At 53.5% G+C, this 121896-nt stretch overlaps 4 protein-coding genes across 17 annotated transcripts; 3 read left to right on the top strand and 1 right to left on the bottom strand.

Annotated features, from left to right (window-relative positions):
• The first annotated feature begins 44237 nt into the window (after positions 1-44237).
• LINGO3 (leucine rich repeat and Ig domain containing 3) lies at positions 44238-70039 on the top strand. Of its 2 annotated transcripts, none has more exons than XM_074808855.1 (3): positions 44238-44456; positions 56148-56251; positions 67769-70039. In XM_074808855.1, the coding sequence occupies exon 3, from the start codon at positions 67803-67805 to the stop codon at positions 69618-69620; it is 1818 nt and encodes a 605-aa protein (XP_074664956.1). In that variant the 5' UTR covers positions 44238-44456; positions 56148-56251; positions 67769-67802; the 3' UTR covers positions 69621-70039. The 2 variants fall into 2 exon arrangements, with proteins under 2 accessions (XP_074664956.1, XP_074664957.1); XM_074808856.1 differs by lacking the exon at positions 44238-44456 and adding an exon at positions 45223-45281.
• Positions 70040-75322: 5283 nt separating this feature from the next.
• PEAK3 (PEAK family member 3) lies at positions 75323-80815 on the top strand. 3 transcript variants are annotated; one of them, XR_012621114.1, is made up of 5 exons: positions 75323-75616; positions 76361-76494; positions 76765-77426; positions 77999-79907; positions 80775-80815. XR_012621114.1 is itself a non-coding variant. In XM_074808858.1 (5 exons), the coding sequence occupies exons 1-5, from the start codon at positions 75516-75518 to the stop codon at positions 78998-79000; spliced, it is 1779 nt and encodes a 592-aa protein (XP_074664959.1). In that variant the 5' UTR covers positions 75323-75515; the 3' UTR covers positions 79001-80070. The 3 variants fall into 3 exon arrangements, 2 of the variants coding, with proteins under 2 accessions (XP_074664959.1, XP_074664958.1); XM_074808858.1 differs by lacking the exon at positions 80775-80815 and having other exon boundaries at positions 77999-78190; positions 78311-80070; XM_074808857.1 differs by lacking the exon at positions 80775-80815 and having other exon boundaries at positions 77999-80070.
• Positions 80816-82454: 1639 nt separating this feature from the next.
• OAZ1 (ornithine decarboxylase antizyme 1) lies at positions 82455-86697 on the bottom strand. The gene is given in 6 exon segments (XM_074808627.1): positions 82455-82882; positions 83009-83094; positions 83609-83781; positions 83909-83995; positions 83997-84054; positions 86501-86697. Coding segments are annotated over 6 exon segments (651 nt in total). The 5' UTR covers positions 86617-86697; the 3' UTR covers positions 82455-82751.
• A 334-nt stretch (positions 86698-87031) lies between these two features.
• Positions 87032-121642, top strand: JSRP1 (junctional sarcoplasmic reticulum protein 1). 11 transcript variants are annotated; one of them, XM_074808814.1, is made up of 10 exons: positions 87044-87097; positions 88000-88159; positions 88578-88631; positions 112066-112215; positions 117631-117677; positions 118570-118732; positions 119526-119678; positions 119762-119824; positions 119982-120127; positions 120276-121642. In XM_074808814.1, exons 3-10 carry the CDS (start codon positions 88583-88585, stop codon positions 120822-120824), a joined length of 1320 nt encoding a protein of 439 aa, XP_074664915.1. In that variant the 5' UTR covers positions 87044-87097; positions 88000-88159; positions 88578-88582; the 3' UTR covers positions 120825-121642. The 11 variants fall into 11 exon arrangements, with proteins under 11 accessions (XP_074664924.1, XP_074664921.1, XP_074664913.1 ...); XM_074808820.1 differs by lacking the exon at positions 88000-88159 and having other exon boundaries at positions 87043-87097; positions 88421-88642; XM_074808812.1 differs by lacking the exon at positions 88000-88159 and having other exon boundaries at positions 87043-87097; positions 88421-88631.
• The last annotated feature ends 254 nt before the right edge of the window (positions 121643-121896 follow it).

Below are 121896 nucleotides of genomic sequence, written 5' to 3' on the forward strand. Positions count from 1 at the left end.
TGGCTGGTTTGCCACCTCAATGCAAACACGTGTAAGTCTCAAACAGTTCAGTCCAGTGAAGCTGTAAAACAGGAACAGTGAGAGTGCCTTTCATTAGCTGAAGCAAGATAAAAATGTCAGTAATTCTAAGGATCTTCTCAGTATGCACATCTATTTTCCACCTGCTTAATTAGGATAGCATGGGTTGTTGCTCTAAAAAAGAGAGCTTGAAGCTTTCTATCACACCTGAGATCTCTAAATAAAAAAGCAGTAGTTGGTAGTGGAAATGTATAATACTAAAGTGGTCTCTTTAGGTTTTCTTCTAGCAAGGATTCATCCAAGTGCAAGCCAGCCCTAATGTGAACAGATTTAAATCCTCCACCCCACTCCCCAGGGCATCACAAATTATCCAGCTAAGCGTAAGAGATGTTTCATCCCTCAGCTCTATCCAGCTCAGAGCTGCTCTGAGGTGGTCAAAACCTTGTGACCTTCATTGATGATTACTAAGAATATGTCAGATTGGAGGGGAACATCACCTACCTAACTCCAAGGAGTGCTTGTCCACCTTGTACCTTCGCTGAAGTGACATCAAAGCTAAGGCAAACGATCGCAGGAGTGACAAAGTAGGGTCAGACTAGGCACGAGTCAGTACAGAGTCATGCTGTAGCTGGGCATCATTCTCATTAATTTTCCTCTTAGAAAATAATGCTTTATTAAAATCTAAGCGTTCACCAGGATTGTGTTGGATTTTGCCCATTATATGCTGAATGCAAAGTCAAACATGCAAATAAGGCTGAAGTGTTCCATTTTAAAATGACAAGAACTTCACATTTCCATTTTTCCTTTCAAAATAATTTTTGCTATGAAAATTATTACTTGATGTAATAAATTACAATAAGAATATAAAAGCAGCCTGTCAAAATGACAACAGAGTGTTTCAAGTAACTTTTAAAAACTTTTTAAACATCTCATTTTGTGCTGAATTTCTAAATATGACATTTTACTCCACACTGGAAGGAAAATTGAGTTGGAAATTACAGAATTTCCAAGGAAACAGACATTTCAGTTTCCACGTAGGTGTAGTCTTAATGCACTAAACATTTCAAACCCCAAACTTTGATTGGGTAGTGCCAAGTATTCAAAAACAATTTCTGAAATCTGTAAAATATCACGGATCGATTATAAGAGAGAGAGATTTCATCAGTGTTGCTTTTAAAACTTTGAAAACTTTATGCATTAAAAGAGACATGCGATTTGGTGGCAGAAGTGTTTCAAGTCCCTAGTAGAAGTCCCTGCTGACACTCTTCATCTGAGACTGGCAGTTCCCCTCCCCTTTGCTCCCTGCAGATCTGACAGTGAAACTCCGTTTCAGGAACAGTGAACTTTTGGTTCAAAGTATTTAAGCTCATGACTTCATCTGTTACACTGCCTTAGTAAAAGGCGAAGGGAGTGGCTCCTATTCAGGACTAGTTTCCAGTAATACGCGGTTGGAAGAGCTCAGCCCCCTGCCTCAGTGCTGCTCTCCATGATGGCTTTGGGGCACCTGGCCAGCGGCTCCTTCACGCCTTTTTTTCCTTGTGCTTCTTCTTGTGCTGGGAGAAAGCAGAGGTCAGAGACAGCAATGCCCAAAATGTCTGAGCTTTATCATGGCCTGGCAGAAAATTTACCAAATTGAAGACAGAGGTGCGCAGAGCATCACAGCCTGGCTGGTTTCTGTCCTTACCTTCTTTTTGCCCTTTTTTGCCTCTTGCCATACATTCCTAACCAGTGTTGCTTCTGGGGACTTGCCTACAAAGACCATATTTTAATTTGCATTTTTCTCCTTCATGATAATTTCTCTTTATTTTAATAACAGAAGATGGCTTCTTCCCTGCATGTGTGAAAATGTATAAATATATGAAAATACATTTTAAAATATTGCAGTGTGAAAGGTCTGTAAATGTTTCTAAATGTTGCACAGTTTATTTTACCAGCTCTAGGAAGAGCTTGTCAGGGGCTCAAAGCTGGATGAAACACAAGATTGCTTCTCCACAGCCACGTTGAAGATGTAAGGTCAGGAGGAACCACTTGTGCCAGCCTCCTGCAGGCACTCAGGACATCACATGGTGAGCTCCTCTGCAATGATCTTCCTTGCTTTAAACTGAAATACTGAAATTGTGTTGCTGAGGTGTGTGTACAGTGCCTTGAAAATGAGTGGGTATCCTGCAAACAGAAAAAAAAAAAACAAACCCAAAACCAAAAACAAAACAAAAAAAGCCCTTACTCATCAGAAAGGGTCTCTGGGAAGGCACATGTCTTTTGTAGCCAGTAGATTGGCAGGGAGGAAAAATGAGTTTGAAATGTGTTGTCAGTGTAGCTTTCTGATCCTGTGAGGTGTGGATTTCTCTGAGAATTAAGATCTCTAGTACTAATATTAAGGCTTGTCTAGGAACAACATGGGGAAATCTGCAAAAAACCAAGTTTCTCTTAAGGGTTCGCGAGTTTTGGTCCAAATCGTAACACTTGAGACTTTCCTGTGTAATCTCCACTCTTCCTGTCACAGCCTTCACCCATCACTTCGGAGCTCTGGGGCAATCCCACCCACAAGGAGAGAAGAGGATTTTTGTTGCTGTTCATGCTCTACCTGAGCTGGCTGTTTTGGGGAACACCTGAGTTTCAGAGCTCTCCTGGGATCCAGCTCCAGGCCACATGGCTCTGGAAGGGAAGCTGAACTCCAGCCACCTGTGGATTTCTTCTGCCTTCACAGTAGGGGAGGAACGAGACATCATTCATCCCACTGCGAGTGCCTACAGCTCAGTCATGCGTGCACTGGCCGAGGCAGCTCCCTGTGGAGCTGGCATTGGCTGGAGCACTCTTTAAAAGCAGGGTGTATCTGGGGTAGCTCTCAAGTGTACTAATTTGCCCTGAATCTGGTCAGCATCCAGACTTGAGGGTGAATTTCACCTCGAGTCTGGCCTTGAGGCCACCTGCAATGTGGTGAAGGTGTCCCCTGCAGAACGTGCGGTGACCACTGGACTTCCCACAAAGCACTTTTAAGGTTTCCCAAGCCCGTGGCTGGCTCTACCCTCAGGCACAGGGTTGCATCTGGAGTTGGAGTGTGATAGATTTTTTTTTGAGGTTTTAAAACCAATAGTTGCAGGTTAGGGAATTACCTGAAATTGCTCAAAATAAGGATGTGCATGTGACTTGAATTTTACACGCCTTAATTGTTACGCTGGTAGCTAAACTGACGGGTGGATAACAGCAGCCTAGATTTACTAGGCTTGATATTACAGAAGCAATTCTGGATGTTTCTTGGAGAAAATGTGTTGGCAAGTGAGTCGTCTAAATTCCCAGTTTCAGTGGTATATTAGAAGCGTGAGCTCTGGCTCAAGAAATAGTCTTGGAGTCTCCCAGAGGACTGAGAATTTAACAAGAATTTGTGAGAATTGGCATTCTCTGTGTGCAAGTGTCTGTGGGAAGAGCAGGTAACTCTGGAATCTCACTAAATTCTTGAGCACAAATGGCTATATTGTACTAATGAGTTTCCAGATCAAAAGTACCTAATCTGAGTTTTAATGGTGCTTGACATAAAAAGGTTATTTGAATTTATATCAGTGCCTCCTCCTTATTCTGGTAGCAGTACAACACAGATTATTTTGAAAGATTTTTTTTTTCTTTTCCCATACCATTCACTAGTGAATGAAATTCAGGTTTTTTCATTACTTATTTCTTATCTAAAGTTGAAATAGTCCAAGCAGTATCTTTTCATATGGAAATGTTCCAAGTCTTTAGCATTTCTTCTTGCACTCTTTGAACTTGATTTATATTTTCCAAATGAGGGGAACAGAACTGGATTGAACACACTGTTTAAAATGAGGTGGTATCATCACTAATGTGATATATGGCACTATAATATTTTCATCATTGCATAAAACCTATATTTAAATATCTTAATGTCTTATTGCTTTTCTGGTCAGAACACTTTGCTGAGCAGATGCTTCTTAATGAGCTCTTTACAGTGACACCGAGGCCTTTTAGTTGATTTACAATGCATGAAGACCAGGAATAGTTCAAACTGTTTCTTCCCATATGCATCACATTGCACTGACTTTAATCTGCCATCCTATTGCCCAGCTGATCTTTTTTTCTGTCCTCCAAGGTTTCTCAAAATCCTCTCATATCTGGGACTATTGAAAATTCTTTCACATCTAAACAATTTTCTGTAAGCCATAATTTTCTGACATCCACTGTTGACTATCTTTTATAGATCATCACTAAATACACGCAGTAACCCTGTCTCTAGCACAAATTGTTGGGCTACAGAGCTGCTAATCTCTTTCCATGCTGAAAGTTTGCCTCATTTTGCTTTTTTATCTCTTGACTCATTTCTAATCAGTGAGAGAATTTTTCACTGTGAAGCTCTTTAACCACACGACTTGGACACCACCACATCGCTCTTATCTGAGCAGCTTTTAGCTTCCATCTCCCCATCAGTGGTCCCTAGAACAAAGCAGAGGTAGCAAAAATGCCCGTGTGGTGTTGTGGATCCCTGCAGATAGGGAGCATATTTACATCCCTGTATGAAGGACTCAGCTGCTTGTTGCCATGTGCTGTGTTCTTCAGGATTCCTTCAGCAGCTTGCAATTTATTTGTTTTGCTGGAGTGAGAGGCTTTTGGAAGTCTTTGAGACAAAATGAGCAAACAGGAGCATAAACAGTGCCTCCGCCAGCTGGCTCTGGGATGCTCCATCCTCCTCGGATCTGGCCGTCACTGCTACTAGCTGGGACTATCCTGAGAACAATAGCCAAGGCAGCACAAGCAGTGTGCTCATAGCTCTGTTTGATCAAGGCTAAACTCTCTGTATCTTTGGGGTGGCTTCAAGGGTGAGGCTTCAGGTTGAAAGGCTCGTCTGTATACCCTTCATCCATTTGTTCCGATGTTTTTGTTTTCAGGGAGGATGTATTAGCTGCAGGGCAGCTTCAAAAGGAATAGTAGTGACACATTGCTCAGTGTAAGAACATTTTGTCTCTAAGAGTCTTTTTGACTCTAAGAGTCAGGGTGTTAGCACAGCACCTTAACCACAAAGCAACATATGTGATTGATGGGAGACCAAGTATATGGGCGTAGGCTAAGGGTCAGAAATGAGATACAGCAAGAAAAGGGTTTGCTGAAGGTCAGATCTTGGATCCTTTCACAGAACAGGGGTAGAGTTGGAAGAGGATGTGCACATACAGCTGATCTCCCAGTGGAAGTCCTGCCAGAGAAGCAAATGGTGGGAAAACCCGTCACCTTGCATTTGGGTTTATGGGGGATACGTGAAAGGACAGGAGCAAAATGCAGTGAGTATGGAGAAGCTTAAAATGAGCAAGAACAGCAGGAAAAGGGAACACACAAAGAGAACATTATGAAATCTCACAATGCCAAGCCGAAGTGGACAAAGGGGCCTCTGCCAAAGCGCACCGCCATGGGAGGCAGGCAGAGCGCACAGCTTCTGTCACCAGACCCGATGTTAAACACGGCTGTGTGTACCCCCACCTGCAGGAACCCCAGCCCACACCGCATCTGTTCCTACTCTGCAGAATAGTCTGTGGTGTCCAGGATACTTTTTTCCTTCTGTTAATATCAGACTTAGAAGATTTTCTTATTCAAAAAGACCCACTATTTAAATTGAAAAGCAAGAATAAAGTCTGAATGAATCTCTTCCTTAGATGAGGACTGGCACAGTCCTTAGCAGAAGGTTTCCAGTTTAGGTAATAGGAAAGAGTTTAGCTTGCCCTAGCCTGAATAATTGAACTGACATGATTAGATCATCTTTTTGATGGTCTAATTGAATTATGTGACTTTCTAAAAGCTTTTCTCAGTACAGCTGATGAATTTTATGTTTGTACTGAGCCAGGCAGATGAGAGTGCAGATACAGACAATGTTGCACCCTTTCTGTGTGATTCCTGTAATTAATCTAATCATAACAAGAGGTCAACAAGGAATTTTTACACCAATTATCAAAGGTTCATCTCAGTTTCTCCCTACTGGCAACTTGCTCAGAACCTTGTCCCAGTAGGTTTCTGTGTAACTTTGCAGGTGATATGGGATATTATCAGCTTCTTTACTGGGCAGTCTGAGTAGCCAACAGCAGGAGCTGCCTTTGGCCTTTATGGGAGCCGAGCTGGTTGCCATTACCCTGCGGAGTGAGCTCCTAAGCCCATGTACATCAGGAGCTGAACATCAGCCCTGCAAGGACAGACCCTTTTCACTCGCTTTCCTCACCTTTTCCTGACCTTGAGCATGGAGTGGACTAGAGACAACAGCAAGACCAGCCAGCAGGCAGAAGGCAAATGTGAAAAATGAGCTTATTTCATCAGCAAGAGTGTCTTGGTCTGCAGAAAGGACAAGGTGCCAGGTTCAGCTGCCTCTGCCTGAACTTCATCCCCAGGCAGAATCGAAAGTGTTGAAACAATTGAGCAGACGGGAAGTTTGTTTAGCCTGGAGTATCACAGCATGGAGTGGAAGGCTTGAGAAATCCTGGGGTAACCTGTGTTTGTGCTTGATGAACTTTGTGTCATCAACTGCTTTTGAAAGCAGATCAACAGCCACGGGAACCTGGTGCATGTGAGAGCAGACTCAGAGGTTTCTCCTCCACCTCATCCACCACCCTTTCATCCTGATAGACACCATCCCTCCCGGCCACCCAAATCTCTGCTGGTAGATGCTGTAAACCATATGTAGCTTCAGTAGTGGGAAAAGAGCAGCTGAGGCTTCTTCCATTTTTACTATTGCTTGGTACTGAGCACAAGCCTGTTTTCATCTGCCCTGTTCTCATTGTAACTGCACATTTGTCTGCTGCAATCTAAGCCAAACTGCAGCCTGGCCAGAATGTAAAAACTGCGTCAAAGCAAACATTCAGGAAATTTCACTGCTGCCAGTTCTTTCCCTTCTTGTGCTTTCTCAGTTGTAGCGTCCTGCAGTCTGGCATCTGCAACCAGCCAAGACAAGGACCAGGCCTGCAAAGCTCATGAAAACATCTGATGCATCCCTTGAAAATGTGGTGGTGCATCGTGGGGGGCGTAATCCTCCCCTGCACCTACAAAGAGCTGTGCTGCCTTTGAAGCATGAGATTCAGCTGGAATTTTTGAAATGTCCCTACCTCTTATTTATAGTAACAATGTAATCAAGACAGGATCCATTTCCTGACTTGTTCCTTCAATGCAGAGCCAAGAAGTTTTCTTTCTAGGAACAAAGTTAGTATTTGGAACACCTAATTTAAGTGCAAAAAGTCCAGACAGATTTTGACAACAGCCTTGATAGCTGTTGCAGTTTGTCATGGTTATAATCTCAAAACAAGAATTTGATACTAGATCAGTGTGGAGTTTAACAGCATAACAAATGACACAACCCATCTTCAGAAAATGACACCCTGAGCTAAATGTCGTCATCTTCTTTCAGAAAAAAGCCTGGACAGGAAGGATGAACCTTATCAGCTTGTGTAAAAGAAATCACAAAATTTGCATTAAATTTCTGTTAAAATTATACTGTGATATCACACTAGTAAAGACATGTCATTCCCAGGCACTCCATAATGATTAGCAACTTGATGTTAAGAAGCCAGTGCGATTCCTGAGCCTTGAAGATCAACACCCTGAATAAATAAAAGCAGCTAAATTTATGATCTCTGAAAATAGTATGTTCCTTATTTTACAGCCACTCGCTTTCATGTGTGCAGAGGACACTCTATCTTTACAAGCCAGTTCAGGTTTTTGCAGACTAACTGGTCCAGGGGCTCAGATGATTGAAAGGGCATCTCTGTGTACCTAGAGGGATGGTCTTGGTGTGACTTCCCATCACAAGCTGGGCCAGGGAAACATGTCAAATCTCTTTGTTCACATCTAGAACAGGAGATGGGTGTAAATGCAGTAGGTTTAGCCTTTTAGTTTTATCTCCTGACAGTCCTTGGTCTGAACTGGGGTGCCAGCGCTCCCAGAGTTTCATAAACATGGTCCTGGTCCACTGGGAGTCTCCTAACTTCTTTTAACTAAAAACGATGATCAGTCACTGCCTGTGTTCCTGTCATTTCTCATCCCTCAGGATCCATCCAGACTGGCTTTTACTCAGCGTTTCACTGAGAGGAAACTTTCCAAAACCTTTTCCATGTCAAGCCTGTCCCCTGTTCATACTCCTGTACACTGTGCTGCTGCTGACACCAAACTCCAGGCTCTTTCTTTAATGTCCAGCTCTCCCTACTTGCATGACTTCCTCCTCTCTCCTTCCTTTCAACATTTCTGCTCCCCGAGGGACACTGCAGCTCTTTTCTGCTCCTAGGCTCTGCCTTCCGTCTCCTCCTTTTCCCTCCAGACCCACTCTCCTACCCACATCGTCAGGAACATTGCAGCAGACAGCCAGTCACCTCCAGGCCACATCTATGATTTGGAAGTCGCCACTGCATGCAGCGCCTTTCATCTCTCAAAGACTTGTGTCCTTGAAAAAAAGGCTGAGTGGAACAAAGGGAACAGAGCAGCCCCTTTTCATTTGCTGACTTGTCTCTTGCCTGGCCTTCCCCTGGGCTCTTTGAGCTTTCAGTTAGGGATGCAGCATGACAAAGGTGACAATGCAGGCAGCATGCAGGCACGGTCCTGCCTCAGTCAGCACTTTTATCGGCGGAGGTCACCTCTGCTCCAGGCTCTGGAAGTCAGATGTTGTTGGTTCTGCATCCTTGGACAGACCTGCAATAAAGCTAGAAGCCTCAGATACCTGCCCTTTGGGGGCTAGGAGGAGGGTCTGCTAGACAGCTTTCCCGTGCTCACAAGGCACTGGCCCCGTGTTGCCAGGACATGGGCATCTGAGCCCTCCGTGCAGTCCTCCGCAGCCCGGCTGGGCTGGAGCAGTTGCTCTGGCTGGAAAGGCTGGGTACCACAGCCATCCATTAGTGCAGGGCTTTGCTCCTCCTCACAATCACCAAGTGGCACAAGATTGTTGATGCTCAGCTTGCTGATGGAAGGAAGGCCCCCCTTTAGAAGGACAGGTATCCTCCAGCCCAAAGGACTGCAGTCTCCTGCTGGAATGGACTCTCCTTACACTATTGTTGTGGCAGCCCTGGGTCCCGAGGAAGTCTTGCTCTCCCTTAAATATTAATGATGATGTTCAGTTGAGCTGCCTCACTTCTGAGATGACACACAGGGCAACGGTCAGGCTTTTTTTCATCTTCATATGCCATCTGCTCTTTCACCAAGTAATTTGTAAAGGAGAGGCCCTTACATTCAGGAAAATCATTTGATAAATAAACATACTATTTTCCTGCAATACGTTTTATTGGGATGTTAACTGCTCTAACTGTGTAAGATAAATAGGTTTAATTAGTGTTAAGACATTTCTTTTTTAACATTTGCAAGAGTCTAATTATTCCCGTTGCATAGACAGACTCAGAATTTAAAGCATAGCACAGACTAATCTGTGTGGTGTGCACTGTCAGGAGTGCCCAATGAATAATGTAAGACCACGTTGTCATAAAGCACTCAAAGAAAATACCAAAACTTTGCTCTCACTTTCTGAACTCCTGTCCATGAAGGATTGATTGTATTCCTGTGAGAGCTGACTCTGCTGGGAGCTGCGTGGCTGAGAGTGGAAGTTGTCCTTTTTTCATCACCATGGAAAGCTTTTACAAGTCCCGGGAGAAGCAGGTTCAGCTGAAATAGGGCAGAGCACTGCGTATGCTGACAGTGACGTACACCTTGCCTTCCAGGGTCTGCACCTCCCAAAGCAGGTCCTGTGCAGAGCCCAGCATTTCTGCCCAGTTCTTTTGAGGCAGCGACGGACTATTTGCTTACAAAGTACCAAAGACCAACAAACTCTCTCCAAGTCATTTAGCTGTTATAGGGCTTGTTTTCTGGCATCACTGTACTTGATGGCTGTATGAAAAGGACTGTCTGTCCTGGCTCTCTGCATTCTCACAATGAACCAACCAAACATGTTAGTTAAAAAAAGTTTAGAAACTGTCAATATTCCACTAAAACTGGTTTCCTGCCTCGTGCGATGGGCAGCAGCAAGTGACTACAGGAGATGGAACAGAAGCGCCATCACGAGTGGCCATAGGAAATCCTGCTCTTTGCGAAATTTCTTCCTAAGCCATATTAATAGAAACCAATCTTGTTCAGAAATGGAACATCCCACCCCAGAGAAGTGTGAGGTTTCTCCTGATTGTCTCCCCAGCACCAGAAATGCTGATGGAGCTGAATGCAAACTCACATTCATTGCTTGTTCTGGAGTCAAGGAGAGCGCTGACGCTTCTGAGAACAGCACTTGGCTTCTTCCAGCACCAGGCCAGGACTGACGCTGAGCACTGGGCAGAATGGATCCCCTTCACTCAGGAATAGCTCATGATCCTCTGTGCTTCTCTGCAAATGTGATGATATCTGTTAGGGAGTATCTGACAGGGAGATTGGGGCCTTACTGCTGCTCCTAGGCAGCACCCGTAGGAGAGGTGTTATGAGGTTGTTTCTTAAAAAAGCCCTGATCTTAGCCTTAGCTAAATGAGGATGGGTTTAAACCAAGACACGGAGGGGAAAGGAGAAGAAGAAAGGTAAGATAATGGTAAAAGAAGAAATTAAATATACTAAGAAAAATGTTGGAGGAGAGAAATGTAACCTAGAGAGGGGTTCTCAAAGGTCCTGAACAAAGATGAAAAACCCACAGACATTTAAAATTTAGGGAAAAGAGCAACTTTCCTCTCTTGCCTCTGCTGAAAACCTGTGAGCACTGGACATAGCTGCAGAAGATTGGCATCAAGTGTGAACAGTGCAGCAGAGAGCCAGGGGAGGGCACCAGATGCTGCAGAGCAGCAGCCGATGTACTGCCACATCCCCAGGCAGCCCAGGTGGGCGAGGTGGTAGGTGATGGAGGCGGCTCAGCACCTTGAACTTGCACCTATCCCTGGGCCACTCTGTGGTGTTTTGTTGCTCAGGGGGGCATTGCCCTCGCAGTCTGTCTGTCTCCATGTCCAGCTGTCTCGGTCAGGGGAAGGTGAGACGTGTTGCACGTGTCTGTGTAGCCGGGAGGATGGATGCCTGCTGTTGTAAGCACAACCTGAATTCAGGTTTGTGCTCAAAGCACAGACACAGGAGGCAATTTTGCATATGCAAACAGGCTCCTGCCTGGGCATGAGGTACCAGAGGGGATGCAAGCCAGGGAGATCTTCACACCCTGTGACAGCAGGACCCCAGAGACAGCACTGATCCGATAGAAACAGGGCTAATGGTCCCTTTCAGCAGAGTGGGTGAGCTGGGTGGGTAAACAGCTTTTATTTCTAGGCCCACGAATCCATCCCTAAATCTTGCTGGCAGCCTATCCAAAGCGCAGCTCAGAAATCAGCAGTTCCACCCAACTACCCAGAAAACTGAGCTGTCAGCTTTCCTGGCCCTGGGCTCGTGGGGACCATTACCTCTGGATTTGTTCCCTGAATATTAATCATACTGTTCCCTCTTGGGCACTCTGCCTAAAATAATAGCAATAAAATCCCCAACATAATCTCAAGACCAGCACTCCTAAAAGGCCTGGATTCCTGAACTGACTGTAGCTAGTTGTGATATTTAAGGGCCACATCCTATAAGATGCTGCATCGTCTGGCCATGATCCAGTAGATAAATAAGCTGGTGTTTCATCTCAAGCCAGTGAATCACTCCCATTAAAATCAATAGGACTAATCTTATTAATTGGGTAGATATAGTACCTACCTCTGCGTTCTCATCACTGTCCTTCTATAGTAAGAAGCTTGATTGAACCATTTTAAAATAATATGCCAACTCCAAAAGTATAAGCAAAATTGGCTAAAGTCATGTGTTTTCTACATATCACACTTATTGGCAGGAGGCCGTGAGGCAGACTGCAAATTCCCGCAGAAGAGGAGAGCAAGAGGAGCTCTCCTGCAGAGTGTAATCCTCAAAGAAGATTGTGAGTTTAGTCGCCTCCAGCGGTTCCTCGCCGTGCTGTCAGGTTGAGAGACTCCACTGGGACTGCAGGAAAGTGCCTCACTGAAAGGTTACGTGCAGTGGAACAGAGCTGTTAGGTGACTGACAGAGCAAAGAAAGGAAAGAAGACAGGGAGAAAGAGAAGGAGAAGAAAGGAGATCTCCCTGACAGCTCTGTCCATAAAAGCATTCACTTCTACTGAAGGTGGAGATATAAAGTATCCCCCTCGTTTCTCCCTCCTGCGTGGCCAAGCAGTGACTTTCCTCCCTGAGCCAGTCTAGGGAGCAGCAACGTGGCAGCAGCCCCTTCCTCCTCCTCGGGCAAGCTGTCTGCCTCGGAGCCATCACCAGCTGCGCAGCCCCGTGAGCCCCCGTGCCTGTCCGCCCTTCTGCAGCCAGTGACTGGGGTACCTGCCGAGAGGAGGGAAATCATCTATGGGTCTGGGAGGTGTGCCAAGAGTGAGGGGGGATTGAGGGTCTTGTAGGGCAGAGGTGACCCTGGACAGTCTGAGCAACCTTCATATGGAGACAGAGACATCTCTGGACAGAGCAAAAACTGACTGTAAAACTTCCAGTGGTTAGAAATGGTAAGCTTTGGAGGGAGCAAAGAGTCACTGGTTTTTGTAAGGGATGGAAAAGCAGGGAACAGATGTGATGTTTCGTTATGGCTGTGTAAACATACACACGTGTTCAGTAGAGGGTCGTGTCGCTGGGCTGTTTGCCCCTCCTGTCCTCATAGACTCATCCCAGTGTTCAGTCGCAGAAACATGGACGAGCAGCTCTTCTGCAGTGTGTTAGGTTCATGTTGTAGGGGCTTTTGTGGTCTTACAGGTTTGCTCAGGACCCCAGCACTTCCCTCACCTCTCTGCATACCCCAGTTTACCTTTGGACAGCCAGGTCACAGCGGGGCCACGGGTTAAGGCATCCTTTCCCACGTGCCAGCATGGCTCACTGGGGCAGCCTCACCCTCAGAAGACCCACGTGAAGCCGGAAATGAAAGCACAATGCAGATTTATCTTTCCAAAACAAACCAGCATTTTATTAGTTTGCAGTCTTCACATCAGCACGTCCGATCTCACCAGACACTTCTCAAGCCAGCTGCTAGGGAGATTGGCGAAGATAAACCGGCTCAGATCACTGTTCCCGTAGCTCCGTAGTTACGACTCCAAACCCCCACTACAACACATGTTTCTTCCACCACAAGATCTGCATCCAGCTCCAGTCACCCCTTGATGACAGCTGCTGCTTTTGACATTTTCTTCTTTTGTGTTGGTCACATAAATCACAGTGTATACTTCCTCCTCCCTGGGCTCCTCCTTGTCAAGCCTTCAAAACCATCAGTATTTCTGACACTAGCACTTGTGCAACCATGTTCCCTCAGGTTTTTGCCAAGAGCTCCCACTCAGCAAATTCCTAGCTTTTGCCATTTAGCTCAGAGGGCTGCGTGTCAGCTGGCTCTGCAGAGCTCAGCCCATCCTCACACTTCTTTGTTCTGCTTTTCAGAAGCAGAAAAAAATGCCCTTTCATGTGCTTTGCCCATTTCTCTTCTCCCCAATATTTGCCTTGCAGAGCGGAACAATCGTGGGGCCATAAGTACCCAGATATTATTGCCTTTTTATGACTTCTCCTGAAGCACAGAGTGATTAAGTCTCCATCAGCCCAGTTGGTCTTGCTGAAATGTATTTTCCATAATAGAGGGGTATCAGGAAATCCGAGTCCCCGCACTGAAGGAGCGGTATGGCAGCGCAGGGCAGACGTGCAGCCACGCAGGCAGCCCCAGGCCGCTGCAGCAAGAGCAACGGGAGTGAGGGGGAGACACCAGGCGAAGGAGAACGATGAATTTCCGTCAGAGACTTGAGCAGCGACAGGGAGGTGACAAGGCGAGAAGAAAAGAGGAATCTCGCCTCTGCCAGGAATTCACAGCCAGGAGCACGCCCTGTGCTCTGCTCACCCGGGCTTTTCTCCTGCAAGGTGGCTCTGTGTTTCAGTGTCCCTCTTCTGCCTCAAAGCCTGGTGAGACCCCTTGGTGGCACACAGGGCAACAAAACCTCCACTCTCTTCACGGGCAACGAGCCTGGCATGGACACATCCTGGTAAGCCCCAGTGAGGACCAGCCGTTTTCTTGCTCCTGTGAAGGAAGATCCACTTGGGTGGCTGCCCCACGGCAGGGACGGCTGCACTGCTGTGAGCTGTGGAGGCCATTGAGCTGCAGGCATTTGGAGGCTGGAGATAACTCAGAGAAAGGCCCCAGATCTGCAAACCAGGTGCCTTTAATTTTTCAGCCTCCGGACTGGAGTATATGATGAGGAGATGGTGCTTTGTTCTCCCTTCTCCTTCCTTGTGCTCTCTGGCTGATTTTGCTTTGCAGGCCCCATCATCCAGCAGTTACAGAAGATCCAATGTTCTCATAACTGATGAACTGGATAGAGGCTCGGCCATGTGGGACACTGATTGCAGCGACGTTCAGGCTGTCTTGGCATTTGTACATCACCAGACACAGAGGGGATCTAGTGTCTAGGTAGCAACCACAGCTCTGCTGCTTGCATTTGCACTGAAGTCCCTGGTGTAAATAACAAAGCTGCTTTGCACGTTTATCTGTTCACCAAGAAAACTGGTTCACCGTGTCGTGCCATCAGGTACCAAGTGCAGAGTTCACCTCCTTTCTCTGCTACAGGTTCTCTCCGATTTCCCTCACTGCCGCTCTGCTCCTGGCCGGTACCTCATTCCTGAAGATGAGCCCCGTACGCCCTGGCACAGCCTGCAGCCCCATCGCCCTCCCGCTGATCTCTGTGGCCGAGCTAGGCTGGGATCCCCACGGCTGTGCCCCGGCTCAACCACTTCCACAAATCAGGTTGAAGCGATCAGCCTCCCTTTCCTTTGGCATTTCAAGCTCCTTGCTGCGTATGAACATGAAAGGAGGCAAGGCAAGGAACAATTTTATTTTCAGCCACAGTCTATTGATTTGTTGGACACAAGAAAAACAGCAGCTGACACTGAGGAATGCACATCTGCCTCATTCCCTCTGTCCATGGGCAGCCAGCTGTGGCATTGTGAGGCTGGTCCTGGCAAGACCTCCCATGCAGGGCTGCTGAGCCGCCACGACACACAGCTTCCTGGGACTTCACGCTCCCGCAAGACCTGCCAGCCTAACACAAGGAGAGGCTCTTCCAGCACAGCTGCGTCTGGCCTGAGCCTGGAAGGGTTTCCACACCATGTAAAAAACAACTCAAAGTCTGGGAAAACTTTCTTGCAAATGCTGGTTTTCCCAAGGGTGGGCACAGCAATAGGCTTTGGTTTGTGAATCTGGCGTGTCTAGACAAGCTCATGGGAAGAGGTGCTAGGAGGAAGTAAAATACCCACAAATGAACAAAACAGCTCTCTGCTCCTCAGTAAGGTCAAATCCTGGGAGGTGTGAAGGCAGCGTATGGAAGAAAATTATTTTAGTTTCCAACTTTAACAGCTTGTTTCATCTACATGGATAATTAACAGAAACAAGATGAAAATATAGCTCCCTGGCTTTGCCCTGTGCCGAAAACTGGAGCTATCCCTGCAGATGCCTTCCGTGTGTTTCCTCTAATTGAGCTGGCAGTCTCGTTTGGGCTGACTCCAGTCCGCAGCAGAGGGAGCAGCTTTGTTACAGCTCGGATGAGTCCTGCCAGCGGTACTCCTCACTGCATCTTCATGGGTGGGTGGGAAAGCAGCCCCAGTGAGGGACCTCGCCATCGACCGACCGTGCTCTCTGCCCTGCTGTTGTAATGGAGCCTGTGTAGCATGGAGAACCCAGGAAGGCAAAGCAGCCAAAACCACTGTGTTTGAGACAAATCCTGCTTTGAGTGTCCCAACTGAGGTATCTTCCTGCAGAGCCCTGTTGCTGCAGAGATACCCTCACAATGTGCTGCCATCAGCAGCAACATCACCTGCATCTCTCAGGCTGTTTCTCATGGCTAAAGACCTTCTGCAGCAACCCCAGAAATCCCTGAGCCAGAGTCACAGAATCACAGAATCATCTTGATTGGAAAAGACCTTGAAGCTCCTCCAGTCCAACCATGGACCTCACCCTGACTGTTCCCAACTCCACCAGATCCCTCAGCGCTGGGTCAACCCGACTCTTCAACCCCTCCAGGGATGGGGACTCCCCCCCTGCCCTGGGCAGCCCATTCCAACGCCCAACAACCCCTTCTGCAAAGAAATCCTTCCTAAGAGCCAGTCTGACCCTGCCCTGGCGCAGCTTGAGGTCATTTCTTCTTGTCCTATCACTTGTTACTTCATTAAAGAGACTCATCCCCCTCTCTGCACCCTCCTTTCAGGGAGTTGGAGAGGGCCATAAGGTCTCCCCTCAGCCTCCTCTTCTCCAGACTAAACCCCCCCAGTTCCCTCAGCCACTCCCCATCAGACCTGTGCTCCAGACCCTTCACCAGCTTCATTGCCCTTCTTTGGACATGCTCGAGTCATTCAATGGCCTTTTTAGTGAGGGGCAAGTGAGTCAGAGATCCCCAGAACTGCTGTTTACAGTGGGTGCTCCAGGTTCACCACCCCCCATCCTGCTACTCTTCAGAGATGCAGCTTTGGAGGACAGCTAAAGGAGATAGCACGGCCCCTGGTTCTGCCTCTTGCTGAGCTTGTCACCGCCTTGCCTACCATGTTCCCACTGCTGGCACTGAAGAGGAGACTGAACCAAGTATCTGTGGTGTGTGACCTAAAAGCAACACTAAACCACGGGTGAGTGAGATTATCCAGGAGTGAGTCCAAGCAAACCCTGGTCAGATAAGCTGCAGGTGGACGAAAATAATGGACAACACCTTATGAATACCCACATGACTTTCTTGCCTTGCTGATGCAGCTCTCCAGCCACCCTTCAGCACCCAGGTCTGCAACCACACCAAGTGAAAACCTCCAGCTCAGGAAATCTGGCATCTCCTTGAGCAGGAACCAGAAACAATAGGCCTGGGCTCTGGTGCAGATGCCCTGGGAAGGACACCCTGATGCCTCACCCCAGATGGGGTTCAGCAGCATAATGACTGCAGCATCTCTCACAGCAGGTCATGCTCCGTCTCTGTTGCTCCATCTCAGCACAACCACCCCAGAGAAATGACCTGCCTGCTTCTCCAGGGTGGCTGTGGGAGGAATTACATGGCCACGGGTGGAAATTCATGGGGAACATCACTCCATGGGGTGAATTCTCCTGCCCATCCCTGTGCCCACTCACAGACACACCTATACGCTCCCCAAAGGCGTGCGGATGCGTGCCAGGTCCCAGCCCACCTCTCTCCCCGGTGATGCTGCCAGTGCTGTCCTGCCAGGCAGGTTCGGGTCTGCAGCAGCCTGGCTCTCTCTGTTGCCCTGCCCAGCTCTATTGTTAACTCCACTGAGCTTTTCCCTCTCCTGGCAGCTCCTGTTTTCCAGTCACCATGTCCCACCTGCTGCCTTGGGATGGGCTCAGCCAGGAGTTTTCCTCCTTGTTTTCACAGCACAGAAGCTTTTCTTTTCCTTTTCCATTTAGCTGGGCTCCAGCAATAGAGCACAGATGTCCAGAGATAACGTTGCATCCCCTGTGTGCCAGCTGCTCCCGCACACCCTCCCAGTTGTACACTATAAACCCCATCTCTAGAGATATTTGAATAGATTCAAAGCAAGAGGCACTGCTTGAAAATCACTCAGATATGACGCTCAGCTCTTCGTGAAGAGCAACTGCATTTTAAAGTAAATCCTGAGGAGAGGAACGCAGCTAGCTTTCTCCTCCTCAGGAGTCGATCAATCTCACTGCAGTTGGCTCTCTGGGAGCATCTGAAGGGAAAAGCAAGGACCTGGATGCACTCACACAGTAGGACCCTCTGCAGACTGTGGCTGGGGACTGAGGTCCTACTGCTGAGCCAGGGTGGGTGGAAAAGTGTTTTCTCAGTGCAAGCACAGCTGGGCAAAGAGCAGCTGCTGCCATGTGCCTTGCAGAGGCTCCCATGGCTCTGCCCAGCAGGAGTGCTGAGCCTTTTCCCTGTGCCACTCGCAGCTAACGAGCACAGCTTGGCTGTCAGATGTTTGCAGTAATGGAAATGAGCAAACAAACCTATTCACGGAACACATGAGAATAACAGTAAATCGGAGGCAGTTGCTACCTGGTCACAAACAGCCTGCCAGCTGAGGGGGTGAAATCTAACCCACTGGAGAAGCTGTTATCCTTGTAGCATCCAGGCACTGGTGAAGCCCGCAGACTGGCCAGGTGCCTGCGGCGTGGAGCGGGGTGGCAAGAGCACGCATGCTGCTGGAGAGCAGTGGAGGGTGTTTCAGAAGGGGTCAGCAGGGTGAAGGGCAGGAGAGACGGGCTCTGCTTGGGAAACCAGATGGGAAACTGCATTCCCGACTTCATCAGAGTCAGTGGAAAAACATCCCAGTCTCCAGCCCTGCGTGCTTCCCTGCTTCCCAAGCTGGGGCTCCTGACTGCAGCAGACTGTCTCATAGCCAGAGCTTGACCTTTCCAGTACCAATTAGCTGGGAGAGGAGCTGTGCAGCTAATGAGCACATGAAGAGGTTTATCTCACCCGGCAGGCGTGGACACTGACTATAAAACTCTTGGCAAAGACAGCAGCTTGGTATTGATCTCAGGAAGGCCAGGTGCTCTGTCGCATAAAAATCACATAGAGAAATGTTTGTTGCTCCCATCTGACTCCTACTGTTGCTTAGGGCCCGGTGTCCGTGAGACCAACACTCCTCCATGCCCAGCGTGGCGAAGAGCCCTCATCAGGCAAGAGGTGACATTTGTGGCACCCGAGGTGGTCCACAGCAAGAGATTGGCATCGCCTTGCGGGGGTCTCTGCTCTGTCCCAGTAGAGCCTAACCAGAAGGTGCCAGGCGGTGCTGACCGGTGATCAGGGGAAACTGGGCTTGTTTGAAAAGAAATATATCCTGACTTCCATAGGTTGCAGTGGAAATGCTGGAGAACAGGGGAGATAATGCCATCAGAGAGACCTTGAGAGATAGACTAGATCCACTGAGATCAAAGGGAAGGTCTGTTTATATTTCCTGATGCAGTTTGCAGGAATGAGGCACTGGGAAATGCTCTCAGTATCTGCCCAGTTAGGCTGGTTTTCTTTCAAATAAACTGGCATCTGGAGTGTCTGGACTTTTAGAAGGGTTAACTCAGAGGGAAGAAGAGAGAGTCCCAGCTGGGGACAGGGCTGGGTGAGGCCACAGCATGGTGGGATGGCAGCGCCTGGCTCTCCAGCTGCGGCAGTGGAGACCTGCCGGAGGGTGCTGGGGAAGCTGCCGGCTGCAGAGGATTTAGAGAGCTGTCCCCGATCCAACGCCTCGGGCTCGGGAGATTTGAACTGGTTACTTTTCTGATTCCACCTACTTACAGCCAAGCGTGGTTTGTGCTGCTAAAACCACTGTACGTGGGATTAAGAGTGGATAATTAGCCCCGAGCTTTTCTGCTGTCTGTACCTGCAGGAGGCTGGAACAAAATTCTGAGTCAGACAAAAACAGCATTTAGAAAATGTACCAGGCCCAGGCAGAATAATCAGTCACTGGTAATAACTATTTATCTTGCCACATCAGTGATGTCTCCCATTGTAACGTCTTCGCTGCCTGGATTAGGGTTTGCAGGGAAAGGGCATCCTGTAAATCTCAGAGGCACGTTGCTCCAGTGGGAGATATTGTCCTTCTCACTTCACAGGCTGGAGAGATGCCTTGAGCTGTAACCTGGCAGCCAGCAGAAATATGGCAGAGGCACAGTTTCACCGCAGAGCACCTTTGCTGTGTTGCAGGGAACTGATGTTTCCTTCCTAGTTTAGCCCCAGCTCTGCTCCTGCCACGTAGCAATCCCCAAACAAACCTTTAATTTGTGATTCTGTCCAGGCTGATAATCCCCACACTGGCACATCCAGAGGAAATGAGTCTTGTACCATGTCAGGCTGTAATAACATATCATAATATTTCTTCCCTTGGGAAATCCTGCCAAGGGCACCAGAGATGTCTTGTGAACAAGGATGAATGAAACCCTGCAATCCACCTGTGAAGCAGAGCTGATTTCTTCCTGTTTTGTAGACAAGGTAAGGGTCACAAAAAAGGTTCCCAGGAGCTCAGGACGGTCACCAAGCAGGGAATAAAACCCGGGAGTCCTAGCTCCCAATTTCCAGGTTTAATCACTAAATAAGCAGGCTCGCCATTTCAGTCAGCTGCCATTGAGGACTGGTCCCCGTGCTTCCCCTGGAGGATGATAAGGCAGTTAGACAGAGCCGTTACTATGTAGTAGCTTAAGCATCAAAAGTAAAAGGAGAGAGGTTTACAGTAGCATGGCTTAATTCACATTTGCCTGTGAGCTTGGAGCATGCACGTGTTCAGATATCACAACTCAAGTAACTGATAACCGCTCGTTTATTAATCTCTGGTAATTCAATCTGCCCTCTCAGGCCGAAGTGCTGAACAGAGATGATGCCCTCAGGAGCTGGAGATCAGTTTAAATTTTCAGAAGCCTTAGTCCCTGACTCGCTGCATAGTGCCAGCGCTCCTTATAATAACTGTTGAGAGGATTTTCTGTCGCATAACTGATCCCAGCTCCCTTTCTAGCAGCCCTGGCTGCCGCATTTCCCTGTGCTGGAGAAGGAGTTGTTAATATCCATGCCATGGGCTGTGCAGGAGGGCACATATACGCCTGGAGAGTCTGGGATTTGCACTGTGAAAAGCTCCCACCCCCCTTTCACACCAACGCTGAAGTCCTCTGGGTACCAGTGCTTTCATGCAGCGTTGTCTCGAGGAGAACAGGGACTCTGGGGCCCCGTGTCTTGCTTCTTGCTCATCCTTGTTGCTGGGTGGTGCTCAGACAGACTGCGCAAAACTCCCTTGTAAGTGAAAGTTCCAGTAAAGGGCTGATAGTCAAACTAGACTGAAGAGCTGGGGGAAACCAAGCCACCAAGTTAGAGCAGGATGTGGCCCAGGTCACGCAGACATCCCAGCAGGGATGGGAATCAAACTGAGTTAATAAACTCCCGGTTTAATCGCCCCAATGCAAAACCTGATTGCTGCCTGCTCCATGTGACCTTATTGCAGGGACCTCAGCTGACTCCCAGTAACCCTGAGCTGGCTGCAATCCAGCTGCCTGGACTGGGACCAGCCCTCCCATTTCCACCTCTCAGGGATCCTCATTGAGAATTAAGAGCCCTGAAAGTGAACATGGCATCAGCCCAGCACTGCTGACCCAGGAGGCTCTGCTTCATTAGCCCCAAAACATTGCTGACCATGAACGCTTTAATTCTGGCATTGCAGGTTCTGCTTCTCAAAAGCAAAAAGCAATTTATGAGAGCACAGCCAATAACGTGAAACTTGCATTATCACAGCTGGTTAAGAGCAGTTGGCAACTGTACCCTGTGGTACTGGTGTGGAGTAACTATTTCAGGAAAGCTGCTGTGTCCTGAAAGCAGAGGTCCTGCCTGCGATGGACAGGCTGGCAGAGGGACCCTGACACGTGCAAATGTCCCACCCTGCAGCCACAAAGCTGGAAACCAGCCATAAAGTGGATGTGATCACTCTTCTCTCCTAGCTCGTGTCTTGGGGGGATGGGACAGTCTCCTGCTCTGCATTTCAGCAGTTTGAAGAACCTGCTCTCACCTGGAGATAAACAACAGAAGCTGCTGAGACTGGGGGTACAATAGAAGGGAGGGCTGGGGTGCACCAAAATATCCTGTTGATACCTGACTGCTGGCACAGGCAAGAAAAAAGGAGAGGTGCACTGGTCAGTTGAAATGTTTTTGCCTTTATTCAGTCACTGTACAGTTACAAACCTGCAGCACTCTCTGCTCCCCAGCCTGCCCCACGCAGTTTCACCGCTGCTGCTGCTGCCTCACGGACACTCTGCCCTGGCTGGAAGAGCCCCCAGCCCTGGGGGGGCTCCTGCTGCAGAGCCCTTCCGATGCCCTAGCCAAGGGCAATGCCATTCAGTGCTTTTCCTCCAGGTAAAGTGACGCATCTGACGCCCTCACGTTTGCGCCTGGCTGCTCAGCAGTTTGAGGCATTTGCAAAAGTCTCTCTTTCCCAAGTCTTTAGGGAAACTCTGTTTCTCAGAGCTGCTTTGCAAGATCAGTGGAGAGTAAAATTCGTAGGCTTGCGCTGCTGAGGGTGGGCAAGGTGCCTCCTGAGGATCCTCCAGAGCAAGTTTTTCCTGGGTATCCCAGCAGGGAGCTCCAGGCTGGAGCTGCTCCTCTGATAGCCCACTCCTAGGAGCCTCCTCTCTCTCTTCTCTGCCTCTTTGTTTTCCAGAACATCCCTAATTTGGATGTCTCTGAGTGGGCTGGCACATCTCCTGGGCAGGGGAAGTCATGGAGTCTTGTAGGCCTGGCTGCCTCCACCGTCCTTGTGACCTGTGGCTCGGGAACTCAGCTGCTTGTGGTGCCTCAGGCCTCTGTCCATCCAGGAGCAGCCGCCTCCCCCAGCAACAGGCATCCCGGGACATCTGCAGCATCCTGGCTCCTCCTGCCAACTGGGACGTATCTCAGCAGCAGGACCTCGATGGTAACCTGAGCCCGAGTGAAAAAATGCCTCTTCACTGGTGACCTGTGGGCTCTGCCCCAGGGTGACAAAGCCATACGGGGTGGTGACCTTGGGGAGATGGGGCAGGGACAGAGCTGCCCAAGCCATGGGGTCTGAGATAACCTGCGCAGTGGCAGTGAGCCCAGCGTTAGAGCAGGTTGAGCTAGGGCTGGGCACATCGTGCTCATCCTCCGCTGCTGGGTCTGAGCCGCTCCTCCAAGCTGTCTCCATTGGCTGCCCCTTCCCATTGCCTGAGCTCCTGTGCTTCTTTTGGACGTCCAGCGAGGGGATAATAAACTGTGGGATGCGGTCGGGGGTCACCACGTGGAGGAAGATGTCCCTGGAGCTCTTGCCCTGGAGTGGGGACAGACCATCCTCTCCCAAAGCGACATGGTGGGACAGAGAGGGCTCCCTGGAGCAGCGCTGAGTATTTATGCTCTGCAGCTGGCCCTGATTGTGGTGACGCACGGTGACGACGGCTGCCAGGTCCCTGCACCGGCTCCCTCCGGACCAGCAGCAATTCGTCACCTGCTTGGGCACAGGGGAGACAGGCGGAGGGGGATGGGTGAGGACACACTTGTCCCCAACCTCTGCTCCTGCCCTCCTGCTGACATGCAGGGCCATCAGCACAGCCGGCTCCCGTCATCCCAGAGACAGGGGTTGGGGGGGCACCGAGGAGAAGAAGAATTGGAGGAGCAGCGTGAGCCGGGGCTGCGGCAGCGAGCGGTGGCCTGTGCAGGATGAGTCACCGTCCGTGGGCATCAGGTGGAGCTGAGCGGAAGGGGCAGACGGAGCTGAGAGCGGGAGACAAACACTTCAGCTCTGTCTAGCAAAGCTCGCATCAGGAAAACCTCTGCCTTGGCCCATGCAATTACCCAAAGAAATCAGCAATTTCAACCACTGGGGCCCCCCATCCCTCCTGCCATCCCCGCTGTCGCTAGGGCTGTGTGCTGGCTTGTTTCTCACAGCATCCCTGTGCTCCAGCAGGGTGAGACTGCAGGGGGAACCATCCCAGGAAGCCCCCAGGCATGAGACCTGAGGCCACAGTGAAGAGAGGCGTTGTGCATCCTCCAAGTGGGAGCACAAAACCACTCTCCCAGCAGTCCTTTCCCCCCTCCGCAGCTGGGCAGGGGCAGAACTGCAGAGCCGCGTTTCCCTGCCACACCCCTGGCTAGGGAAGCCTCCTCTGCTAGCAGGTGGATAACGGCTGCTTTATGTTGGTTCCTGCTCTGCAAATGACACAGAGAAAAAGCAGCTCCATTTCTATGTGGTGCAGGGTCTGCCCCTGCAGCAGTGCAGCTGGCCTATTGTAACGCGACGTGTTTGCATTGTTCTGCACCGGGAACCAAAGAGGCTCCGCTGTGGGTTTCAGCAGGAACAGCAGCAAGGCCAGGCTTTTTTTGACACAAACAGGGAGCCTGGACAAGTCCAGGAGACCATCTCAGAGCATGGTAAATGGCCACATCCCAGCTCCACTGAGGGGGTCCATGTCTGTCCCCCAAATGCGTGGCCAGTGTCAGGGCTGCAAGCAAGATCTGCAGCTGCTGGGTACAGATCCCCGTCTCTGCAGGGTCACCTCTGCCACGATGCCCTGTTCCGCTGGATGGAGCAGGGAGGTGGGTGCCCCGTTATCCCAACACTGTGCCCTTAACCCCGAGGGCAATGCCCACACCCCATGCCCGTTCCCTGGGCCTCACCAGCACTTGCAGCAGAGTGTCTTTGACTTTGCAACGGGGTAAAGTGACACACAAACATTAAATGCCTTTCCCTGCTCCAAAACCACCTGCTTGGTAGAAATAACAGCTGAAAATCCCTCCTAATAGTCCTGAGGCCTGAACTGGTCAGAGACATGACCCCAGCCCACCTGCACATCGCGGTGCCCAGCTTGGCCAAGCGCAGAGCTGGAGGGAGGATCGATACTGAGCTGCACGCGGGGGTTCGCAGATTCGTTGTCCACGTGATGCTCAGCACAGCTTTTGGGTGTACAGTCTGCACAAAGGTAAAACATCAGGGAGTGCCCAGAGCAGGGGCAAAGCAGCTTCTGGAAGGTGTTTCTAGGGGCTCAGCTAAGCCCATTTTGTGAAAGGGAGCGTTGCATACCTGTGTGTTCATGTGCACACAGAACTGCTGGCTGATGATCAGTCTGTGGTTTCAAAGACTCACGCTTACTCCCTTCCTTTCATCTTTATTGACTGAAACAAATCCCAGCCCCAGCTTCCTCCAGTGTGGGAGTAAGGGGAGGGCACAGACTGGGAGGGATGCTGAGAGGCCTCCCCTCACCTGGGGTCCAGCTTCTCCCATCACTGCCTCAGCAGGGCAGGTTTTCTAGCGTCTCCTCATCCTCTGCTTTCATCTATTTCCATCAGCACAGGGTGAGGGGCGATATCCCAAATCAGAGTCTTGACAAGCTACAACCCCCAGGAGGAGACAGGCACCCCAAATTGAGAGAAAATAAACTCTTAATTAAGGACCATCAGCCCTTAAGAAAAGCATCAGGACCAGTGCTCATACCAGAGCAATCTCCATGGGAGGGCATTGGGCTGCCCCACTGATTAGTGAGGCCAGAAACTCGTCAGTGCAATGAGGAGCATCTGGGCCAGTAGCTACAAGTAGCTTGAGGGCAGCAGAGGGGGCTAAGCTGGGTTTCTGTCTAGTCTAGGCTCTTGGGCTTCATGGAGCAGCAACTAAGACCATGTACCAGCCCAGAGCAGGTAGAGTTCCTGAGGTGCTTCTGCTGGGGGTGTTGTTGGAGCTGGTGTGGAGGATGTCTGACTTTTCTTTCTCTGACTAGGGGAGGCTGGTTACCTGCAATCAGCCCTACTCCTTCTCCAGGAGGTTCCTGTGCCGGATCATTCAGCTGAATTTTGTCAAGTACATAGTAGGTGATGTTCCTGCTGCTGGAGGAGCTTGAGGCTAAGGGTGACAGAACCTTGAGACTAGCAGTTCCTTTGGCTTCTCTGCCAGATATTCTCTCTTCTTTCAGTGCTTTCCCTCTGCTCTGTACTCAGTGTGTGCTTGTCCTCTGCTTTCCTCCCCATCCCAGCTTTTGCTCTCTGCCTGGTTTGGTCTTGCCTTGTTCCTCTTCTGCTAATGGTTGTTGCAACATTCATGTTTCTCTCCTACTCTGGGTCAGGAGAGATGGGAGGTCTTTGTGGGCAAGGTATAATCTAACTGGTCCTGTTCTACCTGGCTGAAGTTGGTCCCAGTCTCAGCTCTGCACTAGGACAGAGCAGGGTTTAAGAGTTCCACTGAGGGCTTTAAATAGCTGGAAGTTCTCACATAACCTAGCGTACCTCTGTTGTTTGCAGCTGAAGATCCTTCAGAAAGCATCAGTCTGGATTGGTTTTGTGGTCCCTGTGGAGGCCATTACCAGCAAAATCTACCCCACACAGAGTCCCACCAGGCCTGGGCAACCTGCCAAGAAGCTCTGGGGGAGAATAATGCGCCTCCTCCCCTCTACTGTCCCCACCAGGATCGTGAACATCCTGGGCTACCTGCCAGCGGACTGGGGCCAGAGCAACGTGCCCAAGGGTAAGAGCTGTGGCCTACTGGAACACCTGAAGGTTTCACAGTTAAGAAGCATACAGCAAGACATCAAACCACATTAGGGCCGGAACTCCTGTGCTAGGTTGAAAGCTGGGGAACACACAGATGTATGTTTGCTCTGTATGTGTTGTGATTGTGCTTCCTATGAATCCCTGCAGAGATCAGAGAATCTCCGATCAACCCATTCAACAAAGCAACCAAGAGGAAGTGGGATGATGTAGTTCTGGAGGAGCAGGAGTCCTTGTTGGTGTTACTGGGGAGGGACCTGCCAGAGGAGGACTCTGAAGACCCCACATATGAGGTATAATGTTCTGGCTGCTGAGCAGGTTTGGTCCTCAGGGGCTGAGCAATTTGGAACCTGTGTATAGCCTCAGTGGGACTGTCACTGGATCTGCAGAGGAGCCTGTGCAGGGATCTGTAAAGATGTTTGCTTTATTGTACACTCTTTGAGGGCTGCAGGCTCTCCAAAGAGCACTTGAACATCACTTCATCAGTATCTGAAAGGTGTGGGTGCCCCACTTGTCCCAAACACTGCAGTTTGCCTTTGGTTGATGTCCCTGCAAAGCAGCACTCCGTCACCCTTGGCTCCCAGTGCCACTGGGAGTGGGGCCAGTGTGTCCTTCCTCAGACTGTTGCTTTCTTCCCCAGCTCTCAGATGTGGAAACAGACAGTGAGGAGTACAGGTCCCAGAATGACACCGAGGCAGAGCTGGAGCTTGAAGAGTAGGATGGGCTCATTATGCCGAAGGAGTCATCAGATCTCCAGGTGAGTGTGCCTGCCCCATACTGCCTGTAGACTCGGTCCTTGGGTATGTTTGCAAATGCTGGGCTGGAAGGATGTACTTAAGTCCTTGTTCCCTTGGCTACAGAAGGAGAGGTGTCTGGGGTTACTCAGACTAATCTGAATTTCATGAGATCGTTCATGGATTTTGTGCTTCCTAGCTGCAGTCTGACCATGCCCCTGTCCCTGCAGCTGGAGGACATGCAACCCGCTGGGTTAGTGATACCCCAAAGCTGGTGGCTGCAAGCATAGAGCTGGGACCAGGGGATCCAGCTGGGCCCAGCAGTGGGGAAGATGCTCCAGATGTCAATAGTGGTGATAGTGATGCCCAGAAGCCCCAAGCTGATGTGAGCAGGGGGGGATGGCAATGGGCAGGAGGCTGATGCAGATTGTGATGACAGCAGCTGTTTGTCGTAGTATGGGGTAAGGACTCCTCCGTGCTGAGCCATAACCCCAACCACGCTCTCTTAGTGTGGAACAGGGCAGGTGTCACAAACTCAGAGTTTTGGCCTGGGAGGATGTGCCCAGGCTCTGAGCCTTTGTGACATAGGTCTCCATTCCCTTTGCTGCCATGTTTGCTAGGGGAAGGGTTGTAGGGGCTCTAGTTCTTCTCCCTATGCAAAGAGACAAACTCATTCCTGATGTGTTGTTGAGATGATGCTGGGTGTGTGCAGTGGCTTGGGCATCTTCACCCCTGTGTGACAGGACTGCCAAATGCCAGTTGAGCATCTTGTGCTGGTACCCAGGGCAGCTCCCTCAACCAGAGCCACTGCCAGCATGTCACCACACCCTTCATGACTTGCTGGCCCAGATATCTTGCACTCTAAAATGGGGAGGATTTGTGGGAAAGTCTTCATCACTAGCAATTTCACATGGGGTCCATCACTGCTCTAGACCCATCTGTTACCAAAGCACTGGTGGATACCCTCCCAATTACCCCAGTTACCATGAGGCTGCAGCTCAGCTGCCTGTCTTGCAGGGAAATGGAAGGTGAAGAGAGGTACAGGGTGGGTTGGTTTGTATTCAGCAGCTCAACCCCCAGTGTCAGTGATGACTGGCCAGTGTTATGGGTAAAATCCCTTATGTTTTCTAGGATAAACATAGGAGCCCTGACCCATGGACCTGGAGCTCTGCTGTGGCTGCAAAGTGCCTGGTTCTCTGGGGCAACTGTGTCCTTGAGCAAGATGTCCAGTTAAATGTTATGTTATTTTTTGAACTTTACAATAAAATTACCCTATTTTTTCATGTGATGCAATTGGTGTCAATACCTGGAGCTGTCAGATTCTGCCTGTGTACCACCTGGTATGGACATACTGCTGCTGGGAGTCCAGGGTATGGGGCTGCCAGTGGGACCTTCCCCTCTGATCCCTCCTGTGGAGAGGCTCTTCAAGGCTCCTGAGTGGGTGATGACTTTGGAAATGCTGAAATGTGTGATGGGGAAGGAGAGGGGTGCAGGCTCAGGCTGAGTGGAGCTGGGTTTCTATGTGGCAGTACCCCAGCATAGCCACACTGACTGGTCCCCAGATGGCCCTGGGCTGGCTGGCTGCAGAGATGCAGGATGGCTGCCTCAGAAGAACCTCCCTCTGTATGCATGAGATCCCCAGGAAATATGGGAGGGGTAGCAAGTCTGTACCCTTGGGATAAATCAGCCAATTTCACATGGAGTCCATGTTGTTCAGTGAACACTTGGAGGTCTTCAGTCTGCTTTCTGGCTTCTTTATACCTGTGTCTTTCTTCACAGAGCCTTCTTCCTCCACATCATTCTACAAAGGATCCTGGCTTAGTGCAAGAGTTGAGCCAAGAGTCATTTAGGGTCTGGAAAAGCATGTTGGGATCAGAAAGCTCCTGACTGCTACCCAGAGCTCCGGGGTGACTTGGGATTGGGCAACACTTGATCTGTTGCCTGGAACAAGTCACAGTATCTGAAACTGTAAAGAGCAGTAACTCTTCCAAATGTGAGTGTAAAACTGGGAACAGCTCGGGGTGTTTGGCTCTCTGGCTCGGGGCATGCCTGGAGGCTGTGTCTGATGGCATGACTGCCTTGAGCTGTATGTGCGTGTGTATCGACTTGGACTAACAATGATCCAACTGTTAAAAATAACTGTGGCATCCTGCAGCAGGGATGCTGTACTGAACAAGCTGAGCTCTCAGACAGGTTTAACCTGGATGGGCCAGGCCAGCTCTGCTCTGAGCACAGCAGTGGACAGCCGCTGCTGCCTACCAGCTTAGCAATGTCTGTGCTTGCCTGCTGCCACAGGCCAAACCTCTAAAAAGAAAAAATATAAATCCTTCTAAGCTCTGAAGGGAGGGAGGTGTTGAGATATCCTGAGGTTTTGTTTTTGTGTCTTCCCAATTCATATGGGCTGCAAGAAAGAGTGGGAGTTAAAAATCCCAGGGAGTTCAAAGGCAGGGGGTTAATGAGGATGGAGGTGTCCTCCCTCCCAGACCCTGCTGTGATCAAGGATGCTAATGTCTTTCTAATTAAAGATTGTTTCTTCTGTCAAAAGCAGCTCTGGGTCATGTTGTGCTATGTGCAGCTTTTCCTGCAGGGCTACAGTGATTGTGCAAAGGGCTGCTCTGGCCAGCAGTGAACTATCTAGAGGAAGAAATACTTGCACTTTAGTGGCTGGGTCAGGACACCTCTCCTAGAGCTGCAGCCCTTAAAGCCCTCCCTGGCACTCTAAAGTTGGCTTTTGCCATACAGATCTGTCCAGAGACCTGGCGCTGGCTCCTTGTACCTCCACTTCAGTGCAGTGTGCCTTGGACTAGGCAGAGTCATTTTTCTCCCAGATTAGATCAGTTATTTGCTGCCCCATCAATGTGCAGAATAGTCCTGAGTCATGAAGCTCAAGTAGTCATAAAGCTGCTCAACATCCTTCCGTGTGGCAGTGTCTCTTTAAACACAGGTGTGCCTCTTACCTGGCATTATCTGCAGCCAGAATAGCACTGGTTTCATTACTGCTGAATAATAGCAAGATTTTTCTTAAGATTGGTAAAGGAGCTGATATTGCAACTCCTGGATATTATATTGGGTTCTGCATTAATTCAGTTGCTCCTCATTTGTGTTTGATAGCTCTCCCATTCTCTGCAGCCAGCATTTTCAAAGCAGAGATTAATAAAACATCCTTTAGTGGCATGCAGATAGGTAAGAGCTTTTTCTGAAATATGTGCAGGCTTTTCCTCCTTGGTCCTGAGCTTTAGTAGCACTGGATGTGGAGATAAAGAGGAGGCTTTGTTCATTGTCTGAGTGCCAAGCTGCAGAGTGATTATGCCTTAAAATGTAGTGGGAAAACCACTAGCACTAAATCTGCCTCTGAGCTTACCTACAAATTAATTCTGTGCACACCTGTCTGCAAGGAGGAGCATGCCCAAAGCTGTCCTGACATAAGAGACCTCCTCAGATGAGCATGGAGGAAGTAAATGGCTTGGTGGAATGAGAACTAGCTGCAGAGCTGCTTTATCCCAAAGTCATCACCTTGAGTCCAGCCCAAGTAGTTGGTGCATGTTTGTACTGTCCGGGTGAAAAGGAGGGAGCTGATGGTCATGCTGCTGCTGGCACGTGAAGGCTCAGCCCGGAGAGAGGTGGCCGATTGCCTGGGATGTGCCTGAACGTGGTGGTGGCTGCTGGTGGCCTGATGGGTGTCACCACTGCTGGGGGGTAATGGGTTCTGCCAGGCTGTGGGAGCTGCCCAAAATACCTGCTTGCACATGGGCTCCATCTAGTTGTGGCAGGATAAGGCTTATACATCCCAGAAATACATGTTTGTGGCTAAAAGGCTGTTTGGGGCAGTTCAGAGGTGCTGCAGCCAGCCTGTTCACTGGGATGTGATATTATGCAGCCTGATGTTTTTTGAGGACTTTGGCCCTTCTTTATACCTGGGTGGAACAGGGGGATTGAGAGCAAGGCAGGGGAGGGATGGGAGAGTCTGTCCTTCTATTTAAAGGCGAGAATCTGCAAAGCACTTTTGAGCATCTTCCCTTTCTCTCCATTGTCCTTATTCTTCCCTATCCCGGTCTGTGGCTTTTTTGCCCGTTTTTTTTCCCCAGTGTGGGCCAGTGAAGCACAGGGACATGCCCCCAGGCCACTCAGGGTGGCTGCAGCCCAGCTCGGTTTGGGGATGGATGATGTGAGGAGCAGGTTATTGAACTCCAGTCAGATGGAGATGCACTGAGTCCTCCTCAGCATCCTCTATTCTGGGAAAAGGCCTGAGAAGGAAAATGAGATGTGCCCAGCTGAGACTCTGCTGTGCTTGGGCTTGGACAATGCACAGCACTGTGCCCAGCTTTTGTGTGGTTCACCCCTCCCCTCGGTGCCAGGAGCTGGGCAGAGGGGGGGCTGTGGTGAGAAGCAGGGTGCCGAGCTGTAGTGGAGGGTTGTGCTGGGGAGCAGGTTCCCTCCCTCCACCCTTGCACACCCGGGAAACATCCAGTCGCTGCTTTTTCAGGCCACATTTCCCTGCTTCTTCCTGCAGACCAGGGGGGTTGGGATGGTGGGAACCATAAGGGCTGTGGGCCCTGGAGCTTCAGTCTGCACCTTCCCTAGCCCCAGGGTCCATTTAGTCTCAGTGGCTTTGTGGGTGACACAAGGGCCAGTCCCATCTCCTCAGCAAGGGCCACCGAAGAGCAAGCCACGTGCTGTGAGAGAGGAGGGTGGGAAGGAGGGGGAATGGGGAGAGGCAGATAAATTGAGGGGTTAATGCAGTGGTAGGGAGATGGAGAAACAAGCATGGCCCTTAAGGGAGCCTGGAGGGGTAAGTGAAGGTGACCTGATGGTCAAGGTCCCCAGAGGACGTGGACCAAGCAGCCTGCAAAGGGCTCCATGCTAGACCTGTGACGAGGTGTGTGGGACAAAAATGGCTTAATTGAGGCAAAAATGATCTTAATTAGCATGAGAAAATCCGATTAGGAGCCATGGGAGGGTTACCCTGGGCCTGTCACCGGGAGTGTGAGGGGCTGGGGTGGTGCAGGAGCAGCCCCGTGGCCTGGACAGGCAGGGAAAGGGGGTGACAGGCGCTCCCCCGGGGCTGATGCTTTTTAGCATCCTCTCCTCCTCGGGCTTCTGGCTCTGCGCCCTAGATGGAGCCTAATTAGGATGGAGAAATGGATTTGCCAGGCTGCGCTCAGCAGAGGGGTGAGCGGTCGGTAACAGAGCTGATGGGCAGAGCGGCAATTGCCTCCCGCGGAGCAGCTTCATAACAAATGCCGTCGCTGTCAGATGTTCAAAGCTGGTAATCGAGAGGGTCAGAGACCCTTTTCCAACCTTGCTCCAGGGCTGGAAGGAGCATTTTGCTCTTTCCTACAAGGAGCAGAGAAAAATTGTTCCTGTTTGTCCTTTAGGGGCGATTGCCGGGTTCCTCGTGCGCCTGGGGGCTGCGGAGGGGGGACGTGCTCGGCTGCAGCGCCTCTGCCCTGGCACGCTGAAAATAATGAGCTTAAATGTAATTTTTAAAATTACAAGAGGCATTCCCTTTCTGTCACGTACATACAACTGCCAGGGACTCTAAACATTCATTTCCAGCAAAAGCATCTTTATGGGTCATAATTTTTGCTACAAAATCTTTTTCCTCTATTTTGGGAAAACATGCACAGCATTTCTCATCAGACTTCTCTTTCCTATTCAGCCTCCTGGTCCTCCTCAAACTGGTACTATCAGCCAAGGTGCTCTCCCAAACAAACAAAAACTCCAGCAGTGAGGGGCAGGCACTGAGCACCACCTGAACCCAATCCCCTGTTTCTTCCAGCCCAGCAACACCTTCTGTGTGTGACTGCTCTCGAAGGGACCCTGCTGCGTGAAAAGCAAAGCATGAGCTTGTGAGCCCCTGGAGGTGCTGGGCTGTGGTGCTGTGCCTGGCATGGTTCCAGCTCTACCCCAGCAAAACCAGTATCCCTGCCAGCGGGAGGAGCAGGCAGCTGGTACTGCAGTTCCCAAAAAGCATCAGGAGCCCTCTGGGCCTGGCAGTCTCCTTCCTCCCAGGCAGAGGGGTAATTTGGGGGTTCCCTCTGCCTGCACTCCTGCCTGTCCCGCTCAGGCTCCCACCACCTCTGCAGGAGACTCAGAAGTGCAGGCAGATGCCTGCTTGGTGCTGACATCCCCGTAAGACTCCTGCCTGCAACTCCTGGCAGCTCGCAGCGATAATCCCGGCTTTATCTTTGTGCTGTGACAGCGGCAGGAACGAGGGAGACTTTGATGTGTCCCTGGGGAGCTCGGTACAGTGCCAAGGGCCTGCGCTGAGGATCTGGCTCTCCTTTGTGATGCAGGCAGTCGAAGTGCTGTAAGTGCCCTAAAACCAGCAGGTTTTACAGCTGGTTTTGCAACTGCATGGCTGCATAGTCAGGAGACAAACAACTGTCCCCATATCTGCTCACCTCACAGAGCCCTGGGCATCGTCACTGCAGGATAAGGCGCCTGGTCCTGGGTGATTGGGGAATAACTTTGTACCTTTTTTGAGGAGATGGGGTGGTCCCAGCTGCATGCAGGGGTTTGGAGGTAGGGCGAGTGGCAGGCTCTGCTTCGCTCAGGGATGTGCATGGTGAGACCTAGCCAGGCTGCCTTGAGTTGCCCTTCAGGGTTGAGCAGTTGCCAGTGACGGCTTTCCATCAGGGCTGATCATCTCTCCTGGCGCTTATTCTGGATCTGAGAGTCCAAGGATGCCTTGGACCAACTAAGCAGTGGTTTAGCCCTAAGCTGGGCACACAGCCCCCTCGTTGGCTGCATCCAAGTGTGTAACTGGGAGCAGATGATCACACCAGCAGCAGAGCATTCCTGGCCATCGCTGACGCTGCTGGAAATGGAGCCATCACCTCGGAGGTGCACAGTTTCCAGGCCACATATTTTTGGCTCGTGTGTACTCTGAATGTTGAAGTTTTCCAAAGGCCTTGAGCCAATATTTGTGCTGCTGCGCTTGTTGCAGTCTCTTGAACTGGAGCCAAGCTGTTGGTCACAGTTGGGTGGCATGGAGAAACCGGTGCTATACCGAATGCCATGACTGGGCTGATGTCCAGCTGGGAGATGGAGAGCTGAGGCCCGGAGACTTATTGCGTGTCACACTGTGAGCAAAGTGATGGAAAAGTTGTGAGATCCAGCAGGCCAGTCCCCCCATGCTAATGGCCATGTTCAGCTGAGCTGGGAAATGAGCTGTGCCTTTCCCACAACAGCTGTGGTGTGTGTCTTTCTAGCTAAACCCCCAGTGAAAGCTCTTGAAAACAAAGATGGGAAGGAGACCGTGCTGCGAGCATTAATATGCACATACATTAGGTTTGTGACTCACACAAGAAAGCAGAGTAATTTTCAGGTCCGATTAGCTTCATCCGTGCACTCTCCAAAACTCACTGTATTTATTCATATTTCACTTAAGATGCTGCAAGATATTAGCTTAAAAAAACGGGAGGCAACAGGGAAGGCTGAGAGCCAAGGACAACTCCCATCCCAACCCCATGGAGGTAAGGAAGGATGAGGTCCTTGCCAGCGAGTTCATCTGCCGGCATTTACGTGTGGTCTCCTGGTGCCCGTGCTCTAGAGGTGGCTCCGGGCATGGGGTGCAGAGGAGCCCAAGGGGCCAAGGATTGTGTTGAGTTTCTTGGCCAGAGCGTCCTGCATGGGAAGAGGTGCCTGCAGCTTCAGTTCAGGGCACCAAGAGGGCTGGGACATAGATCACCACCCGTCCCCTCCTTGCTCTGACACTCCCTTCTCCTCAGGGACCCCAGCAGTAGCTGTGGGTGCTTCTCTGCCCGCAGCAGGTGACTCGTCCTCCTGACGTGTCCCCATGTCTCAGCTCCCCCATGAACGTGGGACGTGACACTGGGGAGGGGAGATCTGGGCATGGTGCCTGTAAGTTTGCAATGTGAAGAGGCAGGCGAGGCTGCTTTGTCCCCAGGAGACTTTCTGCTCTTCTCATCTCACCCTGGCTGTTGTGCCCCACTCTCTGCAATCAGTGTTTCCAGGGGCTCCAGGCATCTGCCTCAGGTTGGCGTTCTTGAAGAGCACAGAGGAGGTGGGCAGTCTGCTGGGACCTCAATGACTCTTCCAGCCTTCTTAGCAGCTCCTGGCTTTATCATCAAAAATATTTTCTCAGGAGAAGCCTACAGCAAAGGAAACTTCATGCCCAAAACAGCCCTGTGTAACCAAGGAACCGCCCTGGATTGCACCTTTTGCATGTTCCAGCCAGTGCCCTCATTGGCTCCAGGGTCTCTAATAGAGAGAGGGACTCTAAAGACCACCTAGTTTAGCACCAGCAAGGAGGAGGTCCTCCCACCTTGTTTTAGGTTTTCACTGCAGCTCACATCAGAGGCAGGAGCGCGATCTGCTGACACGAAACCCAGCCCTCCCACGCTTCCGAGGAAGTAGGTGGCTTCTCTTTTGCTGTTTTTGCTCATGAGCTAGTTTTGTCCTTGGCTGTAGCTCACTTGTGGATCAGAGGCCAGGAGCTTTGCGTAAAGGATCGAAACAACCTGGTTCTTGATGTCCAGGCAACAAAGGGGTGTCTCAAGGACAGGGATTTCAGCCCAGGGTTGAATAGCTCGAGGTGCACACAAGGGATGGGGATGGTGAGGGAACAGCAGGCGCTGAAGCCAGGCACCATGCGTTTCTCTTAGATGCAAGCAGCCCCGAGGCAGGTGTCCTCCCAACAGCCATGCATCATTCATGCAAGAGTGCTCCCTATCTGATAAATTATATTAGAGAGACAAGACACAATGGGGCTTTTAATTATAGAAACAATTACCAAGGATTAATGACAGCAGTGGTGTGATGGATTATTGTTACTCCTAAAGTTTAATAAAGCTTTAGTAGTTTTTGTCAGATGTGGAGAGCAATAAGACAATAGCTCCTTAAGCTGTAATGCACCTCTGCTCCTGCTTCATCCTGCTCTCTTCCTCTCATTTACACTGATGAGGTATGTCTGGGGGCTTGAGCAGAAGCAGGGACTTCACTGAAGGAAGCTTCTGTGAGATTCGTTCTGGGAAGGGAGGGGGCTGAGAGCGGTGGTGTTGACCATGGGGAGCCACCACAGCAGAGTAGAGCCTGGAGGTGGGACAGGGACAGCTTGGCTCAGCGTCACCAGCCATGGGCTGGCCTGGATGTGTCCCCCAGGCTGGTGTGATCTGAGCAGGGATGCTGCTCCCCACAAAGCTTGTCCCTTCACAGTCCCCCAGGTGTGTGTGGTGGCCCCTGATACATATCTCCAGCATCAGCATCTTTGCACCTGGGTCTTTCTGAGCAAAGGATCAGCTGAGCCAGTCCCTCCCTTGCTGAATCACCCCAGGCAGCCCTGACATTTGTACCTGCCCCACACAGCTGCCCCCATCTGGGAGCTGGGCTCAGGACGCATGTGCTCCCTGCTCCGTGCAATGGCCCCGATCACTGCAATGTTCTCCCTGAGCAGCCTCGAGCACCCATGCATTGCTGCACCCCTGGGAGCACCTCCTCCTCTCACAGTACCCCTGCCCTGCACTCAGACCTTTCCCAGGAGCCCCAGCACATGGCAGGAGGGCCCCAAGGTTTGGTCTAGGATTTACCCTGGCACAGAGCAGAGAAGACTGTCACAGGGTGAGGGGTCAGGGCAACCTTGAATTCCCTGTGACTCAGTGGTGGAGCAGGGGAAGGGACACGGACAGGCTGGACCACACTTGGCCCGGGCCACTCCGTCTCTGGCCAGTTCCCCCAGCAGGGCCTGGACAACCTGGTCCCACTGTCCCTGCATGCTGGGGGACAGCCAGGGTTGGTTGGTGGGGAAAATTCAGCAGTCCAACTTGTCTAATGCTGGATTAATAATTCATCGTGTGAGCAGGGTGCAGCGATCTTCACCCCTTCTCGCATATTAAGTGCTGCAAGGTGCAGAGAGCTGTCACTGCCATGACGAGCAGGGAAGGGGGATGGGATGGTCACGGTGGGACTGTGGTCCCTTGGGCACAGCTGCCCCTCTCCTGTTGATGCCGCAGCGCAGTGTGCAGGGAGTTGGGTGCTGCAGGGCGAGACATCTTCGGGCAGGGAGGCGTGGGGTGACAAATGTCTCTGGATCCGTGTGCCAGGTAGAGGTCTTGTTTCCAAACAGCTTTTCCTTCCATCGAGGACGTGGGTGGATTTGTTGCCTGCCAAAGTGAGACACTAATAACACTGGCCGGGTGCCAGGTGCAGTGCCAGTTCTTACTTCTTGCACTGACGCTCCCCAAAATGCTCCCGCAGCCTCCCTGCATGCTGGTCCCCCACCCCGCATCCCCCCCAGGAGCCCCAACAGGTGCGTGAGAGCAGGCCCAATTGCTCAGACCCCAGTGTTGAGTTATCAACAGCTGAAGGAGAGTCTTTCCCCTCCAGCCCCCGAGGCTCTCATGCCCAGCCAGGGCTGCCAGCGGTGCTGTAATTACCTGCCTGGCTGTCTGCAGCCTTTAGCAGTGAAGCCAATTCCCACAGTGTCAAGCTGGAGAAGTCACTTCAAGCCCCACAGCCATGTTCAGCCCCGAAGCATCGCTCGGCATTGGGGCAGCCAGAGCACCCCGACACCCGCTCCTGGGCCCTGCGGCGGGCAGAAGGCAGGAGGGTTGTTCTGGGAGGTGAAACGCAGCCGGCGCTGCAGAGCTGCATGTGTGGGCCAGAATTGATTCTCATCAGCTGGAAACAGCTGGATTCCCCCAGGGAAAAACTGCAATCTTCAAACTGGTGTTGGCCAATGGCCACACATAGATGGGGGATGATCCTCCTGGCAAATTTTAAGCCGTTTCCTATTAAAACATTTCCTCTTTAAAACCTGTTTCCTAACCATGACAGCCTCTCCGTCCTGCAGAAGGTGAGCTCTTGGATGGGCAGGGCAACAGCATTGAGCTGCTATGTAATGATGTGCTTGTCAAAGAAAAGTTAGTTTCCCAAGTCTTCCTGGTTACTAAAGAATTCACCAGCTATCTTCCATCCCAAATTAGACCTTGTAGACCCACCTGGTTTATGAATCAGCTCTATCATCGCTGCATACCAGCATAATTTGTCATGTCTTTCAATATAACGGCTCCCATCCCACTCGGAGGACGTGGAGCAAAAGTAGGCAGCTGAAAAAAGCAGGACCCCATGTGCTGGACTCAGCAGAGCAGTGAAAGATGAGGACTGGGGGAGTTTCTTCCCTCGCTGTTTGAGTTCATATTTTGGATGTGGTACATGTGAGGACAGGGAAGATGGAGAAAATCGCTGGGGATTAGCACCTCACCTCAGCATGACCCTGACCCATGAAAGGGACTGAGAAGGGCACATCCCTCTGGGCAGCCCGGGTGAGTGGAGACAGGGCACAGCAGAGCGAAGAAAACCTTGGAAGCCTCCAATAAGAAAAGCGACAGAGAAGCGCGTTGTCACCGCTGTCACCTGCCAGCTACCACTGCCCACAGCAGAGCGGGAGAGGGGCCGGGCAGCTGCCTGCTGGGAGAGGGGAGGTCACCGAGCCCGAGCCGGGGTGCAGGTGGTCTCCTCCCTCTGTTCGGTGCTTTGAGTTAGTTCCTTCCAAACAAGGGGTAAAGCCTGGTGGTAACTGGGGACGTGTCCCCAAGCGATTTACACCAACTTGCAGCTTTTCTCCCAAGACAGTGTCTTGCAGAGTGACCAGTGGATCAGAAACGCTGCCTAACTGACAGTGAGCTGTTAGAGATGGGTGAGGAGGACGTCTCCTGGCCGATGGCCCCAGCAGCCACCTGGGTCCCCAGTCCGGGCAGTGAGCTCCCTCCCGCCTGCTCTGCCAGCACCTGAGTTCAGCCAGCAACATCCCTCTGCGAGAACCTGGTGAGAGCCATCCTGCAGCAGAGACAGGCACAACTTTTGGGATTTTATTGCCCTCATGCTATGTGTTCCACTCATGCAATTCTGTTCAGACTGGCTGGGCACCAAACTGTCGCGACTCATCTGTAACAGCCCCATCTCCAGCCGGGAACCAGCAGCTCCCAGAGCTGTGAGCAGACACGGCCATGGCTTGAGCTGATGAATTAAGGAGAGGAGAACCTGGTCTATCTGCATTAAGCATGAAGACAGACATCAGGGTCGCAGGGGCATGGGGCAGAGAAGGCACTGGGGATGGTTTCTGTCTAGCGGGTACAAATGGCGTGTTTGCCGTCCACAGCTCTGCAGTGCCTGGAATCCTAATCGCCTGCAAAGCAGCTCTAATGATATTTGAAAATGAGCTTGAAGCTGCCGGGAGGGATTCGATGCCACTCTCAGATAAAGGCAGGCAGGAGGCGCGCGCGGAGGGAGGGCGAGGGAGACGGGGGTGGGGAGCGCGTTTCACACGACGCAGCTGAGTGAAGGGAAATGTGGGCTGAATTTCATCAGGAGCAATTTCCTAGTGGGGAGGGAGCAAGCAGGCAGCAGAGCGGCCGCCCCCAGCTCTCCGATGACGGGGAGCGCTGGGATCCCGCCGGGCACAGCTCCGGCATGAACCCTTGCGCTTGTTCAGGGATGGAGAGGTGACCTTGGACCCTTCCAACAGCCACCTCTGCCACACAAAGAGAGGTGAAACAGGCAACACCTGGCAAAAAGCTGCTGTGCCGGTGCTGTTCATCACCCCTTCTCCTGCCCATTTTCATCAGAACGGCCACGCTGCCCCGCGATGGTGCCCAAGCACATCCCAGCCCACGTCTCGGCCAGTTCTGTTGGCAGTGGTCACATCGGTGCTGCCAGATTCCCTCCACCCTGTCCTACACCCACTTGTGGGCCGAGTCCCAGGTGGCTCTGCCAGCCTGCATGGACCAGAGCAGAAGCTTCACAGGAAGGGACATGTGCTGCCCGTTCACTCTGGTGCAGAGTGACTACAGTGCTGACTTCCATGTGTGCCCAGCCCTTAGGGGACCTCTGAGGGCCCCAGTGCTATAGAAATGTGCAGTTTGGGTTTGTTGTCAGAGCCGGGTGGGTTGGGAGAAGCATTTGCAGCAGCCGTGCCCGGCTTGCTGCCTGCCCTCACCCCACAGCCCAGCCACCACCTCCCCAAAAGCCCTGAGCTACGGGCAGCCTGGGGATGCTCTGCCACTGTGGGCAGCTCCACTCAGAGCTGGATTTAAAGCCTGAAATTTCCTGCTCCCCACTGCTTTTGGGTTGAGTGGGAATCCTGGCATGAGGCAGCTGCTTAGGCTTCCCCACCCCAGAGACCCCCTCAACCCCACAGTGTCACTGCATTGCCCCCCACCACACCAGGCTGGGGGCCCTTGGTGACACAGGTGGCTCCACAATCCTGCCTGGCTGGGCTGGGCTGGGCAGCAGCAGAAAACCCCACTCTGGAGCTGAGGATCACAAGGGGAAGGAGGAATCAGGGCGCATCCGCTGGCAGTGATTCCTCTATTAATGCATCCCAGTACCTTCCTGGATTAGCAGGGCAAACAGAAACACCTCAGCTGCCAGGGTGAGAAAATGAGCTGGGCAGTGCTGACCCCAACTGCCAAGGGGAATAAATGATCGGCTGTGGGCTCTGCACTCAGCTGCTGGTTGCAGTGGGGCTGAGAGCTGAGTTCTGGGGGCGAGCAGCCCCGGAAGGTGAGCACGCAGCACCCGGAGCACGAGCGTTTCCATGCCGGGAGCGCTCAGCTCCATGAGCACATCAGGTGTTGGGAGGTGGGTGATGTGCAAGCAACTCCTGCCCCCCAGCAAAGCGGCTGCAGAAGTGATGGCCTTGCAATGGGGACCCCGGGGCAGGCCAAGCCGCACCACAAGCATTGTGCCAGGTGGCAGTGGGATAAATGGAGCCTGTGCTGGGGAACCGGAGATCATTTGCTTTATCCTTCTTTGGGCAGGTTTTGAGGGCTGTTGAGTGTGCAGCAGCCTGATGAAGCTCCTGATGAAGCCAACTGGTGTCCGGTGGCTCTGCAAAACTGAGCCACGGGCCTTAGAAAAGAGATTGGGGGAAATCCTCCTTCTGTGGGGGTTGTCACCTTGGGCTGACTTCACTGCCAGAAGGGGCACCTTGACCCAGACATGGCAAAAGGACTCACTTAGGGGTTCTTAAAGGCAGCTGGGAGCCAGGGTGGGAGAGGAGCCAAGCCCCGGCTCCCACCATCTCCTCTCAGCTGTCACTAGAAGCCCTGGCAGTCGGAGGGGGGAAAGGTCCCTCTCCTTTCTGCTCGGATTAAAACCTTTCGCCTGATGGTGTTTCTGCTGGGGACAGCTCAGAACAGCAGGTGTTTGGTCAAAGAAACTTTCATTGTAGTTACCAAATATTTATTAAAAGTAACTAGGATTAGTCATCGGCTCAGGCTGTGTTTGCAGAGCAGGTACGTATGTCCGGTGCTTTGTAGGTAAATACAAGGGTGAGATGTCTTCCCTCAGGGGTTCATGCTCTGAAGCAGATCAAAACCGCAGACACAGAAACATCAGGGTCAGGGCAGAGCAAGCTGGAGGAAACGGGCTTTGTAGGGGGAACAACACCAGCTCCGTGCAGAGGTCACACAGGCCGCTTGCGGTGTGGCAGCGACCCTGTCCTGAGCTCTCCAAACCCCCGGGGCGAGGGCAGCAGGCTGTGACACGGGTGGGGGAGGCTGCATTTTGGGGTGCCAATGGGGGGGACCCAACCAGAGCCAGCCCATGGGACAGCCAGGCAGTGCGGGGTCCCTGCGTCAAGTCCCTGGGAGGGGGTGACTCCAGGTTGGGAACCTGCGGATGGAGCGGGGCTCCTCCTGCCCTCCCAGCCGGAGGAGAGGACAACAGGGGGTGGTGTCCCCGGGGCACCCAGGGCCTTGCTGCCTCCGGCCATGCGGTGTCACTCTCCACTCGTGTTTGGGTCCCTGCAAAGACTCTGACCAGCACATTGTGGGGGGTTATAACCCCCTCTGCGTGCCCCAGGAGCCCTCAGGCACCCAGAAAAGAAGCACCATCGCATGTCCCAGGGCAGGGCTCAGCTCCAGCAGTGGCCACTCCGGGGGATGAATCCTGGGGACGGTGCTGTCCCCAGTCCCTGTGATTCAGCTGGCTCTGGTGCAGGGGTATTTGGGGGTGGGGGGGTCTGAGCTGCCCTCCAGCCATGCCCTGGGGATGGTACCCCGCTAAGCGAGGACTGCCTGGCATCCCCCAGCCCTGACAGCATCAGTCCAGCGCCAAAGGGGTGCTCGGTGAGCTCCCCAGCCACGCGATTTCTGCAGGGTCAAACACTGACTCCCTCTGGATCCACTGTGTGGATCGTGAGCCATCAGCTGGCTCCTTCTAGGAGTTAATCGAGGTTTCCATTAGTCAAAATTAATGACCACCAAGAGTCTGTAGTCATCACGTGGCTCCCACTGCTGCATCTTTAGGGGGGAAAAAAAATCACTGGCTGTCACCGGAGCTGGCAGTGCTGGAGCGCTGCATGTGAGCTGGCAGGGGACCAGCGTGTCCAGCAGCGCTGGGGGCTGGCACAGACCCCCAACAGGCCCGGATCGGCCCTGGCTCCTGGGTTCAGCTGGGAAAGCTCCAGTGCCCCACCATGAGAGGGCAAAGTGGGGGCAAAAGGGAGTTTACCTCTCTGTTTACTGGATTTTTTTTTTCCCCTTGGCACGTTTCAGCCAAAAACTCTTTGGGATTTTGAGCGTGTGCCAGAGCAGCTGTGATTTTTTTATTTCTCTCTCACTTTTTTTTTTTTCAAAATCATTTTGCTGAGTCTGTGTGAAAATGCCCCAGAAAGCAGTAAAACTTGTCAAGATGCTCCCAGCACTGGTGCACTCAGAACAGCATCTCCAAAAGCAGAGACCCTCCCCGAAGCATTGCATGCCAACAGCCCCAGGGCTCTGCCATCTCTGTGCTTTTTCCCCCAGGCTGGGGACAGGGACACCTCAATGTAAGGAGGTGACACATGCGTTCCCCTCCGTTCACAGGGTATGGCTGTGACCCAGGTGGCCTTGCTCCATCCCCAATCCTGATGCTGAGCAAGAGGCAGTTTGGAGCAATGTGGTTTATGGGTCCCCATCCTCATTTGGGAGGGGGAACTATTTGGGCAAAGCTCTTGGGACAGGGGTGACACAGGAGGGAAAAGTCCAGGGGACCTAAGGAGGGGACCAGGTCCCATCTCAGCACCCCAAATGTCACAGCCCCTGGCAGGGAGCAGGCTCTGGGTGCACAGAGGAGAGGGGGCCGCTGGCCCAACCTGTCCCCAGTCTCTTGGCGTAAGGTCCTTTTTGATTAATACTTGTATTCAAGCCAGTTGGAATTAATTGCAGAGCAAGATGTAGTGACTTCATGTCACTCTGCTTCTCCAATGTCCAGTGTGGGGCTCCAGCCTGGTGCCCTTCCTCCACATCTTTGTCCTGTTCTTTCGTTAAAGCCAAAGTGATGCTAAAGGAGCAGCAAAGGTAACGGGAGGGGTGGCAACCAGGGCACACCCGGAGGGGGAGCAGGGCTGAGCTAAAACCCATGTCACAGGCTTTAGTCACTACCTGTCTTTTCCCTTATCCTGGGCAAATCACTTGTCTGTGCCTTGATTAGTAAAATAATGGTATGAAGGGGACACGGTGAGACATAAATAACTTGTTTTTCTGGTGAGAGGCTTGTGGAGGGGACAAGGATGAGGTGGCTCGCTCTGACCTGGGCTCCCCCAGCTCACCCGCTGCATTGCCAGCACTCTCCCCCTTTCCCCCCGCAATGAACCCTAACCCCGGCCAGCAGGCAGGAAAGCATCTTTCATCAGACAAAATCAGATCAGCACTTGGCTCCCAGCGACAGGAGCGTGAGCCGTATGGATGAAGCAATTCCCCCTGTCCCTTGATTAATAACAAGGCAGGCCTGCGGAGCGAGGGCGGGGGGGATGCTGTTTAATTGACTCTGTTTTTGAAACAGCAGCTTAATGACTAGGTTCAAATTAGCCAGAATCACCTTTTCATCCTGGGGAATTGAAATGAAACGTGGATTGCTCTGGCACGCCCTCCCCCCCACGCCGGCCTCTTAAAAATACATCTCCTACTAAACCGGTTGCATTTCTCATGCTTGGATTTTTCATCTTTTATTAAGCAGATAAATTGTTATTGTTTAAAACAGCATTCATTCATTCACACCCATGTAAATCTCCCGGTTTTAACTGCAGATCCAGGGATGAAGCTGGGGATGAAACTCAAATGGGAAAGCCTGAGATGCTTGTGCCTGCAATGAAATTATAAATCCACATCCCGGAGCAAATGAGCAGTAGGAGGCAGCCAGAAATCTCCATCAGCAGAAGCACTGGGCTGCAGCAAGGAATGGAAGTTGCGAGTGGAACCGATATGGCACCCAAGCTGGGAGAGCTTTTGGCATTTCTCCTGGCAACATCCTGCACAAATAGAGCCAGTTCAGGCAAGAACATCTAATAGGGGAGCCCAGGGCACTAAATCAGCCTGGGGGTCAGTGCTGTGCCCTGCTCTTTACCCCTGATTTCTTCCCTCAGTTTCCCCATCTGTAAAATGGAGGACATGCTGCCAACCCCTGGTTGAAAACCGCTGTCAGATGCAGAAAATGTAACTGAATCACTCAGGTGATGCTTGTCGGCTGTCACGCAACAGATCAAGGGCACAGGACACTCCGCTTCAGCAGCCCGCGTCCCCTAAGCCCTGTGACCAGCAAAGGTAACGCCAGCCTGGACCGAGCAGTGACGAACAGAAGAGAGCAACAATTCTGTCCTAGAAGGAAAGTCAGCCCTCAGGAGGGAATTGGCCTCTCTCATCCTCAAAGCCTAATTAACCAAATCATCCCCATTTGTGGGAAGCTTTAGCCGGAGTAGAGAGGGGCAAGAAGAGAGCTCCGAGGAGGAATGGCTAATGGTGAGCACTGTCTCCATGTGGGATGTGGGTGCTGGTGGGGGGCACCGTGTTACTGCCCCGTGACCTTGGCATCCTCCCGGCCCTGCTGTAGCTGCCCGTGAACTTGGCACCGCTGCAAGGGACGGCGGAGCCCGCTGCGGGGGCACGGACACAGGAGCCCAGGCTGGGTTGGGGGCTGTGCTCGTTCCTGGTGTTACGGGGCTGTTTGTGCCCTGTTGTCCCAGTTTCCCTCTTGGGTGGGGGGAAATGAGCGCGTTGGTCCATCATCACCTCCATGGGGTGCAGAGAGAGGAGCTCGCGGTGAGGTGGGCACCGGGACCCCGTCCCGGGACAGGCAGGGTGACACGGGGGGGTGGGGGGGATGTAAGCAGGCTGGTGTAGGGCTGGGGGACCCCGGCAGGATCGAGGGGGGGGGGGGTACCCGGCCGCGCTGGCGTGGGGTCGGGGACCCGCGGTTGGGGGGAACCCCGGCGGTCCGGGCAGACCCCTCCCCTTTGGGCCCGGCAAAGCGGGGCGGGGGGACCCCGCCACTGCCCTCGCCCGCATTTCCCCGCGGGCTCTGCCCGTTCCCCCGCCCAGCAGCGCAGCCTGGGGCCGCGCATCGTCCCTGTCCCCGTCCCTCCCCCGCGCTCCCGGGGCGGCGGGGGGCGCGGGGGGCGGCTCCCACGCCCGCTCCGCCGCCGCACGGCCAGGCGCGGCGGGCACCGGCTGCAGGAGCCGCCGGGGCCGGGCCGGGGTCCGACCGGAGCCGCCGCCGCCCCCGGGGCTGCGGCTCTGCCCGCGCCGCCGCCGCGCCATGGGCAGCCGGGGAGCCGGAGCCGAGCGGTGAGTGCGGGGTCCCGGGGAACGGGGCGGGGGGGTCGGCGAGCGCTGCCGGGTCGTGCCGGGCCGGAGCGGACCCAGCCGGGCCGGGGGAGGCAGAGCCCGGCGGGGCGCACACGTGGGAGCGGGGGGGCGGCCGCGGAGCCCCCGCCGGCCCTGGGGCCACGCTGCTCCACCTGCCCCCGGCACCCCGAAACCGGCTCCCCGGGGGTCTGCCCGGCTGGTGCCCACCGCCCCGGGGCTGCAAGGCCCCTCCGCAGCCCGGGGTGCGGGGCTCAGCCCCGGCCGGGGGCTCGGCGGAGACGGCGGTGGCGAGCAGGGCTGTTGTGTCCCCCCCCCACCCCGCCCGCCCCTCCCCGTGCCGGGGTGCTACCGGGGGTTTAAATGGCCTCAAAGCTGCACCGGGAGGTCCAGCCTGAACCTGCCCGGCTCCATCCTCCTCCGCTCGGCCCCGGTGCTCCGGAGGGTCGGGTACCTGCAGTCTCCCCGCTGTCAGGGCTGGGGCCGCTGCTCGCAGCCCCGCGTAGCCTTTCCCTGGCAGACCCGAGGGGTCTGAACATCTCCAGGCGTCAGGAAGGGTCTTCCCCCATCACCTACGGCTCCTGGTTTCCCCCCAGTCCTGCAGGTTCTCGCTCCTCGCCACCCCAGGGCCCTGCTTGCCCCTTTCTCTCAGCATCCTGGATTTTAGGGCTAGACGGATTCTCCTGTCAAAAATCCCAGGCTTGGTTTAAATGCAAATGTTACCGGGGTTGTGTTTCTCAGAGAAATGGAGCAGGCAGCAATCGCAGCATACGCGGCTCCTATCGCTGTTCTGGAATAGCAGCCTGCCTCTTCCTACTCCAGATCCAGAGTACTTTTGTGCCAGTTTCTTAATCCACTTGCAAAGCGGATTGAGCTAAAACCTGACAAAAGGTGCTCTAATTCCCACAGTGTTCGCGCAAGGGAGCGATTGCAGAGCAGCTGCTCTTTAAATTCGTGCCCAGCCTTGCCCTGAGATGAGGTTTTGGGAAGGAGAAAAGAGCAAACAGAAGGAGAGAGGATAACAGAAGCGAGCAGAGCGCCTGCAAAATAGATCAGGAGCGGATCGGTGCGTGGATCCGCAGCCTGGCAGTACCCAGCGCGCGAGCCCATCCCTTCGGAGCAAAGAGCGTCGGCTGTGCCAGCTGGAAAGGCTGGACCCCAGGGATGGATGGGACGGGGTTGGGGATGCTCGGTGGCCTGGTGAGGACTAGCCTGGGCCTTTCAGAGCTCCCACTTGCTGCTTAGTTTTGTGGCTTGGTCTCAGCTGCCAGTGTGGTGCTGCCGGCTCTCGCCCTGGCTGGGGATGTGCTGCCTGCGGGCACGAGGCCGTCCGGCCTGGAGCAGACCACCCCAGCGGGCGCTGGGTTACCCAGGTCCAGCCCCGCTGCGGGAAAAACACCATGAGAAAAGCCACATCCAGAGAGGGAAAGTTCCTATAAACATCTCTCTCGATCGCTTCACAAGGAATTAAAACCAAGCCCAACCTGTAAAAGCAGAGTTGCCCAGCCGCTGCTCGGTGCGATATGTTCATGTGTGTCTTTAAACCCGGGACCAGATTCCGTTGCTGGCCTTAAAAATGCAGAAATGCAGGTGGTAAACCCTGCAATAACCCCTTGGTAAAGTGAGGGGCCTTGGGGCTTTGCGCCCCAAAGCTCTGCTCTTTGCCACTGCTTCATCATCCCTTATGCTGCAGGATGGAGGTGGGATAAGGTCCCTGCTGCCTGCACGCCGGGGCACGGCAGGAAACGTGGTGCATGTCCTTTAAGCAGGAGAATAATTCAAGATGTGTTGGGGAGCTGCCAGTTTGACAGCCTGTGATTGATCCGGTTTAATTTGAGCTAATGTATTTATCATTGGCGTTTCTGTGGCACCCGATAAGGCAGAGGGGAGGGAGCAGAGTTGCTGCCTCTTGCTGCTGGAGGACTGGCAGTGCTGGGTGAGTTTTGGCCGGAGCAGCTGGGAGAGGTGGCTTCTGATCCCTCCCAACATTTCTCATGGTTTTCAGAGGTTGCAAAAATCCCACTTGGATGCCTGCAGCCTTTGCCAAAGCCCTTGGTCCTGGGCTGAGCTGAGCTCGGGGGAAGATGCTCTCTACCACAGCAATGCCCAGTCTGCAAAACAGCCGGAGAAGCTCCCTGAGAGCAGGGAGCAACTGTGCTCCCACCGGTGCGGGGAGGCAGGAGGCAAAGCAGCTTCATGAGAGAGTTGGGTTTTTTGGCTTAAAAATCAGCAGATTTTGCTTCTTATCCTGCCCTGTTAGGAGAAGGGAGCTGGAGGACCAGAGAAACGGGGGCTGGGCTATGTTTCACCCCTCTTGGGCTGCCTTCTGAGCTGCCCCTTGGCATCGACGCCCGACTGGGAAGCAGCTGGGCCGGGCTGAGCGAGGGACCCTCTGCGGTGGCAGAGCCAGAACATGTCCCAGGCACGGCCGGATCCTGCGCTGCCTCCCGCTGCTGCCAGGCACAGCCCTTCCCGGGGGACACACTTGGGCTGATCCCACACTGAAGATAGCAGGGCTGGGGGCTTTTTTCCTGTTTTTTTTAGTGTTTTGAGCTCAGGAATGTCTGCTTTTATTAACTGTGTTAATCCTGCATCACAAGATAACGCATCCCTTGCTCCAAGGCAAGGCATCCCTGCGCTGTCCCTCCGAGCAACAACACTCAAATTAAACATTGGGTTTGAAGCCGGATGGTACAGATGGACAAGAGTGCCTGCCTGTATTTGCGCTCAGCATTTAAAGGCTTTAAATTGATGTCGTTGAAATCAATCTTTTTCAACTTCTGGTTGTTGGCTTGTCGTTGTTTCGCCCCCGAGCACCCCGCCGGGGAGTGGGTGGCCCCTCTCCGTTCAGCGGCACGGGGAACTGAGGCGGCGTAAGGCAGAAGGAGCAGAGGAGCTGGGCTGCTCCAACAGACATGAGCCACGTCGCTGCTGCGTTCGCATCCCCAGGACGGGAGCGAGCTGTTGCTGTAGCCCTGGAAATAACATTGGGAACATAAAGCACGTGGATGGGTGCGTTTTGCGTGGGCAGCAATAATTCCCGTGCCGCCGGCTCGCTGGGCCGTGGGCAGCCAGGGTGGGACGCCTGTCGCCAGCAGCACCAGATCTGACATGTCAGAGCTAAGGGACCTTAGGGGCCGAGCGAGGCTGTCCTTGAGCTTGTCCCCTGCTGTGCTGAATCACCAGGTGGCTATAAAACATGCAGCCCGTGCCTCAGTTTCCCTGTTTGTAAATGGATGTAGCCCAGAGGCCTGGCTTTGTAGGTTCATATGGTCTCTCAGACAGCGAAAATCCTGCTGCCTGTTTGTGTCTGCAGCTGTAAAGCGATGATTGAATTGTCTGAGGAGGGCAGAGGGAGCATCGTGCAGCATCTCTCCCGTCCCTGGGCAGGGGCTGAAGCACGGGGGTGGAAGGTGCTGCCAGCGGAGGTGCTGCCGGTGCCCAAAGGGCCACTTTGTGAGTCCTGGAAAAACACCAAAATGAACAGGCGAGGGCAGAAATGTTCAGAGCAGAGATTTTAGAGGAGATGAAGGAAAGCAATAAAACCCACGAGAGGTTTGGAAAAGATGCCAAGGGCTGCTCTGGCTTGCTGGCAGTGGTAGAGAAATTGATTGGGCTTCGAGTGTTATTGGTTGACTTTTCTGGGAGAATATTTTTGAAGTTTATGTAAGGTTTACCTTGAAAGACAAAGCAAATGCTTCCACGAGGGTCGGCTGTGGGGATGAGGGAGCAAGGGGGGCTGGACCACAGCATTGCTCAGCCACTGGCAGCGGGCACTGGGCAGCCATCGGCAACAACATGTACAATGATTTCTCCTTCTTTTGACCCCTTTTCTTTAAGTTGTGATGCTCTGGGGCTCTAGCTGGACCCCAGTTCTGGCCCAGGGTGCCCCGTGCCCGTGGAGGTGTGGGCTAAAGAAGGGCAGGACACGGGGCCAGGGCTGGTTTAGGTGGCAGAGGCAGGAAATGGTACTTGTCATTGGAGAGCAAAGTCCTCCCGGGCCCTGAGCAGGGGCTGCCCTTACCTCTTCTTCATGGGAAATGGGCAAACTGAGGACAGGAACAAACTCACCCCAGTGTGGTCAAATATCAGGGACTTGAGTAGATAATTTGGACAATCTGTGAGAAATGGCTTCCCTGTGGATGTGTTTAAAAAAAAAAAAAAAAAAAAAAAAAAAGAAAAAAGCTAATCACAAAGGATCTGGGCTATGATCTCCAGGCTGCCATGGTGCCTTGTCATCCCTGCAGGCACCCAGTAGCTGGGATCCCGGGTACCAGGCTGGGGAGCAGAGGCAGTGTCCATCTCTCTGGGTGGCCCAGTCCCAAGCAACAAAGCTGGCCACTGCCCTGGCACGTGCCCTCCTCCTTCCCGCGCTGTCTGGCTCAGCCCAGCTCTTTACATGCTTTCCTGCCTTCCTCCCCCTGAATTTTTCATGCCACCATGAGCTTCGCTGCAGTTTGCAGCCCCATCCATCATATGGGTTCGTTTTTTAAAGCTGCGTCCCAGCTCTGAACAGCTCAGACCTGGAGTGCCAGAGCTTCTTGTTCAGCTCCCGATGTGCCAGCCAAAATAGCAGCGGCCACATACTGTAGTGGAGAGGAACAAGTGTCACCGAGAATTAAAATGACAGATCCCAGCATCAAGGTCTCCGAGGGTTTGTGCTTTATTAAGCAACAATGAGTTCATGGGAAAGGACTTTCACCCGCAGCACCCGTTGTGTCTACAAGAAAAGAGAACCAGGAACTATATTTAGGTTCAGCCGTGTGATGGGGAGGCAGGGCCAGGCACCGCGGGAGGCGAGCTGGGCATCCTCGGCCTCGTGAGGGTGAGCCCTGTCCCTGCAGAGCCCAGGGAGGATTTGGGGAGGATGTGGGGACCAGGCAAAGGGAACAGCTCGGCTGTGAGATGCTGCAGAGAGACAACCCACAGTGCTGCAGGCAGGAGATCTGGAGGGTTCCCCTTGCCTGTGCAACAGCCTGCTTGGGGTATTGCATGCTCAGACCCACCTCAGCCATGGCCAAGTTTCACCCTGCCCACAACTTGCTCGTGCGCAGCATCCGTCCTGCCGCCAGGTTAGGAGAAAAGGGGGGGCTGCGACCCTGGGCGTGAGATGATGTTCACACCCATCGGTCCCCGCCTGATGCTGCGTGGTCCCTTGCGTGGTTCCCTCTCCCTAAAATGTGGTTATGTGATGATGGGGATTATTTTAATAGATCATTTTGCCTTAGGGTCTCCCTCTTCCCACCGCCCCCTCCTATTAAAAATTCATTGTTTCTCCCAGATACTGTTGCTAGAGGGAGATGGGGAGAAATAAAGGAGGTTCTTGGAAAGTAAGAAGGAAAATATTTAATAGGAAGAGAATAGAAAAAACATTTGAAACAAATATTGTCCCTCTTTCCCTCTTGCTGCCCTGGGCACGTTTGAGTCCAAGCGCTGCCCCTGTCACATTGTAGGGCCCTGATGCTTCCAGCAGACTGGAGGAGGTTGTGTGGGACCTGGGGTGAGCCTGGGCGGTGGGGATGGTCCTGGTCCTGCCCAGGGCTGAGGAACTCATCACCATGGAGGTGGCAAAGTCCCCACTGGCTTCACTGCTGGGAGCATGGGGACATTGTGGCTGTGGATGTGCCTGACCTCCAACTCATCTCCTGTCTTCAGCATCTCCAGAAAAGTCCCCCCAAGGCCAGGTTGCTTTTCCTGCTCCATTTGGATGCTGTTTCGATCCAGGTGGATAAGAGGGTGCATTTGCAGGCTGAAATAATTTAGAGGGGTGTTAATGGGCTGCACGCTGTGGGGCCAGGTCATCTGGCCCTGCGACACGAGGAGCTTTGGCTGCAACACAGAGCCGGCAGGCAACCAGGTTGGCTGTAAAATAACCAAGGTCAGAGGAACGGCGGCATGCCGTCTGCAGGGATGGACCATGGCTGGACAGAGTAGGGCCCAGGCAGACTCGGGAAGGCACTTTCCATCCTCAAAAGGCCTCGTGAGCACAGTCTTTGCAATGCTCCTCACGGGTCAGTAAGCAGCAGAGGTTTGCAGAGCACCGTCCTGCAGCGCAGAGCAGGGTAACTAAAGTGGCTCTGGCCGAGCATCCCATCCAAACAACATCAGCCGAGCCTGCAATGACTCTGGTTTATGGATGCTATAATACCTCAAATTAGGCAAGTGGGTTTGTTTCCCCTTTAGGGAGCAGGAGGTGTTGAGCTCTGTGCCCAGAGCCATGCCCTGGCTGCCGTTTCGGACTCTGTCCCAGCAGTGCAGCCAGAGGAGCAAACCCTGAGGGTGGTTGGTGCTTCTGGCCTCTTTTTCCAGAGGGTCACCTGGTCTGACCTTCCCTGTGCTCAGGACAGCTGGGCACCAACTCTTCAATATTGCCGGAATGAGCTATTTTGTATTTTTCCATTTAAATCTCATTTGAAGGAAAGTCCATCTGGTTCCCTTTGTGCTGCCAGAGGAAAAAGGCTGCTCTCAGGTCAGCTTTCTACGGGGCGTCTCCTCACTGGAGAGCCAGGCGAGGTCGCACGGCCAGGACCTTTGTCTCTTCTCCTTTCCATCACAGCAATAAGGTGGGGTGGAGCAGGGCCCCTGTAATTGAACGCTAATTGGGGATGGAAAATAAGCAGGACCCTGAAATTGCAAACCAAAGATGAAGTGACATAAATGAGATCTAAACTGTGACCTTTTTCCATAAGCAGGAGTATTAACTAAGTGTGACAAATGGATGGGGAAAAAATAATCCTGCCTTTGTTAGTTATCGTGCCCAGGGCTGACACAGAGCTGGAGCCTTTGGTCCGTTTCCGGGGAAGCGCAGCTGGTGGTGCTGGACATCCCTCCTAGCTGTGCCCGAAGCCCCAGTGCCATGTCAGTCGGGGGGTTATTTTGGAGGCTGGACCCTTTCCATCATCAGTTCAGGGAGCAGTTTCTCTTCTTGCCTTCAGGGTCACTTTTTTGCATCAAGCCAAAAAATGTGGCAAAGCACTTGGGGAGCGTCCCACTGGGATTCAGCACCGCTGCCTTTCCCCTGCCTTGCTCAGCCCTGCACCAACATCTGGCAACCTCTGGAAGTTCAGACCCAAGTTGTTTGCTGTTGCAGTGGCAAATGGGGTTGTGATCTGATGGATCAGTCTCATCCATCACTGGACACACTCCTGTCATGGCTGCCAGGTTTTTTTCCCATTAATTTGCCCTGAGGTTCTCGCTGGGTCACGGCTGTTGCTGGTCCCTGAGTTATGGTTCACGCCAGGACACGGGCAGAGTCATCCCCAGTGCAGGGACCACTCAGTGTTGGACTGGGGACCTATCGATGCTGGCTCGATACTGTGACACTGGGGTCCAGCTCATCTGTCTCCATCTCAGTGATTTCCCACTTTCCCATGACTCTTAAGAAACGGGTCTTTTTTCCTCTGTTTAATTTTTTAACAGCTCTGCTCTGTCTCTCCATTTCTTTCCCTGGGGTTGTTTCTGGCTGTTCCTCCCCCAGAAGCTGGAAGATGCTTCACCCCTGCTGGGCTGCTGCTGTGGATGGGTGGACCTGAATTTTTCCTTCTTCCCTGATGATTTTCCAAATTTTCCCATTTGTTTTTGTAGAAAGATGCTCTTGGGGGGCATGTCACTAAGAGAGGATTTCACTGAGGATTTCAAATGAACAGCCTGTGACACCCTCTCCATGATAATGCATCACTTTTATCATTCATATTTCAATAACTAAAGGTCAAATGGAAGCCCAGCTGGTTGGGAAGTCTGATGTTAATTACACTAATGAGCAAAAGTCTCTGTCTTACTGCTCTGTGCTCCACTCTCCCAGACACTGAAGTGGCGTGACGCTGGCTGGCCGGACCCTGGGCACCACTGAGTGTCTTGTCCAGGGGTGCTGAGAGGCTCCTGGGGTCCAGGTCTCATGTGGGTTTGGGTGGGCTGCTGGTCTCTCGTGGTCTGGGATGAGCCACAGATTTGCTGCCGCACGTGTCTGCGGGCTCCGGCTGGGAGAGTTGGGGTGTGTGTCCCAAGGGATGCTCCTGCCCATGAAGAGCTTGACTCCAGCATCCTGGTCTGGTCCTCGGGAGGTACAAGCGTGTCTGCTGACTTCACAGGACCCCCAAGTCCTGTTTGGCTTTTGGCTTTGCTGCCGAATTTCTTCTTCAAGAGGCTCCCATGTGCAGAACTTGCATGAGAGCCTCCTCGATGTGGAGCCAGGTCCTGTGCAGGACCTGGGGAGAATAGACTTATCCCCCAGCTCCTCCATCAAATTGCTCAGGAAAAGAGTTAAAATACAAGTTTTAAGTATATGTGCCTTAAAATACAAGGCACAAGGGCTAGACACTGGCAAGTGCTCTGGTGGTATGAACACAGGGAGGGCCAGGGAGTTGTGCCACTGCTGGCAGTGTGTGGGAATGGAGGTTTTAGGCCACGTCACTCACTTGCTGGTGGGTCCCATTTCCCGGGGATTAAAATGTATTTGCAGACAAAAAACCTGAAGTAACCTGAAACAGAGGTTGCTAAGTGACGCAGGAGCTGCCAAAACCAAATGCCAAGACCATCAGCTGAGACCCTCATCGTTCAGAGGGCTGGGAATGACGGGCTCACGTAACGTGTGTGGGTGTTCGATAAGCCAAGCCCAAGCAGACTCTAAAGCAAGCTTAAACACCGCATTCACACTGCGCAGGCAGGTCCAGAGGCAAAGCCGCTCTGTGCTTTGCTGCCTGCAGGGAAAGCAGGAAAGGGGTCGGTAAGAGCAGATTTTGTTTTACTGCCATTTGGTTTCAGCAGGTTTGCAATAAATATATGGGCATGTCCGGCTTGCTGGAATTTGTTTTAAATTTTGTTTTACCCGTTCCCGGTAGCCAGGGCCTGGCCTTCAGGCAAGCTGATCCGCTCTGTTGCAGTTGTACTTAACTCTTGGATGCCAATGCCTCCGAGCATCATCTGCGGCGCCTCCCCCACCCCTGCCGGAACGCGTGGAGGTGCTGGAGCACGCGAGGTCCCACACACGTCGCTGCAGTGCAAAACAAATCTGCTTCCCTCCCAATTATCACATTACTTGGGCATTAGAGGAGCCTCACCTGCTCTGCAGCTGCCAGCAGCACGTAACTGAAACAGATATTTGTGCATCGACACCACAGAGGCTGTAATCCCTCGAAGCACGTACACTGGATTGACTCTCCAGACAAAATCCTTGCTGAGTTGCACCACATCGTAGTTGCTGGTGGTGCTGCAAACTTCCCCCCGCTGAGGGCAGGCTGAGGTGTTTATGGGCCATTTCACCATAGCAGGGCTTGGGTTGGGTTGCTCTCGCCTTTAGTTTAAGCTTTGGGTCTGCGCGACTCCCCCCCACCTATGTGCATCAGCCACCCGTGCTGCAGGGTCCCCAGTGAGGAGATGCCATCGTGCCTGGGATCTGTGCTGGGTTTTTCCTGTCCTGCTGCCAGCCCCAGAGCACTCCCTGTCCCTGTTGTCCCAGCTCTGCCACAGCCTTGGGCCAGCCTGGAGAGGCTGGTGCATCCCCTGGCTCCACCAGCAAACCCTGGCAGGAGATTTCCTTGCTGCGATTGCTAGTGGGGGGGATTTTTAGAGCTGCTCCTTCTTTGCTAGCTGCTCTCTGTTGGCGTGCATCTCTGCCAGGGCACGAGTTGAATTGTCTGCGTGTGCATCCCCACTGCTGACAGCAAAACAGGAGCGTGGGGGAGGATGGGGTGAAGGGCTGAGTGTATCACAAGTGATGCTTTCCTGGAGGAATTTTAGCTTTTCTGGAGTGCTGCGTGCTGTCAGTTCTCCAGGGACCCCAAAAGTGAGGTTTTGCCCTCCCATAAGCAGCACCCGGCCAGGGCTCACAGGAGCACGCGGGGAGGCTGCAGGGGACAGCCCTGCCCAGGCAGGGGACACCTGGGGTGGCCTCTTGGCTCCCCGTTGTCACCGGGAATGTCCCCCCTGAGCGCTAAGGGGTGTGAGCCCTGTGCCACCAGCCCCGGCTGCTGCTGCAGAGCTGGGTCCTGGTTTCTCTGCAGTTCTCCAGCAGATCCCTGCAAGGGAAAGCTACTTTGGCTAAGGCTCCCCAAGCTTCTCTCAGCAGGAATTACCCCCCTCAGCTGCTGCTGCTGCCCTTGGGCAGCCCTGGGCAGCTCAGCCGGGCAGGAGCAGGGGGCAGAGACGAGTCGGGGCCCAAGCAGGATCTCGAGCAGGGGTCAGAGCAGCTGCCAAGCTGTAACAGCAGCATCTCTGCCCTGTACCTGAGTCTGGGACCATCTGTGGTCTGTTATTGAGGGGGGAGCTGGATTTCCCCTGAAGTAGGAACTATTTAAATTCTCTGTTGATCCAGAGAGCTCAAAATGCTTTAGCAAAACTGCAGCAAACCATTTGCTTGCAGGTTGGTGTCCTGCATCTCCTGAACCAGCCGTCAGAGTGCCCAGGGGAAGGACACGGGACAGGGGGCTGGCCAGTGGCACTTCTTCCAAGTTTGGGTCAGATCTCCCCAAATGAGAGGACTCCTGGAGAGCTGGCCGTGGCCACCCGCTGCGTGGGTGCCGTCTCCTCCTGAAATCCCTGCACGTGATTGCTGGGGAGAGTTGCTCCACCCCAGAGCTGGCCTTGGTGGTGCTGGGCGTGGATGCTCCCTTGTTTGTAAGAGGATCCTTCACGGTACAAAGCGCTATATAATTTTACATATATATATATATAACTACGCAAGCTGCAATGGTCAGGTCACACATTGGGCTGGAGCAACACTAAGGGTGCTTCCCCTTTCTGGGAGGTGCCTGTGTGCCATGCCCTTCAGCTTCGGGGGTATTTATTTGGGATTTCTGTGCTGGATGCTGTGGAAAGGTGATTTACAGTCGTCTCCTTGTGCTGTTTGTCCAGAGGAGCCGAGGCTGGCTGTGCCGGACACTTTGCCATTTAAACATCCCCGGTCTCGGATGCCACAACAGACCCGGATGTCGGTGCAGCCCCGGACCTGCAGAACGGTGAGCGCTCCCCGGGCTTGAGCAGGGTGAGGGGGGGTCAGCATTATCACCTCATGGGGTTTATGCACTGGGATGCTTGAAATCCAGTTCATTTTTAGCTCATGACCATCCCTGCTTGGTGGCATTACCTCCCTCCTCGTCCCCACCCTCCTTTTACAGCTGGAGCACTCAGTACCATCGAGCTGGGGGTTTACCCCACGTAACAGCTGAGAAATCTTCTGCCTGTTGCCACAACCCCAAAATGAGCAAGAAGTAACTCAAGTAGGGATGTGATGCGAAGCTCAGGGGCATTAAGCTCTGGTACTCGCTCCGAGGTTGCTGGCAGACAGCAGGAGGGACCCCAGCCTTGGCCGCACTGGGATGCGTGTGCAGCATCGGTTTGAAGAGCAGCCGTTCGGGGTTTGGAGGGGTTTCATGGGATTTGGGAGTCCACCAGCTCTGTCCTGGGAGAGGGGCTCTGCTGTCGAGATGCCAGACAGGGAATTAAGCATCCCCTTCCCCTCCTGCCACAGAGACTTCTGACTTTTGGGAACCTCTTTGGGGCTACATATGGGAAAGGAGATGCTCTCCTGGTCCCACAGCCACAGCTGATGCCCCGAAGCTGTAGATCTGGGGACTGACGCCAGCGTGCCTTGCTCCAAATGTCACCACTCGCTGCAATCTTCAGCCTGGAGGAGATGTGGGGGCGGCGCAGCTGGACCCCCCCGAGGCCCAGCTGGCCCCCTCCGAAATCTGAGCAGCGAGGCTGGGAGGGACCTGCTCTCCGCAGGGCTCAGGCAGGGCTGGGATGAGCCCCCGGTCCCCCTCCCCTCTCAGGGGCTTTTACAGCGGAGGGTTTGGTCTCACTCCCGCCTGGCAGGACGAGGTATAGTTGCAACGTCAAGCACTATTTCACCCTGTAATGGCATTTTGCTTTCTTTGCTCTCTGCTCCCATGATCATAATTGGGATGGCAATAAAATTTCCAATGCAGCAGCTGTAGACAGGTCTTAAAAAACACATTCAGCCCAGGATTGGAGGGAAAGCTGTTGTTTCACAATCCCCTTGCCTGGGATTCCTGCTCTGAGCAGGGTTTCCAGCAGATTGGGGCCTCCATATCTGCACCTCTCACCCCTCTGCACTCGCAGAGCCTTGCTTGCAGAGCTACGAGCTTGTTTTCCTGCAGAGAGCTGAGCAGTCCTGCTGGGACCAGGTTGTTTTCCACCCATGGCTGCCTCTCCCACCCTATCGTTGGAGCAGTCTGTCAGTCTGGCCTGTCAGTCTGTTCATCCTGCCCACGAGACAAGCAGTTCAGTTGAATTAAAGCCTCACAAATAATGTGGTGCCCTCCCGAGGTGCGGTGCCCGTGGGCTGGCGGCAGCCGGCCCCAGGGCTCTGGGCTTCCTCTCTGGAGGGAAGCTGGGCTTGCTGGCACGCCGGGCACCCCTGCACCCCCTGCCAGGGGTGAAGGAACCCCATGGGGCTGAGCCCTTAGGAACGGAGTCCTTTCTGAGGGCCAAGGCTGTTGTTTTATCGAGGATACTCAGGGAGGTGGCCGGGACTGCCTTGACTTCATTTTGTGCAGCACCTGGAATCACGGTGCTGCTGGCAACTGGGCTCATGGGTGCCACCACGGTCCAGGTAAGGGATTAAGAGTAGACTTTGCCATCAAAGTTCCAGCACTGGCAACTAGCAGCATTGATCACAGTGTGATTTATGTGCCAGGCCTACAAGGGACTCAGGCCAGCATCACCGAGATGCTGAGCTTAATGAACAACCTAACCTAACAAGGGCTGGCTCATTGGACCAGGTGGACAAACGAGGTCATTTGCTGGGGCAAAGCTTGTGGGGAAGCAACTGGCACTCAGGCTGCTGTGAAGGCAGCGGCGTGGGGAGGGCTCCACCGGGTGCTGCTGGCTGGACTGGAGCTGGGGCCGGCGGGGACGGCTGCGCGTGTGCCAACCCGAGCGCTTCACACGCCCCCGGGCAGCGTCATCAATCAGCTTTCTGAAAGGTGGCTAATTACAGCGTATGCTTTTCTGTTATGATTATTAATCATCCTGCTCCTTCATTTATTAGGGAGCTGCCTGGGTTAGAGGAGCAAAGGCGCAGGGTCCCTTCATGTGGCGAGGTGGCACATTCCCCCTGCTGCTTGGGAGCCCCTTTGGGTGATGTGTCTGCAGGACATGGGTGTTCCCAGCGTGGGGAAACAGCGTGGCATGTCCCCACCACCAGCCCCAGCACAGCCTGCGCTCTGCCTGGGGACGTCCTGCTTGGCTGGGCTGCAGCGAGCTCCCTCCATCCCCTTCCACATGGCTCCAGCCAAGCATAGCACGCTGGCTTTGGTGCTCTCCTCCACCGAGGTTTTGCTCCCAGGGTGTTGCTCCCAGGCTGTGTTTCGGCAGCCCTGGTGCAGAAGGTAAGTGATGAGCTCGTAAAGCGGCCGCACGCCCCGGGAGGCAGGAGGGGGAAGCAGCTGCAGAAGGACCAAATTCCCCTCTCTCATTTAATGATCTTTATTTGTGTCTCCGTGGGGGCAGCAGCCCTTGCCAGGAGCAGAGCCCTGTTTTCCGAGACGCTCTGCTCGTAGCCAGGATATGTGCGTGCCTGACTGTCACGTCTGTGCTGGCTGAGGCTGTTATGGGCTTCTGTTTTATAAATCTCTCGGCAACATCGTGGCGTGGGCTTTAAAACTGACAGATGCCAGGAGGATGTTTCCCAGGGGCTCAGGTTCCCCATCCCTGCTCCCAGTGCTGGGCTGGGAAGAAACCTGAGTACAGGCAAACCTTGGGCCCTGGGCTGGTTCAGATGGGGAGCTTTAGTTCAGATGGGGAGCTTTGCAAAGCCCAGAGCCCCTGGGCTGTATCCTGCCCTTTGATGGGAGCAGGGGAAGGTGGATTTATAGGGGGAGTCTCCTAGACCTGGGCTGCCTCTGAGCTCATTGATGGGTCCTCTCCCAGCTGGGTGGGTGCTCAGGGACATGGACACCGTGGGGTGTCCTGGTGACTGACCATGATGGCAAAACATCAGGGGGAAGTCCCAGGGATGTGGGCTGTCAGCCTGCATTTGCCTTCCAGACCCTCATCATCTTGCACGTGACATTAACAGGCTTCTGCAAATTAAAAGCTCTCACCAAGCAGCAGAAACTTTCTGGAAATTGCCAAAAAAACAACCCCTAGTGCCTGTCCAGGGACCACAGCCACCGCCTAAAGCCAAGTTCAACTCAAGTATTTCTGATGGGCACTAGTGGAACGGCTCACTGGCAACAAGGCATTTTTGAGCGCAGTTAAATTCAAGCTCAGCCTTAGTTCCCGTGTGGTCCTGCAGATACTGAAGTTGTTGAGATCTGGGTCAAAGTTTGCTCTCAGCCAACATTTCCCAGTAGCAGTCAAGATTCAGATCTGGCTGGTGGGTTCAGTCCAACTGCCTGGGTCGAAATAAGAGTATAGCACCCACTTGTCCTTCTCCTCCTTCCCTTGTTTTAGAAGAGTTATTCACCTTGGTAGATAAATAAAGATTCTCGTGGAATATTAAATACCTCCCCAAAGCCCCTGCTGCTGATGAGTGGCTTCTGCACCTCATTCCCTAGTACACGCAGTGACCTTTTAGAAATGTTGTACGTTGTGATCATATCTAAATGTCTTCTCTCCTGGGAGCATCTTGTGGAGATAGAGATTCAGACATGATGTCTATCAAGAAGAAAAGCAGATTGCGGCCAATCTGTGGCTGCCTGCGCTGTATTGCCTGGGCCACGTGCTCAAGAATCATAAGGTTGTCTCTAAAAATAAGCAGTGGCTTCTTTCAAGTTGTCTCCTTGGCATCTTAGCTCATTAGGGAATCCTCGTTTCTGGGTTTTCGCAGCATTTGCGAGGGCTGGGAGTTTCCACGTGGGAGGAAAGTGGAGAGTCCTGTGGTCGCGGCTGTTGAGGACTCGGCTAGGACTCAGGATGGGATCACAGGGTGGGAAGATGGCTCCATGAAGACATCAGTCATGGCTTTTTCTGAGTAGAAAGGGTAAATTCTCCCTCCGCTGAAAGCTCACGCACTCTTGCTGCTTCAGCATCATCTCGGCTGGCCCCAAGACCTGGGGCCGTTGAGCAGGAGACGCGTGAGATGCAGCAGCTGCCACTCACCAAAATAACTCCCTTCTATATGAGGTTTTCATGTTTTTCAAGCAACCCCTTTAAGTCATGCTTCAGGACGTTTTCTGCAGTGACCCAGCAGGAGCTTGTCCCCTCACACAGACATCTCTCCTTTCACGTTTCTCTCCTCATTCCTTCAAGTCATCAGGAAAATCTGCTTCTGTTTGAGCAGCCTCAAGAGGGACACAAGGGTGACTATCGGGAGCACCGTGGCCGTGGGTCCCAGCCCTGCTGCCAGGCTCTGCCATGGCTGTTGGGTGCAGTCACTTGGCTGCTCAGTGCCCCGGGGAGCCCCGGCCTCGGGGCATTTGCCAGGTCCTGCAGGCACAGGCCACCGCGGTGGTGGGGATCCACCATACGGAGCCTGCCGGGTGCCCTCCTGCTGCTGGGGTGGCCCCACTGCCCACCCAGCAGCTCGGTTCTCCTCTCTGCTCCTCCAGCTCTGCCCTCCTGCCTGCCCCAGCCCGACTTTGCTGGGAAATAAACTGACCCAGAAAAACATGCTCTGGGTGCACCAAGAGTGGCAGAGATGGGAGAATTTGTTTCCCAGTCAGACTCTGATGGGTTTAGGAATAAGTCTCTGATAGATAATTCTCCATTAGGTCTGGTGATTGATTTTCTTTCTTCTTACCCCCAGCTCTCGTCTCCTCTCCCTGTTTCAGCTGGATTATTCTCATGCTTGGTTTGCTAATTGCCTGATCACTAGAGCCTCGTTGGAGTGAGGCATAGGGACATCACTGGCCTCTTCTGACCCTCCGAGTTTTCTGCCTCTTAGTTTATGCCTCAGCTCTGATTTAATCTCCTCCACTCCCCAGCATAAAATGGGCTGTTTCTGCTGCCCTGAGTAGAGGGAAGAATCTGCTGGTGTCACCTCTGGAGCCAGGGAAGGTCCTAGGGATACCCCTTCAGCTCCTCTCCATCGCCCCCATCCTCCCAGTGCCACACAGTCCTTTCTGGGGCTTTTCCAAGTTGAGTGTGGCCACAAATCCACTGGTTTTGCAGACTCGAGGCAATGGATAAAATAAAGCTGCAGGAGCCATAGGTTTATTTTTGGGTGGTGGCACGAGAAACCGTGGAGATGCTGAGCAGCACAGGTCACCTTCGGTCCTCATTTCACTGCCCCCAGAAAATATCCCTGCTCTGCTGCGAGCAAAGCCACCCGCAGCGGCAGCTGCAAAAACATGGTTCAAATCCCTGACTTCGCATTCATGCATGGAACTTTACTCTGTCAGCAATGAAAAATGCCTAAAAGTCCCCCCGGGGCCCACATCTGCCTGTGGGTGCCACAAGTTGATATCAGCGGTGTCACCAGCAAGAGCTGAGCACAAAGCAGACTTCCCGGGGACCCTGGTTTTCTCCCTTTGCAGCCCAAAAACCGGGGTGGGGGGCTTCATTTTTGCTAGTTGTTGCAAGGTGTAATTGAGGGCTTGGGGTTTTCCGGCAGGGAGGAAGGAGCAGACGTCTCTACAGGCTTTGGCAGAGGACTGGGGAGCTGGGCTTCTTTTCTGGTCTTGAAGAGCTCTGTCCCACGGTGGCTCTGGCTCCAGGTTTCCTTTGAAACCTGGGCCAGGGCTCCCAGCCCAGGGGTAGAGCTTGGGGCCAGGGTTCAGTCTGGCACCCACCTTTGGGAGTTGTGGGCATCTGCATTCAGGGCGCCTGTCCTCTGCTCCAAGCCCATGCCAGCAGCTCCGGGTGGTCCGAGTCCCAGACAAGCCATCAAGCCTGCTTGATGCAGCCAGATTCCCATTCGTGGTAATCAAGATCTCATCTAGTTGATACCCCGGGACCGGGGAGCACACAGAGCTTATGCTGGCAGAGAGTCCAGCACTCTTGCTTAAGCAATCCTGTCAAGCTCTAAATGAGCCAGGGAGAAATACCACTCCACTTTGGCAGGTGATGCTCGGCCGCTCCATCCGCCTCCCAAATCCAGCCCAAGCCCCAGCGCAGGGGCTGAGCAGGGCAATGGTGTCTGTGAGGATGCTGGCACGGCCCCCGGCGAGCACGGAGGTGCCGCCGTCTGCGCGGCAGAGCCGTGGTTGGCGCTGCCTTCTCTGCAGAGCCGCTGGCACGGAGCCTGGCGCAGGCTGGGGAGAGCAGCCAGGGAGCGAGGGCGGCCGTGGGCAGGCAGCTGGGACACTTCGCTGCCAGAGCAGGGCTGGCTGACGGCTCTCAGGCAGGCAGCAGTGAACGAGCATCACTCGGGGTGTTTCCAGCAGTGTTTGGCTGCTGGTGGTGTTTGTAGGAGCCCTCTTCTGTCTCGTGCTGAGTTTGGGACGTGCTGGCACTGGCACGAGTCGCTGGCACTGCCACCTCCCTGTCTCCTGTGTGTTGGGGTGTTGATATTATCCCCCCATCAGTGTTTTAAGGATGACCCTTTCCAAAATGCATGGGGCTCCCAGCATCACTTTCTGCCCTGTTTGCTCCCTCCCTGCCTGGGTGTCTTCACCCTCCTCTGGGGTCCTCCACATCTCCTGGAAAGGTGAAGCAGCATCCTGTATCCTGAGCATGTAACCTCCCCTGGGTGCTCCTGGCCTCCCCAGGCAGAGCCCATGAAGGGGGGGTAACAGGGGGATGGTCTCGAGCAGCAGCATGGGGTTCTTGAAGAAGGTCTCAGCAGGACCATTTTGCATCCTGCAAGTCAATGGAAGAATAAAACAAGACGTTGCTTTGACTGAAGTATTTGCACTTGCGGGATGTCAAAACAGGGGAACCTAGAAATGTCAACCTTGGCTTATTTTTGGGTCTTTATTCAGAAAAAAGGAGAAATGGCAGCTGAAGAGCAATTGCTCTCAGAGGAGCTGACTGCCGAGCGTGTGCCACTGAAGCAGGAGCCATTTGAAGATGGTCTCTTTAGAAGAAAACCTCCTTTTCTCTAAGAAGTGGTGGTGCAAGGGAGCAAGCAGGGATGGCTGGCGGCTGAGCATCCAAGAGCCGGGTGGTCGGAGAGCACTGGTTCCTCTAAGCTCTGCCTGCCGGGAAGTACCGTGCTGCCAGCGGCTAGGACAAAATGGGCTTGGTGGCCACATGTCCTGGTGGGGAGGGAGGGAAGGAGGGAGCTGCTCCTGGGGGCTCAGAAGTGGCCAAAGGTGCTCTGCTCTGCTTCCCCCCACCATGCTGCAGCCCCTCAGCCTCATGCTTTCCTGGCTCTGTTCCCCAACCCTGCATGCAGCAGGCATGTTATTTTTAAAAATAAATTAAATGCAAAGAAGGGCCTCTATCTAGGCCTTCAACTAGAGTCTTAATTGGCCTCACTCCCCAGGGACTGGCGAGCCCCGGAGAACGCTGCGCTATCGGAGTAATGAGCTATTAATAAACTGCACTGCTCAGCTTGGCTCGGCTCTGCCCAGGCCAGATGGGGACCATGGGGCCCCAGTTGTCACTGCGGGGGACCCGGGGTCTCCACAGCTGGGGCAGCTTCTGTGGGATGTCCTGGAGCCAGCAGAGACCCACAGGGGCAGAGCCAGCCTTGGCCACCTCAGCACCTTGCTCCAGAGCTCATATCTGCCTGGGTCTGCTGGGAGGGGACTCATCCAGCACCCATTAATTCCCCCTCCATGGGGTTTGTTGAGGGTGTTGGGGCTGTGCCCAGCTCCACCGGGGCACCCATGGGTGGGGGCTGTGGGGCAGCGGGGGCAGCTGGTGCTCTGCTCCAGCTGAGGAGTAGGAAGGAGAGCCCGGGACTGCGGCTCCCGCTCCCCGGCTGCCGGGTAAAACAACGCCAGCGGGTTCGTACCTTTGCTTAGAGGATCAGGTGGCCAAAGTAGTAACCAAAAGTGGAGTACGGTTACCCCGGGCTCATTCATAATGGACGCGGCGGAAAGCCGTCATGCTCACGGGCTGTCTCCGGCACAGCGGCCATGGGCAGGGGAGGGGAAGGGGCCAGATCCCCCCCAGCCCCTGGAGGGGGAAGCAACAGTGGGCACAGGATACGGCCAAGCGTGGGAAACCATTAACCTGGCAGCAGAGCCTGGGTGTATTTATTTAGCATAGAGACACTAAATAAAATAAGTGTCACAATAAATTGGGAGGGCTTTTTCCTGCAGGTTTGCAGGTTGTGCCTGGGTGCATCCTTCCCATCCAGCCCTGTGGCAGAGCAGGAGCGGAGCCTTCTGAACCAGGGGGGACCAAGGGAATCTGTCCCCCCCTCACCCTAGCGCCGGCTCGGGTTCCCGAGGCTGCCAGCCAGGCAGAGCCGATCGCAAAATGGTTCTTGGCACGGCTGTGAGCAGCCTCCTTGAAGGCAGAGGCTGCCAAGCAGCTCCAGCCACATCCCTGCTCCAGTGCCCCGGTGGCATTTGGGAACCTCTGGTTGCTGGACATGGAGGGGTCAGGACATGGGGTGGTCGGGTGCAGTGAGTGAAGCCTGAGCAGTGCTGGAGAGAGGGGCTGTGTGGCTGGTGAGGGGGGAGGGAAGGGGCTGGGACATGTGGTGGGGGCAGCAGTGGGGTCTCCAGTCTCACCCCGCTGCCCCCAGCAAAGAAAGCCTGTGCTGCATCCCACCCGGCTGTTAATCCCCTCCCTGCAGCTCTGTGAAAAATGATAACGCTTCCCTCTCGGTTTGATTCGCTGGAGGAAAAAGGGAAATGTGGCAAAATTAAGACAGGCACCAAAAAAAAAAAAAAAGCCTGTGAAATATAATCTCCTGCGGCTCTTAAATTGCACTGAGCAATGGGTTTATTGCCAGAGAATTGCTCAGCTTGGATAATAGGATCAGAGCAGGGAATTATCCATGGAGATTGCATCCTACCCCCCGATGTGGGCATAGAGAGAGGGTCAGGAGCCCTCTCGGCCCCCTGAGGGCATTCCCACGTGTTGCCAGCCCCTGTGGGACAGGAGGGAGGGTGACACCAGCCATTGGTGTCCTTTGTCAGGCGGCCCTGGAGATGGGCCAGCTCCTGCTGTCCCCGCTCCATCAGTGTCACCTCTCTGGGGAGGTCCAGGGTCCCCATCGCTCATCCCGCTGGTGCCGACCCCAGGGCAGGGCTGCTGTGAGCCGAGCGCTCTGAGAGTGCGAAGGACGGGGAAGGGGGTGACAGGGAACGGCAGCACGGCAAAACCTTCAGGCTCCTTCTGGTCTGTCCCACCGAGCCTCCCTGGGGCTGGGGCACGACTGCTGCACAAGGGACGGGGCCAGCCGGGGTGGGCTCGGGGCACAGGGCAGAGCCGAGGGCTGCAATGCTGCGGGAGAAGGAGTTTTGGGAGGAGAGGGGCTGGCAGGTTTGAGCGAAGGGCGACAACTTGGTAGGAGGCAGGGGTTGGCTCAGCACCCTGGAATGGTGACCCCCGTGTCCTGCCCCACTGTCCCGTGGCCCGGGGTGCTCTATCTTCCACAGTGCCCCTTAGCAAAGGGGAAGGGATGGGGGATGCAAATGGACATGGTGGCTTGTCCTCTCCCCACTGCGAGCCTGCCCTGGCAGCTCCCACCATCTCTCCTGGTGAGGAGCAGCAGCTCCTCCTCTCTCCCTCCATCACCCCCTAAACCAAGCACCAGCTGCCTTAAGTTTGGCCTTTTCAGAGGCTTTTGGGCAATGAGGACATGCAGTGGCACTGCAATGGGCTTGAGCAGCCACAGACGTCGCATCCTCCCGTCCCCTCTCCCCCCATCCTGCTGGGCTCTGACGGACGTATTTGGGGTCCCTGGTGCTCCCAGAGAGACAGAGAGAGCGGGGGGGGGGGGGGGGGGGGGGGGGGGCGGGGTTGTGGCAAAAAAGCCCTGAAACAAGGTCCAGCGCTCCCCAGAGCTGTGACTTAGGCTTCCCCAAAGGCAGAAGAGCTGGAGCCAGCCTGGCTGCTCCTCGGGTACTGTGCACCAATTTGTCCCAGTGGTCTCGCCAGTTTGTCCCAGTGCTGTGGGGGCAATGGGACATGATGCCCCATGATGGAGGACTTGGTGTTCCTCTGCCCCTTCAAGCCATCGGTATGGCAGATAAATGCTGTCGATAGAGAACAGATGGGGAGAGGGATGCTTGTGCCTCCTGCCCATGAGGTGCAGCAGCCAGTAGATACCTGGAAAGGCACAAAGCAAATAAATCCTGGCAGCAAGGAGGTGAAGTCAGAGGTGGAAGAGGAGGAGGAGGAAGAGGAGAAGGAGCGGGCTGCTGGGAATGGTGAGCATCTCCCCATGGAGGCAGCAGGCCAGGTTGGGGCCCTTACATTGCTTCAGTGGGCACCCTGCTGCAGCACTGGTGGTGATGCTCTGCCCAGGCTCTCACCCCACATTGCTCTGGGAATCCAGGGAGAGGACCCAACCCCAGGAGATGGTGAAGCACTTCAGGTCACATCAGTTGGTTCATTTGGGATATTTTCTCTTTGGGCCTTTCACCCTCAGCGCAGGGCTGAGACCTGCCCCACTCGCTGCACCTCCACAGGGGATGCTGGAGGGGTGACTGTGCTCTCGGTACCCCCCAGATTGCCTGCGTTCCCTCGCCGGGCCCAGAAACACCCTGCAGCACCCCAACTGAGCAGCTCTGCCACTTAATTAGGTTAATGACAGTGCTTCATTATGGAAAGGGGGCTGAGGAGTTTGCACTGGTGCTGGGAGGTGCGTTTCCAGGTGCGGTGGCAGCCCAGCAGATTTGGGGCACAGAAGGGGACAGGGAACGGGGAAGAGGGAGCAGAGAGAAGAGAAAGCGGCAGCGAAGTGCTAATCCCTGGGAAGGAGGGTGGCTGGGGCACCGTGCTGCGCGAGGTCGGTGTTAATCCCTCATCTGCGAAGATGGTGCCTGCAGCTGCCTTAATCTCCACTCTGAGAGGGCGACAGTGGGGACAGGAATGGCAGGACTGGTCCCTACATGCGGTGCCAAACATCCCCCGTCCTGTGGGACCTCGCCGAGCCCGGGGCCTGGGAAGAATTTGTGCTGCTGGATGAGACCTCACAGCAGCCACACAGGGAGCAGAGGGGATGTGGCATCCCTCCTGTGTCATGAGTTTGCAAGGCCTCTGGCTGCGTCTCTTTGCTCCTACACTGCCCTGAGGGGTCCGTGTCTCCCGTTATCGTGGGCGCTCACGGTCCCATGTGCCTGCACGTGCACTGTCGGTGGCACAGAGCGGGTGTGAGCCAGTGGCGGGGGCAGAGGCTGAGGTGTGGGTCTGCAGCCGTGTCTCCTCTCGCAAATCTCTCCCCTGCATCAGTTTCCCTGCTCTCCTAATGGTGTGTGCAGGCGGTGAGGCTTCTTTAGCCCAGGTTTGCACAGGACACAGTCACCAGGTCACACATGAGGGGCTGAGAAGGGGGTCTGAAGGGTTTCCTGGGTGGGGCTGGGACTTTACCAGCACCGTGCCCATGGTTTGGGGAGCGTTTTCCCATCTCAGCCCACAGACGGGTGATCTGGGGCTGGGTAGGACTTTGTTGGCCTCCGCCAGGCTGGTCGCTGACTCTGCATCTCTCTCCCTTCCAGGCGCATGGGAGAATGGTAGTGAGCCCGTAAGACCATGCTCTACACAATGAAATGTTGGCTCCTGGTCCTGGTCCTCCAGCTGGTCCTCCTGAGCCCACCGCGGGTGGCAGCCTGCCCTGCCCGCTGCGAGTGCGCCCCGCAGATCAAGTCGGTGGTGTGTCACCGCAAGCGGCTCACCTCCATCCCCGAGGGCATCCCCACCGAGACCAAGATCCTGGAGCTCAACAAGAACCGCATCCGCTGCCTGAACCCAGGGGACCTCTCCCCGTACCCGCTGCTGGAGGAGCTGGATTTCAGCGAGAACATCATCTCCAATGTGGAGCCGGGTGCCTTCAGCAACCTGTTCAACCTGCAGACCTTGCGGCTGCGGGGGAACCAGCTCAAACTCATCCCCCCGGGGGTCTTCACTAAGTTGACCAACCTCACCCTCCTGGACATCAGCGAGAACAAACTCGTCATCCTGCTGGACTACATGTTCCAGGACCTGCGAAACCTGAAGAGCCTGGAGGTGGGCGATAACGACTTGGTGTACATCTCCCAACGGGCCTTCTCGGGGCTGCTCGGCCTGGAGCAGCTGACCATTGAGAAGTGCAACCTGACCTCCATCTCAGCCGAGTCGCTCTCCTACCTCCAGAACCTGGAGGTGTTGCGGCTCCGGCACCTCAGCATCTCTGCGCTGGAGGACCAAAACTTCAAGAAACTCTACAACCTCCTGCAACTGGAGATCGACAACTGGCCGCTGCTGGAAGAGGTCTCCCCCACCAGCTTCCAGGGTCTGAACCTCACCTCGCTTTCCATCACCTACACCAACATCACAGCCGTGCCCGCCGCTGCCTTGAGGAACCTGGTGTACCTCCGGTACCTGAACCTGTCCTACAACCCCATTAGCACTGTGCTGAAGGGCTCCTTTAAAGACCTCATCCGGCTCCAGGAGCTCCACATCGTGGGTGCTCTCTTGGTGTCTGTGGAGCCACAGGCTTTCTCCGGCCTGAGACAAATCCGGCTGCTCAACCTCTCCAGCAACTTTCTCTCCACCCTGGAGGAGAGCACCTTCCACTCCGTCAACACACTGGAGACACTGCGGGTGGACAGAAACCCCCTGGCCTGTGACTGCCGCCTCCTCTGGATCCTGCAGCGACGGAAGACGCTCAACTTCGACGGGCAGCAGCCTATGTGCTCCTCACCACCCGAAATCCAGGGCAATGCCCTACGCGACTTCCCAGACTCTGTGCTCTTCGAATATTTCACCTGCCAGAAGCCCAAGATAAGGGATCGGAAGCTGCAGCATGTGACAGCCCGGGAAGGGCAATCTGTGTCCTTCCTTTGCCGGGCAGACGGGGAGCCAGACCCCTCCATCGCCTGGGTGTCCCCTCAGCACCGCATGATCACCACCCGCAGCACAGGGCGGGCGACCGTGCTGCCCGGGGGCACCCTGGAGATCCGCTTTGCCCAGGTGCAGGACAGTGGCACCTACATCTGCATCGCCAGCAACGCGGGAGGCAACGACACCTACTTCGCCACCCTGACGGTTAAGGGGCGGCCAGCTGACAGCTCCCACTATGCGAACCGAACTTTGTACCTCAGCGAGTTCAACGACACCTCCCACAATGACACGCAAGTCTTCTTGAAGTTTACGTTGGACCTCAAGACCATCCTGGTCTCCACGGCCATGGGCTGCATCACCTTCCTGGGCGTGGTGCTCTTCTGCTTCCTCCTCCTCTTCGTCTGGAGCCGGGGCCGGGGGCAGCACAAGAACAACTTCTCAGTGGAGTACTCCTTCCGCAAGGTGGATGGTCCCACCACCACCACCGGCCAAGGAGGAGCCAGGAAGTTCAACATGAAGATGATCTGAGCCTCTCCCAGAGGAGAACCATTGTCTGCTGCCTGGCCCCAGGCACGGCCATGGTGGGTCAGGGCTGGGGGGGTTGTGTGGGAGCACTGGTGACATCCCAGCGCTGGCGGTGGGACCTTGCTGTGCTGGGACGCAGCTGGAGACATGCCAGAGGCACCGTGGGCCAGCACGGTCAGAACCACATAGACCTCAGGGTCGGGGAGCGATGACCCCGACTGTCCCGGCCCCGCGGTGAGCCCTTGGGGCACAATGGCTCAGGGGCCATCCCGGCTCCAGGGGCTCCCAATGTAGCCAACATTTTTGCTACCAACTATGCATTTCTCTAGCCAAGAGATCAGCAGTGTTTGGGCCTGGGAAAAAAAACTGCTTCTCTTTTTTTCCCCCCTTTCCCTTTTTTTTTAAGAGACTCTCTGGAAAACTTTCCTGGTGGTTGTTTATGGTTCTTCTCTTTTCTTGTTGTTGGGTTTTTTTTTTGTCCAACAATTTTTTTTTTAATGAATTTCCAAGAGAAAAGTCTTCCGGGGCAATGCAGGGCTGGGGCGCCAGGGGAGGTTGTGCCGAGCTGGGGTTCTCATCCAGCCCCTCGGCAAAGCCGGACCCCACAGGGCACGGCTGTGCCTTGAGAGCTTTCCATTGGTGGATTTAAGATGTGGTATCTGCAAACATGGATTCCTGGGGACACTCCTGCACAAGCAATAATAACCCACCCAAGGCCAGGCTCTGAGGAGGTGTCAGCAAGAAAAAAAGGGAAAAAAAAGCAAAATGAGGTCAAGGTCATTAAAATCAGGAGGAGCAGTCCCAGGGCAATGCAAGGCCCTGTCTTTGCATCCGCTCAAGCCCCCACGGGAGCGACGGGGGGTAAAGGGGTAGGGGGTCAGGATTTGTACGGGTGCAAAAGGCACTTTTGGGTCCATTTTCTTTGGCTTGAAAAGTCGAAGTATGCAGGAGAGCAGGAGCTGGTGCGTCCTGTGTGGGGAGGCCATACAGCCCAGGAAAGAAGAAGAGAAGAGCCTGGAACAAGCAGCTGGGGAGCCAACAGCAAAAGCAAACACCAAAAGAAGGTCCCAGCTGGTACCTCCATCGCATCCGCCTGCATCCTGCACCCTCCAGCGCTGAGGGCCACAGGTCGGTGTCCCCAGGCTCTGCTCTCTGCTGCCACGGGGACAGTTCCCAGCTTCCCCTCCCACCCCTGCCCCAGCAGCACTGGCTTCGGCTTGGGGTGTAGGTTTTTTGGTGGGAGAAGGAGCAGAGCTGGCACAGCTGGAAGGGGAGAGCCTGGATGGGACCTAGATGGGCCAGGGAGTCCATCGCTTCCTCCTCCTCCTCCTCTTTCTTCTCCTCCTTTGTGCACCCTCAGGGGTTGCTGCAGGTCCCACCACTGTCCCCATTCCTGCGGGCACGTCCCCCCCACCTGGATGTCCCTTCTCCAGCCGGCCACAGTCAGGCTGGACATGCTGGCTCTGGAAACTGGAGAGGGCAGCTGCCCGTCTCCTGCCAGGCATCCCCGGGTCCTTGGGGCTGCGCTGGAGGCAGGAGCTCCCGATGGGTCAGGGCTGTGGCACCCCCATGAGCTTTGGTGCGTGGGGCACAAGTAAGAGCAGCTACCCGGGTTATCCCCTGCACCCCATCCTGCTGCCCCCATCCTCCTCTCGCACCCATGGGCGTCGGGTGCCCCCCAGCCTCCTGCTGAGCCCCAGGGGGGAGAGGGGAGAAGGAGCCAGCGGGCTCAGCACCCAGCCTCCCTCCCCAAGGTGCTCCCTGGTCTGTTCCTGCCAGCTCGGGGTGCAGCCAGTCACTGCCAGGATCCAGCCCATGACCAGAGGGGGGAAGGGGTTGCTGCCCATCTCTCCCCACCCATCGCCTGCCGTGGGCCCAGCCATTGCCCATGGCCCCTTCGCATGGCCAGTGACCCCTCGCTCCCTGAGCCGTGCATGCCGTGTCGTACCGGGGGTCCCACCGGCCTCACCCACGTGCCCTTGTTCGGTGTCTGCGGGTTTTTTATCTGGGGGGTGGCGGGGGGCGGGGAGGGGGTCAGGCACAGACCCTTGCAGCCGGGAGCAAAGGCAGATTTGGGCACTGCAGACCTGGCACAGTTTTATATGTAACAAGCATGTGAAATGTATTTGCGGGGGAAAAAGAAAAAAAAAAAAAAAGGGACTTCTGCGGCTCGTTTGGTTTTTTTCCCCTTTTCTTCTCCATGTGCCTCAAATAAGAACAGCCAGAATCAGCGGACAAAGCCCAAGCAGGGCTGATTGCAAGTGTAGAGCTGGGCAGGACCCAGAAAGGGCGGTTGGACCCATTTGCACCACGTGCAGGATTCGTGCCTTTGCACTCCCCAGACCCGCTCCAGCCTGGTGCAAGCCCAAGGGAGTCCCGGGGTTCAGGCAGGCGTCAACCCCCCAGAGTTCTGCCGGGCTTTGCAGCCCATCACCTGGTCATCACTACCATCAGCCCCGCAAAACCCTTAATAAACAATGCTAAACCAACTTTCAGAGGGTACTAAAGTCCATATTAATAACTAATAAATGATTAATGAGCATGTGTTAACAAACTGCCACTGCTGTTAATCTCTTATTAATTATTAATAGAGTGTTTATCAGGACGCCCTTAAGCTGAAGGGTGCAAAGCTAGCACCTCACCTCCTGCTTGAAGGGAAATTGGGGAGGGGGGGTTGTTAAAAGAATTCACGTGCACATAAGAGTTCACACACACACGTACGTGTACACAGGCTCAGCCAAACCCCTCCAATGAGACTGGAAAACCGGGCACTGGGGGTCTGCGTCACAGCTCTCTGGCTGGGGAAACTGAGGCACGGAGGGGCACAGCAGTAGGGCCAAGGGGCAGGAGCCAGCGGCACGGGGAGGGGGAGGCAGGTGGGAGGGGGGTGTCCCTCTTCTAAGGAAGACTGAGGTGACCCTCTCTGTCCCCTTTTCTGTCCCACCAGCCCCAGAGGACACGCTGGCCCCAGGCAAGGCCGTCCCTGCCCATCACCATTCCCACGAGGCGCTCAGCCAGCCCAGTGTCCCCTTGCCTGTCTGGCTGGGGACCATCTGTTCCTGTGTCCCCAGCAAAGGGGCTGCTACAACTCCCCAAAAGTCACCCCGTTTCCCTCCTTCCAGGCTCAGGGGCTGATCTGCCCCCATGCCAGCCCCCAATCCTGGCTTTCCCAGTGTGGCACTGGGCTGGGGACTGGGCTGGGAACTGGGAGCCTGCGGGGTGGTGGAAGCAAAGCAATGCCTCCATCTGCTGGAGGGAAGGACAAGGACCCTGGGCCAGTTCCCAGCCTCTGCACCCCAAAATTCCACACCCCGCTGCTCCCCGGGGACGTGGGGCGGCTCCCGGCATCTGCATCACCAGCATGAAGGAGGGTGGCCCTGGTTGCAAAACAACCGGGGTGCTGCCAGCACCCTGGGCCTCCTGCAGCCCCCCAGCAGCCAGGGCAAGAGCTGTCGTGGGAGTAAAAGAGGAAATTGGGGCTTTTCTCTCATTTCCTGCATGAAAAAAATGTTGTATGGCGGAAGAGTGCCCAGGAGGTTAAGGGCTGGGGTTAGAGTTTGCGCCTGTGCCGAAGGGTCTGGGTGCACCGTGGCTGCAGGGACACCTGTGGAATCCAGGGCTGAGCCCACCCTCTCCTGCGGCAGCTTTTGGGGGACGAATGTTGCCAGGAGTGAAGATGCTGAGAAACCAGCTCTGGTGGTTTTGGTGCTCGCTGTGCCCAGCCCATGTGCCCACACAGGCCCAGCAGTGGTATCAGCCTGACCTGCCCTGAGCTGGGAACGGAGCATCCCCACAGCAGTGAAGTATTGAGAATAATGTCAGGAAAAAACCACCAAAAAATAAAGACAATTAGAAAAATGTAATTTTCCAGCAGGTGCATTTAAAGATCATATCTCCTGCTGGGAAGAGAAACCAATTTCCTTACAAATTAAAAAGACTTTGGCTAAGTAAAACTTCCCTACATCAGTTCCCCAAATCCCACCCCTGCACAAAGAGGGGGACAAAGGGCTCGGCACCCCCTGGACCAGAGACTGCAACCACCATCCTGCGGCTGCTTTGTCAGCCTGGGACAGGCAGAGGAACCCACCGATGGATTCAGGGGTGCCCCGTGGCTCGGAGAAGCTTACTAGTCCTGCAGGGCTTAGCAATATAAAATCACAGTCCTTTTTAAGGGCTTGGCTTGCTTTTAAAGTTGGCGTTGTCTCCTTTATTATAATAAGAGGCATCAGGAAATTTGCAGCTAATACTTCTGCGAAAGGCAACTCCTGCCTGCCCCGCTGTGGGGCTCCTCCGGGCTCGTGCCACCTCGCTCTAGCTTGGTAGGGTCGCATTCATCGTGTTAATTCTGTAATTTTATTCCTAATGATCTCTGGTATATCTTGAAGGTAACAAGACTCATCAGGGAAAAATATCGATGCTTCTAATAGATTTACTGTTGCTTAAAACAGTTTGTAGTACAGTCGTTAACATAAATGACTTACTGGGACGAGGGACATACATACACTGACCCCGTTGCTAAGCACCATCAATAAGCGCAGGATCCTGCTGAATCTTAAATGCTCCATTTATATTTATTTTTACAGCGTTATAGCCCTAGATGACGTGTTGAGGGAGCAACACAAAGCCAAGCCTCACTGCCGGGCAGGGATGGGCCGCAGGGCTGGGGCGCAGGGATGAGCAGCTCCAGCAGCAAAGCTGGCAACAGCGTGGGAAGGACCGTGCGGGAACCAGCGCGGGTTGTCATCTCCCCGAGTCTTGCACATCCTCCCCGAGCTGGTGCCGGATTCATTCATGACTCAGCCCCAACACATATTTTTATCAGCTCTAGCATATGGCCTCAGCACCGCAGAAGCAGCCCTCGGCGAGCGCTGTGGGTCAACAGACACAAACCTACCGGCTTGCTGGGTGTGGGCTAGGAAATACGGGTTGTAAAATACACAGCGAGGAAACCGTGGAGGAGGGTGGGCTCCTCGCAGGGGGTGGCTTCGGGGTCACAGGCACCCACCGAGCCCCAGACTGGCCCCCACAGCCCTGGAGAGGCAGCCGGTCGCAAGGGTGCCCACAGTTGCACGGTCCACCTCAAATAGTGGACGTACGGTGGATGGTTCCACTTTCTTCATTCAAATCCACATCCCCCGAAGCTTGTTTGTCCCCAGCCTTGGTGCTCCCAGGAGAAATCCCTGGCGCTGGCTTCCCGCAGCTCTCAGCAGAGGGGCTCACCCACCCAGCCAGGCCAATTGCTAACGAGTGCTAATTGCTAATTATTTCAAAGACTGAATAGAAGGGAGAAGATATTAAAATATTTTGAGTTTTAGAGTGCTAAAAGAGCAACTTCATCCTAGAGGGGACAGACACTGATGGGACTTTTCTCATCAGCTGAGTCATGTCACTTCATGCTCAGCGCGTGTAAAGCTCTGGAAGAAAAAAAAGTGTTTTCAAATGACTGGGCTCCTCTGGTACAATGGCAGCAGGAAATCCCAGAAAAAAATATTGAAGAAAAAAAAAAAATAATTCCACCTCACCAAGCCGTCTAGAGTAACATTATCTGGAGAGCAGGAAATTAATTATGTAATTTGGGGTGGGTTACCATGGAAATCCCCCCCTTCAATAAAGCTGCCATCCAGAAAGCAGCCCAGGAGGAGGAGTGTGAAGCCTTCACGAGCAGCTCGGAGGAAGCAAACCCATTGCAACAGGTTGTACCAAAGGCATTGCAATTACTTGCAATTAGTTGCAGGAGCCTCCCCAGGCAGCGTGTGGCCCCAGAGCAGCACTGGGGGCTGCCGGGGAGCGCAGCCAAGCCTCCGGCTTCCTTTAGACTTGCGAGAAGCAGGTTTTGAAAGAACATCCTCCTGCGAGCGGGGTTGCAGAGACTTGTGCAAGGTGGTTCCTGGCAGTGCCATGGCCGGGGGAGCCCGAGACGGGGAGCGGGAGCCGCTGCCGAGCCGGGAGATGGAGTTGGAGCCCCCCAGGCCCCCACCGCTGCCAGGGAAAACTCAGAGGTAACAAACTGCTCTGCAAACGGGGCCCAAAAAGGAGCTTCCCAGCAGCACCCTGGCAAGGCTGCTTCAGCCCGACGCTTTGCACCGCAGCAAGAGGCAGGGCAATAATTCCTGGTTCCCTGGGGGGAATGGGGGCTGAGCTGGGCCAAAGAGGGGCAAAGCCTGGAGTTGCACAGCGAGTGATGTCCCCGCAGAAATCGGCATTTTTAAAGAAAGCCACCGTGGTTTCAGTACTGCTTGGGGCAGCGGGGTCAGAGCCACAGGTCTGCACTGAGCTTGGCCAGGACAGGGAAGTGAAACCCCAGCCGGGGCTGCGGACGGCTCCTTCCTGCTGCTCTCCTCCTTACAGGCTCTCTGCTTTTCCCTCCCCATGCACAGACCCCCCACCCCCCGTCCTGCCCCCCAGACCTGGGCTGGGGGTGTCGAAGGCTTTTCCTGCGCTCATCCCACACTTCTCCCACCTTCGTGTCCTCCTCGTGGCCACCCAACAGGGACCGCAGGGCAGACATGGACCTGTGTGTATGTGAAGCCCCCGAGGCAGCCCCCACCCCTCGGGAGTGGAAGCACCCCCAGTGCAGGAACTGGAGTCACTGGGCCGCCAAACTCTGTCTTTTGCCCCAAAACCACACAGCCAGGGCTCCCCAGGCCACTGCTTCCCCTTTCTCCTTATTCTTCCCCTGAGCCGGCACCACAAGGAGCCGGAAGCCTCCGGAGGGGCGAGCACTGACTCCCAGCTCCGTGCAGGGCCGTGGTGCAGGCACGGGGCAGCATGCGTGCCCGCTGCAGCAGCCTGGACCTGGGTGCCCCCGGACCGTCTGCCCCCATGCCGGACACCCCGCCTCGACCCCCCAGCTCAGCCCTCATCTACAGCAACGTGGGTGAGTGACGCCCCAACCCCCTGCCCTCCTCCCCGCGCAGGTGCCAGCTCGGACAGCTGGAACAAACCCCGCTGCTGTCCCTGTCCCCCTCCTGCAGTACCTGGCCATCACCCTTCCAGCTGGCATTGGGCATTACTTTGGGGCTGGAAATATGCAGTGGGGCAAATAAATAACAACGTGCTTGTACTCCCGTCCTGCTCCATCTCCCGCTTTCTTCCCCCCACCCCTAGGAAAGTCTGAGCCCTGCCGTGTCTGTTCCTCCCTCCCCAGGAGAGCTGCGGGCCCACCTTGTCCCCCGCAAGGCTAGCCGAGGGGAAGGAGCTGGGAGACCCCCCTCTCAGCCCGACCGGGACCCCCTGCCTCCCCCATTGCCAAAAAAGCACCTCCAGCGAGCAGAGTCCCTCCCGGAGCAGGGGCCATCCCAGCACTGCCGGGGTGACCCCACACGATGGGCTGGCAGCATCCTCGACAGCATCCCGCCGCCCCATCTGCGGCAGGAGGAGGGGGCTCCCAGCTCCATCCCCCCATGGGACAGACCCTCTTGGGGACCCAAGAAGCCCCTGACCAAGTCCCAAAGCCTGGGGGAACCGGTGGCCCGGAGCAGCCCACAAAAACCCCCATCACCCAGCACGGCGGAGCTGACGTTCGGGACGGCAGATGGGGAGCTGGGGCAGCTCCTGGAGAGCGCGGCCGGGGTGTGTGGGGTGATGTTGGGGTGCCAGGAGGCCACGCTGGCCCGGCTCTCAGCTCGCATCCAGGAGGAGCTGGTGGGGCCAGAGGAGCGGCAGCAGCTGCTGGAGGCAGAGCTGGCTGGGAAGAGCTGGGCAGCGCTCAGCATCCTGGACCGGGAGCCGTGCTGCGAAAGCGGGGACGCCTGGTATTTCCGGGTGGGCTTCACCTTTGAGCAAACCCAGCTGGTGTTTGCAGCCAAGGTAAGCGGGGAATTGGGGAAAATGCCCCGGGTGGTGCAGAGCAACCTGGCTCCTGCAGCACGGGGGGCTGCGGTGCTGCAGGCAAGCATGAACCGGGAGCGTTGGCTTTTCCCCTGACTGCCATCACGCAGACGCTTCCCCTTTTTGCATCTACTTCTGCATTTGCTAAATGAGACGGTGCTGCTGGCGCAGGCCAGGGAGGCGAGGGTGACAGCTCCCACGAGTCCAAAGGACACATCAAGAACGGCACCGCTGGGGGAGATGCCCTGGCAAGTGGTCTCAAGGGGCCAGCAGACACAAAGCAGAGGCTGGAGCAGAGGTGACCCCTCAGGCAGTGCAGGATGAGACCCAGCAAAGCAGCTTTGTGGCTCCCCTGGGGGTTACACCCACCCCACCCCCCCTTTTTCCCATTTCTTGCTCAAAGCCATTGTGGTGGGTGCCAGTGGGTTCAGAGGGTGTGTGGGTCAAACCAGCAGCTGGTGGCCCTGAGCTGAGGCAGTGGCCCAGCCCAGGATGAGGCACCTGGTGACTCCGTCCTCATGCAGCTGGCTGTGCCCTGTCTCTCCTTGCAGGTCCCCAAGCCGTGCTGCACCAGCCTGGGGGTGCAGAGCTCCCTTGGGGCACACTGCAGCATCCAGCGCCTGATCGGCCGCTTCACCAACCACCTCCCTTGGGAGCTGGTGCTCTCAGGAAGCCCTGGGGAGCAGAGCTGGTCCCCTTCTGGAGAGGAGCCAGCCTGTCTTGCCAACCACCCCGTCCCACAGGTCCTCATTTCTCCCGAGGTTCCCTACCAGACCCTGGCGGGCTTTGTGAAGGGATCCCGTGGTTTGCACAGGGCCAGCCCTGGGCACTACGAACGCCTGGCTTGCCTCCTCCTCCTGCAGGTGTGCATGGGGCTGGAGCATCTCCAAGTGCAGAACATAGGGCAGGGGGACCTCCGCCCCGAGAACCTGCTGCTGGTGCAGTGCCCTTGTCCTCCCCGGAGCCAGCAAGGCAAGGAGCCATCTCTGGGGCTGTCCCTTCCAAGGCTGCTCATCAGCAGCTTCTTCAAGGTTAAAGACAAGCAAAGACCTTGTTCTACCAGCCAAGAGCAGGACTGGACCGAGGGGCTTGCTGCACCGCCCTCCCCGGTGGCAGATGAGCTGAACGTGGGCATGCTGATCTATCAGATCTTGCATGTGGACATCTCTCTGGAGAACATCTTGGGGTTCAGAAGCAACAGACTTCCTGAAATCCCCTCCCTGTCCATCTATTCCACGGGACTCAAGCGTCTGGCCATGCGGCTTCTCCACAGAGATCCCTGCAAGAGGGTCTCCATCGAGCAGGCAAGGAGCATCCTGCAGGTGCTGCTCTGGGGGCCTCGCCAGGAGCTCTTCGCCAGGAGCAAGAAGACCCTCACCCTGCTCCGGAGCTGGGTGGAGGTGAAGAGGGCTCTGCTGCTGCTGAAGTTTGCGGAGAATTCAGCTGGGGCAGTGGGGAGCCCCGGCCTCGAGGAGTGGCTGTGCTGCCAGTACTTCAAGGAGATCACTGAACACGCACTCTACCAAGTCACCCAGGTTCTCTACACTCCCTAAAGGCAAGCTGAAGTTCAGCCCACCCAAAAGGTCTCCTCAAAGCCAAGAGCCCATGAGGACCTGGCCAAATCCACCAGCTCACAAGGAACGAAGTTGGTCCTGGCTGGGAAAACTCAAACCCGCTTCCCCCACAGCACGTGAATGATGAAGCTGGGACCAAACTCCCACCCGTGGCTCCCACAACGCCGGGTGTGTTTGTGTTCTTATACCCTTGACCAATTTTTGTGTGATACTGTGAGTCCGGTTTATCGGAGCGTCTCAGGAAAGACAGCTGGGTGGAAGCCACAGGATCAAGCACCAATTTAGTGGCTGATTATCCCAAGTTTATGGGGCTTAGACTTTGCACAAAACCCCCTCAGACCCCTCCTGTGGCCATGAGGCTTTCACTGTTTTAAATAATAATGCAAAGCCACTCATTACAGCTCACCTTAATGCACCGTTAGCAAGGGAGACATACAATACCAGGTACAGCCTGCTCTTTTTAGAAACACTCTGTGGCGTAGTCACAAGCATAAATGACATTTTAAAGGGGGAAATACAGCAGCCACACAGCTTCAATAAAACCCAGAGCTGAGCCTCTTAAATACCGGTCCTTTATGTGCTTCTTTGACAGTATTACACACCCCAGTGATGCATCCAGAGAGAAACACAAAGCCAAACTTCACTGCCCAGCAGTGATTAGCCAGAACAGCCTCGATGGCATCCAGTAAATAGCTCGGGTCAGTTTATGGCTGCTGCACCCAGGACCAGGCTGCAGGTCGGTCTCTGGCTGCACCAAGGCACGGCCGCTGCATCTGCTGCTCGGTACGAAACACGCAGCGCCACGCAGGGTCTGCGCCCTGGTGCCCAAACGCACGCGGATGCCGAGTGACCATCACAGTGAAGTGCCATGCAAGGTCCTGCTCAGGTAATTTAAATTAATTAAGTCATTATTAATCCACTCACAGCTATCACCTGAGAGCAGCAAGAGCAGCCTCCGTGGGCTGTGCACACAGTGGGATGGACTGTCCCGGCCTTCCCTGCAGCTACTGCTGGGGCAGCCCCGGCGTGGCCATGGACATGGGCAGGGGCACACCAGGCAGTCACCAGAGCCCATGGCTCCGGTGATTCCTCCTAGGAGTCCCCAAGCTCAAAAAAAAACCCCAAAACCTTTGTAAACTGGAGCTGTGACCCACCCCCAAGATGAAACCACAGAGCAGCTGGCTCCCAGCTCCCCTGGTCGGTGGGTTTCTGCCTCCTGCCCTGCCCGCTGAGTGTGAGCAGGCAGCAGCCCCATCATCGGGGCCGAAGAGTCAGCCAAGACCTCAGCCCCTCTGTGCGAGGCTCCGTGCAGAGTGGGGGGCCATTCCCTCCCAGAGCAGCACCCAAACCCGGCAGCGCAGCCTCCCCGTTGAGGCCGGACGAGCAAAGGGGGAACCAAACAAGCTCCCCAGCCACACAAACCCCGATGCGGTCACCACCCAAGCACAGCCGGTCCACAGAAATGTTGTTCAAATTTCAGTATAGGCTTTGGGGCCAAAAACACGCAGGGGGGTTGTCCTGGGGAGTCCCCACCGCCTCTCCTGTAGTATCTCGCCTGGCTACAAGATGGCAGTAAAGCCCGTGGCACGGCAGCAGCTCACCCAAAGCCACCTTGGGCATCTGATCCTCGAAAAACAAAGACAAAACCTGCTTCTGCTGGCGCCTGCAGGCCCACCCCAGCCCCAGCACCCGAGCACCCCCTGCACCCCTGTTTCTGGTTTCCACCTTGGGTGACCCCCTCCCCTTCTGCCAGGAGCAGCCTGGAGCACCCAAGGTCAGCGAAACTTCTACCAGGGACCACATCCATCTCCACACTCCCTGTGGAGAGCAGATCACAGCACAGGCACGGCATCGCAGAGGAAAATAAGGATTTCTCTAGAGAACCAGCTTATGAACTTCAGAGCTTTGCCAGCCTGTCGAGTAAAGGAGGAACACCCTCTCCCCAGTCATGCCCACCCCCTCTTTGCTCGCCTTCAGCACACCAAGAACAAGTTCACAGCTTTTCAAAAAAACCCACAGGAAGAGCACGGTTGTACAGCCACAGAAAAATTGGCACGAGACCTGTGGGAAGGAGACCTCTCCCACGCACCGACTGCAGCGCAGCTCCCAGCCTTGGTCCCAGCAGAGGTGACAGCCGTGCCACACGCCGTACCCCGGGACCCGAGGAGCAGAGCACGGCCCAAGCTGGTGCAGCACCAGCAAGAGACTGATAAAAACATCTGAAGCCAATTAAACAGATCATGAACACGGCCCTGTCACGGTGTTGCTCCTTTAACAACAGGCTCGCTGGGAACATGGCGCCATCCCCCCGGTTACTTTGTGCTGCAGATCCCACTACGGGAAACAATTTGTGGAAACAAATCCCCACTATGGGATCTGCTCCCTGCTGCGGCTCCAAGAAGGGAGTTTCAGGGATTGTGTTTGGTGTGTTCCATGGGATTCCAGCGCTGCTTAGCCCAGAACACATGCCTGGGGATGACCCGTGGGGGGAATGCTCAGGCCCCCTCACACTTTTCACAACCCAGAGAGCTCCTCAAGCCAAGCTCAGCGGTGTCAGGCCCTGGCAGAGCACACATTCACGAAGATCACGTGCTTCTATTTACACTCACAGCAGAACAGCCTGGTAAAACCACCATCCCAGGGATTCACTGCTCCAGGGTTGGAAGGGAAAGATTAATCTGCTGAAACAGCACCAAGCAAGCCTCCAAAGCTGCAAGTACTGAAAAAAAATTGAAATACAAGGCTTTAAAGCTTTGGAGACTTATCTCTGCTAACTTCAGCACAAGTTAATTGCAGCACAAGCTGCCATTTCCCCTTTTGCTCAGTATTCTGAACACTAACAGAGGGCTGAGGACCCCAACAACAGGCACCACTTGACAAGGGATCCTTCTCCTCACACCCCAACTCTCCTCTGGGGAGTTCTGGGGACCACCCAGCCTCAGGGACTATTCAGCTGTAGGAGTGGCACAAGCCTTCCTCGATCACAGCCACGGAACTCATCAAGCCAGGCTGCGACGCTTCGCACACGCTGGCCTAAGGCCGCACTGATCCTGGCAACATCGAGACTCCAGGTACCAAAGTCACATATTTACACTCAAAAGGGAGTTGAAGCTGACAGCAGCCGTGAGCTGCACTTCTCAGCATTTCACTTGTGACTTTCCAGCTAACACATGCCCCAAAGTATCCCATGAAACACTGAGCAGGGATGCAGCGATCCTAATTACCAGTGGAAATGGACAACCTGCTAATTATCTCACTAAAAGCAGGCTTTACAGGATTGCTAGATTATTTCAAGTCCTGGTGGATCACAGCCACGAGTCCCAGTCAAGCAAAGAATGACCAACGCCTTTCTGTACCTGCAGCTTTAATGGTTGGGGCAGTTCCAGAGTCATCGCTTCAGAGTGCAAGTCTTAAACAGCTTAAACCAGCAATAAAAAGTAAAATATAAATTTTTATTTAGAATTAAAGCAAATACTTCAGTATCACAAACACAATATTAAACTTCAAGAAATATACTGCTAATTTGGAGGGAGCATTTATTTGCACAACCACAACATGCGCACAAATCCAGAAAAAGATGTGGAGTCTGAAATTTTCAACATCTCACCACCAGAGCAGTTGGTCACAACGTTTCATACAGAGTTATATGTACTGTAATAGATGTTGACAAAATTTCTACAGAATCATCTTTATAGACAACAAGAAAGCTCTAAGAGGCAAACATTGCGATCTATTCTTCTTCTGATGAGTCTCTCTCAAACGTGTAGGCCATGAAGCAAGCATCTGGTCTCTTGGGGACAAGGGGATGCCCTGGTCTCACAATCTCAAAGCCCAAAAAGCTGAAAGTACGGAGCAATGCAGCTAGAAAATAAAGCAGAAAACAAGTTTCATCCATTTGATACGGTACAACAGTTAAAGCATCCACCAAAAGCAACTTCAAATACTGCACTCGCATCTCTAGAGACGGTGCTGTGAGTTAACACCCACCTCTATCATCTCTGTTCTTGTGGAAACAAATGAACACATGATCAACTCGAAGCTGTTCTTCAGCAAACTCTAGAAGAACTGCAAAACTGCAAGACAAATACAAGGCATTCAATGGACATGAGCAAGTATTTCCTTCAGAGACAGCACGGCCTGTGAGCCAATCTGCACGTGAACCCACAGGCACAAGAGGCCAGTGGTTGGAGACTCATAGCAACAGCAGATCCCACCGCCCGAGGTTTAACTCGAGGCAGAAATCTAGGCCCTCAGTGACACAGAAAACATGTGTTTTCTGTTGCAGTTGAAGGGAAATCTGCAGTGACAGACTCGGAACCAGGCTGGTGTTTTCAGTGGATAAAAGCAGCCACCCAGTACCTGGGAACAGCCTGAAATCACCGACCTTTTGGATTGGTTTTGCCTGACAAGACAGGTACAAGCAGCCCTCAAACCCCTTTTACAAGAGAGCAGCAAGCACTGTAATTAGCCTTCAACTTTCAGAACAATGGAAGCAAACACCAACAACTGTAAAGTGTTATTCCACCCTACTGACAGGCCTTCGAGACAGAGGCAAGTTAAACCACAGCTGCATTTTCATCTACCCACCTGTCTTTGCTCCCTTCAGGCAGAGCACCACTGGGAATTTCTATATAGAGGTTGTTGTTGTTCAGCACTGCTCTCCAACTAATCTGTTTGGCATCTGTAAGCCGTGACTGGACATTCAAAATTCTTGTCCTGTTATTAGATGTTAGTTCTTCTGTTACATTCAGCCGATTATCCTGTAGCAGTAATATGGGCAAAGTTACTTCCAATTCATTTTGGAGAAAGGATAATTCCCATTAATAGGCTTGAGGCAAGAAACACATTCAAGCTCACCATAGCAAGCTGCTTATTATTCATACTCACCGAATAAAATAAATTAGCTGAAAGATTGTGATCCCTCTGACTATTCCCTCGCCCACCTGGGATCTTCAGGGGTGGGTGAGGGACATCAGGAGCACCACCGAGGCCCCGGACCCAGGTTACTACAGCAATTGAAGGGAACCCTGGAACTAGAAAGGGATCACAGTTAGAGGCAAACAGGCAGTCTTAGACAAAGCTCTGCAAATTCTAGGTTTTAAACAGTGATCAGATAGCAAGATTTAAACAAAACCCGAAAGCGTGGCCAAAGGAACTCCTCCCACTGCAACCCGAGCAAGGCAAGACAAAGGACCCTCCCGACCAGGGACAGGCACACCTGCCTCACGCCCAGACCCACGAGGGTCAGAAAGCTGCTCCTGCAGTATTTTGAGGGAAAGACTAAGTTGGAGATGAAAATCCTCTCAGCTTGAAGCAAGCAAGGTGTATTTCCATACCAAGGCAGCAGTATGCCTGACCTGACCTCAAGAGAAGAACCATTCCACTATCACACACGCAAGATCTCATTTTCTGCCCTTGTTCTCATGAGTTCACATGAGTATTCTGGCCCTGCAAGCTAGGGATCATTTTTCCCCATGATATATGGCCCTAATTACCTCCGACCTTTGCATCAGCACTCTTGGCTTGAGGTCAGAAAATTACATGAAATAGTCTCACAGATGTCACTGCCTCAAGTGTTTTCACCATGCTCAGAAGCAAACTCACCAGTTTTAACTTTGAGACCACACCTGAGTATTTGAAAACCTACAAGCCTTTCTGCCAAATTCTTCAAAGCAATTTTACACTGCTCGGCAAAGTTCAGTACTTCAGGTTAAGAATGTTATCCTCTTAAGATATGAAACATCCTTCGTGTATGCACGCTAAGTTTCACCCCATCCATATAAGCCTGCTTAACCGAATAAGCCTTCTACTGTACTAAGAGCAAACGCTGTGCTGCTGGCCCCTCCCTCTGCACCATCCTTCACCCTGCAGGCTCACTCTTGAGTTGCGTCATCTCAGCAGATGCAGCAATCGAGGCCCTTAGGGAAATTTTCACAATCGTCCTGTCTGTGAGTGCCAGCAGCCATTTGCAAATCAGAATAAACATGTACAAAATAATCCACCATTTTGCACAGTTCGTACGAGTTTGATTTTTTTTTTAAATGAGCTTGAAACTTGTGATGAATAATCTGTATGAGAAAGGCTCTGAATGGCCATATAAATCAAATATTATATGCTGGAAAGTATTAGTAAGCACAGCGACTGCAAAGTTTTATTAAAAAAATTAAAATTTGTGCTCTCTCAATTAAACGAGTATTCAATCCATTATTTTAGGGTCTTTAAGAGAGAGACACTTTTCTTTAGTACTAGCATTAGGTACTTATTTTACCTCAGAATGATTGCAGAGCTATGCATTCCTGATTACCCTTACAAATAAGCCTTTAAGCACCCTGTGCAGAAGTGGGCAAGGGCAATCCTTTATACAATTTCACCTCTTGCCCAACGAAAGGCAGCACATAATGAACGTTGCCTACACTCTGCAATCAAGGAAGTATTTCATAGGGATGTTTGTGTGCGCTTACTCCTCTTGGAAAAAAAAACAATCTTTGATCAGCAGGCAAGTACAAAAATAGCCTTCTAAAAAAATTTCATAGCGCAGGTACGAGGAGGAACCATGGCTTCCTTCACACAAGGCAGACTGATGTCCTAAATACCCACCACTCTACAGTGGTCACCCCAATTCGGGTATTTTGTTCCCAGCATCTATCGGGATTATCTTTTGGTTGAGTTTTAAATTAACAGCTTTCCTAACACTCTCATGTTCCACTTTAGGCTCAGTACCCTCGATTAGTTTTCAAGAATACCTACGATTACATAAGGGGATAAGAGCTTTCAATCCTTTGATATCTTTGCCTAATTGTTGTTTTTTTTCCCCCCGTAGGAGGAAGGCACCTCCAGGCCCTGCCTCCAGCCCGGCTTTTCTCTCCAGGCACCTTTCAGCCCGCTCACTTGCTCGGGCGCAGCTCACGGACCAGCCGCCTCCCATCAGGGGCCGGTGTGTGCTGTTCAAGGCTTCCTCCCACGGTTATGACAACTGCGGAGATGCGATGGGAGCTCTCCCTGCAGGCAGACGGCAGCTAACGTGGCACATGGCGGGAGGCACCGGCTCTGTGCGGTGACTCAGGGGGGTGGCGGCCGCGGGCAGCCCCCCCCCGGGGGAGGGGGGACGTGTCGCTCGGCACGGCGGCGAGTCACACCGGACGGAGGCGGGGGTGCGGGTGCAACCGGTACTATAGCAGACAGGCGCCGCTTGGGCGTTCAAAAAAACCTTTTTTTTTTTTTCTCCCCCCTTCCCTCCCCCCTTTTTCTGCGGGGGAGGAGACCAGGCCGCAGCGCCCAGCGCTGAGGCGGCGGCGCGGGCCGCCCCTCCCCCACCCGCCACGGAGCACCCCTCCCCTCCCCCCGGTCACGGGGGAGGTGACCGACGCTGGAGGGACGAGGAGGAGGAGGAGGAGAAGGATCAGGGCGGGCCCTGAGGGGAAGGGAGGAGGCGGCGAGCGCCCAGCGGTGCGAAGGCTGAGGGAGGCCCCGGCCCCTCACCTGCTCTGTCCGGTACTGAGGCTCAGCACAGCGGGCATGATGGTGCTTTTATTCCCCTCTTTCTCTCTAGCGAAGCAGTGACTGTTGAGTATCCGCTGCAGGGAGGATTTCACCATCCGGCCGCTCTGGTCCGAACCCCGAAACCCTCCGCTGCCTCCCACCGGCCGCTCTCCAGGCGCTGCTACACAAAATGGCACCCCGGCTGCAGTGGGTCCTTATATACCCTCCTCAGGCCACGCCCCCCGACGTGGCCACGCCCCGCGGAGCGGGCCACGCCCCCAACCGGGAAACGGCTCCTGCCCGGTGAACGGCCCGCTTGTCCCTTAGAAAGCCTCGCTTCCCATTGGCTGAAGGGTGCGCAGGGGGCGGAACAGCGAGCTCTTTTCCTATTGGCTGGCAGCGGGAGGGGGGTTCAGCATTGGTCAGAAGGGCGTCGCGACGGGGAGGGGGAGAGCAGCGATCTCTGATTGGCTACGCCCGCGTGGGTGGGCGGGGTCTGGCGGGGTTCGGCCGGGAGGCTTCGGCGCGGCGCCGCAGCCCTCACTCCCCGTAGAGCTGCCGGTTCGAGTCCCGCGTCCGCGCCCCCGCCTGGCGGAGGTAACCTGCGGCGGAGGGGAGGGGAGGGGAGGGGCCGGGCCCGGCGCGGCTTCGCGCATGCGCCGGCGGGAGGAGGAGCGGGGCGGGGAGCGTGAGGGGCGGCGGCTGGGGACGGGGGGTCGGGGTGTCCGTACGGCCGCGGGACGGCCGGGCTTTCCAGCCCCGGGGCTGCCCGCTCGCCGGGGGAGGCAGCAGAGGGGCGGCAGCGGGGCCTCGTAGGCGCGGGGGGGCATCGCCGCCCTCCCAGCTGTCGCGCAGTGTTTGTTAGCTCGATGCTGAGAGAAACTTTAATTAAAAAAATAATAAGAAAATCCCCCAAGTACTGCAGAGGGCCCCTAAAAGGACGGGCTGAAGTTGTGACCCGGTTTCGGGGTGCGCGTTTTGGGCTGTGGCCGTGCTCCCACCTCCAGTGCCAACATCCCCCAGTTTAGGCCTGTGGGTTGGATCGGCCTGTGTGTGCTCATTTATAGTCATTTATAGTTTGAGTTGTCTGGGGAATGCGGAGCGGTTCGTGATAATCTTTTAAACGGAAAAAGGCTTTGTGCTGTAGCTTCTTGCGGAAGTGAATAAAATGGTTATTTACGTAGCAAAAGTTGGTCTCTGCATCCCCAGCCCCGTAACAAACAGCCGGTAACGCTCCCCTGACAGGGCAACGCTCTGCTTTTCCTCTGCAAGGATTTTGGAAATCCGAGGCTTGGGAATGTGGTTGGGTCTTTCTGCAGCCCCATGGCAAGAATAAAGTCTGAAGGAAAGGATGTGAATTTGAAAATCAGACACCCCGCTTTTCTTTCGGACAATACTGGTGAAAACACAGATACATCCCTTTGGGGGTGGGGGTCAATCTTCAAAATTAAAGCAGCAAATGTGTACAAAAGCTAAATAGGTTATAATTTCCATGACAGGAGATCTTTGACTCGGCCGTTTCTGAACATTTCAGCCTGAAAACCACGTCAGAAGCACATCACAGAAGTTAGGGCACATCCTAAACAGCGGATCTTGTCCTGTATGGAAAGAAAGCTCAAAATAATGGTTTAAATTATGCTGAATCGAGTTTGAAGTCAGGTATGCCTTGTGCATTAAGTGGAAAAAGATGTTTATAGAGCCAACAAAAGCTACTAAGGAGACACTGTAATGATTTTTAAAATCATGGTTTTCTTAAAAAAAAAAAAAATGTAGATGGCTGCGTTTCTTTTTTCTTCATTCAGCTCGGGCTATGGCGCAGCTATTTTACTGCCTTCAGGTACCATAGCTGCCTTTGGGCATTTTTTCAGGGTTTTTTCCTATCTTGCTTATTTTTATTTGCTTTAAAATGTTCCCATCCAGGAGCTCTGAGCACATGGATAGTCCATTGATTGGCTCTGCTTTGCACGAGGATAAGTGTCTAAATCCTCACCCGCCTTCTGTGTCCTGAAACTGCTCTGATTGACTATGATGGAACAAAGTGTATTGCCAAAAGAAAACACTGTCTGTTCTCCTACAGCTTAGATGAGAAGCCTGGCCTGGCCAGCAGCCAGTGACTTGTCTGGGAGTCATGGTAAGTAAGAGGTACGAGACAAAAATCCTTTTCCTGCTGCAGGTATCTGCACTCAGCTCCCAGAACACGACGTAACTGAGAGATTAGTGCTTGCTTTCGCCTTGCTCTCGAGATTTGGCTGTTGATTTATGGGGAGGGGAAGCTGACTGCCATTTAATGCATTACCCAGAGACCAATTTGAAACAATGGGATAGCTGCAATTCAGGAATATCCGGACTAAATGAAGCACATCAGAGAAGATTTAGCAATTCATGTTTTGTGTGTTGTTCTGGAAAGGTTTTCCTGATGGGGGAATGAATGTATTAGTTGATGGAAGGACTGCCTTGGCATTTTGTGATAGGTTTCATTATTTCTAATAATGGCATTTATTATTTATGTAGTAATCCAGCTGTAATTCCTTATAATGGCACTGTGTCGGAGGACATCATCTGTGCAGCTGCTTTCCTCTTTACTGTGGCACTGGAAAGAGCTTTGCCCTTTGGATACCTGTCATCTCAATGGGCCATCATTCCATTTTACAGTTGAGTGACCTGGATAACGCTGTGGTGCTCTGTAGTCTGCAAAAAGCCCAACAGCCTGTTTTGGTTTTGTGCATTAAATATCATGTGGGATTAGTTCCAGCTGCAGTTTTGCTGAGATAGCCTGACTTCCAGTTTAGCAGTGACAGTGATTCATAAATCCTCACAGAGAAGCCTCTGACTCACAATTCCAGGATTACCAGCTGAGGCAGTTTGAGATGTTGCCATCTCCAGCTGTTTTTTACCACTGGTTTGCCATGACTGCCCTACCCATGGCAGAGTAGGCAGAAGTAACTGTGTCGGTGTCTCAGTTGCTCCAGCTGCATTCCTAGTTTGGCATCGTAGTCCCAACCCATCTCAGTCCCTGCTGTTATCTAAGACACTGGGCAGTGGACCGTAACAGCTGATGTGTGGGCAACCATTCCCACTTGCCCACGACTGCTGTGGCACAGCAGCTTTCAACACAGAGGCAGGACGGACAATTGCAAATAGAGAATCTCGTCCATCGAAGTCCTGAGGCTCTAGTTCATCCCAAGTCTTATGCTGGTGTCCACAAATACACTATCAAAGGCCCCCTCGTTCCACTGGCTTGCAACTACCACAGCCTTCCCATCTCCAAAAAACATGTTTCAAAAGACAAGCTTAGTCCCCAAAGCAGGAGATGCAGCTGGGATCTCATACCAATTCTCTCCTGAACTGCTTACAGAACTCCTCAGAGGAGAGCATGCAGCGAGTCCCAGTTGTTCTTATACAAGCAGGTCGCAGCAATTAGGCTGTATGAAACGACCTCGGAAAATATCTTGTACAGTCTGAGTTACTCAATAACCAGACCTGCTAGCAGAGAAAGTACAGGAGAAGCAACACAGCTGAACTCCACGTTAGGAATCCAAGTTTAAATTGTTTCAGGTTGAGGAAAGCCAAGGAGTTTCATTTTGTAGAACTTATTTTTTCTTTTTTTTTTTAGCTTGTTTCAGCATGCTTTTCAGCTTCTTTTAACAAAAGAGGTCTCAAACATTAGTCAAAATCACCAGCTTTTTGTCAAGTTTTTATAATTTTTACTTTCTGAAAAATAATAGATTGGAAGAAGAGTTTATGGCAGCACAGGAGTTAAAGTCAAATTCAAAACTGGTGGCTGATGTAAGCAGATGTTAGAACAAGAAATGGGCAGGATAAGTAACTGAATGTCTTTCCTCTTCATTGTCTGTCTTCAGGTTTGCAAGTGTTTGTGATCAGATGACACGAAACTAGTGCTTAGAGAGATGTACAGGACCTGAAACACTCCTAAGAGTTGCTGGTTCTGAAATCCTGCCCGTTGATCCCATAGTTGTACCACATCTTTTATTTAGAGAAGGAAGGATGAACTGCTCTGCTGTTTAGGTGATTAAAACATAACTAAATAACACAGCTGCAAATATTAGAGCTTCTGTGTGTTTTTCTGCCACTGTGGAGGCTATTGGAAAGTGGGCTGCTGCAGGCTTCCTTGAAGCAGCTCCTGCGTCCGTGTTCTAGAGGAGTAACAAAGCTCCAGTGAAGGTGAATGGAAAAAAAATATATGACATATAGCAGAAACCCCTGTATATTTTCTGCTTAGCTGCATCATGCTGTCATAGCTCTTCTTGAATGTGGAAATAGATGTTTATGATATTTAGCAGCATCATGGGAGTTAATCTATCTCCGATTTGCTGACTAGGGAAGTACAACAGAAGGAAAAACATGAGCTCTCTTTTAAAGTATGTGCAGTCCTTACATAGCATCACACACTCAGTAACTCCCCAAAAATGGTTTAAAGAAAAATAATAAATTAATTGAGCCAGACTATAAAACCAAGTCGTTCTGATTGCCTTTTCTCTGTATTTCCAATCCAGGAAGACTCTACTTGTTCTTACAGTTTTAAGAGTTGTCTAGAGATGTAGCCAAGTACCAAAACAGGACAGAAACCAAGGCAGAGATGTCCATCATGACCTGTTTCCACAGAAATCATTGTGTGTGATGACTTCTCCACCCTGTAATTAGCTGGTTTTAGCCCCAGAATAATTTAAATGCTCATCTACTTCTGTCTGGAGATGAAGTTCAGCAAAAGCCTGTGAGGTCTTTATGAAAACAGTGGACAGTGTTATTTCTGAACTTTATAAGACCTATAGTTGGTAAGTCTTACAAAGCAGGGCTCTTAAGTCTACCCATCTCCTTCCTTAGAACTTCTGGTTCATTTCCTTACAGGTAACAGTTAACTACCAGTTATCTAATTTTAAATACTCCCCCACTAAAAACGCTATTTGGTGTGTTAGAATCTATTCTGATCTTTGTGGGGCAGGTAATTAGAACACTTTTTCTAGCTGGAAAACTCTCCTCATTTTCATTGTCATCTGTGCAAGAATGATTTGATTTGAAGGTCAGGTTTTCTGAAGACCCACTTGTGCTGGAAGGAGATTGTGCATGCCACTGCCAAATTAAGCCGGAATTCTTAGATGTTTACCAGCACAGGGAAGAATTTATTTTCCAAGATCTTTGTGAGATATTGAACTAGAAGAAAGCAGTCACTAGTTCGTCAGGCAAACAAATGTCTGTACTTCTTACCAAAGAAACTTTGGATCTCTGCTTTCTCACTTAAAAACAGCTGGTATGAAGAGGACTATATATTGAATGCAGATGAGGTAACAGATGTTTAAAATGCTTTAAAGTCTCGTTATCTGATTTAGGGGTGTAATCCAACATAGTGCTGGTCACCTGATAAGTGCTGAGTTGTTTTCTTTAAGTTTGCAGGATCAAGCTTAGCAGGCATTGCTGTTCAGTTTGCATATAAAAATAACGTGGGGGTGAGGGGAGAAGTTTGAAGTGAGACCAGGAAGTATAGTCAGACAGAGAGTGGGTTAGCCAACAGCAGGAGATACAGTCAGAGGATGGCACCTTAACATTTCTGGGGAAAGAAGTGTGCTTGAGCCGTTTGTTGTTACGGTTCTGTAATTTAAGAATAATGTTCCACAAGCTTGATTTTTGTATTGATTTTTCTGCGGGTGTTGCTGCCAGTTATGAATAAATGGTCATGAGGAATTCAGAGGTAGTTACAAAACAATAAAGTGGAAGATATTGCAACATCCCCCCTTCCACAATCCATTTTCTGTTTCGTTTACGCTGGGCCAGATGCAGCTCACATCTCCATCCGCTCCTCTCCCTCCGCTCCCCCTCCCCAAGTTAATGAGAGATGATTAAGGTCCGGTTCTTGCAAAGGGTGCAGTGTCACAGAGGGGAGTTCAACTCGGAGAGGAGATGGAGCACCTTCCTTCCTGTTAGCATGGGAGCGAGCAGTGGGGTGCACAGCACCTCGCAGAGCCGGGTCCTGAGAAAACGAGCCCCTCTACGATGGCCTTCTGGTGTGCAGCAGCTTTCTGGAATTCTTTCATGAACGTTTCCTTTCTCTGCTGACCTCTTTTCCTCACTTGCTTGCTGGAGCCTTTGCATGGTGGATTTATTCGTTTATTTTTTTGCTTAGCTTCCCTTTTCTCTTACAGAGGAGTTCAGCACAATCTGGGGTTTCTTTGCAGGATGGGCCACTTTCACAGCCTCTGTGTCGGGAAGGCGAGCTGGACGGCGTGGCTTGTTTTCCTTCAGTCCCTGTTGTGCTTGGATCAGCCAACCTTAGGGACAAGGAAGTGCACAGTACAGCTCAGCTTTTGTAACTCGTAATTTCGTTTGGAAATGTTATCAAAACAAACAGATGCCAGCAGGATGAGCGTTAAGACCTGTGCAGAATCTGCTCTGTCAGAAACGAGTTCAGAGTCAGTTTTGCCTGCCTAAACATTTCGCCCAGCAGCTCATTAAAATGGATGTATTCAAAGGAGACTTTTCCCCCCCGATTAGATCATTCCTGTGATAAGAGCATTAACGAGCATATTTTCCCATAAATAAAATGAACGAGCCTCGAGGGCAGGGAAGGTTATTTAGCCTGCAATAAGTTATATCCCACACTCGTCCTTTAGAGAGTCGCGAGTAAGGGAGTCAGTTTGCCCCTTTGCTGTAGCTGAGAGCAAACCTGAGACTGGCCTCTGACCAGCAGAATTGTCAAAGTGGGATTTCTTCCAGCTGTATGTTTGTGCTGCATGTTGCTTTATTTTGGGTATAATCCCTGTGGATTCAGCACTTAGCAGAGTCACTGGCTGGAGCTCACCTGGAGCTGTGCTAGGAGCCAGGGCAGCTCTTGGGGTGCCGCAGGAGGGACAGGGGAGGTCCAGCCCTGGCAGCCCTTTTGCCAGCCTGTTTATTTGAGCTGCCTGCAGCCTTGTGCTCCTGCCCGTGAGCTGTCTGTGTCTGAACTAATATTTACTCACGGTTCTGTGTACCAAGAGAGTCAGCAATCCCTCTGAGTGAGAGTGGAGCTGGAACCAGCCATCAGGCCAGCTTAGCAGCTCATGTTGTTTACATTTTTTTCAAAAACACTCTTGAATGTCAGGCTGGTGAAAGGTGGCAGCTTGACAGCTCCGGTGAGCCTTTAACCCGCGCAGCAGGTAGAGCGATGGCAACGCAAGCTTCCCCTGCTGCATACCCCAGCCAACCTGCCCACCCGCTGTGCCTCTTCAGCCAGGAAAGCCCGTCTGAGCAGTGGGTGAGGAGCAGACCCCTGACCCACGCAGGCCTCGGTGTCTCCCCACTGCTTCTCTGTGAGCGACAAACTGCAATCCAAAGACAGCCAGTGCTGTAGTGATGTTTATAAGGGATTGACAGCAAACTACTATCAAATAAGCCACCAGGTTTTCAGCCCACTTAGGAGTGGAGGCTTTAAAATGAAGGCAGCTCTATTTCATTGCTAGAATTTTCCGGTTTTCCTAAAGGTTTTTATTTATGAAGCCATTCTAGGTACAAATTAACTTACCCAGCCTCCTGTTTGTTATTAACTCTAGAAGAAGCAGAGATCTGGAGGGTTCATTGCTTACCCTGCTGGAAAGGTGTGATTCGGAGCAAAGCACTGCAATGTTTTCCAGCAGCGCTCCCGAGAGCATTGCCATGCCTGTCCCCATGTTTCCAAAGTCACTGGGCTTTAGCAGAGCTGTTTATTCTGGCGTGTTCTCCTGTGTGTAAGCCCAGCAAATATCACACAGATACCCTAACTCGACCCACGGGGCTTTCTGCTGCAGGGGCAAGGTAGCCCAATCTTTTGGGAGTGCACACTTCCACGCAGAGCTGAGCACGTGCTCGTAACTCTTAATAAGACCAACAGATTTCCTAAGGTGCTAGAAGATAAAGAGGTGGCATAAGGAAGGCAAGAAACCTTGAAATTACCGTTCAGGATTGGACCGATGACCTAGTTAGTTTGATTTCCTGCTTACAGTGACTTTTACCAAGTATTTCAGATGACGATCTGAAAACCTAATGCTTCAGAGTTGTATGCAAAGAAAGGGAGCAGTTGTGATTACAGAAAATAGATTGTCTGGACAGGAGTTAAGAATTAGTTCTGAAATTTGGGTTTTGGGGTATTTTAGCTATTGAAGCTAGTCTGTTCCTCTGGACATCGGATCCCCATATAAATGTTTGTCCTTTCTTGGGTCAGAGAGTTTCCATTTTGGATTGTCTAGTGGGTATGTCCTTTCAAATAGCAGTGCAGATTGTAATGGTGCTCTGCCTTCCTGCTGCTTCCCCAGACTTCTGTCCTACAGCACATTAATTTCTTAGCTCACAGTTCCTTGTTTCCATGTTTGTTTGGCTTCACATGCAGACAAGTCCTCGATCTCTGACTGCCAGCCGGCTGTCAGACAGCAGTGGGAGCCAAAAATCATGTACCATCCGGTTGGGCAGTCTCAGCCCATCTTCAGACTCATGGAGCTCACTAGGGAGGAAAATGTAATCAGCTATCCTTCAAGGAACAGGATGTGACCGGAAGTAATAAGAGTCAGCAGGTCAGTCCGTAACAGCTGTCAGAACAATGTGCACAGTACGGCAGCTCTGTAGTTCTGCTAAATCAAGTCACGGGCTTAATGGACTAGAGTATGCGCATTAAAACTGATCCCTGCAGAGATCAGAGCGTGTCCCAGCAGCAGCAGCAGATCCTACACCATCCCTGTGACCGCTTGTATTCGTTACACAGGGAAAATAGGATCCGTGTTTTGTTTAAGCTTCCAGTGATACCTCTCAGTCCTTGCAGCCCTCGTGCTCCCTTTGGAGGCTGTAACTTACTGCGCTTGTGTCACTCTGGGTTGGGAAACTGAGGCAGGGAGAAAGGACCAGCCTCAGGCTGTACAGAGGCAGAGCTGGGATTGGAGCTGAAGAGGTCTTGCACCTCTTCTCCCTTCAGGCTGCCTCCTCTGACCTCAGATCCTACAGAAAATGGACTGGGGGGGTTAGGTCACTTTTAAAATTATCCTCAATGTGCCTCTGAAACAAGCAAAATGTCCTCTTGAACTTAAATTATCTGCCCTTATCCTGTCTCAACTCTCATTGATAATCCTCTTTGTTGCCTTCAAAAATATTTATGGGAGATTATTCTTTGGCAGTGACAGTCATGTTTAATTCTCTTTTCATTATACTGGGCTTTTCTTTCAATGGTTTCCTGATGTGTTGCCATTTGGTATTGTTCGGTTTATGTATTGTGGTTTTAAGATTTTAAATGGGTTCGGAAATATGCTTGCTTGTGGTAACTGGATGCTTTTCCCCATGAACTGTAACAGAGGTGGCCGCAAGATACCAATTTATACAAAAGTATATATTTTTTTTTTTATTTTATCGTTCTCATGGTGATGTCAGCTGACATGGCCACCACCCTGGGCCTCTGTGCAGCTCTGACCGCCCTCCCTGCAGCTTGTGTCTGTCACCCAACACCAACACGATGGCACTGAAATTGGTTATTTGCATCCCTGCTTTTGCATCACTACTCTCAGTGGCCCTGGGACTTCTAAAACTCTTTGAATTTTAACAACAAGCCTTTCCTGAGCCTCGCATGCAAAGCAATGCAAATAAAGTTTAATAATACATAAGGCTTGATTAAGCCTTTCTCGTCCCAGTTCAGACTGTAATGCCACAGGCTGGGACCGAGGCACTCAGGCCTGGTTTAGGACTGGTGTCCAGGTCGCTGGGGGACGTGGAGGGCCTGCTGGGTTCGTGCTGGCAGCCAGCAGCAATTCTTCATCCAGCCTTTAACATAAGCGATCAGAGAAGACCACGTCATCTTCATCTTGGTGCTGAGCTTTGTATCACAGATGATACTAGTTGCCATTGCAGAAGGCCGTATAACCCATGCTCCTGCCCCAAAAAAGGATCAGCTTTTCAGGAATCATTCCTGATAGATGTGTCTAACCTGTTCATAAAACCCTTCAGTGATAGGGAGGCCAACATTGCCCTAGATTATCTCTTCCAACACTTTTCTGTCTTTACAACTACAAAGTATTTGGGCTTTTCCCCCTTAAGCTCATGACTGCTGTTCATCATTCTGTTACCACGGGCAAGAAGACAATTTCTCTTCAGTCTGTCATTGTATTCATACAGGACACATTCAAACTCTTTTTCTTTGGCCAAAATACTTCTCACAGCAGTTCCAATGAGACCTTTTTTCCATGACCTCCAGGTATAACAGCTGTGACACATTTGTTTGGAGGAACTGCAAGATTAAGAAAAATAAGCTGTTCTTAATTTTCCTTGAAAATAAGCTATTGTTGTAGCTCTCCGAGATCTCTGCTCATTATAGTACTTTGAAAAGTTACCCATCTCAAGGCACGCGCAATGCTTGGGAAGTCAGCTCGCGTAGCTTCTTGGATTGCCTTTTCATCTGGGAAGATTTCAAGAGCTCTTGACAGTTTTATGGGGACATTGAGGGACTTCCCCATGCTGCAAGGTTTAGCTTCCCAGTTTCAGAGACCTACGCATGGAATGTCTTTCCTGATGGAGGCATAGGGCTAGGAGAGACCTTCAGAGTCAAATCCAGATCTGCTGTCCGCTCATGATCCAAGGATCCTGTTCATAAAGGTACAGTGCTCCACCCTCACAGCCTCCAGTGTGTCTCCTGCAAGGCCATTCCACAAGCTGAGTGCTCTAAGTTCTGAAGCTCCTTTTTAATCCCAGTTATATTTATTTGTAGCAATTTTCTTCCCAGTTGGTTTCATGCCAGCATTGTCCTTGTGCTTAAATAGATGTCTCAGCTCTCTCTTGGGTGTTTTTATTTGTAGCAATCCTACCCCTTCTGGCCTTTGTTTTGTTAGGCTAAGCAAACTGAGATAGTCTTCTGTAAAAGCTTCCTTTCTCCTTGTTATGCTTCTTGTCAAGGAAGTATCTCAGCCATCTGAAATCTTTCCTGCACAAGCTATATATGTAAAGCATCTCTCCATGACCACGTAAGTGCCGTCACCTCCTAGGTAAGACCCAACCATGTATAAATGCATTTGCTGGATGTTAGAAAAGGAGTTCAAAAAGCACACACATCCAAGGAGCGAAAAGCTTGGCACATCTAACTGTGGGGGTTATAATTTGATGAGAATTTGGGGCTTAGGCTGTTGTGCTTCACGAAAGGGCTGTTGGAACCTCGGCACTGGATCTTGTGATTTATTTGGGTCTCTTCTTTGCTTTGAAGTTTTGTTGAAAGCCTTCTTCAGTGGTCTGGCAAAGGGATACAAACCAGCAGTGGTCTGAAGCACTGGCTCAGTAGTATCTAGGTGGAAGGAGTTTGGCAAAACTTTAATCTGCACCACAAAATGTTGCTTAGAGATCTCCCACCAGGAGTCTGGGCCTAAAGTCTGTTTAGCTCCTATGTGCTGATCTTTGATAAGGAACTAAGAAATATTCTTTTTTTTTTTTTTTTGGTGAAAACTGGTCACTTTTCATCTTTCTTCACACTCAGAGCTAAAGGTCCTCTTGACATGGTTCCCGCAAGACCCATGGTATTGCCCCTTCAGCCCTGCATCCTCCCAGTGAGCAGCAAGTTTCTGAGGATGGTGGGTTTAGTAGGCACAGCTCAGGGAAGAGGGGCCAAAAGGGGCTCAAAAACGATGCTGTGACTTGATGTGCAAGAGCAGCAAAGCTGCCAGCCACAAACTTGCACCCTGCTGTCCTGCAGGTCCCAGAGATGGACATTTAAATGCTCTTTTAGTTGCAAAAGCCTGGAGCTCCTTATTTTGGGCAGATCTGTGCTATAAAAACCAGCTGTGCTTTTCATAGCCATGTGTAGGTTTGACACCTGGGCAGGGGACACCTGAGGGCTCAAACCTCGTCCTCCTTCCTCCTGAGAGGGCTGTGGGTGATGCTCAGAGCTGGGGAACTCCTTGCCAGTGGCTGTGGTATGTTCCTCCACCTGAAAGGAGTGGAGATGGGAAGGGCATCAAGGACAAAGAGGAAAAAGGACTGTGGCAAGGCTTTGCTCGACTTGGGGATCACCCTGCTGTGCTTCAGGGCTCCACTCCCCAGTCTCATGCCCCCAGCAGTGTTCAGCCCCCTTTGGGCTGTGCCGTTGGGGAGATGGTGCTGAGGATGCCCATATCCCCTTGCTCCCCTCTAAAGCTTCTCAGCAGGAACCAGCACCCGTCCTCAGTATGAGCACGTGCTCTCCTCACAGGGAGCAACCCTGCTGCCGGCTGGTGTTTGCATGGAGGATGGGGAAGGTGGTTTCCCATTGTGCAGGGTGGTTGGAGACCCTCTGGGAGGGGACGGGCTGGATCCCAGGAGAAACTGGTCCAGCAGCACGAGGCTGAAGCAAGCACTGCTGCGAAGCGACGTGGCTTCCTTCCACCCTCAGCCTCCCGTCTGCACACACAAACGATGGTGCCACAGCAGCAGCGTTGAGCAGTGCTTCCCCCTAAACCCACGCGCCCATTTTCTCTGTGCTGAAGCTGCCGTGTCCCTTCTCTCCCCAAACCAGCCCCCGTACCTGGGCATGGTTGAGGCTCTGCTGGGGCTGAGTAAGGGTGACTCAGAGCTGGGTTCAGCCATCCCCTGCCCGCACAGGGAGAGGAGCTGGAGCGGGTCCCACCTCGTGGCGTTAGCATCTCCCCCACTCCTCCTCCCCGTCACCCCGCACCTCGACTCCTCACCACCGGCGGGTGGAGCAAGACTAAACTGGTCTCTGCATGCATATCGCCTTTGTCTGGTGTGGATGAACATAAACTGCTGGAGGGAAGCATTTTAACGATGAAAACCATGCGGGGCTCAATTGTTCCCTGCATCCGTGGAAAATTACTCCTGCTCACTCTCCCCTTTGCTTGAGCAGCTCCAAAACATGCTTGTAGGGGAGGGTGAGGAGGAGGGAGGTGTATGTGCCTGTGGGGTCGGAGCTGCTGCTTTTTTTTCTTTGTCTCTAAATGATTTATTCTGAAAGACTCTCGCCTTTGTGTCATTGGGAAAAACACACAGCAATCAGAAAGCGTTTTGGGGCCAGCCATTTAAATGTCACTGAGAAAAGAATAGAAAGAAATGAATCCCCGACATCCCAGCGATGCGGCCCCATCCCCCATCCCTCCCTCCCCTTCCCATCTGGCACAAGCAAAAACAGATGGGAGAGGTGGCCGTGGTGGGGCCGCGGCGGAGAGCCCTGGTCCCACTGCCGGTGTGGGCTGTGGTCTGTCACTGGTCCTGAGCACCCACCGGGCACCAGCTCCCCCACAGCGGGGGGCACTTCCCTGGGGCACGGGCAGGGACATGGGGACACATGCTTGGGCACGGGGCGACGCGCGGGCCATGGGCACCGCTCTGGTGGTCGGGCTGCCACTTGCCATCCCGCAAACCCACCCCGGGAGCTCTGTGGGTCTGTCCATCCGTCCTCTCCACGGCTCTCATCCTTCAGGGCACTCTCCTGCCTCTTCCCCATGGATTTGCTTTGCCATGGTGCTCCATTTTTCTTTTTTCACCTTTTTCAGACACTGCCTTTTTTACCCAAATTTCTGGCTCATTTATGCACCCACATCCTCAATTCTTTTCCTTCTCCCTTTTATATTTCCCCCCTCCCTCCACTCCCAGTGTTGCCCAGCTTTCCTCTTTATCTCCAGTTCTCACTGTGTTTTCTTTGTGGTCCTGACAACAACATTCTCAGGTATAAGAAAGGAAAATCCCAATGATACGGGGCTGTGAGGCTTTCATTAGCGATTGGGGCTGATCAAGCTGATTTTCTTAATTCCCTGTGCAAACCTTGCCTTCCCTCACCGCTCTGCGTTACCCCTGCACTCTGTTCCCCAGCCGATCCCCGTGCTGAGACGCCGGCCCCGCTACTGCTTTCAGTTATCACCTGCACTGTGAGGAGGGAGGGCAGAAACCTTCCCAGGAGCTGGCTCTGTGCTGGGCCTGGATTTGTCCCCCAAAACCAGGAAAGGTGGAAGCAAATGTTGCAGGTCGGCTGAGCAATCCCTGCTGTATCCAGTCACAAGCGCTGAGTGCCCAAAGGAGGAAGGCAGCAACATGGGTGATGTATTGTGAAAGGGATTAAGCTTAATAAATGGAAATTATAGACTGGGTGTCAAGGGTGATTTCTGGTTGTGGGATATGGCCAGCAGTGGATTGTATCTCAAGACAACGAACAGAAAAAACTGTTGTTTGGATGCTGGAAGCTGAACTGAACAAAGCTCTGGAAGATACTGTTGTATGGTTGGGGATGGTGGATTTAGGGATAAACCTTGCGACAAAAATGCAAAGTACTCTAGTAAACTCATCTAGGGTCTTCTACAACCCATCTTAGTGAATTTATTTACCTTTCTGTGGTATGGGGAGCACGGCAAATATTATTCCTTCTATTTACAGAAAGGGAAGCTGCAACACTGTGAGGCGGTGGGATTGTCCCTGGTCAGAGCCCACAGCAGGCCCAGACTCGGTGCTCAGCCTCGGCCAGGCTGCGGCTCTGTCCCAGACCCTCCTGCATGATTTTCTCCAGTCTGCGCACTTCAGCCCCATCCTGTTGCAGGAATGAAGCGGGCTGCCCTGACAGGCTGATCTTCCCTCACCCACGGTGTGAGCTGGTGCTTATCTTCAAACATTCCCCTTGCATAGGTGTTACTGGCACCTGCAACGCTTTTTGCACCCAAGAGCCTTGGGTTGGGCTTTTTTGCATATATTTTTGCCTTTTTGATTTGTTTTCTTCCACTTTGAAATCCCTCTTGTGTACCTGGTGTCTTTCTGAAATGTGGTGAGGTCCTTCTTCCCCAAGGCGGGGATGGAGCAGAAGGCAGGCTGGTTTTCCTCCCAGGTCCTTAGCTCTGGCACTGCAGCCTGGGGCTGCCCGTGGGATGCTTCAGGGATGTGACATGAGCCACCTGATTGCTGTTGCAGTTCCTTTCACTCTCTAGTACTCAAATTCAGGTTTGTTGCAAAATCCTGATTCTTACAGCGACCGAGGGAAGGGAAGGGAGCTGGAGGCATCTCCTTGTACAGTCAGGGAGCCGCTCCTGTCATTCCGCTAAATTTGTTCACTTCTTTTCCCCCAAGACCTTGAGCTTTCAGGTTTCTCTGCCCTGCCCAGGCCTGGACAGGACAGCAGGGAGCGATATTTAAAGTGTTTGTGAAACTGCAGCTGAACTTGAGTAGCTCTGCAGTGACCTCCTCTCCCTTCTTGGTTTTGAATTCTTCGCGTCCCTCTTTTCAACGTAAGTGGAGAGCTGCTCTATTTAGGGACTGGTGAACACCCCATCAAAGGCGTCTCCAGCAACAGGTTTCTGTGGCTCTTTGGTATTGCTCAGGGTCCCAATTCACTGGCTTGCTCATGGTTGCTAAAAAGGCACTGGAAAGATGGTGTGGGAAGGCAGGGCTGGAGCCAAGCTCATCTTAGGTGTGGCTCCTAAAGCCAGTCTCTTTTGCAAGCAGTTGCTCACTGCAGCCTCCCCGCTGCCTTCCCCACAAACCCGGCAGCCTCTCCCTTCTCAGTATTGGAAATTATTTCACTCAGAAATCAAGAATCATGAAACTGAGGTCATGGGACCAGTTAGTTACATGAAGAGAAGCAATCCCACAGCATTTTTTCCGTGTGAATAATACTGAGAATCCCTTTTTGGGCACATGTTGCATCCCGCCGTGGGCATGGTTACACCGAGAGGCATGCACAGAGTAAGAAAGTCAGAGCCCCAGGGAAACTGGAGAAACGTTCCCCGCAGCGGGTGGGGTGCAGGGGGGTGGTACTGGTGTAAATCCAAAGTAATTCTATCAGTTTCACTGGAGTTAGACCAGAAGTTATGTCCATGTCACTGACATGGCAGCCTTGACGGGTCGACATCTAGGGTTAGAAGCCTGAAGGACATGTGTAATTTAAGCCAATGGGGAATTTCATGGCTGTATAAGAGCAGTGACCTTCAGGCCAGGAGGCAGAAACCGGGACAGTAGCAAAAAGAGGAGCTGTAGCAGAGTACAGGTTAGATCCTCCCATCCTGTGCTGCCCAGGAGTTTATTCACTGTTTTCTTGGTACACCTCTGCTTTCATCTCATTTAGTTTGTAAATCACCCTCCCTTCGCACAGCCGTTGTATCCCAAATTGGCAAAAGTTAACGTGACTTTACCACTTATGCCATTTTCTGGCCTGTTTATGTCCCGTAAATTAAGTCAATGATGAGCTTGGCATGGGATCTGGAAGTTTTTCACAGCAGGATCAGTTTCTCCCCTTTAATTAAACATTACAGGTTCCTCATGAATCATACTTCATGCTGTTAAACTTTTATGAAAAGCTTTAACATAGTAATTTATGGGAAATCTGGGCCCTGCTTCTAACCTTGGACACAATTGCAAAGCTCCTGTAAATCATCTGACTTTACTGGATTTGCATCTACCCTGCCACTGCAAGTCAGCGAGCGCAGCCAGGCTGAGCAGGCGTGCAGCGCCGCGGCCGCCCGGCCGCCTTGCTGATCTCAGGCTCTCAAGTCTAAACTTGGGCTCTCGAGTCTACTAGTACAGACCCTTCCTCCAGGTGGGTTTTTAAACCCTTTTCCGAAGTCTGTCTTCCCTTGGTTCCTACCACATCCCATGGCAGTGAGATCCATGACTCCCTTACGTGTCTGTGCAGAAGGACTTTGCTGGTTTTCAACCTGTCGTTTGCTAATTGCCTCTGGGACCCCAATCTTTGTGCTTTGTGAATTGGAGAGTAACTGCTCCCTCTCCGGAGTGCTCTCAGGTTTTTGTTGCTCTTCCAAGCTGACATTTTCCTCTCTTCAGACTTTTCTCATGTGGAAGCTTTGCCATAAGCACCGTTTGCTCCCACACCCATCCCTTTCTCTTGCTTCTCTGTGTCTTCTCAGAGGTGACCAGAGCTGCTGGCAGCAGTTGAGACGTGTCTGCCCAGGGGATTCCTGCAAACACAGGATGGGTTTTCTAGTATCATCTCTGCACCCCTCACAGCAATTCCCTAGGATGCCTTTTTACTGTCGTAAACCCTGAGCTGACATTTGCACAGTTACATCCAGAGCGACTCAAAGATCTCTGAGCAGCATTAGCTCATTTACAGCCTGTTATTGCAGATGGATTACGCTTTTTAAAGAACCAAAGTGTACATGATCATGCTATCTGGTGCCCCACCCCTCTTTCTAATAACTGTAGGAAGCACTGACCAGCAACAGGTAAACTGGAAGGCAGGATACATGAACATGAGCCGGCAGTGTGCCCAGGTGGCCAAGAAAGCCAACGGCATCCTGGCTTGGATTAGAAATAGTGTGACCAGCAGAAGCAGGGAGGTGATAGTCCCCCTGGCCACACCTGGAGTGTTGTGTCCAGTTTTGGGCACCTCAATACGAGAGAGATCTCGAGGTGCTGGAGCGAGGGCAGAGGAGGGCAACGAGCTGGGGAAGGGCCTGGAGAATAAATCCTGTGAGGAGAGATTGAAGGAGCTGGGACTGTTCAGTGTGAGGAGGAGAAGGTGAGGGGAGACTCATCACTCTCTACAGCTCCCTGAAAGGACATTGTAGAGAGGTTGGTGCTGGTCTCTTCTCCCAGGGAATTAGTGACAGAACAAGAGGGAACGGCTTTAAACTGCAACAGGGGAGGTTCAGACTGGACAGGAGGAAAAAATGTTTCCCAGCAAGAGTGGTCAGAGAGTGGAATAGGCTGCCCAGGGAGGGGGTGGAGTCCCCATCCCTGGGTGTGTTTAAGGGCCGTTTGGATGAGCTGTGGGGGGATGTGGGGTAGGGGAGAACTTTGCAGAGTCGGGCTGATGGTTGGACTCGATGATCCCAAGGGGCTTTTCCAACCTGAATGATTCTGTGATTCCCTGGGATGGATGTTTTTCCCATTTGAGTGAAAGAGGGAGATGCGGGTCTGCACGTCTGTGCAGGGGCAGGCAGAGCTCCGCCGTGCAGCACCCACAGCAGCAGCGAGGCTGTCCCTGCCCACCCCAGCCAGAGCACCCTGCTCGTCCCTGCTGAGGGACATGAGGGGCGGTGGGGATGGGGGGCAAAGGACAGAAATCGGTAGAAAAGCTCCTCTGGGCACAACAGAATTCATCCCATGTGGTGGTTTGAGAAACACCAAATGTCAGCTGCTGTCCTGGTGCCTTGTCCCACGCACCAGCACGGTGCCCTGGTCCAGGGACAAGTCAAGTCATGTATCACTGGGGTGGGATGGTTCAGAGAGCTCACTGCTCTCATCGGGCACGAGGTGCGACGGGCCGTGCTCTCAGAGGGGTGTCTGAAAATTGTTTTTAAAAAAAACCCAAACACCAATTGCAATGTTAGCTTACGCAAGACATCTGCTTGGCAGAGACAACCACATGTCCAATCCCAACGTGGGTGTCAGATCATTTCCACCCCTTTTCCACATCAAGCTTTGCCCGTTATTCCCACTGCTCTGTCTACTTAGTCCTATTTATAGCGCGCCTTTCATTGGAGTCTCTAGGCTTTTAACCTTTATTCTTGGAAAATTATTCACTTCTTGGACCTGCCGTGGAGCAATTACTCACCAACGCTCCTCCCCAGCCTGACTTTAAAAGAAATTCCCACGAGGCAGCCCAGAGCTTCGAACCTCCCTGTGGCCAAACCCCGGCTCTGCCTTGTGCCGTGACCTGTCTCAGCTTGTCCCGCGGTTCTCAGCCTGGCTCTGATGTTCATTCACCTGCAGAAATGGTTTGCTGCCTTTGATGCTTCTCCGATGAGATCATTCCGAGTACAGGAGCAAAACACTCCAAATGGGGTTCTGGTGCGGGCTGATTGGTTTCTCCAGGCTTCTTCCTCATTCTCTTGCTCATCACCTGCTGGGCCACCACAGATTCTCTCTCTGGTCCTGGTCACTGTAGGACAGAAGAGCCCAGTGGTGACCATAGAGCCGGTTTGGGGGTGGTTGGTCCCCCAGCTGGGGATAAGCTTCTGTGGGCATGAAAAGGGGAAGTTGCCTCTTTCTCCCCCAGCATTTCTACAGCACCCTCCTTGCGTTATGTAGGGTCAGAAATAATCGGTGGCTGTTAGAGGTGGGTGTCACCACCTGGCTTTCAGGTGGTGTGTGGGATCCACCCAACACTGCAAGAGGCTGATGGGGATGGAGGGGGCTCTTCCACCCCACGTCTCTGGAGGGGCAGAGGTGGTTGAAGGGGAGGTGTTTTGTCCTCTTCTCACTTTTGCTGCTAAAATCCCTGGATGTCTAGAATATGAAACCCGCTGCATCACTGCGGAGACCTGAGGCTGGCTTGGAGACCGTGCTCTGCTGTGCTGGTGAGACCTGGCTCCTTCCTGAGATGCAGAGCCTGAGCCTGGCCCACGTGGTGTTTGGAGATGGGGGGCTGCTGGGGCCTGAGACTTCTGCAGCATTTTCTACAGAAAGAAATCGCTTGTGGTTTTGAATGGCTAATTTGGGGCCTAACTTGGGGCTTGAGGAGGAAATTCTTTCAGGCTGTTGTTTGCATTTCACTGGAACTAAAAAAAACAGCAAAAGGACTCAGCTGGCTTTGCTTTCATACCTCCCAGTGCGAAGCAGGCTGGGCACATGTGGGACGAGGAGGAGGGAGGGGAACCGATGAAACTATGGGTAGTTGTGTTTAAACATTTGTCTTGGAGCTGTGTTGCAAGCGTGCATCCCTTTAATGGGCTTCCCTCGTGCCCCTGAGACACCACTCGAGGGCAGCCACACTTCAAAGTCAAATGCCTGCCCCAGAGCTGGGAAAGGAAAAGGCAGTTCCTGCCCAGTGCCCTGCCAAACCCTGCTTTCCAGCTGCTGTGCCTGGGTTTTCTTCCCAGGATGGAACCTATGCCTGGATCCAGGTCCCTGGTCCTTTAGTTGGGATGTACAGCCAAAGTCACAAATCTTCAGTGGTCACTTGAGGGGTCCCTAGACAAGAGATGCGAGGGTACAGCCAGGGGACAGAGCCTCGCTGGTGTGGGTGCTGAGCACCTCACTGCTGGGAGAAGGCTGTGGAGCAGCTCATCTCCTGCTTTTCTGCCCATTCATGCACCAGTGTTGCCATTTTTTAATAATTCCATCATCACTTTAAATAGCTGTTACTACCAGAGCCCGCAGGCTCCTGCCTCAAGTCCTCGCTGGCTGCACACGCAAGCAAACATGGGCACGCTGCCATTTCCCGTGCATGTCTCTGCCTCTACCTGCCCCATCCTGGGGCGCATTTCATTACTTTGTGCATTTTTGCCAAGAAATACCAGACTGGTGTCGTAGACGATCATGGGAACTGATTCAGCCTGTGCTGCTGTGATCCAAGGCATGATCACGGAGGGCTACGTCCTGCCCCAAAATATGGCACAGGCTGTCGAAACCGGAGCGAAAATGAGGTTGCTTGGTTTCTTCAGGAGGGAAAAGAGAAGGATCAGTAGTCAGAACAAGCTTGGGTATTCACATCACCATGTGATATTGGTGAGAAAACAGCATAAAAACCAGGGCAGTGCTCCAGACTGAAGGATTGCTTCACTTGGGAGCCATCCGGGTGGAGGTACTTGTCCAAGTCCCTTTAAAGACCTTGCCCCAGCCAGGTGGGCAGGAGCCTGATTTCATTCATAAAAATTTCTGCCTAAGCTTGTATTAACCATGGCAAGTTGGTGATTGCGGCCTGGCTTTTCCAGGAAATTTGCATTCTTCTGGTGATGGCAGGCAGCTGGGAACAAGCATCAGTCCTAAAGATGGGCCTTTTTGATGCCAAAGAGCCACAGCTCCATAATTTCCTCGTAAATCTAGCATAACGCCATGGATTCAGAGAAACTGCCTTGGATTTACACCAGCAACACTCCTCCTGGCCTGCAACCCAACATCTCGAGCGAAGTGTTTGCAATTCAGCAAAGCCCTAGCAGGCTGCAGGTATTAACGGTGACCCGTGAGCACAAAATACAGCGGCATCTCTCCTCTTAGTGCCGCACGGATGGGCTCTGCGCAAGCTCCCAGCCACGGGTGCCGAAAGCGGAGCGACGCTCCTGAAAGGCTTTTGTGTTTGTGCCACGGGCTGGAGGGGAAATTTAATTACTTGGCTGTTGACCATCGGCTCCAGCCAAAAGCACGCTGGCTCCGGCGTTGCAGAGCAGGGTGCTGGCATCACGGGCTCTGGGTGCTTGGTGGGGTGGGGTCAGCAGAATCTGGATTTATGACGTCTGCCCATCCTTCGCCTCAGCCAGCTGCAGCCACGGGTTTCTTGTAGTTTGGTCACGTCTGTGGGGAGTCTCAAGCCTTATTTTAAATACAAATCTTGTTGTACAAGACATGGTTTAGGAACAAATGACCATCAGGGACATTGTGGGAAAGGGCTTGAAAACATCAAAGATCATGAGCTTTGATGTCTTCTAATTTAGCCCAGGAGGATGTGAGCTGAGAGGCCTACAGTTCCTACAGACCTGCAAGCAGGGCGGATGCAAACAATTATTTATTTGCCTCATTGCAGTGGAATTGGAGCACTGGACAAAACCTGATCTGCAGGATGACGTTAAGGATGGTGGCAAAAAGGAGAGAAAACTGAATAATTGAGAATGTCGCTTTGGGAAAGGGAGTTTACTGCTATTTTGAGGCCTAAATGGTTTGGTTCTTGCTTGTTACTATTACATAATATATTTCATTTGGCATTACTTTATGCAAGTATGGAGAGGGAAAGCTGCAGCAGAAGGGAACTTCACTCAAAAACCTTGTCCCTAGGTCCCAGCCTTTTCTGCGCTGCTTATAATTAACAGAGTAGTTTGGAGACCAGCTAAAATTTCACAGAAGGAAAGTCATCATCAAAGTTTCCAAACCTCAGAGAGCTGACAAAACACATCTGTGAGGACCCCAGCAAGTGCCTTACAGGGGCAAGCAGCGCCAGAGCGAGACAGTCCTGGTCTTGTCAAGGGGGGGATTTTTATTAAGAAAGCAGAACCCAAACCTCTCCAGCCTTCCTTTACTGTCTCAAAGAAACTGAGAAATATGTGGTGTGAGGCAGGGAGGAGAGAACAGACAAGCCTGGCATGTATGAAAATTTTGCCCTTGGTTTCTGAAGTCTGCTGAATTTTAACTTGGGAATCTCTTGTCTGATAACAGAGAGAGAAATGGGGAACTGGGCAGGGAGGCACTGGGAAACTGGGGAACCCCAGCAAAGGGTCTGAGGGGGTGTGGTTAGGGAGTTCCTGTATTTTTTCTGTCACTGCAGTACTTTCTGCTGTACTTTGTGATGGACTTTGTACTTTGATGACTCTCCTAACCCTAAAGACCTGAAGCCTGCCTGGGACATCTCCTCCCCCGCCATGTCGCACAGCCGGTGGGAGGGTGCTGGGGCTGAGCCTCCTCGCTGCCATCCCGCAGCCCAGCAGCTCCCGGCGTGGCTGTGAGCATCCCCCGTGCCACGGCAGAGGGACAAAAAGGTTTTTCTCTAGACACGGCCTGATTGCTTTTGAAATGGCTGCTCAGTCCTGCTGGGGCTTCGCAGTGTTGTTAATGGTGTCAGGACAACTTGGAGCCCTGGGAGAGGCACTAAAACCAGCAGGACCCGCTCTCTGGTTGGGCGCCGTCGTCCCAGAGAGAACATCCCCTCGCCCCTCGCATGGGGCAGCTCCGGTAGCAGAGCCCTCTTGCTCCCAACGCCCTGTTGTTGTTTGCAGGGCACCTGCTTGGAGCAGAGGGAAGTGGCTCCTTCGTTGGTGCCATTTGGAAAGGGAGGATCTGCAGCCCCCACGGTGCCAGCACAGGGGGACTGAACCTCGCTGGATAAAGGCATTAACAAAGTGGCCACTGCCTTCCCGCAGGAGAGTCAGAACCACAGAATCATTCAGGTTGGAAAAGACCCTTGGGATCATCGAGTCCAACCATCAGCCCGACTCTGCAAAGTTCTCCCCTACCCCACATCCCCCAACAGCTCATCCAAATGACCCTTAAACACACCCAGGGATGGGGACTCCACCCCCTCCCTGGGCAGCCTATTCCACTCTCTGACCACTCTTGCTGGGAAACATTTTTTCCTCATGTCCAGTCTGAACCTCCCCTGTTGCAGTTTAAAGCCGTTCCCTCTTGTTCTGTCACTAATCCCCTGGGAGAAGAGACCAGCACCAACCTCTCTACAACGTCCTTTCAGGGAGCTGTAGAGAGTGATGAGGTCTCCCCTCAGCCTTCTCCTCCTCACACTGAACAGTCCCAGCTCCTTCAATCGCTCCTCAAAAAGGGGAAGATCTGTGATCACTGGGGTATTATTCCCAGGCTGTCCCAGCACCCCTTACCCAAAGCTTTGCTCTCGCCTTAATCTCCTTTTGCCTCAGTTTCCCCTGACATGGCTGTTCCAGACTGATAGAGCAACAACCCCCAGCAGCGGCCCTTCAGGGGAGAAACATCGCGGCTGCTTTCCCGTTCCCAAATGGTACTTCCAAGGACAGTTCGTTTGAAATGTCATGTTCAAACACAGTCGCGTACTTGTATTCTCCTCAGAGGTACAAACAGCTGTAAATCTTCAAAGAGAATAATGATTAGCCCTAAGCGGCGCTGGGCTGTGAGAAAACGGATCATGGAACAATTACTGAAAGCAGCCGAGACTAAAAGTAGCTTTTAATGGGATCCGGCATCTTCTGTTCCTGCTGACCTGAATGCTGCTCCTTCTGCCAGGCAAAGGGAGTGAAAACCTCTGAGATTTGTAAATTGGAGTATTTAGGTCACACGTGGATTAGAGTGTGATCAGATCGGCTTTAATGTAGAGCTGCTCTGAACACCTATAGATCATACAGCGCGCTGAGGGATCAATGCCTCCAGCGGCTTTTAGCGAGGTGGTGGGGTGAGCGCGGTGAAGGGCTCTCCCTCCGCCGCCACCGCGGTGTTCTGTGCGGCTGCCAGCAGTGTGGTGGGTGATGGGTGTTGCTCGCCCGTGTGTGATCCCAGCTGCTGCGGCAGGGCTGGGAGCCTTCCCCACGGGCAGGATCGCTGCCTGCAGGACCTCCCTGCTCAGGCACGGGGATCACGGCAAGGGAGGAGGTGTGGGGCAGAACGGGCTTCCCCCACCCTCTCTGTTGCCTCTTCTGCTCTTTGCAGAGACCTAACAAGCTCATTTCGTTTAAGAGCACATCTGCGCAGCTCTTGACCAGTTATGAATGTGTTCGATGTGGTGTTTTCTGCCCCTGCCAGCCTGATCTCTTGTCACAACGCTCAGTGGCCCAAGCTCCAGCCAGTCCTGGGACTGAGGTCTGTAGCTGGACCACGACGACGTGCAGGGACCAGGACCTGAGGGCAGGGCCATGGCTGCTCCTTGTCCTGCTCAGCTCTGCCAAGCTGAGGCCTGTCCCCAGCACGATTCCTCCATCCCTGGGAACGATCGTGAGACAACCCAGACCCTGAACACGATCAGGACGCTGCTGCCAGGTGCATCTGTGTGTCCAGCACGGCTGCTGCTCTGTGTCTGGGTGGACAGCTGGCCAGCTCTAGCTCAGGGCTGGAAAGCCAGAGGTGACATGGAAGAGTGTATCTCTGACAGATGTCATCACCTTTGCCATCCTCATCTGGACGAATGTGTTAAGCTGGTGCTTGGTCTGCAACATCGTGCTCCTGAAGACCCTGTGGTGGTGTGTCCTCCCAGCATGGTCCTTAGGCAGGATGTCCCCTTGCCTTTAAACAAAGACCCATAGTGTTTCTGGCTTGCTGTCCCACCAGGCTCACCCATGGCTAAAAGCTCAGGGTAAGAGGCAGAAGAAGGTCTCAAAGATGCTGCAAGCTGTGATTCATTAAACCAAGGTCTGGCCTGAGATGGTACCTGTCCCGCAGAGCTCGTGTCTTCTCCCTCTCCACTTCCACACCATGTCAAACCCTCGCCCCAGGAGAAGCAGCAGGAGATACCCTCGGCTGTGTTTTCCTGGCTAACCAAATCACTGAAGCTATGAGGAAGGGCCCGGGTCTGAGTTCTTGTAGCAGTTCTCCGCTATCAGATGCTTTCCATGAGCTGAGCAGAGCAGGGCCGTGACCTGCGAGCAGCCAGCCAGGGCATTGCATCGGGACAGCAGAGCCTGTCCAGGTATCAGCTGTGGGTATCGGCTTGTGCAGAGGATGCTCCATCCCTCCCGCTGGCTCCCTCCGACACGAGCAGCGTGACCCGACCTCACTGCAGTACCTGGTGGCGTGAAGCCACGGGAACATCCAGCTTCCAAAATGCTCCGGGCTTTCAATGAGCTGCACCTCCGCAAGGAGATTGCTCAGCTCAATGTATCTAAAATCTCCCATGATGACAGATCGTGATTTGACAGAAGCAGCACAGCTGGCAGAGAGAAAACGTCTCTTCACTTCCTGTAACTTCCCGAGCATTTCTTAATAATGCCAGTGCTCGTAAAGGTCTGTGGTTCTTGCAATCACGCAGAGAAATTATCTCCCTGGCTGACGCTGATGTGTTGCTACCTCGGGGTAAGGAGGCAGCAGCTGTGTTTCAGCACACAGACATTGCACAACCATTCAGGATGGGAAGAGCTGATGTATGCTGGATCCAACTGAAAGAGGAAAGAGAATATTGTTGTCAGCGCTGGGATGTGGCCAGGTTGCTATGGGGACACCTGTGCCTTTAGGTTTTTGATCGTACAAGGAATCAGATCGCTCTTTCACCTGATTTTCCTGAGAAATCATGTTTCTGTGATCCTCTCTTCCAGCCGCCAGCCCCGCACCCCGCTCCGATCGCATCTCAGCCCAGTGGCAACCTCCAACCACATCTAAGAGAAGGGTGGAGGGCTCTGAGACACGAAGCACCTACAACAAGCCCATGCAGCGCCTGGCCCGAGTGCCACGTGCATCCCCGGCAGGTATTTGTTTGGTGCCAACGGCTTCCAGGCAGCACGGCGTGGCTCAGCCGGCAGCGGGGGAGGCTGAGGGGGGCACTCACCTGTGTAGCCCCAGATCGGCCAGGACCCACTGCCACCCCCAGCTGCACAAAGGGACAATGCCAGCGTGGAGGTGACGGGGATCTTGCTGGAGCAGGGACTGACTACAGAGCTGGACTTTGCCCAGGGGACCTGGGCTTAGACAACATCCAAATTCCCGTCTTTAAAATCAGGTCAAGAGCCCAACCCTGCCTACGTGCGGGGCTGGAGGATAAATGCTTCCAGGGCTGGCAGGGTGGTTTTTTGATTCCCAGGCCTTGGGAACCCGGGCAGGCAGGTCTGGTAGAGCCGGGGATGAAATCTGGGGTTTGGGCCAAGAGCTGGGGCAGCAGGAAACCCATCTGCACAACCAGCTCGAGCATCTGCCTCCCCTTGTACCTGTGGCAGGAGCGGACGGAGTCAGGCTGGGGCTGCCGTAGCAGCAGGGACTCTGGGGAGAGGGGGAATTTCATGGCGAAAAGGAAAATTCATCCCCAGAACTAACCTCTGGCGAAAATAATCAGCGACTAATTTTATGTCTTTATGATTGCCTTTTAACTGCAAGTTATTAAAGACGGGGAGAAAGAAGATTATGTCCTGGTGGGAGGATAAATGAGCGTTGCCATAGAAGCGAGGGGATGCTGCAGCACAACTCCGTCCTTCTGGACCACAAACCACAAAGCCACGGCAGAGCCTCGGGGGCGGCCGGCACACTGCGGACAGATGCACCCAGTGAATCAGAGGCAAGCTGACAGCCTGGGAAGTCAGAGAATATAGATTTGTGTTATCAAGCCAAAGCCAGAGAGTCAATATTTAGCCTGGACACGGAGCACAGCCTATGTGCAGCCAGGCCCCTGTCCATCACGCTGCTGATTGCCCTCCCAAGCTCTTCCACCAGCAGCTTTCTCTCCCTCTGGTCTCACAGTCAGATCATGTTTCCCCCTCTCTGAGCTAACCCTGTCCCAGAGACAATTTTATCAGTTTCAGGGCAAGGGAGAAGCTGGGATTTGGGGGGGTTCAAGGGATTAGGAAAGAATTTGCCTCTGGGAATCTCTTTCCTCCATCTGCCTGGGATAAATTGTCTGATGGAGATGGAGGTTTTGCAACTCGGCAGGGAACTGCTCAGAGCTAAACATGTGGAGGCAAAAATGCTCCTGGTCCCTCCCTGCTGCGGGAACTAGGTGTTGAAAGGTCCTGGAAAGGGTGAGGAGAGCTCTCTGTCCCATGGCCCCACATGGGAGGACGTTTTCCTGAGCTCTGTGCATGCAGATGTTGCCCGTCCAAGCCCCAGGTTCTTTCCTGGGAGGACCAGCTCGCCCATGGGAGGCAGGAGCAAGCTTATGAACCTGCAAGCACCACGGGAAACATGATTAACTGGGAGAAGAAGGGATTTTTATTTGTTCTGTTTATGATTTTCTGCTTTCATTATGTCCCTATAAAGCAAACATGCCTTGCCAATGAACAGCCTTGACCTTACTGGAGCGGGAATAAAACTGAGAAAACTACCCTTGGCGTGTGCGCCCGCAGCCCTGGCACTGCGTGGGGGGCTGTGTTTACAGCTCCATCCCTTCCTCCATCTGCCTTCAGCTTCTGCGGCGCGTTATTTATACCGCAGCAGGGATCACGGCGTGCTCAGTCCTGTCTCTGCCAAAGAGGGGAAATCCCTGCCCTGGAAAGCAGACGACTGCTCCTGAGTTCATTTGCTGCATGGTCCTAAAGCAGGACCATGACCCAGTCTCAGCGGGTCTCCGGAGCCCTGGAAAAAAGCTCAGTCCCCTCCGGGATGCCAGTGCCCAGTTTCTTCCTCCTTTAGATCTTGCATTCAAAGACCTTTCACACCTCTGCTAAAGAAAAATGTCAATACTGCAGACATGAAACATCAGTTTGGGGAGTTTTTTTAACCCTGAAGCCTTTCAGAAGTGACTCTCCATAAGAGAGGTGTCCTCAAAGCAGGATGCCCCCAGGCTGGTACCAGCCACAGCTGCACCACTTCTCCTGGGACTGGTGCTTCTGCCCGAGGCTGTACGTGCCCTGCTGAGCTCTGGGTGACCTCGCACAGGCCGGGTCAGAGCCCAGTGGGCCTTTTCAGCTCCCCAGATGAGAGATGCTCCATCTCCTTGCTACCTCCCGTGAGCAGGAAGCTGCAGGGAGGACCACATCCCTCCCTGCCTCCCCAGGAGGTGCCTGTGGCTTCACAGGTCTCCTGGGGACCTGCCTGCAGGAACAGGTACCGCGGGGAAATCTGAGGGGTCGGAGGGCAAAGGACCTGCTCTAAACACTGGCAAAAAGTGGTTTTCACTGGGATTGTCGGTCCCAGGGGCTTGCTCCTCCTTTCTCCTGCGCCACCTTCTTAACCCTGCCTGGCAGGTTTTCTGATCTCTGCATCCCCGGCGCTCGTGTCGGCCCACAGCTGGCTCGGAGACCCCGGGTTGGGGAGCAAACGGCTCCCTCTCCCCTCCCCGTGCTCTCCAGGGGGGCTCACAGAGGGACAAGCCCCATCCCCCTGTGCTAGCAGCAGCCCCTGCTTTTGATGCCTGGGGCTAAACTGCCTTTTCTGGGGCTGAAGCGCGGGTGCTCGGCTCCCGGTGATTGGGTGCTATTTTGCTCCGGCACAGTTCGGCAGCTGTTGCTGTATATTACCCCAGAGAGCCGGAGCCAGCTGGGGGGCTGGAGGCAAGGCGGCGGTGGTCGAGCCCCAGGTACGACTTTCTGTGGTTTTTAACCCTTTCAGTTGGCTGTGGGGCAGCCCACGGGCACAGCCTGCGAGGTGGCGCTTGGCCCGCTGCCGGCCAGCAGTGGATTGGGGGCCGCAGGGCCTGTCCCAGCGCTGCCATGTGAGTGTGCACAGGGAGAGCAGGGCAGGCAAGGGGACTATTTTTGGAAGTTTCTTTGATGTGAGTCAGCGGTAGAGGCAACCTCAGGAGCTTGTGCAGGAAAAGTCCAAGCGACTGCAGAGCAGAACTGATTATTCATTGAATGGCTGCAATTTTGTGCATTTAAGAGAGGGTCTGGCGTGCGGAGCATGTGTCCGAGGGAGCAGGAGCTCAGGCAGGCAGGGTGGGGGGATGGATGGGTTGAGCAGTTGTACAGAGGTCTCCTGTGCAGGAGTCAGTGTGAGCCAAGGGCTGGACCTGCGCTCTGGGGCTGTGGGTGGCCAAGCCCTGCCCTGCTTGGCCAAGCAAAATGCCCCTGGCATCGGTGGCCATCCCTGGCATTGGTGGCCAACCCTGCCCTGCTTGGCCTGGGCAGTGGCTGTGTGCTTGGTACATCGGTGCTGGAGCTGGTCTGGTAGGAACCAGCCCCAGGAAGCCTGTTCCTGCAGGTGACACGGCCCATCCTGGCTGGGGATGAGGATCCTGCACGGGCTGTGGAGCCCCAAAATGTGTCTGCCTCCTGCCAGGGCAGGGACCCCATCTCCCGTCCAGAGGTGAACAGACCTGGACACGGAGCCGGTCAGCTCTGGGACCAAGTTAATGCCCGTGGGACGCTTGGCATGGGGGGAGGATGGCTGCCTGCCCGGTCACAGCGTGGCTGTCCCGGAGCCCTGCAGCCATCGCGGCGAAGCCTGGAAACACGCCCAGGGGCTGGAGGTGGTTGGGGCTCCTCTGTCTGGGCAAAGCCCAAGGGATGGAGGCGTGGGAACAGCCCCGCACCCTGCGACCCTTGCCTAAGACTGGGGACGGCAGCGAGGGTGTGGTGGGATGGCTGCGTGCTGTGGGGCACTGCTGCCCAGTGCCGGGGCTGCTGCCCGCTGACCACCCGGCGTTTGTTCTGTCCCTCTCGGTTTAGTGAGAGTCCCTTGAAGTGACATGGCAGCAGGTCCCCGTGAGCTGTTGGAGAAAGACTTGGGATGCCCTGAGGCCACCAGTGAGCTGCCTGGGTGGGCACGGAGTGCTCACAGGCAGCCAAGGAAGGACAGGAGAGAAGGTACCTTGTCCTCACCATGAGGCAGTGGCCAGGAGGTGCTGGCCGTGGCCATGCCAGAGCCACTGCCATGGTGCTTGACGCCCCGCAGGAGAGGGCTCAGCCTGGCAGAGATGGCTCTTTGCAGCACCTTGGAATCACAGGGTGACCTCGGGCATCGAGGGGCACCCACACAGCACCGACCCCATGGGGACATCAGCCATGGCCAGGGTGAAGAGGAACAGAGGCTGGCGCCCTCCTCTGATTTCCTCGTGCTCATCTTTGCTCAAAAAAAGTGTGAATAGCTGTGTAGTTCAAGAACACGAAAAGCACTTGGGGAAAAAACTCTTTAAGGAAAAATTCTCCATCTTTGCACTTTTCTTGGGGCTGGGAACCCCCCCAGCCAACATGAGAGTCCTGGGGCAGCTTCTTTGCTTCCCTGCAGAGAAGGGATCAGACTTGCCATCACTAAAACAAAATTAAAGACTTTTTTTGATTTCCTCTTGAAAGCAAAGACCTTTCAGGCCATGATTCCCCAGCCTAAAGGTTTTCTCTTATTTATTTGTTTTGCTTCCAATATTGGGTCTTAGGTTTCATCCTGGGAACTGGTATTTTTTTCTCAGCAATCATTCTTCCACTGGGGGAAAACAAACTAAATCCAGCTCAAAGGGGGCAAAAATTCCTCCTTCTGGTGAGAGCTTGCATGATGTGGCATCCAGATCCCAGCGGAGCAAGGGCTGCGCTCAGAGGCACCGAGAGGGCTGAAGCCCCGTGGTGTTGGGACCTTGTCAGTGCATCCTCACCCCTGTAACTCACCCCAGACCCAGGGGCAGAGAAAGCCCTGGGGAGCCCAGCATGCTCCCCAGCCCTTCATTGCATCAAACCACTGCAGAGCCCTGGAGACCCTCTGGTTTTCTCTCCCATTTCACATCTGGGGAAAGCCCTGAGAGTCATCCCTGAGCTTCACAGACCTCTTGGGTGGCTTGAGGTCTTCTCTGTGGTCTGGTTGCTTCACAGTACCCGGAGCTTGTCCTCCTGTCTAGGCTACAGCCTGAGCTGCCTCCACATGTTTTCAGGGTGTCTGTGCGCCCTCTGGGCTGTTCATCCCCCCCCGTGAGCCTTGGCAGGGAGGTCACCATCCCCCTCAGTGCAGCTCCCTGGGGATATCCAGGATGGTGACGTTTTGGGGCTCAGCAGCCCCCGACCTGCACAGTGTTGCTCTTACACCCCGACCTTGCCAGCTGCTGCTGCAATGGCCAGGGGGCTTTTTCTGTGTCTTCTGAAGCCTCTCTCCATCGGTGACCCGGCTGCACTAATGGGGAAAATGTGACCATGATGTCCCCACTCCACGGGCCGGCGGGTGGCAGCGGGAAGGCCGCACACCCCCAGCCCCTGGCGATTCCCACCTCCCTGAATTCGCCGCCTAACGAACCGCGCTCTGCTTGTCTTTAACAGATGCTGACACGCCGGTGAGCAGCCACAGGGAGAGCGGGAGAGCACATGTAAGTGTGCAGCGTCCCAGGGCCGGGGGGCTGCCGGGAGGGCTCCCTGCACCGGGGCGGGGGGCTGAGTGGGGTCTGTCCCACAGCAGTGTTCAGCCCAGGAGGGCTCTGCGGGGTGTTGTGGCTCCTGGGGGAGCCGAAGGCCACGTTCTTCAGCTGTCACTGTCACTGACCAGTGCCTGTGGGCAGCTCTCCCTTGTGGCACCAATCCGGTGCTGCTGGCACAAGCCAACAGCCAGCCCGTCCCCAGCAGCACCAAGCCCAGACCCCAGTGCTCCCCCAGACCCCGGTGCTCCCCCAGACCCCAGTGCTCCCTCTCCTCCCAGCACACTGACCCTGCTGGCGAGCGTGCCCTGGACCCAACCCCCTGCCCTCAGTGGGTGTGTGCGAGTGTCTTCATCCAAGCTGGGGGCAAATCCAGCCCTGAGGGCTACTCTGGGGTGGGCTTGCTTAAGCACAGCCCAGGGGTCAGCAGCCACCAGCCCACCCGTGTGAGCTGGGGCCGCACCCCAGCGCCTTCTCTGCAGCACAGAGCCAGCTAGTGGCTAAATCCATCTTAGCAGACAAAAAAAACCCCAACCCCAGCGTGTTTTTAAGGCTGCAGATGCAAATACACACACCGGGGTTAGGTGCTTGAGGAGCTGGTGACAGCCTGGTCAGCACCGCATGGGGCTGGCGGCAGCACTGGCTCAGGCCGGGGGGGGCCTGGGGAGCATGAGATTGGGCTGTGGGACGCAGGGATCGGGCCCTTCCATGGCTGCACTGAGCACCCCTTGTTCTGGGAGGGGGCACAGACGTGCACCATGCCCCCCATGCCACCCGCTGCTTGCTTTCCCCGCGGGGCCATGCGATGCTCTTACACCCCCAGCCACGCTCGCACCCCTCCCCGTAGGGGCTAGAGGGGGCAAGGACCCGGCTTGGCGTCTCTGAGCAGGATCCGGACAAGCCCGAGCTGAGCATGCCAGAGCCAGCACCGCTCGGCGTGGACAAGAAAGCAGCGGAGAAGAAGCGGGTGGAGAAGCTGGGAGCCAAAGGCAGCGCTAGCGGGCCTCCAGGTAGGAAAAGCCTGTAAAACCCTTTTATTTCAAACTCCCCAAACATACTAGAACAAAGTTTTCATCCTCAGAGTACTAAATTTGCTAATATTCAACAGGGTCCCTACAGTCTAAATTCTTATTACTCCTTCCTGAGCACATATTTACTGTGAAGGAATTAAAAATAAAAAACGTTAAGCTTTCACAGCAGAAATCTGCCTCAGAAAAAAGCCTGTGTTCAGTGTTGTTATTAGATAAGACTGTGTCTGCTCAGAAATACCTCGAATTAAGGGGTTTTACCTTTTCTGTGCAGGAGAGCCCTTCTCTGCCCCAAAATGGCCAGCCTGGCCCCAGTTGGCCACAGAATAGACACTGTCCTGCATCCCCGGCCAGCCCGGAGGCACCATCTGGCCACGGAGCAGTGACAGGATGAGCTCTGCTCTCCACAGTCCCCTGGGAGCTCAGCGACATGGAGATGGGGCTTCTCATCCACCTGCCAAATCCCGCTCCTCCTCCTCCTCCTCCTCCTCCTCCTCTCCATCCTGGTGTGGGGGGAGCAGCAGAGCCTGGAGCATGGGCAGAGGTTTTCACTGCTTGAGCCATTGCAGCCCAAGCCCCAGCCCCCGCTCCTGCAGAGCAAACACCTTCCTTTGCTGGCAGTAGCAGTGCAGGCAGCTGCCCCTGCCCGTGCCCCTGCCTCTGCCCCGGATGGGCTGTGCAGGAGACTGTCAAGACCCCTTCCCACCCCTCAGCTCAGAGCCCTTTGCCACTCCCCAGCTCCCCCAGTAACGCTGTTTTCCTTGGGGGTCCCCAGTCCCCAAGAGCCTCCCCGTGCAGAGGAAGGTGGAGCCCCCCAGCCTGGACCCCGCGGAGGAGCCGCTCCTCTGGGAAGGGCTCACCCTCAACAAGTGCATCCTGGTGGCCTCGGTCGTCGCCCTGCTCAGCGTCACCTTCCAGGTGCTCCAAGGTGAGCCGGGAGCTGGACGGAGGGGGACGGGGTGGCCAGACCCTGCCACCACCTCCTGCCTCCTCTCCCCTCCTCTCTCGCAGCGCCATGCTCCAGGGAAGGGGTCAGCCGCGGCCAGCAGGACCCTCCACCACCTCCCCTCCACGGTGGGTTTGGATGCTCCAGGTTGCCCCAATCCCCCGGATCCAGCCTCAGACGGGGCCACGTCCCAGGGTGGGGTGGCCCTGGGACCCCACGTCTGGGACATCCCACCCCAACAGCCTCGTCCCCTGCTGACGGTGGCCTGTCCCTCTCCCCTCCCAGAGGTGGTCAGCGCCAAGGAGGAGGAGGTCCAGGAAGTGGTGACTGCCCAGCCTGCCCAGCCGGAGAGCAGCGTGTTCAAGGACGATGACGGGGACGACGATGATGATGATGACGGTGACGATGACAACGATGCTGACAGCAACCTGGTACGGGTCCGGGGTGGGGGAGAAGCAGCATCCTCAGGGCACTTCCTGGAGAGGGGAGAGCATCTCATCCCCAGGAGGAGGGGTGGAGAGGGATCCCAGTCCCTTGGGCTGCATCACCGACACCTGATCCCCTCTGTCCCCCTCGCAGGCAGAGCCCTGGATCTTCAAGAAGTGGTTTGGCCGCTCAGCACCAGAGGATGGGGACGAAGAGCCCGTGGATGTCCCCGAGGTGCCACCAGCTCCGACAGAGGTGAAGAAGAGCCGGGAGAAGAAGCTGGAGAAAAAGGAGGAGAAGAAGGAGGAGAAGAAGGAGGAGAAGAAGGAGGAGAAGAAGGAGGAGAAGAAGGAGGAGAAGGCCCGGGAGGGTCGTGCCACCCAGGCAGAGCGGAGCAGCCGGAGGGAGGCACGAGCCAAGGACAGGGCACTGGGGGACAAGCCTGGCAGAGCCCCCAGGGCCCCCCGGGAACCGGAGCAGCAGCCCCAGAAGAAGCGGAGCCGGGAGGGGAAGGAGAGCCGGCGGGAGAGGGACGAGCCCAGGAAGGAGGGGTGGAAGGGCCGTCCCGGCAGGGCTGATGGCGGCGGGGAGAGCCCGAAGCGGGACTGGCGGCAGCAGAAGGGCAGGAGGCCCTGGGAGCCGGCGGCCGCCCCGGGGAGGGACGGCACTGCCAGGCCCAGGGAGGGCAAGAGACGTGACTGAGGCTGGGGCGACCGAGGGGCTCCATGACGCTGAATCCAGGGGGGTCCAACCCCACCACTGCCCCCAGCAAGGGCACCCTGCAGCTCCCTGCCTGCTCTCCAGAGACATCCCGGGCTGGCAGCACAGGCAGCGCAGGCAGCGCTCCAGGATCTCCGAGCAGCAGCAGAGCAGCCCAGGAGCCTGGCACAAGCCTCCCCAGGGACTTTGGGCCCCCCTGGATTAGTTTTACAAAGGCAACCTGAAAGGACCGGGGGGAAGGAGCTTCCCTTCGTCTGGGCTTCGCGCTATTTCTCCAGCCCCACCTGAAATCTCTCCTGCGGGTCATTTTCACTCGTGGTCCCTGAGGCATCGGGGAGGTGCAGTGGACACAAGGATCCCAGTGAACAGAGTTGATCTCCAGACTTTGTAGCTCTTCAATTCGGTTAATGGTTTTATTCAAAGCAAATCAAGAGAGAAGTGTATTCTGGGTTAACGAAGCTAGGCTGCAGCCGTCCTCAGAGGGGTGTCAGGGGAACAACCACCTTGCCGGGCCCCGGTGCCGTCGCTGCAGGGGGGCGTGAAGCTTGCTGGTAACCAGTGCTGGAGAGCCCGTCACCCGGGGAGCCCTTCGGGCCTTGCCTTCACAGAGTCGCTTTTAGGAATGAAACACAAGTGCAATATCACGCAGCGCTGTAGCAACTACAGGAGACGTCCACAGCCCCAAGCCATGGCAAGTTTAAGTATTTGCTAAATCAATAGAGGTTAAAATAAACTATTTTCATTTTTAATAAGGTATTAAATTGAATGTTTTAAAGAAAAAAAAAAAAATCTTGTCCCTGGTTATGTTTGTGTGTTTTCTGTGCCCCCCCATCCATGACGTACAGGGGCTCAGGGCTAACCCTGGTCCCCGTGCAGGCTGCAGGCCGGGGTGGGTGTGTGCCAGCCCCCGGCTGTGCCCCCCCCAGCCCTGTGGGGATGCTGCAAAGCCCAAGGGCTGGTCCCAGCACTGGGGGAGCTGCAGCCAGAATGAGCCCAGGAGCTGCTTTCAGGGGGCTTTGTCCCTGCAGCAGCCCCGGCGGGTGTTGCTGAGGGC

The sequence above is a fragment of the Strix aluco genome, chromosome 29 (genome assembly GCF_031877795.1).
Source record: "Strix aluco isolate bStrAlu1 chromosome 29, bStrAlu1.hap1, whole genome shotgun sequence".
NCBI lineage: Eukaryota > Metazoa > Chordata > Aves > Strigiformes > Strigidae > Strix > Strix aluco.

Bases quoted from the DNA above. Each gene is read 5' to 3' on its own strand.
- PEAK3 (XM_074808857.1), top strand. From the start codon at position 75,516: ATGGCCGGGGGAGCCCGAGACGGGGAGCGGGAGCCGCTGCCGAGCCGG. The intron at 75,617-76,360 runs GTAACAAACTGC...AGCTCCGTGCAG, and splicing joins CTGCCAGGGAAAACTCAGAG to GGCCGTGGTGCAGGCACGGG. The intron at 76,495-76,764 runs GTGAGTGACGCC...CTCCCTCCCCAG, and splicing joins CCTCATCTACAGCAACGTGG to GAGAGCTGCGGGCCCACCTT.
- LINGO3 (XM_074808855.1), top strand. From the start codon at position 67,803: ATGCTCTACACAATGAAATGTTGGCTCCTGGTCCTGGTCCTCCAGCTG.
- JSRP1 (XM_074808812.1), top strand. From the start codon at position 88,583: ATGAGAAGCCTGGCCTGGCCAGCAGCCAGTGACTTGTCTGGGAGTCAT. The intron at 117,678-118,569 runs GTAAGTGTGCAG...CCCTCCCCGTAG, and splicing joins GGGAGAGCGGGAGAGCACAT to GGGCTAGAGGGGGCAAGGAC. The intron at 119,679-119,761 runs GTGAGCCGGGAG...CCTCTCTCGCAG, and splicing joins CACCTTCCAGGTGCTCCAAG to CGCCATGCTCCAGGGAAGGG.